Source organism: Puccinia triticina, chromosome 1A, assembly GCF_026914185.1.
Source record: "Puccinia triticina chromosome 1A, complete sequence".
Classification (NCBI taxonomy): domain Eukaryota; kingdom Fungi; phylum Basidiomycota; class Pucciniomycetes; order Pucciniales; family Pucciniaceae; genus Puccinia; species Puccinia triticina.
Window position 1 is genome coordinate 605,230 of NC_070558.1, and position 138,685 is coordinate 743,914.

General features: G+C 47.1%; 29 protein-coding genes across 29 annotated transcripts; 16 read left to right on the top strand and 13 right to left on the bottom strand.

Annotated features, from left to right (window-relative positions):
• Window positions 1-9,588: 9,588 nt before the first annotated feature.
• Window positions 9,589-11,178, bottom strand: PtA15_1A84 (uncharacterized protein; the record flags this gene model as incomplete). The annotated part of the gene is made up of 1 exon (XM_053165919.1): window positions 9,589-11,178. The coding sequence occupies one exon, from the start codon at window positions 11,176-11,178 to the stop codon at window positions 9,589-9,591; it is 1,590 nt and encodes a 529-aa protein (XP_053016301.1).
• A 1,925-nt stretch (window positions 11,179-13,103) lies between these two features.
• Window positions 13,104-14,125, bottom strand: PtA15_1A85 (uncharacterized protein; the record flags this gene model as incomplete). Its single annotated transcript, XM_053165930.1, has 4 exons — window positions 13,104-13,145; window positions 13,248-13,362; window positions 13,491-13,634; window positions 13,728-14,125. 4 exons carry the CDS (start codon window positions 14,123-14,125, stop codon window positions 13,104-13,106), a joined length of 699 nt encoding a protein of 232 aa, XP_053016302.1.
• A 3,691-nt stretch (window positions 14,126-17,816) lies between these two features.
• On the bottom strand, window positions 17,817-18,850 carry PtA15_1A86 (uncharacterized protein; the record flags this gene model as incomplete). Its single annotated transcript, XM_053165941.1, has 2 exons — window positions 17,817-18,507; window positions 18,594-18,850. The coding sequence occupies 2 exons, from the start codon at window positions 18,848-18,850 to the stop codon at window positions 17,817-17,819; spliced, it is 948 nt and encodes a 315-aa protein (XP_053016303.1).
• A 1,289-nt stretch (window positions 18,851-20,139) lies between these two features.
• PtA15_1A87 (uncharacterized protein) lies at window positions 20,140-21,813 on the bottom strand (the record flags this gene model as incomplete). Its single annotated transcript, XM_053165952.1, has 1 exon — window positions 20,140-21,813. The coding sequence occupies one exon, from the start codon at window positions 21,811-21,813 to the stop codon at window positions 20,140-20,142; it is 1,674 nt and encodes a 557-aa protein (XP_053016304.1).
• A 1,484-nt stretch (window positions 21,814-23,297) lies between these two features.
• On the bottom strand, window positions 23,298-25,194 carry PtA15_1A88 (uncharacterized protein; the record flags this gene model as incomplete). The annotated part of the gene is made up of 6 exons (XM_053165963.1): window positions 23,298-23,381; window positions 23,470-24,542; window positions 24,629-24,698; window positions 24,787-24,843; window positions 24,911-25,000; window positions 25,126-25,194. 6 exons carry the CDS (start codon window positions 25,192-25,194, stop codon window positions 23,298-23,300), a joined length of 1,443 nt encoding a protein of 480 aa, XP_053016305.1.
• A 677-nt stretch (window positions 25,195-25,871) lies between these two features.
• Window positions 25,872-26,731, top strand: PtA15_1A89 (uncharacterized protein; the record flags this gene model as incomplete). Its single annotated transcript, XM_053165974.1, has 3 exons — window positions 25,872-26,189; window positions 26,285-26,343; window positions 26,428-26,731. The coding sequence occupies 3 exons, from the start codon at window positions 25,872-25,874 to the stop codon at window positions 26,729-26,731; spliced, it is 681 nt and encodes a 226-aa protein (XP_053016306.1).
• Window positions 26,732-27,507: 776 nt separating this feature from the next.
• On the bottom strand, window positions 27,508-29,328 carry PtA15_1A90 (uncharacterized protein; the record flags this gene model as incomplete). The annotated part of the gene is made up of 2 exons (XM_053165986.1): window positions 27,508-28,119; window positions 29,233-29,328. The coding sequence occupies 2 exons, from the start codon at window positions 29,326-29,328 to the stop codon at window positions 27,508-27,510; spliced, it is 708 nt and encodes a 235-aa protein (XP_053016307.1).
• Window positions 29,329-33,171: 3,843 nt separating this feature from the next.
• Window positions 33,172-33,695, top strand: PtA15_1A91 (uncharacterized protein; the record flags this gene model as incomplete). The annotated part of the gene is made up of 2 exons (XM_053165997.1): window positions 33,172-33,359; window positions 33,473-33,695. 2 exons carry the CDS (start codon window positions 33,172-33,174, stop codon window positions 33,693-33,695), a joined length of 411 nt encoding a protein of 136 aa, XP_053016308.1.
• A 303-nt stretch (window positions 33,696-33,998) lies between these two features.
• On the bottom strand, window positions 33,999-34,661 carry PtA15_1A92 (uncharacterized protein; the record flags this gene model as incomplete). The annotated part of the gene is made up of 4 exons (XM_053166008.1): window positions 33,999-34,079; window positions 34,233-34,346; window positions 34,430-34,527; window positions 34,619-34,661. 4 exons carry the CDS (start codon window positions 34,659-34,661, stop codon window positions 33,999-34,001), a joined length of 336 nt encoding a protein of 111 aa, XP_053016309.1.
• Window positions 34,662-34,943: 282 nt separating this feature from the next.
• Window positions 34,944-35,838, top strand: PtA15_1A93 (uncharacterized protein; the record flags this gene model as incomplete). The annotated part of the gene is made up of 5 exons (XM_053166019.1): window positions 34,944-34,980; window positions 35,154-35,432; window positions 35,527-35,602; window positions 35,678-35,747; window positions 35,824-35,838. 5 exons carry the CDS (start codon window positions 34,944-34,946, stop codon window positions 35,836-35,838), a joined length of 477 nt encoding a protein of 158 aa, XP_053016310.1.
• Window positions 35,839-36,521: 683 nt separating this feature from the next.
• Window positions 36,522-37,694, top strand: PtA15_1A94 (uncharacterized protein; the record flags this gene model as incomplete). Its single annotated transcript, XM_053166030.1, has 6 exons — window positions 36,522-36,576; window positions 36,659-36,869; window positions 36,950-37,023; window positions 37,135-37,265; window positions 37,356-37,505; window positions 37,605-37,694. The coding sequence occupies 6 exons, from the start codon at window positions 36,522-36,524 to the stop codon at window positions 37,692-37,694; spliced, it is 711 nt and encodes a 236-aa protein (XP_053016311.1).
• Window positions 37,695-38,175: 481 nt separating this feature from the next.
• PtA15_1A95 (uncharacterized protein) lies at window positions 38,176-39,599 on the top strand (the record flags this gene model as incomplete). The annotated part of the gene is made up of 4 exons (XM_053166041.1): window positions 38,176-38,784; window positions 38,869-38,954; window positions 39,044-39,155; window positions 39,249-39,599. The coding sequence occupies 4 exons, from the start codon at window positions 38,176-38,178 to the stop codon at window positions 39,597-39,599; spliced, it is 1,158 nt and encodes a 385-aa protein (XP_053016312.1).
• Window positions 39,600-42,316: 2,717 nt separating this feature from the next.
• Window positions 42,317-42,961, bottom strand: PtA15_1A96 (uncharacterized protein; the record flags this gene model as incomplete). The annotated part of the gene is made up of 3 exons (XM_053166052.1): window positions 42,317-42,355; window positions 42,428-42,609; window positions 42,688-42,961. The coding sequence occupies 3 exons, from the start codon at window positions 42,959-42,961 to the stop codon at window positions 42,317-42,319; spliced, it is 495 nt and encodes a 164-aa protein (XP_053016313.1).
• A 1,480-nt stretch (window positions 42,962-44,441) lies between these two features.
• PtA15_1A97 (uncharacterized protein) lies at window positions 44,442-45,408 on the top strand (the record flags this gene model as incomplete). The annotated part of the gene is made up of 4 exons (XM_053166063.1): window positions 44,442-44,615; window positions 44,685-45,008; window positions 45,067-45,210; window positions 45,298-45,408. The coding sequence occupies 4 exons, from the start codon at window positions 44,442-44,444 to the stop codon at window positions 45,406-45,408; spliced, it is 753 nt and encodes a 250-aa protein (XP_053016314.1).
• A 963-nt stretch (window positions 45,409-46,371) lies between these two features.
• Window positions 46,372-47,317, top strand: PtA15_1A98 (uncharacterized protein; the record flags this gene model as incomplete). The annotated part of the gene is made up of 2 exons (XM_053166074.1): window positions 46,372-47,235; window positions 47,297-47,317. The coding sequence occupies 2 exons, from the start codon at window positions 46,372-46,374 to the stop codon at window positions 47,315-47,317; spliced, it is 885 nt and encodes a 294-aa protein (XP_053016315.1).
• A 12,970-nt stretch (window positions 47,318-60,287) lies between these two features.
• Window positions 60,288-62,581, bottom strand: PtA15_1A99 (uncharacterized protein; the record flags this gene model as incomplete). Its single annotated transcript, XM_053166085.1, has 3 exons — window positions 60,288-60,826; window positions 61,106-61,188; window positions 62,514-62,581. The coding sequence occupies 3 exons, from the start codon at window positions 62,579-62,581 to the stop codon at window positions 60,288-60,290; spliced, it is 690 nt and encodes a 229-aa protein (XP_053016316.1).
• Window positions 62,582-63,166: 585 nt separating this feature from the next.
• On the top strand, window positions 63,167-66,174 carry PtA15_1A100 (uncharacterized protein; the record flags this gene model as incomplete). The annotated part of the gene is made up of 8 exons (XM_053165070.1): window positions 63,167-63,174; window positions 63,242-63,315; window positions 63,398-63,436; window positions 63,520-63,578; window positions 63,684-63,909; window positions 64,805-64,957; window positions 65,052-65,498; window positions 66,116-66,174. The coding sequence occupies 8 exons, from the start codon at window positions 63,167-63,169 to the stop codon at window positions 66,172-66,174; spliced, it is 1,065 nt and encodes a 354-aa protein (XP_053016317.1).
• Window positions 66,175-89,940: 23,766 nt separating this feature from the next.
• PtA15_1A101 (uncharacterized protein) lies at window positions 89,941-90,774 on the bottom strand (the record flags this gene model as incomplete). The annotated part of the gene is made up of 1 exon (XM_053165081.1): window positions 89,941-90,774. The coding sequence occupies one exon, from the start codon at window positions 90,772-90,774 to the stop codon at window positions 89,941-89,943; it is 834 nt and encodes a 277-aa protein (XP_053016318.1).
• A 1,194-nt stretch (window positions 90,775-91,968) lies between these two features.
• PtA15_1A102 (uncharacterized protein) lies at window positions 91,969-92,703 on the bottom strand (the record flags this gene model as incomplete). Its single annotated transcript, XM_053165092.1, has 1 exon — window positions 91,969-92,703. One exon carries the CDS (start codon window positions 92,701-92,703, stop codon window positions 91,969-91,971), a length of 735 nt encoding a protein of 244 aa, XP_053016319.1.
• A 1,259-nt stretch (window positions 92,704-93,962) lies between these two features.
• On the top strand, window positions 93,963-95,230 carry PtA15_1A103 (uncharacterized protein; the record flags this gene model as incomplete). Its single annotated transcript, XM_053165095.1, has 4 exons — window positions 93,963-94,165; window positions 94,249-94,734; window positions 94,801-94,968; window positions 95,092-95,230. The coding sequence occupies 4 exons, from the start codon at window positions 93,963-93,965 to the stop codon at window positions 95,228-95,230; spliced, it is 996 nt and encodes a 331-aa protein (XP_053016320.1).
• An 872-nt stretch (window positions 95,231-96,102) lies between these two features.
• PtA15_1A104 (uncharacterized protein) lies at window positions 96,103-98,942 on the bottom strand (the record flags this gene model as incomplete). The annotated part of the gene is made up of 8 exons (XM_053165096.1): window positions 96,103-96,107; window positions 96,193-96,594; window positions 96,664-96,864; window positions 96,947-97,028; window positions 97,108-97,883; window positions 97,960-98,344; window positions 98,427-98,661; window positions 98,740-98,942. The coding sequence occupies 8 exons, from the start codon at window positions 98,940-98,942 to the stop codon at window positions 96,103-96,105; spliced, it is 2,289 nt and encodes a 762-aa protein (XP_053016321.1).
• Window positions 98,943-99,333: 391 nt separating this feature from the next.
• PtA15_1A105 (uncharacterized protein) lies at window positions 99,334-100,286 on the top strand (the record flags this gene model as incomplete). Its single annotated transcript, XM_053165097.1, has 2 exons — window positions 99,334-99,920; window positions 99,995-100,286. 2 exons carry the CDS (start codon window positions 99,334-99,336, stop codon window positions 100,284-100,286), a joined length of 879 nt encoding a protein of 292 aa, XP_053016322.1.
• A 230-nt stretch (window positions 100,287-100,516) lies between these two features.
• Window positions 100,517-101,453, top strand: PtA15_1A106 (uncharacterized protein; the record flags this gene model as incomplete). The annotated part of the gene is made up of 2 exons (XM_053165098.1): window positions 100,517-100,626; window positions 100,874-101,453. 2 exons carry the CDS (start codon window positions 100,517-100,519, stop codon window positions 101,451-101,453), a joined length of 690 nt encoding a protein of 229 aa, XP_053016323.1.
• Window positions 101,454-103,113: 1,660 nt separating this feature from the next.
• PtA15_1A107 (uncharacterized protein) lies at window positions 103,114-107,931 on the top strand (the record flags this gene model as incomplete). Its single annotated transcript, XM_053165099.1, has 2 exons — window positions 103,114-105,167; window positions 105,249-107,931. The coding sequence occupies 2 exons, from the start codon at window positions 103,114-103,116 to the stop codon at window positions 107,929-107,931; spliced, it is 4,737 nt and encodes a 1,578-aa protein (XP_053016324.1).
• A 3,071-nt stretch (window positions 107,932-111,002) lies between these two features.
• PtA15_1A108 (uncharacterized protein) lies at window positions 111,003-111,625 on the top strand (the record flags this gene model as incomplete). The annotated part of the gene is made up of 4 exons (XM_053165100.1): window positions 111,003-111,150; window positions 111,262-111,324; window positions 111,396-111,509; window positions 111,606-111,625. The coding sequence occupies 4 exons, from the start codon at window positions 111,003-111,005 to the stop codon at window positions 111,623-111,625; spliced, it is 345 nt and encodes a 114-aa protein (XP_053016325.1).
• Window positions 111,626-112,154: 529 nt separating this feature from the next.
• Window positions 112,155-117,179, top strand: PtA15_1A109 (uncharacterized protein; the record flags this gene model as incomplete). Its single annotated transcript, XM_053165101.1, has 6 exons — window positions 112,155-113,397; window positions 113,584-114,002; window positions 114,066-114,202; window positions 114,267-116,882; window positions 116,948-117,059; window positions 117,150-117,179. 6 exons carry the CDS (start codon window positions 112,155-112,157, stop codon window positions 117,177-117,179), a joined length of 4,557 nt encoding a protein of 1,518 aa, XP_053016326.1.
• A 10,481-nt stretch (window positions 117,180-127,660) lies between these two features.
• Window positions 127,661-129,599, top strand: PtA15_1A110 (uncharacterized protein; the record flags this gene model as incomplete). The annotated part of the gene is made up of 8 exons (XM_053165103.1): window positions 127,661-128,066; window positions 128,193-128,457; window positions 128,565-128,707; window positions 128,804-128,967; window positions 129,028-129,134; window positions 129,209-129,322; window positions 129,386-129,395; window positions 129,465-129,599. The coding sequence occupies 8 exons, from the start codon at window positions 127,661-127,663 to the stop codon at window positions 129,597-129,599; spliced, it is 1,344 nt and encodes a 447-aa protein (XP_053016327.1).
• Window positions 129,600-131,163: 1,564 nt separating this feature from the next.
• On the top strand, window positions 131,164-133,080 carry PtA15_1A111 (uncharacterized protein; the record flags this gene model as incomplete). The annotated part of the gene is made up of 7 exons (XM_053165104.1): window positions 131,164-131,554; window positions 131,667-131,931; window positions 132,023-132,165; window positions 132,265-132,428; window positions 132,489-132,595; window positions 132,679-132,865; window positions 132,934-133,080. The coding sequence occupies 7 exons, from the start codon at window positions 131,164-131,166 to the stop codon at window positions 133,078-133,080; spliced, it is 1,404 nt and encodes a 467-aa protein (XP_053016328.1).
• A 951-nt stretch (window positions 133,081-134,031) lies between these two features.
• PtA15_1A112 (uncharacterized protein) lies at window positions 134,032-134,589 on the bottom strand (the record flags this gene model as incomplete). The annotated part of the gene is made up of 3 exons (XM_053165105.1): window positions 134,032-134,094; window positions 134,167-134,276; window positions 134,379-134,589. The coding sequence occupies 3 exons, from the start codon at window positions 134,587-134,589 to the stop codon at window positions 134,032-134,034; spliced, it is 384 nt and encodes a 127-aa protein (XP_053016329.1).
• Window positions 134,590-138,685: the final 4,096 nt, after the last annotated feature.

Below are 138,685 nucleotides of genomic sequence, written 5' to 3' on the forward strand. Positions count from 1 at the left end.
TTCCCAGTATCTTTAATTTGCGCAAAAAAAATCCCATGATTGTTGAGTAATTTTCTTTCAATCACTGATTATACACCAAATTTTCAGTTATCTGTAACTTAGTTACAGATAACGGAAAATTTGTTGTGTAATTGATGATTAGAAGAAAATTAATCAGTAAACATGGAATGTTTTTTTTGCAAATGAAAGATACTGGGAATACAAAGCCCTAATGTTTAACTCTTGCTGATAAGTTGAACCGTTGTGTGCAAAATTTGAATTTACAACAAAAAAATGCGGAATTCTGGATAACGTATCTGCCCACCGCTGAGAAAGGGAACCTTGTTGAGGTGTGACGCACAGCCCTCAACTGTAGGGAGGAGGGACTTACGCCCAAGCCGCAGTGTCTTGCGTGTGAGGATCTTGGCGTTTTTTTTCCCCTGCTGCAAAGTTCAGATTAATCTCAGCCAGATATAACCCATCACGTCCCCATATGTAGACATCCCCTAAATTAAAAAAGGCTGGCTTACCCTTCTTTTATTTGGAAAAAAGAGACATTTGCAGGAAAAAAATAACAATAAAAAGTCAACACTAATGGGGAATGAGAGCATGTCCAAAGAAAGGAAAAAGAAATCTGAACAGAGGGATCAATGCACAATCAAGCAGCGCTAATCATTTGAAAAATTTCTGCTGGCATCGTGAGGGATGAAATTTAAAATGAAGAAAAAGAAAAAGTTACACCTCAAACATTGATTCTCACTTGCAAGCTCTGTTGTCTTGGGTATAAGCCTTGCATGCACTTTGTGCATGGGTCTCACCAGCAAGTGCTCACAAGGCTTTATCTTGTGTGGAAGTCTTACTCGCACACGGCTGTTGGAGTTGAATGCAGCCTGTCAGGGTGAACACTACAAAAAAAATCTTGTTGGAACTTGCCTGTTTCAATGCAATCATGAGTATCCTTTTGATGGCCTGGAGCAATGGTCATTGGCCAACACAAGAGATGGATTGTATATTGTATTGTATTTCTCTGTGAATACTGTTGAGTTGTCTGTTAGTCTGCTACCATGATGTATCACCACATTATGGAGGGCTTTCAGATTGATCCATGAGCACTACCAACCAACCACCCTGCTGGCAGCCACAAGCGTCTGTAGCCTAGTTGGTAAAGGCAGCACTCTAGTATGTGTCTCAGCATAGCTGAGGTTGTGAGTTTGACTCTCCCCAGACACATCTTCATTTTACAGTCTCCACAAATACAGACTGGCTTGATGTATTTGTATCACATTGGACATTTTTGTATTGGCCAGTCCAATCCACAAGATCAGATGTGTTGGTGAGTGCAATTCAGAGTGCAGAAAATTAAGTGCATTGCATTCATGAGTGAAGAATCCAATCCAAATACACTTTATATGTACTGCAACTGTAAAACACCCACAAAGCGGGTTTCACAAGCCTTTCACGGACCCCATCCAACGAGCCCATATGCAGCTCCTCTTGAACAAGTGAAAAGAAAGGTCCTAGTGAAGTGGCTGTTGGACCCACAACCTTGTGTACTTTGAGAGTCAAGCTCACATACTCAGCATTCAAGAGTGATGCTCTAACCATTGAGCTAAGTACACATTGCTATGTTGCAGTTGAATACAGTAGATGTATGCTTATGATGGGGTGTGATGTTGCCTCCAATGATGATTGGATGTGTAATTAACAATGTGTTAAGCAGTGCTAGATTGACACTTCAACAGCTTCCCCTCCTCTATCCTAGCTCAGCAGAGAACCTGACTGATTTCTTCTCTCCGCTGAGCTAGGTAAGCCTTCTTTCTATTTTGTTCTCTCTTTCCTTTTTCACCTCACAGATTGTAGATAGGGGAGAACCCAACTGATTTCTTCTCTCTGCTGAGCTAGTTGCAATAAAGTTTCCCCTATGTGGGCATCAGAATCCTCAAGACTGCTGTCTCCCTCTGAGTGCAAGGACCTAGTCTAGTGAAGAGCTCTCCACTCTTACAGCAGCACAATCTAATACAAGCCACATATGAACAATACATGACTCATATTTTGAACTGTTTCCAGGAGCACCTGCACATTTTAACACAATTCCCTCCTGTGCTTGTGGCAAGCACCCCCCCCCCCCCCCCCAGTAGAGAGGGACGTCTCCAAAGGAGAGGCTTAGTTAAGCTTGAAAATATCCTTGGAAAGGCTTAGTTAAGCTCAGAAATATGATAGCAAGAGCAGGGAAAAGTTCTAAAATCAAGCCACATTTTGCATCATCATTTTTCAAAACACTTTAACATAATGACAAATTAACAACCATTCATGATTTCTTGGGCTCTTTCTCTTGCCTTTTTTCTGATGCACTACTCTTTCCCCTGAATGATGTGTTTAGATTTTTCTGGCACCAGCAGTGCCCTAAAGCTGCAGCATAATGTCTGTATTAATTGGATGCTGAGAGCTCTATGGATTGCACAACATTGCAAAAACAGATTTTCCTCATCAATTATTTCCAGTTGCCACAGAGTGGTTTTATTTGGGGGCCATCTCCAGCACAATAGTCCCAATCTTACAACTAACATCTGTCAGAAGCATCTCCCTCAGGGGGAAAATTTTTGATGGTGTTACACCACTTGCTTGATTTGAGGATTGTTGATGATCAATTTTGGTCTTTGAGCCAATTGGGGAGAATCTCCCTTGCAATCTCCCATGGTTTTGGGTTGAAGCTTTGAGGTCAGCATTGGGCATGCCGAGTGGCTTGCTTGCACTTGCAGTCTTGTGACTGCCTTTCTTTGTTTTTGGGGGTAGTGTTAATTTGATACTTTGCACTAATATACTATATACAACGGTGAAACAGATACTATACAATACAGTATCTTCAGATACTTGTGTATTGTATCTGTTGAAAAATACAAAATTGTAAATACAAATGTATTGTATCTGCCTGAAGATACAATACCATAGTATTGTATCAATAAATTATTAAAACTTGATTTTCTTGTTTTTGGCCACTGTGGACTGTATACAGAAAAACAATCAAAAAACGTAAAAATACAGTATCTTGTATTGGGCTGTATTTGCAACAAGATACCAAAGTTTGAATACATTTGTATAGTATTGGTCTTTGGATACAATACAAATAAATAGTATTGGGTGCAAAACAGATACAAATACAGGCAGATACAGATACATGTATTGTATTTGTTTCACCGTTGCTATATTATATATTTGACCAATTATAAAAGAATGACATGATATTGATGTGAAGAAAATTGTGTATCAAAATTAACCTATGTAAGTAAAAGTGCCAGTAGCACTAGAATAAGAGATCAAGCAGACAGGCAAGAATGAAAATTATAGGAAGGAAAAGAGACCACACAAAAGACTGGCTCAAGCATTCCATCAACTTTGCTTGAGGCTTTGGTTTTTGTGTTTTATCACATGATTACAACCTCAGGTACCTTTCACAAACTTAACAAAAAGTAGACTTATTGGTTTGAATGTATTCTTTGGAGATGGCACTTCACACCTGGGTACCTGTGGCAGGGTGTGGGTACTTGCCTAACAACTATTTTCATCTTTGGTAAAGTGCATTACATGACTTACTAGATGTCTCCCTTTTTTTTAGTAATTCCAGTACATTAGGGGGGTTCACAATAGGATAAAAATAAAATTTCATAGTCAATTTAAGGCCTTTATCAATGACTTTTTAAAAACAGACTTCCTTTGTGCACTGCGGAAAACTCTTTGCACACTGTGCAGTGCGGAAATTCCCAAACACTTTGCTCACTGTGGGTGAAGGAATCAAATTTTTCAAGATTCTTTTTGACAAATCAATAGAAAGGCCTTTGATTTCTCTCTGTGCATTTTTTAGGAGTTTTTTGGAGCTTCCTTGTATTAAGAAACAAAGCAAGTACAGTGGGTCATCTAATGTTTTTGGCACTGCATTTTTAATTGCAGAAGCTCAGCCAAGAGACCTGAAGTCATGGAATTGGCTACAGGGGTGGGAAATAAGTTCCTAAGAATGATTATGACAGAAAAAAAAATGAAAATGAAAAATATGAAAAGTGTGGAAATTTTCCAATTTTGTCCAAATTTCTCAGAATCTTTATCCCACTTTCTTAAATCCACACAACCCTAGACCTCTGGATCTAAGTTTTGGGGTGTTTTTTTTACAAAGTTACAACAAAAAAATAGCACACACAACAGTTAAAAAAAGGCAAAAGTTGAAAATCCCCAAAGGCCCGAAGTGGATGACCCTCCAGCTGTGCTGTAGCAACGAGATAAAGTGGGCCGGTTGTTAAAGGTGTCCAGGGAGGGCCTAACCAAGCGGTTAGGGGGCTCCCAGGGAGGGCGTAGGACGAAACCGGATCCCCTGGGGCATCAATCTGATGGAACTGCCATCCTTTAAATAGGCCATCCGGAGGTTTTGCCACTGCCCATCGTACAACTCGTCCCCACCGCCTTGTTTGTTACTGCTTGCCACTGCAGTGCAACCATCACCACACCTTATACGCTGGCAACCTTCTCCAACTGCCCAATCAAGTCAAGCTTAACCCACACAAGCAAGAAAAGCTGTACAAGCTATTTGACTGGCCATCCTTCAACAATCAAATCGTTGTCCTCCTCCTCCTACTTGTCATCGCCACCCCTAGGCCAGTTTGGATCTGGCTCTTGGAGCTTCTTTGGGTGGCCTCTGCTTGTCTGATCTCTTGGCAAATCATCCAGGGCCTTGCCTTCTCCACAAACAGGCAGAAATCTTTCACAAGGACATCAAGCTCAAAAACATCCTGGGCCAGAAGGGCCAGATTAAGATATGCAACTTTGGCCTGGCCACCTACCCGTCCCCCGTCTGGCCCATTGACAGTTTTCGATCCGCCAGGGGCTAAGCAGCCTCCACCTGAAACCAAGACCTTTCTCTGCAAAAGACCTTCAGCGCTCTGCTGCGGATCAACAAGGGCCAAATCTCAGGTGCAGTCGACTCGAGGTCGATGACCTGGAGTCTCCTCTCACCACACTCGTTCTTGACTGCCCCCAAAACTCCATCTTCGCATCCAAGCCCGTCGAGGAAGACAACTGTGATGACGAGCTCAGCAGTCAAGCGGAAGAGGAGCTGCTCTGCTCGCTCAACATGTGCCCAACCGCCGCGGGCTCGTTAGCGTACATGCCACCGGAGATCCCTCTGGCGTGTCCTTCCCTAAAAATATGGGCGCTAGGCTGCTGGAGGTTCATTTGCCTTTCAAGGACGAGGCCCAGCTGCGGCTCAAGATCATGAACGGTCAGTTTGAGTTCCAAGGCCGTTGGTGGTCATGCCGTTGGATACAAGTGGGAGGGAGGCGGAAGAAAATATGGTGATGGCTAAGCTTGCCCGGGGATGTCTGGCGGTGAACCGGGTGGCACCAGCATGGTTCTTTGCGATCACTCCATGTCAAAACGCTACTCTAATTCGACCTGCCTATGCCCTTGTACGTTCCATCTATCCTACCTTACAATCAACATTGAATCCAATATTTATTTACTGACTCGTGAGCGCGGCATACTTCTTCTCCTCTCCAATCCCAGGACCACATCAGCCCACCGTCACCACCGCGACCGTGACTGAATATTGCATAAACCCCCTATAAACCCCTGATTTGCTTTGCTAACCACTTCTGGCAAGACACAATCCTTGGCATTCTTCCTGTTCCCCTCATTTCCGCCGCCACATTCTCCTTGCAAATCAGAATTTCAGCAAACAGATAGGTTGGGTTTTATTACCACGCAGTCAGTCAATCTCCTGATTCACAGCCATCTCCACCCGTCTCCGAACTGGTCTGACCCCTTTTTTGACTTTTATGTTGGGTGGCTGCTGTGTATTTTCTTCATTAGGCCCAATCCAGAGAAATCTTTGTTGAAAAACGGGTGGGAATATGAGGGAAGGGGTACCTGGCAAGGCCGGGAAAGAGGGGTACTTTTTGTGTCGGGCAAACTTGGTCTTTTCTACGCCTACAAATTATGACCTGAGCATTTCAGATTCTTAACTCTCAAGCTTGGTGGAGTATTAATATTCAAGGTTCTGTTTGCTCCGCTCTCCCGGGTTTTTTCTCCGTCTCATTGGTTTTTTTCAGTTTTTTTCCATGTTTGGTTGTTATCTTATTCTCTGCTGTTTATGTGGGTCATGACTCACAAGACGACCGGAGCAAGCCACTCCAATAGAGGTCCAGAGGACTTTGTTAAGCTAGAGCTGGGAGGCAGGAGTAGGAAGTAGCCCCTGGTATACTCCCCAACTATTAGCAGATGGTGCACCATCCGGCCTATACACACATCTTCCAGCTGTCTGTCCAACTAGACAAACCAATCTCCATCCCGCCATCAAAGACTGTTGCTATAGAAGTCACCATTGGGTTTCCTTTTTTCAGATTGTTCTGTATGTTGAATCATGAATCCCCATAATAACAATTGGTAGTGCTGATGCCATGGGAAACCTTCATACCTCTTGGTAAATACTTATTAATTTATTTCAATACAGAATGCCTTTGTGGAATCACCACAAGTCTTTTCTTACACCCATCCAGGTCTCTTGACTATGACCTTTGGAGGATCCAGACCCCTTCTGAATGCCGCTTGCAGATTCCAAAATGAGGGAAAGGTGAATTGATTATCCACAGCACAGCCCTATCCATAAAATCAATCTAATTGGACCAACAAGTACCTTAATCAACTCCCTTTTTGTAGCCTCCGCATTATTGTCTCAAGAAGTGGGATGAGATGATGCAGGAGAGAAAGCAGCAATTGAGGAGAGAATCAGCAATTTAAAGGCAGTCTTTATGGGCAATGTGTGAGCGCTACAGCTTAATCCAGCTCTCCTTGGTCTTGAAGCAAGCTCTTAATAATAAAATCCCCTTGGGATGCTCACCACCCTTTCCATTCCCTGTGCTTCAGTTCAAGGAAAGATCACCACTCACATTTCAAACAAGTTCTGCCTGGCCAGTAAAAAAGGTCACATAATCAATCAGAAGATAATGCTGCTTAGGGCCAGCATTGCCATGGTGAGGTCATGGCAACTGCCAAACTGGAAATTTTTCTTATAGAATTCCAAATCAAATCTGCTCCAAAAGTGAAACTTCAGTACCCAAAACTGCAACACCAATAATTTGAGACAGACAGAAATAAGCAGAGAAACAACCAACTTATTGTCAGTGGAAAACATGTAAAAAATAGGAGTGATAAATCAAAGTAATGTACTGCTTCTGGGATGTGCCTTCTTTCTCCCCATCCTGTGCCGCAGAAAAAAAACTGATTGTTTTCTTTATGTTGGTTGGCAAACCCTGTTTGAAGGGCAAGAGCAAGGCTTCAAGTCCCAATTCCTGCACTCAATCCCCCACATGTTAACAGCAACCTGGGAGAAGCAGAAGTTGCTCAAGGTGCACTTGCTTGTGGAAAGTTTACCATCTCAAGCCAAGAAATTCTACCAACAGAAGGAGATGAAGAATAGAGCTGGGCTATCTGGCTGCATAATTTTCTCCTTGGCCCATTTTTCCTACCTCCCTCTGGAGATATCAGTGATGGTGTGACATATTCACAATGTGCTACCATTTATCTATTCAAATTGAAAATTTACTGTGAAATACTGCTCCCCAATTATGTAAATGTTGGAGAGGAATAACTTTTCATATCATATCACAACCACACAGAAAATTAGAATGCAGGGGAGGATTGCAAGTCTGAATTGGTGGTTGGAACACCTGATATATTGGGGATATCTTAATGTTTTTTGAGGTGGGGTTTGTGGGGTTGGCGGAGAAGGTCTCCCTATTGTGAGCTATCAGAGGTTGAGTGGCCTTGGGCCCTTGCAGCGGCAAAGCCGCCTTGGCCTCTAGTTATTTCTCAACCCAAGGAGAGAAAATCACAGAGCACAGTATGGCATGTGACAGGAATGATAAAAAATGAAAAAACTAAGACCATTTTCAATGATTTTTTGGGTGAATGAGGCATCCACCCATTTGAAATAGAAGTTGGCACCTGCAGGCCAAATCAACACCAATTTGACCAGATTTATTTGATCCAACAAAAATCATTGCAAGTGGTCTCAGTTTTTCATTTTTTATCATTCCTGTCACATGGAATACTGTTCTCCGTAATTTTCTTTCCTTGGTTTGGGAAATAATAAAGATTCTGAGAAATTTGGACAAAATTGGAAAATTTCCACACTTTTCATATTTTTCATTTTCATTTTTTTTCTGTCATAATCATTCTTGGGAACTTATTTTACACCCCTGCAGCCAATCCTATGACTTCGGGTCTGTTGCCTGAGCTTCTGCAATGAAAAATGCAGTGCCAAAAACAACGGTGGGCTGCTACGCTACATTAAGTCAGCAGTTCAGTGCAGCATAGCGGATCTAAACTACAAATGACAGGGTTTTCTGTTAGCAGGCAGTGATTGCCCGCTACCGCTAACAGGCCCCCCTTGAAACTACAGGGCCTCTATTGCCGCTATCAGCGCTAGCAGTGCTATTCAACCGCTAAAAAAGCTGATAGCACTGTTAGCGCCTGTCAGTGTAGTGTAGCGGCCCGCAGCGGGTGCTGCAGCTAACGGCACTGTGTCAGGAACTACACCACGCTAAACTAGCGGATAGCGCTTGCTACGGATAGTTTAGCTTAGCGGCTCACCGTTGCCAAAAACATTAGATGACCCACTGTACAGTCATTTAATTTTGGGGACCTGGAATTAAGGTTCCTGCATGCCAGAAATTCCAAATAATTTATTGAATCATGATATGTTTTGTTTCTTAATAGGTATTTTCAGCATACAAGGAAGCTTCAAAAAACTCCTAAAAAATGCGCAGATGGTAATCAAAGGCCTTTTTATTGATTTGTCAAAAAAAAGCTCAAAATATTTGATTCCTTTACCCGCAGTGCCCAAAGTGTTTGGAAATTTGCTCATTTTCTTAAAAAAAAAGGCCTTAAAATTGGCTCTAAAGATTTATTTTTATCCAATTTTGAGCTCCCCTATTGAGCTAGAAGAAACAGAAACAGAAACAGAAACAGAAAAACACAACAGAACCTCAGACGTCACCTAAGCTTCAGCCCGCGTTTTTCATTGCATCATCCTGTCAAAAATTCTAATCAACTGTCAAGTGCAACCCTAGATACTGGCTCTTCTCGGACTGAACAATCAAGTCAACTCAGGACAAAGGAGGAGCGGGGATGTATACAGCTCAAGTGGAGGTACTTGATTTGATTTTTCTCCTCAGGAAACTCATTTTACTTTCTTCTTCTTCTCACTCTCTATATCGTTGCTGACTACCATCTTTTACTCAGGCAGGCTTACCATCTTTTACTCAGGCAGGCTTACCATCTTTTACTCAGACAGGCTTACCATCTTTTACTCAGGCAGGCTTACCATATTTTAGTCAGGCAGGCTTGATGTTAGTTTACTCTTCCAGCTTCTCCATATAAACTGATTATTGATCATCCACAAGGTTAAGAGCATAAGCAGGTTTTCACTCTTTTCTCCTCATTATAAAACTGTTTCTCACTCTTTCTGTTTTGTTAATTTATTGTTAGGGTTATTTACTACTATTAGCTCTTAAATGTCTACTGTAATTATTTAGTGTCTTGATCTCGTAGAAAGTAAAAAAGTGTTTAAAAGAAGCGCACACGTCCAACTGATTTGGTCAATTTGTGAAGAAAGGCTTTGAAAATTCGTGGAATCCGGCGAAACAAGGCTGCGTAAAACTTGGATCTCACACGTGGCGAACGTGCTCGCGGTGTTTGGCCGGGAATTGTAATTTCTGGAATTTTCGGCGGAGTTGGCTGGGTGTGGGAAGGCGGAGTGGTTCGGAATTCTTGGCATAGGTCGAGGTACTTGAGTTTCAGGTCTTCAGACGTCGGCAATAGTTGATCGTGCTCAAGACTTTCGAGCCAGTTTGTACCGTGCGCGTTTTTGGCAAGAAACCGCCTCCTGGCGGATTGATAATTATCGAGGGTGTCGAGTTGTGGATCCGCATGTTGTCCTTCACCGACCATTTTGATCCTTTCTAGGCTGTAGTCGACAATCTTCAGCATTCTATTTACGTCCAGTCCTTGAGCTCTCCATGCAGAAATGGTTTCGGGAGGGATCTTGCCAGGATTCTTCATCTTTGACAAAGTTCTCAGTAACTTGAGTCGCTCTTTGTACTCCTCCGGAAGTTGTGCGTCGTCCTCATCCGCAAGTTGTGCGCTCTTCTCCTCCGGATTTAAATATGCTTTCCAAGCTGCCGGTAGGGCGGGATATTTGGCCTGCAGAATTTTGATTCGATCCAAAGCCTCCTTGAAGTTCAAATCACCGAAAGCAGGGAAAATTTTGTTTCCTCCGAGCATCTTTCCGAATTCTTGAACAGCATCCAGGGGAATACGATAAGATTGGTGGATATGCACCTCCGCTTCTTTCCATCCCGTAACAATCCGAAAGTGCTCCTGTTGTAACTGGAGCACACCCTTCCTCCTCAAGAGCTCACCCTTAGACAATCTTTGTTCGAAAAAATCAAGGAAGATTGAACGAGTGAAGAAGTTGGAATTCTTTTCCTCCCACTGCGCAAGAAAATTGAACGTGTCCGGATCGAATTTAACCATCGCGGTGGGTTTCTTGCTGGATGCTGAGAAGGCTTGGTAATATCCGTCCAGAACTCTAGCTTCTTCACGGGTTAGTCGGGGTTTGACACGCAGGAGCCATTTGTTGAGCTGTATTTCATCATCTGCATCAAACTGCGTTACAGTGCCCCGGGGGCCAAATGGGAAGTACTCCTTGGCTTGATCCAGCAAGGTCGTCAGTCGCTCCCAATAACTTTTTTCTGGCAGTTGAGCCTGCGGTCTCTCGACGCTGCTCGAAAGCTCGCGGTATATAGAATTGATCTTCCTGACGATTTGAGAAGTTTTCTCCGGAGACCTTTGGGCTGATTTCGCGTCGATTGAAAGCTCATGACTTCTACCATATGCCTCGGTTGAGGAAACCGAGACTGTCCCTGGACTACTTGGACAGTCCTCGGGAGACGAAGTTGGAGAAGAAAAAGTCCCCTTCGAGTCAAGATTGTGCTGGTTCACAGTCGTCGGTTTCAGTTTTTCTCCGGGTCGAGGAATCTCCAAGTCGCCTGCCGTTTGTTTCATATTGTCAAGGCGAGCCGAAGCAAGGTCAGCGGGGATTTGCAAGTCGTGAGATTGACTGGTCAAGTGTGCGGCTCCCGTTGTCGCTTCCATTGGGAGAGAGTTATAAAGTGGAAAATGGGCCAAGAAAGTCAACAGCGCGACAGGCCTCATGATGTTTAGGTTGTGTGTTAACGGTGAAAAGACTGGATGCAATTGAATGAGTGTAGGGCGTTAAAAATTAAAACGAAGTTAAGCGTGCTATTTTCTGTGGATGTTTACATGCGGGAAAAGCTTGCAGGTACTACGGAAGTAATAAAGACTTGGACGGTTCTGCGAAGGAGTCAACTTGTGGACAAAAATGCTAAGGAGTGATGGACGCGCTGTGGGGGGTGGAAGGGAAAAGCTGACACATATCTCCGCATGCCGACACCTGAATTAGGTCATCCGTACTCTTCCATTTGTCACAGATTTTGCTATCTTCTTGACTTTCTGAAGAGGTAGTGCGCATACAGTCTCTCCCGAAACGTATCCCCAAAATCCCAGACATGATTCAAACATAAATCCACTGCCAAGTCAAACTCGAGAATGCATGTATCAGCATGTATCTGCCTTCTACGGTCAGCGGCGGACGATGTGCTCTTGACACATGGGATCTAAAACAAGGGAAATATGAATCGGGACGCGGGCGGAATAGACGCGTAGCCTATGTCGTACATAGCCATCGCGGATCCGACCCCCCGAAAATGATAGGACGGTCGTTTGTAGGTCTGTACCCACTCGCCAAGCGATGATTATCCTTGCTGAGTGGGTACCTTGCCAAGGAAAAATCATCGTTCCACTTGCCCAGCACGAATCCTCCTCGGCCGGTTGGTACTGGCTGTATTTGCTTGCTGAGGAAGGGTCCTCTGTGTCCGGCTAGTACACACAATAGGGGGTTTCACAATAAGGATACCCAGGAAGGAGTTTGGGCGCTCGCGAGTATCGCTATGAGGTTTATTCTTGAGCCGGGTTTTCCACAGATTTGTGATCAGTGTGTAAGGCAGATAACATCTGCTGAAATCGTTCTCCGGGTTTGGTGCCCTCTGCATTAGTATAACTGGGGCCTGTTGAGCAGAGGTTGTTTGCTAGGTCCCAAAGGAGTATAAAGAATCTAGATCCTTGGCAATAGGAAACATGTCTTCTCACTTTCTAGCCAAATTTGGTTGGGAGAAGTTTATTATGACGAAAAGCTGACATACTTGGTGTGGTTCCTGGGTAACTGGAGGTTTATTCGAATGGCCGAGGGAAGAACCACGACAGAAGTTTACAGGTGGAATTTAAAACCTGTAATGCTCAGTTCATCATGTTTCCTCGGGCTGCAAGGTTCCCTGAGAAGCATGGCTGGTTGGCCAAAGGCCCCCATTTGATGAGAAAGTAATGTTAGAAGGCCGCAGGCAACTTGGCTGCCAGGTTCAAGGCGGTGTATATTTCAATGTTTGAGTGTTTGACGCGGTTTTATAAGAAGCCATCTCAGATGATTCAGGTGTTTTTATGTTGTTTTGTATGTTCAGGCCACTTAGCAATATTTGATTTTGTCTTGGGCCCATTGATCAGACCTGAAGAAATTTAGGAAACTTGAATTATATGCTACACATGGAAACCATGACAATAATAAATGCTTGCTGAGCAGCGTTTGATTTATCAGCCAGGGTTAGGCTTTTAAATGAAATCGCATGGATTATGACTGTTGAAGCACATTTTCTTCCTGTCGCCGCTCGTCCCTTCATCCCGTAAATTACTACAGATGAGTCCTACAGCCATTAGATGATTGACAACAAAGAGCTTAAAAAGCTTTTTCATGCGGGCTTGATGACGATGCCGGACAACATGAAAGGTAAAGTGAAGGCTGTGCGATCCGAGGGATACTCCACGAAACCGATGAGTAGGAAAGCGGGGTTTGAATACCCAGGCAGAGTGATGTGGAACATCCGGGCCATACGAGTGCGGCGGCGTGGCCGTGTTAGCCTCAAGGGCTTATAGAACCGACGCGGATTTCGTTAGACTTGATTTGCCATTTTCGATTGGATTTCTTTGGCAGTCTAGGCAAACGAGAAAGGGTTTGCAAAATGATGGATTTAGTGGTATTTCTAGTTTGAGATGGAGTTACAGAAAAAATAAAAGAGATCAGGGGAGAAGCTTACAACAACAAATCTGTCCAATTGTTTTTCTAATTCATCTAATTTGGATTTTTTCTCATCGTTCTCTTTGGATAGTTTCAATTTCTTCTGTAGCAGCTCTTTCTTTTCCGCTTCAAACCTGAGAGATTCAATCATCAGAGAGATCATGAGCGTGAATGCTGCAGCGAGTGACCAAAAAAAAAAAAAAAAAAAAAAACGAGGAAACATGGAGGGTGAGGTGTTGTAAGTTGTTGAACAAATCTTTACCTTTTGCGTTCTGCTAGTTCGAATTTCAATCTTTTGATCATGAGTTCGTGGGGATCAATTTCGTCCGATCCGTCTCGTTTATCTTCTGGATTCCTCTCGAGATATTCTTCCAGTGAATGGATTGAGATATTTTGATACTCAGATCTGTTAGATCATCATTTAAGCAAACCAGACAAAGAGAACAAGAGAAATAAACACGTGATGGGGTAATAGAAACGCGAGATGAATGAACTCAACTCAAATTCCTGGCATTTCTTAATTTCTTTTTCCAGATGTCTCCTCTCGTAAATTAGATTCTGTAAGTCCAAATGGATTTGATCGACTTGATTCCTGACTACTTGCGTTTGAGATTTAAAAGTTGAGACCATGGATGAGCTAGTTCGGTTGATCGATTTGAGTCTTGCAAAGAGTGGAGTGGCAAGTAACATCAAGCTCTGGTCGGATTCGAGGTCGTTTAGAAGGCTCTCCTCTGTTGGTCCCTCTGCCCCCGTTATGTTCGTTGTTGATGAGCTGGATGCTCTCGAAAGCTTGGATTCAAGTAACCGGTTCGCGAGGATCATAAGTCGATCGGCAATCGCATCGATTTTCTCTGAATTCATTGCTTGTTGCTCGATGGGCTGGATGTCCTCGTCCATGCTTGTAGGTTTCGATCTGCGTTTGAGTATGTGTGGCCGGGCTTCCCCTTACCGGTCGATTGCTTGTCTGCTAGGCTGGAGTTTGTAGAGCTGTCGGCACTCAATAAGAGCTGCGCTGCCCAATTGCCCGAACTAGTCTCTTTAGGGTATACCTCGGGCTCCCCTGCCCCCGAAATTCCCGCACAACATTGAAGCTACACCTGTTTTGGAATTTAATGGAGGACTTCCCGTCGCAATCTGGGAGCAATCTGAGAGCCTCCCAGAGTCTCAAAGCCTAAATTTCCCTGCGAAATTTGGCTCAGATCTGGGTCTGGAAGGGGTTCCCAGATTGACGGGAAGTCCTCCAATGGAGGACTTCCCGCCGATCTGGAAACCCAGATTTTCCCAGATTTCGCAGGGAAATCTAGGCAGATCTAGGATTTGGGACGATCGAGCCCAGATTTCCCCGCAAAATCTGGAAAAACCTGAGTTCCCAGATTGACGGGAAGTCCGCCAATCTCAGGAGCACTCCAGTGGAGGACTTCCTGTTGAATCTGGGAGCCTCCCAGATCTCAATTTACACGACCAAACTCTTAATTTTCAGGCAAAAGAAAAAAAAAATCCTAAGCCTGTAGTTTATTGCTTTCATGTGTGCTGTTCGTTGTTTTGGTAGGTCTCTTAATTTAGGATTTAGAGGGACATCTAGAGCTCTCTAAATTTGAGGACTTCCCGTCAATCTGGGAACTCAGATTTTTCCAGATTTTGCGGGGAAATCTGGGCTCGATTGTCCCAAATCCTAGATCTGCCTAGATTTCCCTGCAAAATCTGGGAAAATCTGGGTTTCCAGATCAGCGGGAAGTCCTCCAATGCCAGTACTGGGTGACCGGATGACTTCCCGTCGAGATCTGGGAGTCTCCCAGAAACAATCTAGAGCCCAAAAAGCTAGATTTCCCTGCAAAAATCTAGACTTTTTGGGTCTAAAGCGGCATCTGGGAGGGTGCCAGATCCCACGGGAAGTCACCCACTTCCTGTCAAGATCTGGGAGCCGCTCAGATTTCTTTTGAAGCCTCAAGACTTGAAATCAAGATTTCCCTGAAAAAAAAAAAAAAAAAAAAAAAAAAAACGGACTTACTTTGCGCACTGCGAAAAACACTTTGCGCACTGCGAAAAACACTTTGCGCACTGCGAAAAACACTTTGCGCACTGCACAGTGCGCGGATTCCCAAACACTTTGCGCACTGCGGGTAAAACACACAAATTTTTGAAGATTTTTCTTGACCAATTAATAGAAAGGCTTCCCATTGGCCTCTCTGAATTTTTTGGGAGTTTTTTGAAGCATTCTTCTATGATTAAAAAAATCATTAAAAACCAGAAGAAATGTAGGATTTGGGCGCCTAAAAAACAAGGTTCCCATAGTCCTAAAGTTTCAAATAATTTATTGAGTAATGAAACATGTAAGAACAGCTACTTCAAAAATTTTAGCCACTTTGTGCAAGCATATGAGTCTGAAAAATAAGAAACTTCACCACATATTAGCACATTGCATCTGAATTATCCTCATTTTTCAGACCTGTATCCTTGCAAAAAGTGGCTGAAAGCTTCTGAAGTAGGTGTTCTTACATTTTCCATTACTCAATAAATGATTTGGAATTGTGGGGCTATTGAGAAACCAGAACAGCTGTCTGTGAGCTAGGGAGGCCGTGATGGGAGGCTGACAACAAAGGAAGCAGAGGAGAGGAATGTTGCACCTATTGAGGTGCGTGGGAATGACTTGGAACAAAGTATTGAGGCACCTCAAATACGGTAACGCTCTCATTTACCGTGCTGCGGGTTTGAACCGGTTAGGTTCGAGTTTAGGTTGATGAGACAGGACAACCCTAATGTAGATGTACTTAGTTCAATATCATTTTCACTCCGTTGTACTACATTCATCTTCATTACTTGTCAATCCAACCAACTCACTCAAGCTTCATCACTCGGTTCGCAGGTATGCCCGACTCCTCTCATCTTTGTCATTCGTTATCTCGGTCATTGTCTCTTCTCACACTGTTCTTCATCTTGTATCAGGTGTGCCTCCACCTGATTCGCCCGTCTGACTGTTCGCTGTTAGCTCACAGCATCCTCGCTGCCATAGGTTAGTATCATTGTATTCACACATTCATCTTCATTACTTGTCAATCCAACCAACTCACTCAAGCTTCATCACTCGGTTCGCAGGTGTGCCTCCACCTGATTCGCCCGTCTGACTGTTCGCTGTTAGCTCACAGCATCCTCGCTGCCATAGGTGTGCCTCCACCTGATTCGCCCGTCTGACTGTTCGCTGTTAGCTCACAGCATCCTCGCTGCCATAGTTTGCCCCCTGCCTGTCGTCCATTACAAAGATGAGTGACATTGCATAGGGAGCAAAAAGAGAGAGAAAGGAAAGAGAGAAAGCAAACCTGAGAAACCAGAACAGCTGTCTGTGAGCTTGGGAGGCCAACAACGAAGGAAGCAGAGGAGAGGAATGACTTATGCACCTATTGAGGTGCGCAGGAATGACTCGGAACAAAGATGAGTGAAGAAAAGAGAAAAAGGAGATTGGTACAACCAAATACTACAAACTAGCTACAAGAACCTAAACCTAATGTAGTGATGAACAGGGTTGTGCCGGTCCCGCTCCACGTGACTGACTTGCCGCAGTCATCCACCTCACCTCTTCTCTGGACTGTATCGTCACAGCTATGAGAATCTTGTCTTTTAGGCGCCCAAATCCCACATTTCTTCTGGTTTTTAATGATTTTTTTAATCATAGAAGAATGCTTCAAAAAACTCCCAAAAAAAATACAGAGAGGCCAATGGGAAGCCTTTCTATTGATTGGTCAATAAAAATCTTCAAAAATTTGCATGTTTTACCCGCAGTGCGCAAAGTGTTTGGGAATCCGTGCACTGTGCAGTGGTGCAGTGCGCGAAGTAAGTCCGTTTTTTTTTTTTTTTTTTTTTTCAGGGAAATCTTGATTTCAAGTCTTGAGGCTTCAAAAGAAATCTGAGCAGCTCCCAGATCTTGACAGGAAGTCACCCAGTTCTGTCATTGGAGGACTTCCTGCCAATCTGGAAACCCAGATTTTCCCAGATTTTGCAGGGAAATCTAGGCAGATCTAGGATTTGGGACAATCAAGCCCAGATTTCCCCGCAAAATCTGGAAAAATCTGAGTTCCCAGATTGATGGGAAGTCCTCAATTTTAGAGAGCTTTGGGGCAATTTATACATCTGACTCTGAGGCTCTCAGATCTACAAATATGAACAGTCACTGGGAATTGAATCTTGGTTGAGTAAACCCTTTGAGAAAGGTTGGAGTAACACCACAAGCCTCCCTCAAGTTCCTACATGTCAACTGCTTAAGTTACAGTTGACCCATTTATTTTTGCAGTGTATATCATTCCAACTTCAAGTCATGTATCCCATGCCTTGTTGCCTTGTTGCCTTATTCTTGGTTTTTCCGTATATTTCTTTTCATCTTTTGTTTCACCCAAAATTCACCTGTTTTTGCCTCAAGATTCAAGAGTGTAGTGCCCTTTGGTGAAGAATAAAGAAAGTTGGTTCCATCCAGAGGGATTCCCAAAGCTGTACACCTAATTCTATGAGACAAGAGACAAAACTCAGGGTGTATGAATAATGAAAAAATAAATAGATCAAATTTATCAAAATAAAATTTAGATAATTAGCCTACTGGAGCCTATTTGCGGATCATCCTAAAGATGAAAAATGCAGCCGCCACATCTTCGAAAGGTTTTTTCAACTTGGTTTTGGTCCAGATCATCGCTCGTCGAGAAGAACCCATCTTTGAGATTTCTTTGTATTTGATCAAATCTTCTTGTATTGTTTCATCAAAATTAGTAAGTTTCGCGTATTCATCGCATTGCGCCAGGCCGGAGAACAATTTCACAATCTTTCCCTGTTCACTCAGCGACAACTGCTCGATGGGCTTGTCAATGTGGCGAAGTTTTAACCCATTTATTTTCAAATTCAATATTGCGAGCATTCTTGCGACGTCTAATTGCTCATCCCGCCAACTAGCCATGTGAAAAAATCCAGTTGGTTTCAAATTTTTGATTTCATCCATTGCCCTCTTGACCTGATCTTCTTTTCCGATAGATTCTTTCCAGATTTCAACTAAGTCAGGATACTCTTTTATAATTTTGTTTTTAAGGGAAGAGTAGGTGTATTTTTCTTCATGAACAGGCTGCCCGGCTTGATTTGTTACGACACCGTTTTGTAGGCTTGGGTTTTTTCCCCTCGTCTCCGGGTCGCTAGATCCACTAGGAAGGTATTCGCCACTGACCGGGTTAGTCACCTCAGATTTTTGGTCTATGAATTGTGTTGGCCCTCCTAAAGCGAAAGTTCCAGTGTCGACGCGCCCTGCGATACTGGAAACAAGGGATCACAGATGCTTTAGAATTCCCGCTAATCGCAATCGAAGTCACCTAAAGCTCTGGAGCGGAAATGAGCAAACCTTTCGCCGTCACTCTCCTCTTCACCTTCTTCAATGACTTGCAGAGTGGAACGAGGCATGGCACGTCTCGCTAACACATGATTGTGAATATTCGATATTTCGGAGAATATGCTACTCGCCTCATGGGATACGGGATCTTGCAGGAGAGAATGATGACTACCCGGCAAAAGATTTCCGTTGTCCACTGATAATGGCCGCGCAAAATGTAAGTGATAGTGGGCAGATAAGGCCAAAAGGATTAGGAAGAGAGAGCACATTGTGCTCAAGGAGTTCGAATATCAATTCGTTAATGGAGCAAGGTCAGACAGAAGAGGGTATTGCACTTCTTTTATATCTGATTTTATGTACTTTCACAGAACCACTCGGGTCGCAGAGGCAAAGTGCGCGCCCAGGGTACGCGTGTATCTTCTCGGGTGAAACCTGTTAGATACCTTTGGAAGGTGGGTCGCTGTATGATGGGCGTTTTCCAATGGCCCGGTGACCCGTGACGGCCTCTCCAGTTTAATAGGTTGAAAGGCTGGCCCCGGCAAACAACGGCGAGGGCTATTCGGACGCCCTATTGGCCCTTGGTAACTTTGCCACTTTACTCTCGCGCAACGCTGCCGGGTTCTGTGCGCACGGTTCCCGCAGTTTTTCGCCGACACCGCCACCTGCGCTAATGCACACACTGATGAGTAGGCGGCTTGTTACAGCGTCGCCGACGATTTCGCAGCGGCAGGACAGAGAAAATCTTCCAGAGAAATCGGGCAATACTATTACTGAGCAAACCTAGGCTCGAAACTTTCACGTTTGCTGTGCGTCATGGGCCAAAATCATATCTTCGTCAAACCCGTTCCCAGTGGTAAGCGAAACACTTCCGACAAGTGATATTGGAATTTAATCAGCTGACCTGACGGGCCGCGACGGCGTTGCCTACCATTACTTGAAACATTGTTGGAGACGGCGTCCGCTGAGACAACCTGACTTGCATTCCTACTCCTCCCCGGAGTCCCGATGGGACCAAGTTCTGTGTACCCCGATGCGAGACGTCTCCCATGCCGGCACTCGCCCAGGCTGAGGTGAGGCCCTCCGATTCGGGCCAGGATTTGCAGTGATGAGTCACGGGTTCCCTGAGTTCTTCTGCACACATGCGTGTACGGAAAGTTTTCAGTCCAAAATTTACGTTGTGCAAAACAACCGGGCAAATAGGTTACCGTGAGCTACATTTCTCGGTGTAATACTAGCTGAAAGCTCGATGGCTCAGCTGTGGATACATATAGCAGGATGGAACCCTATCATAATCCAGCCCGAGATCTGTCACAGATATATACCCACGTGTTACAGGAAAATGATGCCTCCTTTCATGAAATGACAGGTCATGTGAAAGATTTTCTTAATTTTTTTGTCTGTTACTAACAGGAAAACACTGCGGAAAGTGAGAGAACAGACGAAACGGGAAAAGATTCAACAAAGTCTATCTAAGCTTTCGATGGCAATCGAATGTAAAATGTTTTTAATTATTAAAACCAGACTCAAAGACTTTTTTTAAAAAAACATGCTTTTCTTTTCAAGGGGAGCTGGAATCGCTGGCTGAATTGGACAATTTGTCAGCAGGTTCCTCTTTGGTTCGGATCAGCTTGCTGGGTCGAAGCCATGCGCGGATTCGAAATGGGTCTAGAAAACTTTTAACGTTTTCTTTTACGTCCTGATTTTGAAGGATTCGATCTCCAGTTGGCCGAGGAGTTTTCGGAGGAGTTGGTGTTTTTTCGAGTTCTTCGCGAAGGCCGAGATACTTGAGCTGCGTATCTTCAGAGATCTGCAACAGTTCTTGATGCTCGAGACTTTCCAGCCAGGGTATATCTTGCGCGTTGTTGGGAAAAAATTGATCCTTGGCGGATTTAAAATTCTTGCGGTTGTCGAGTCGGAAATCGAGAGTTTTTCCTTCTCCGACTATTCCGTTCCTTTCTAGGCTATAGTCGAAAACCTTCAACATTCTAGGGACATCCAATCCTTGAGCTCTCCATGCAGAAATGGTCTCCGAAGGGATCTTGCCAGGATTCTTCATGTTTGCCAAAGCTTTCAGTAACTCAATCCGTGCTATGTACTCGTCCTCTTTTAAATGTCCTCTCCAAGCCTTAGATAGTCCATGATGTTCGGCTTTGAGAACGCTGATTTGATCCAAGGTTTCCTTGGCTTTTTCAGCACCGAACGCAGGGAAAAACTCTTTTCCTCCGAGCGCGTTTCCAAATTTTTTAACTGCCTCAATGGGGAAAGACTTGCCGATTTCTTGTTCCGCTTTTTGCCAGTTCGCAACAATTCGAAACTGCTCCCTTTGTATGCCAAAAACATTATCCCTCCTCAAGTACTCCCTCTCAGTCAAGATTTTTCCGAAAAATTGGCGGAAGATGGAATGAGGAACTGGATTGGCCTTCTTCCACTCTGAAAGGGATTTGTCCGTGTCTGGATCCAATTTCATCATCGTGGTGGATTTCTTACTGGATGCTGAGAAGGCTTGGTAATATTCGTCCAAAATTTGAGCTTCTTGACGGTTCAGTCTGTGTTTGACACGCAGGAGCCATGCGTTGAGCTCTATTTCATCCGCTCGATTAAACTGCGTTACAGTGCCCCGCGGGCCAAATGGTAAATACTCCTTAGCTTGATCCCAAAACGTCGTCACTCGGTCCCAATAAGTTTTTTCTGGAAGCTGAACCGGCGTTTTGTCAATTTCAACGCTGCTCGCGAGTTCACGGTAAATGGATTTGAGTTGGCTGGCGCTTTCAGAAGTTGCCACCGGAGCCGGAGACGTCTGGCCTGATTTTTCGACAAGTGAATTCTCCTGGATTTTGCCGGATGCCTCGGTTGAGGATGCCGACGAAATTGTACCTGAACTTCTTGGCGAGTCATCGAAAGACGAAGTGCGTGCAGGAGAAAACGTTTCCACCGAGTCGGTCGATGACCGTGAGCTGGACGAGTGATCACTTGACGACGGGAGGTCCACTCTTAGATCTTTTTCGGCCAAAGAAACGCCCGAGTTCTCTTTTAGTGGTTTCATAATGTCAAGGGGCCCAGCACTCGACGTGATCTGTGCATTTGCACGGCTGGCCGTAGCGATGTCGGTGGCAGCTTGCCCGTCGTGGGTGGATTCAATGGTCGTGCGTGCGGTGTTTATTCCTTTGAGCATTGGGAGAGAGTCATAAAGAGGAAAATGAGCCAAGAAAGTCACCAGTGCGACATACCGCATGTTGTGCACGAGATCAAAGCTTAGTTTGTGTGTCAACGGTGGAAAGACTGGAAGTAGTTAAATGAAAGGTGTTTTACTGTGTATGGTGTTAAGGGAAATCAAAACAAAAAAAGTGTGATGTTGTTCAGTGTTAGCTGAAGAGCTTGTAGGTAACAGGGAACTGTTTATTCCAATAAAAGTTGAGCTATTTCTGTGAAGGAGTGAAGTTGCGGACAACAATGCCAAGATGGGAAGTGCAGGACGTGGGGCGGGTTTGTTCGCAGGGAAAAGCTTTAAATACTCTCCCTCATGGTGATTTGGCCATCCGCACTCTTCCACTTGACACAGCCTTTCCTTCACGCGGTTGCCAGGTGTTGCCATCTTCCTAACTTTCTGAAGGAGAGGCAGTATGTATACAGTCTTTCCGGATACGCAGGAATCCAATACCCAAGACTAATAAGATGTAGATTCTAAATGTTGTACCTTGCCGCCTACGGCCAGAGCAGCGAACGACGTGCTCTTGATACATGGAATCCAAAACAAGGGAAGCATGAATCGGGACTCGGTTGATGAAGTTTGCATTTTTTTTTCTTCATCGGGACGATGGGGTTCAATCCGGCGAGTGCCGGTGGCTTTGCGAGATGATAATTACCCCTATATGCGCTTCGGAGCAGTAGCACATGCTTGGCTATGGTTGTGGGGAATCGAGGTCACCGGTGACCTTGATCAGGCAATGAAACTCGTTCACCATCGATCCCATCCGCCACCGAGGGATACCCCGACTTGATACGTACAAGGCTGTTGTCGGCCAGCCTGCCAGACCCTTGGTGATGAGATTGGAGGCATGCAACCCCTGCAAGTGTTTTGAAGAATCCCGAACACCTGGTCTAGGCAAAGGCCGAAGAACTCCAACTGGATAATTTATATTTATGTACCAAGTTGAATTTTGCTTTGTGTTTGATTTATCTCCCAAAAAATCATTGGAGGAACGCAGAACGCAGCTTGTAATTATCCCCCTTTTTGTCTCTGGTGAGCTGTTGTATTGCAATCATCTGTGAAATGAGAAGGATAAATAGACTATGGACATGGGATGTATATATATGTGTGTTTTTTAAGAAAAAAGGAAATTGATAACCCCATTTATTACTATATGTAAAGAAACAGTGGAGGCACGAGTCTTCAATTGAAAAAACAATTTAAGCAGCCCTATTGGGAGTGACGACTCCCAGGCCAAAAGAAGCAACAAGCAATTTTTGTAAGAAAGCTGGGCCAAGTAAATAGATGTGTATGTATGTATCAAGGGGGTTTGGTTATACTCAGAGATAATCATCTTCTCTCCAGCAGAGAAAGAGAGACAGAGATAGAGAGAAGTAAGATCTAAAGCAGTTTTAAAGAGAAATTTTCATTTTGACCATAGAACACATCTTGACATTGGAAAGGAAGAAGAGAGAACAAATCAAATGGAAGGAAACATCAAAAGAAAATGCCTGTTTTAGACCGCCCTTCTACCAAGTAAGAGATGACATGTTGGCCCGGATGCGGTTGTACTCCAAAAGACCCTCGACCCGACCTAGAGCGGCCACAGCAATCTGAACGGCAGCGCAAAAAAAAAAGAAAAGAAAAGGATGCTTAGTTCATTGATATGATGACTGCAGTGATAGTCGGGATGTCACTTACATCCTTATCCCAGAGGTACTTTTGAGCAACACGACGGATCGTATCCGGGGTGACAGCCTCAACAGCGATCTGGATCTCCTGCGGGGTCATACGTTTGCCGGAGGTGACCAACTGTCTGCCGATGTCGTCGGCGATATTGTTGGATGAGTCCAAGCTGAAGAGCATGCTGGCCTTCAACTGGGATTTTGCCCTGGCCACCTCGATCTCGGTTGGAGCGGTGGACATGCGCTGCCATTCACGCAGGGTGATGTAGACTAGGTCGTCGATGTTGGTCAAGTTTTCGGAGACCATGTAGATCCCCCAGAGGCCGGTATCGGAGTAGGAGGTCGAGAAGGAGAGGAAGCTGTTCACGAGGTTGTTGCTCGACAGTGCGTGGCTCAATCGGGAGCTCATCAAGGGGCTCGAGCCCAGCGATCGGTCCCAGTTGCCGAAGATGGATTGCATGACCAACATCGGGAAGAGGTCGGGGGAGTTCCAACCGACGCCTTCGACGGCGATCGCGAGGTTGATCGTGTCCATCGTGTCGTCTCGGATGCGCACTTCGGAACCGGTGAAGCCTGTGGGTTTGATCTGGCCCCGCCCGCCGAGTGGGATCGGCGAGGAGGAGGTGGGTAGACTGCCCAAGTTCTTGCTGGCCAGCTCAACCAGTGCCTCGTGCTCCAATCCGCCCGCGCCGACGAGGACCATTCGGTCGGCGGTGTAGTTGGACTTGATGTATTCGACCAGATCCGGGCGTTGGATGGACATGATGGCTTGCTTGGGGCCGAGGATGGTCTTGCCGAGATCTTCTCCCTGGAAAGCGACGGCATGCAAGTGATCGAAGACGACCTCCTCGTGTGCCTTGTCGACTTCTTCTTGTTCACGTAGGATCACACTCCTCTCTCTTTCGATCGCGCCTTCGTCTAGTTTCGAGTTTTGCAAGATGTCGGAGATGATCTCGACCACCTTGGGTACATCGTGACTGAAACTACGGGCGAAGTAGCATGTCTGTTCTCGAGATGTGTATGCATTCAGATGCGCTCCCAAGTTTTCGATTTCTAGCTCTAACGAATGTTGGGTTCGCTTTTGGGTACCTATAGAAAAAAGCGATTGAACACCAAGCACACATGTTGAGTCCCGATTGACAAGATTATTTGAGTTGAGGTTGTTTCAAAAATACCTTTGAAGGCTAAATGTTCTAAAAAGTGGGCGGTCCCGCCATGCTTGTCAGCTCGACTTCCACTGTCAATCTTTGTATTTTTGTTTTTTGGAAACAAGGCGCGATAGGCTCAGTACCAATTCCTAATGAGGGGTGGAATCGGAACATGTGTGACTTACCCAAATACCGACGGTAGCTGTTTGAGAGTGAGGGTGAGGCTCGGTGGCTACGGTCAACTGAAGACAAAAGTGATTATCTATCAATGCTGATCGTTCTAAAGAAAAGTGGCTCGTGATCACTTACGCCATTGGGTAGAGTCGAGATCCGGGTCTGGGGGAACGTTGAAGAGGGTGCGATTGTAGCCAGCGATCTGACAGAGGTGGATGGTACGGCCTAGAAAGCCAGGAGAGAATCGGCAGCGATTCGATTGGCGACCCCGCAAAGAGGGAAAGAGAAGATTGGCGAATGAGTGTTTGGGTTCAAGATGGAGGGTTTATTTTAATGGACTGAGTTCTTACGATCCGGCGAGTGGCTTGGGTGCGCAGGGCCTGGGATGGTTTGCTGAGGAGGAACCGTGAGGCGGACATGGGGTTCTGGCTTGTCGGTTGGTCTTCGGTGGTGGTGGTGGCTGGGGTGGGGTGATGTGGTTCGTGGTGGCTGGTGCTGTGCTGGGCCCTGGCTGCTCCCGGCTGGGGATCGTCATCCGGTCCGACCGAGCCAGCCGAGGCCCATCGGGGAAAACAGGGGGCGCTCCAGAGGGGGGCCAGCTGCTGCGCCAGGCGGGCGAAGGGGGCTTGCATCCATCCACCAATCACACCTGGTCTAAATGTGCACTCTGTTGCCTACGCCACTCGGCGATCATCTCCTCTGCCGTGGACCATGGCGCGTCATGATCTGCGGCAGACAAGATGAGGTTTCGGGGGATTGGCACCAACAGTGCTGCCGGCGTGGGTTCCCGGATTGACCATGGTTTCTTGAGCAAGTGCCGCAGGATTCAAGGTCCCTCGAGCAGTCCGTCCTCATCGTGCTCAAGATAAAGGCCTGTGGCTGAGATGGACACCCCTCCTCATCCCACAGAACATCGCCCATTCGAATTGGTATACTCCCTAATCCGCTTCATCTAGCTCTTCTCCAGAATCACCCTCCGGACGAGATTGAAAAGCTTTGATCTTGAGTGTATCACTGTACGGTTTGACTAAGTTAACGTAAATTAAACAGAAGACAATCACCGCCCACTCCCACAACCAGACAGATTTTTATCATGATGGTTGCTTCTGCATTGGTGATGATTTCCTTCTTGGCGACCTTCCAAGCAACTTTCGCTCAGGACGCGGCCAGCGGAAAGACCGATCCATCCTCGACCCCTCCTCCCGCACCAGCGGGTGTTTCTAATTCGACAGGCGATGCATCAAGCGCGTTGGCTGATGGGGCCACCAAAGCCGCGACTGATGGTGCCTCTGCTGTGGCCAACGTAACAGGTGCAGCAATCAACGGTGCCCAAACTACCGTCTCCAATCTAACCACGCCCCAGGTTGATGATCAGAGCTGCGGGAGCTCTTCCAAAAATATCAATGCTTGTTTGGTTTGTTTTCGATATTTTTTTTTAGAAGAATTTGAGATCAAGTCTTGGAATGCTCTATTCACTATTCCGTTCGCATATCCTTCCATTCTCCACAGAAACAAGTCGGAAAGGACGTTTCTTCCTGCCCTCAAACCGACGACGCCTGTCTGTGCCAGTGAGTGTACTATTCCTGTGGAACCAAGGTTGTTTGTCTTCATTTTGAGTTTAATGTTTTTTTTCTTCTTCTTCTTTCGTGCAGAACCTACGCCAACCTGGCGAGCTGTTACAACGGCTGCCCGAGCCTCAGTGCCCAGGGAGACCAGTACAAGTCACAGTCGGCTCAACATTGCAGTATGCCCGGTGTCTCCGAGAAAATCAAAACTGCTGCCGAGAAAAACTCCACAGCCATGGCTACGCCTCACAACACGATGGATAACGGCAGCAGCGGCTCCAACGGGACGCCAAAGATGTCTGCCAAGTCGGCAGCCTTGGGAAGAGTGGAATTTTCCACTTTAGGATTCTTGACTACATTTTCCTCCGCCTTATTTGTACTCCTCGCATGATTAGACCTTTTTATTTCTTGTTAATAACCCCTTCCAGACTTGTCTCCTCGGACACGCCTGTCTGAGCAGTGATTTGCTTCCCTTTCCTCCAAACATGCATTCAATTTTTTCCTCAGTCAGATATATGCTCTCCTCATCAAATTAGTCTACAATATTATAACACTAACAAATGGCAGGGCTAATGGCAGGGCTAGCTGTGTGAGAGAAAGAAAAATAAGGTAGTCAACCACCTGATGTGGGTTCTGCAAGCTGTGTTATATGCCAGTGACATTCGCGCCTAGTCTGGTTCAGTCGTTTTGACGCCTAGTGAAGAGACAAAAAGCAGTGCGAGTCTGCGACTGCGTCTCTGTTATGGGAGCACATGAGAAATGGATATTCACCTAAACCAAGCAATGTCATTGTAATCATAGGAGCGTGACTGTCAACTCAGGCATTCAATTTTATCCTTAAATGTCTTTCTTCATGAGCGAGCCGATTATACCAAGAGGCAAGGAGGAAAAGGGATTTTACAGGGGAAAAAGGGAGAAACAACGCGAGGATTGTTGTTTTATTTTGATGAGGATGCGTAAGATGTATGATTACTGACAACAATTGTTCTATGTGTTCATTATTAACAATACAAAATGAAACCCTAAAACAAGTTGAGATCTTATGCTTTTTTTCAACAAAAATCAAGTGATAAAGGAAGAAGAAAAGGGAAGATAAAAGGAGCAATAAACGAGAGCCTGATGATTCTTGATTTTGATTTTTTCCAAGTACTGCAAAGAATTCTTGTATTATGTTCGGAATTGCGGTTGGAGCTGAGGATGATGGCATCTGTTATGGGTGACCGAGCTGATCGATCGATGGTCGGGTGAAGGAGATCCGGTGGCTAGGAAAAGCATCATTTCAGCTGCTGTGGTTTGGTCCCTGAGCTCGTCATCTTCGGGGGTTGTGTTGGAATGGGCCTGACTGGGGATTCGAGACATGCTCCACTTTGAGCGGATGATTTGTTCGGGTGTGTGGGGGTATGAGAACGGTTGAATTTGAGATCGGGGTTGGGTTGAGGGCGGTGCGCTGAAAGTGCCAGTGGTCATTTGAGGCGTCGTCCGGAGAGAAAATGCGTGAGTGCTTTCAGCTTCTGAATTATAGCTGGTAAGTCTGTGGTCAGGGGTTGCCCACACGGGCTGAGAAAGATTATTGCCAGGGTATATGTGCGGGGATAGTTCGGAGGGTTGAGAGGTGGGATTTGACTGTCGGCGGACTCGTGTTGGCGCTAGTTCGACTTGTTTTTGCTTCAATATTGTGCCCATCAGCTGTGGCTCGATTTGTTCAAAGGAGACGTCCTGCCACCCGTGCGATGCTTTAAAGCCCGCCAGACGAAGACGTGTCTGTAATGCACGCTTTGCCTAATATTCACAAGGTCCCAAAAACACGAGATGAAATGTTAGTCCTACTGATTCAGATCAACTGCTAACACGGGGATCATCATCCGGGCGGAAAAAAAGTTGATCAAAACGCTGTGAGAGGTATCGGGGAAGCTGCTCAAGTGATGATTGGATATGAGATCATCACTCGGAATGAATTTGGCGGTTAGAGCCTATAGTACAGGCCTTGAAGCACCTGCAAAACCATCGGTGCATATCGGAAAAGGCTCTCGGTCTTCTAAATTCCATGTTGCAAGCACGTCACGGAAAAACCGGAGCTAGGGTCACCTGGCACATAAAGCCGACCGAACGGAGTACCAGAACACGTATCAGAAGGTCTTGAGGTTGGGGTTGATGTGACATGTGATTGCAGCGCAGCTTCACCCGACTTCACCCTGGTACCTAGGGCATGCGAGCCAAGACCGGGTCGGGGATCACAGAAAACTAGCATCCAAGCCGGAATAGACGCGTCTGATTGTGGTTGGTTCCTGGCTGGGTGCTTTCCGCTGCTCTGTTAAGCAGCGTATCGTGACGAGAGCGTGAACCTGACGCGCAATATGAAGCGTTTATGTGCAGGGTAGTTCGCGATAAAGAATCGTAACAGAAGAGGAGTGTTCATGTGATTGTCCTGAATCTGATCAACGCGAGAAGGGATATCGCCCCTGGTGTCCGGATGGTGCTCGGATAGAGCATCTACAGTCTCTGTATGTGAATGGACTGTAGGAAGAAATCTGACCAGCTTGCTGATCAGGACGAAAGCACGGACCGGATCGGGATAATTGGTTAGCTCGAAGATCGAGCATGGCCTGGGTGAGCATAGTTGAGACCGTATGGTATTCTATATAAATAGACCCAATCGGTTCAGGGAGCGCTACTGTATTCCGCTCCCATCCATATCGCCAAACGAGTTCACGCCCTCTGAATGTTTGCAGAGGAATGTGAAGGTAGAAAGACTAGCGGGTCTGACACGATCAACGAAGCGTAGGAGGTGACGTGGAACGCGAACTAGCGATAGGGACGCGCCGGATGACAGGACGAACCAGGGAGATTCGGAAAAGGCAAGCTGGGGGTGGAGAGAAAGACTGTGTGACTGACCTTTGATAATCTGACGCGCTTGAGGACCCGTTCAATGATGAGCCGGCGCTGAGCTTGCTCATCCGCTTCCAGGGGAGGTGGTGGCTGGCTAGACATCTGAGCTGAGATTTGTGCTAACCCTTGGTGGGATGAATATCGGCTGGAGGTTGGGCTGGAGAGGTCGATGGCTGGCTAGTTAGGACGGGAGGAGGAGCTCTGGGAGGGGTGCTGGCGACTTCAGGGATGAAGGACAGATGGGCGGGTGCTGCTATGTACCCCCGTGGCTGGACCAGATGGTTCAATAAGGTAAGAACAGATCGAAGGCGGACGATAGGAGACAGACAGGAGATAGGAGTGGGAGGAGAGACCGCCTGAAATTGGAAGACAAAATATCCTTCGCGTTAGAAACGGTGGGCGGAGCGAGTCGGCGGGTTCAGCTGGGCTAGGAGGGGTACATACCCCGGGCAACACTGGTTGGGAGGAAGGCGCTGAGACGAAGAGCAAGAGCAGGGAGCCGTTTGGGCGGGCCTGGAGGGGTGGCTTGGCTGGATGGAACGACACGGACACGCTGCAAACTCAGGTGCACGACGCTGTGACTGTCGGACTGTCGAGGACAATTCAGTGTTCGGAACAGGCCACGCTCCAGTCGCGAGCCTATTTTATTTATAACTGTATTTCTCCTACAGCAGCAGCCTTACCCAAACATTAATCTCGGCTGGTTTAAACCGAAAAAAACTCACCAAAAACACATACATAAATAGTAAAAACACACACTGCCACTGCCACCCCCACCGACTCGGCATCAACGACGAGGCCACACAACCAACTGATTTATTTTGTACACCCCCCTCCCTGCGACCGTCTCATGGCCATCATCACCTTCCGGGTTGCCAACAACAGCCCTCACGGTGCATATGTAACTGGGCGCGTTTCCTCGACAGGCCCAACAGAAAGATCTCAGGATGAAGAGAAGAAATACAACTGATCAATCAGTCTCCAACTCTGCTTTGAGAATCATTGCAACTTGTTGGGCATGTACAATTTTTATCTATTTGGATCTAAGTATGGATCTGTATGTACCTGCAACTTGGCTACCAATGCATTGCAACAGACTTCTTTTTGTTTGCTTGCATATTAGACAAGACCTTACATATCATGTCTTGTACCATAGATGGCACTGGTAGTAGTGTTTTTAGTATCAATTCAACCCATCATCGGCCATGATCGGGTCAAAACAGAAGAGCTAAAGTGCCTGCTACATATCCCCTCCTTCAAAGTTCAGCCCTTACCCGAACAAACATCCCACAGGAATCAGTTGTGTGTGCATTTGGCATTGAACCATCCCTAAAGAGGCACTCTTCATAACCCTTCATGATACAAAAAAATTCACCCACCAGATCATCAATGACTTGATAGTACAAGGCTGTAACGTATCAAAAAAAAAAAGTGTTTAACACCTGGAGCCTGAGCCCAAGTTTACTCCTCCAGGAAAGCCTGTGGCAACTGATGACGCGTCGAATGGTAGTGAGCTGAGTACAATTAACTCCGCGAGCAGGCAGGACCTCAGTATGTACCGCTATTATCCAAAGTTGAAACCAACACCAACTGGGAGATATGATGATGCGTACAGGGCAACTTCGGTCTCCGTCGGGTCCCGCGTCTTGAGAGTTTATCATCTGACAATAATAATCATGATTCACCATTTTTTCATATCTCGCATCACCAATGCAGATTTTCAATCCCGTTTTTTCCCTCCTGGGGTGACAGAGGGTAACGAGGATTCTGTTCATCGCTGTTCATACAACAAACTGTTCTACGGCATTATTTACACCAAGCATTCACAAATTGCCACTATCATTCACAGCAGAGCACAATCTGTGTGTGTCCTTCCAGCTCACACAACCGATAACTTTATGAAGAAATGACGCTACACATCTCCCTCCCTGGCGTTGTCGGAGTATAACTTTCCTCGCCGATGACGATAGCTATGATAGCGCTGCGGATCGAAACATATAATGAAGATCAATAATATACAGAACCCGCAAAGGTGGTGGCGAGGTCGGGCTTGGATAAACCCGTCACCGAACTCAAGGGAACCGCAGAGGTCATAGGACCCTCGAAGGCTTGGCCATCCGTCATAGCTTCAATAGTGACGCAGACAAGCTTCTAGGCCTCGTGGCGGATAGTGGTGTCAAGGGGTACACACACAGTATGTATCCCTCCGCCAAGACATTTCTGAAGGAAACATTCTCTTTTGGAAATCATGTTTCATGGATGTAGTGCTTCCACTACACACACGGGCTGCCTGACACACACTACCTTCCCCGGTTCTACACTACTAGCAATCTCACGAAATTCCATAAAATTGGCCTCACTCACTACAATAAAAAGTACATGATGTATGTGCCTCGACACAGTTAACATGCAGGTCATTCCAACATGAACTTTTGACAGCTGCAAGGTCTTCTAAATTGATTGTTTCTGCACAGCAATTCACTATGGATTGGGGTTTGAATGAAGTGACTCTTTGGTGTGATTTGAGTTGAAACCTATGTTTTGTATTGTAAGTTGCGGCATGTCAATTGATGGCAGTTTCTCAAGAGTGTTTTCAAAGTGACTGGTCCTTCACATTGGAACTCAAAATTTGATTGTTGAAATGAAAGAAGATCTGTCTGTGCCACCCTCACATACAATTCAAGAGTTCTTGCAGCTCATCAATATTATAGCATCACCATAAAGTTAAAGGTGCAATGCATTAAGACGGTATAGCTAACACTAGGCTAGAGAGTGATGTACAGCTGCATTCTTCTCAATCTTACTGGCACAAAGAGCTTATGAAATCTTTATGCTGCAAGAAGAATTACCTTCCACCATAATGTAGCCAAAGCCTGAAGGGCAAGTAATATCACTTGTGGTAAATATCCTTAGCTGAAATACTGCTTGAGCTGAGTCCAAGTGGCAACATGTTCTCTAAGTTCTGCAGAGCTCCTGACTGAAAAGGCACAGAACGGCTCAGCTCCAGCACTGAGAATGTGATGGTCAATGTTTTTCAAGTTTTCCTGGCAAGAGGTATGATTTCACATTCTGCAAAAGTTCACAAATTAAAGTCTCCTGATAAGATTATGTATCAATAATATGACAAGTCACAGCCTAGACTGGTTGTGCACAATAGTGGTGTTCACAATATAAGGCCCCGTTTGGAGCCGATATAATCCAGGCAATATATGATTTTTTTTGCATGACATCCTATGTGACATCTGATCAGGTCCGCCAAAACTTAATCAGATGTCACAAGTTTCCCGATTATATCGCGCAATTATATCGGCTCCAAACGGGGCCCAAATCTCTGAAACATTCAAGCCCATTTTAAGGTGTGTATCAGCAACTTTTTAAAAAATGAAGAAGTTGTTCTGATTGCCCAGAAACTCCCCAATTTGCGCATCTTGCCAAATTTTAACAGATGTTCATGAAGGCGTTAAAATTGTCTCTAAAGTGTTGTAAGATTCTATTAATTCATGAGCCTCCCTAATGGGATGAAACTGACAACCTTAAAGCTATAAGTATTGCTACCAATCTTGATGGAATTCCAATCTCTCCAATTTGTATTGTGTCATGTCAGAAGGAAAATTGGTTACTGTGGCGCTGTAGACTCGAACAAGAAACTCGATTGTGCACATCGATTTTCTGTCCAATTCTTATGGCCAAGACTGTGGCAGAGTGCACTATTGGCTGTCAAGAAGCCAAGAGCTCTATGCATCTAACAGTGCTCACAGCCCCATGCATAAAGTTGCTCCCAGCGGAGACCCAAGGCGCGGCTGCACCAACCAGAAAAGCCGACAGAGCAGCCCAAATACCAAGACGACAAGCGTTTCTTCGGAAGAAGGGAGCCGAAATCCTACCGGTGAAGCGAGGATGCAGACGTCGAGAGAGGAAACGTTTCAAGTACGACTCAAACAACCGATGTCGATCGACAAATTACTCGAGCTGGATGTAGGCACGTTGGCTAGCGAGATCGGCAGATTGGAAGACTCAATCGCTCGGTTGATTCAGTCGAATCAGGAGATGCTGGAGTACGAGGACGAGTGCGGTTCGGACCCAGAAGCCAGAGAGACCTTCAAAGAAGCACGGGAAGAAAATCTAGTCACCATGTAATGTTCATCCCTCCTCTTATTAGGTTCTTTTTTCGATGCGATGGAGGAACATGTGTTCGGACTACTCAATGGCTGTACATTTTTGTGTGTGTGACGCGTGATTGGAACAGCGAGACCCAAAAAGAAAGGATCGAAATGATCAAGTGGTGTATCAGAAGAAAAACTCAACGAGATGGGGTTGACAACGCCCACTACCACGTCAATCACTCAGATCCACCAGTGAAAAGAGGCACAACCGCCTCCCCGGCTCACTTTATTGCTACCGGAGACAACATAATGACAGAGGATGATGAATCCACGGGATTGGACCCAGATGATGGGATTAACTTGTAATGAAATAATGTCGTTGATTCATAGTAGTTGAGTGCCTATCAAAGCGTCCACTATGTAGCTTGGGGCCTTATATTATGGGTGTCCCACAACATCGTGTATGTGTGATCAAGATCTTACTCCGCGCGACGGCGAGGCACAGTGGCTGGCTAATGTGTTCATAGCGTTCCGTTGGGCTTGGTTGTTTACAACGGGACGTAAAGTGGTTGATGAATGGCATATCGCATAGGGGACAATTCCCTGATGGGTTGATTTGAAGAATTTTTTGCAGTCGAGGTGAAAAAAGAGAATTTTCTCATGTACAACTTAATGGCCAGCTCTTCGGGTTTCAGCGATCACACCGGTCAGTTCATCAACTTTGCGTTTGGCCCGACGAAGGGTACCGAGCTGGAAGGAGAATAGAGCGAGGACAAATGATTTGGTTGGCAGGATGAGTGTCTCGAGGTCAGTAGATGATAGCAATGGAGATGGTGAACATCGGGATGATAGCAATGGAGATGGTGAACATCGGGATGAAATTGATGGGGTGAAGTCGCTTACTCGGCGTTTGGTCAACTTTCGTGCTTTCTTGTCCTTCGAGTTTCGGATCAATTCCATGACCCGACGTTCGTAAGGGGCAAATCCAGCAACCTCACGGACGATGGAGCGAACAAACTAGACCAGAACGAACGCAGACGGGGTTGAGATGAGTTCAGAGAATCGAGTAGAGTTCAATGAGTTTGACAGTTCGATCTCACCGTGGTGCGCTTGGAGGCTCGTCCCTTGAAGTGAGAAGGCTTGTTGGGAAGGACCCGAGGAGTGGTTTTGTGGCCAGAGTTGAGTCCTCGGGGGAGACCTGAGTTGGTCGATAACAGTGCGACAGTCAGGACACCGCCGATATCAGGGCGACACTGTTCCTGGCGGGGAAAGGGGGCTTTTGGACAAACCTGTGCGGGTCGCTGCCACTCGGGTGGATTGTGCTCGTGCCATTGCGAATGAGGTGGTGTCTTGAGGACCGTCGTCGGTGATGGTTGGCGGAGCTTGCTGGGTCGATCGGTCGCTGGCGGTGCCGAGGAAGGGCCAGGCAGCCGCCGGGGAGGGGTGGGCGGGCACAAAACCTAAGCGGTTCTCACCAGTTAGGGTTAGGTTAACCAATACCCGGGGCCGTGCCCTTGGCCAGAGAGCCCAGCCGGACTATCCACCCGCCCAGACTGACCATCTCCACCTCTTCCGGCCACCGACGACCACCTCGACAGGACCTCAAGACTCGACATGCCGCCAAAATCATCAACCAAGGCCGACCCCAAGGGTGAGAAACCCCCTTCTTCCATGGACACATCATCTGAAAAAAGTTTTTTCTTCCCGCGGGAGCACTTACAGTTATTTTCCTTCCTTTCTATCAATTTCGGACTCGGTTGTGTACGATCTCTGCTTCGATCAACCTGTCGATCCAAATCAAATGAACTTGGTGGAAATGTCCAGCCTCAACGGCCAAGACCCAAGTGGCCAAGGCCAAGTCAGCCAAGAAGGCCGTCATCAAGGGTACCTCCTCGAAAACCCAACGGCGCGTTCGCACTTCGGTCACCTTCCACCGACCCAAGACCCTCCGACTATCCCGAAAGCCGAAATACCCCAGAACTTCGGTCCCTCATGCTCCTCGAATGGACGCCTACCGGATCCTGGTCCGCCCTTTGAACACCGAGAGTGCGATGAAGAAGATTGAAGACAACAACACCCTTCTATTCATCGTTGACATCAAGGGTTCGTGTGTCCTCAACCGCAACACTCACCATTCTCGATGTTGCGTGTACTGATCGCTGATCCTCCTGTTTTCCTCTTGGGTTTCTATTATTAGCCAACAAGCGTCAAATCGCCGAAGCCGTCAAGAAACTTTATGACGTTACACCTCTCCGAGTGAACACTCTCATCCGGTGGGTAGCATTATCCACATGTAACCCTCCATAACCTCAGTCACTCACCGCCGCCTTTTAATAAATGACCCACAGTCCCGATGGCAAAAAGAAAGCCTTCGTTCGTCTGACCCCTGAAGTTGATGCATTAGACATTGCTAACAAGGTAAGACCTCATCCACACTTTTTCGATCACTCCATCGTCCTGACTGCAGCCTCAATTATTGTTTTCTTTACTATAGATCGGTTTCATTTAAAGATTTGCTTTTCACGTGGTTGGTTTGAGGGTGGTGCAATCGGGCCTGTGCTCTCAGCCAGTTGGGACCGAGGCTCAGCAACTATGCATTGTAATGATGATTCTTATAGCTACATGTCAAATCAATTCTATGGCCCAGTCTATCATGTTGATTCCCCGGCTGGGGCACAGCTATTGCCACCATTCTGAAATCTTGGTTTCTACATTGCCTGGGTTACCATTCGATGGAATGTCTCTGCCCATTGCAACCCACCCCAATATCTACTCTCTCGGGCTCGTATGGTGTGACACTTCTTTCCCAAGTGAAGGCCGGTTTGTGAATTGGTAACGAATTGGATGCTTTCCGCGGCACGCGCCAGAAAGCCTTGGAGATTGAGAATAGCTTTCCTCCCCACAGGGATGAGGATGCAGTCGGCGGTGTCATTTCCCCTGGTCATGTGTATTCCCCTGGTCATGTGTACACAAATGCTTTCCCATCGCAAAGGCATGCGTAACAGCTTGTGCCAGGGCCCAGGTCTGCAGATGCCTGGGACAGCGATGTCACTGAGCTGTCACAGTGGTCGCCGTGACTGTGTCGGCTGGTCACGAGAGCGCTGGGCTACGCGAACCGTGACTTGAGCCGATCGAGCAAGTTTCTATCAATCGATCAAGAAAACCGACTGCAGCTAAATATTTCTATCCAAGATGCGCTGGCTACCGTTGGAATCTAATCCGGAGGTGATGAACGCCTGGTCATCTGGTCAGTAATCCATGTTCTTCCTCAAACCACATAGCATGATCAGATCAGAAGACCCCTGACATTTGACAACAATCGTGTTCAGCTCTAGGCCTGTCGACCGATAAGGTGAGCTTCACGGACGTGTACGGACTCGACGCCGAGCTTCTGGCAATGGTCCCTAAGCCGGTCTACGCGGTCCTTATGCTCTTCCCGATCTCGAAGGAGTACGAAGCGGCGCGGGCGGCTGAGCATGCACGGATCGTTGAACAGGCCGGCGGGACGGTCGAATCGGACGAGCGACTGATCTTTATCAAGTTGAGTTCTCAACAAGTCGGACGATTGCTGTTTGTTTCTGTATGTACACACAACTCATCCCGTTGGAATGGTCGTGAAGGCAAACGATCAGCAATGCCTGTGGTACGATCGGCCTGCTCCATGCGTTGGCCAACAACCCCGAGATCCCGATCAGTCAGTGTCCCTCATCTGCTCCATCATTGACTTCCTGACTCAATCATGCCAAGACACTTATTTTTTTGGGCCTTGTCGCCGGATGGTTCATTTTTGCTGATCGGTCTTCAGCTGAGGGTCCGTTGACCAAGTTCCTGGAACAGTGCCGGTCTAAGAGTCCCTCTGAGCGCGCACAGCTGCTGGAGGATGACTGTGCGATTGCTGATGTACATGCTGATCAGGCACAGAGTGGGCAATCCAAGGTCCATCCATCTGTATTCCCCCTAATTTTTCATATAAGAGCTGACCAGTAATTGCTTTTTTGTCTCTTTCTTTTGGCGGGAAGATAATAGGTTCCTAGCTCAGACGAAGAGGTCAACCTGCACTTTGTCTGTTTTGTAAAGCAGGCTGGCGAAGGGCCACCCCGACTCGTTGAGCTGGACGGCCGGAAGGCGTTCCCGATCGACCATGGTCCCATTGCCCCGTCGCACGATTTACTCGATGTCAGTCCTATTTTCCCTTCTTCGATCGTCTTCTTATCTCTCTATAGTCATCGATACTTAAATCTCTCAACATCATCTATACCAAATACGTACATGCAGGCTGTCGTCCCCGTTGTCAAACAGTTCATCAAGCTATCCCAGGACAATGTTAACTTCAACCTGATTGCACTCTGTCAAAATTCTGCTTGATGATCCGATCAAACGCATTTCGGGAAAACCCCCCTGTATTTAATTACCTTACCAGCACTTTTAGCAACACCTTGGCAATGCAAGTATCTGTTTAGCTTTTATATTTATCGGTTAACGTTACGGTGGGACAGAGCTGTGTACTTTTGTCGTTTAGTTCCGCATCAGTTATTTGCCAGTAAATAGTTACTTGTTAACCTGTGACGCCATAAATCATCCTCATGAGTCCAATCACGGTTATATTATATTTTGTCTGGTTGGATGAAATGGCACAGCTCTGCTTAACGGTCTGTTCAGCCCTTGTGGTTAATTTCTCTGGAGGTGGTGGTGAGCCTGCAGGTGGTGTACTTTGCCTTGATGTCATCGTGGACCCCCCGGGGGGAAATGGAGTGAAACTCTCGCCTGTGCGCCACGAAATGCAGATCTTGGCACAGCACGCCCAGCAGGACACCACTGCCGCCAAGAAACCAGCTAAGATCACAGGATGGCCAACAACACCCTCGAACCAGTCTTCCTCAGCTCACCACACCATCAGCCAGCAGCAGCGCCCTACCAGCCAGCAGCCAACGCCGGCTCACAACCACGGCCCTCAGCCAGCTCAAGCTCAAGCTCATCAGCCACCCCACAGGGACTACGAAGGACTGACTCAGATCCAGTAGCAAGAACGGGAGATGGCCAGAACAGCAACAACAGCAGCCCTTCAGCATCCCATCAGCAGCACTACCCCCCACCGATCAGACTGAGGAAGGGTACCCGGTTCGAAGACGCCTATCCGAGCATGTTTGCCTCGCTGGGGGACAAGGACCCGGACCCGAGCTCGCTCCTCGCCAGTCTCGAGTCGCCCTTCCAGCTCCAGGAGTACATCGCCCATCTCGTCCGTGCCGACCCGCATGCGGTGGCCAGGATCATCAAACTACCCAGCCCGCACGTCCAGCGCGAAGTCTGGATCTACGAGCAGCTCCGGAGACTCGCTCATGACTTGGGTCATCCCCTCGTAAGCGCTCTCCAGGCTGACTGCAACCGCGCCAAGTGTCCAGAGATGAAGGCCGGAGAATGGCTCTACCTCTGTGCGGCTCATGCGACCGCCAACGAGGTACATACATTGATTCATCTCTTCCCTTGTGGTGTACCCACTAGCATTTGGAACTGAACACCCTTCTTTCCATCCGGGCTGAAGAACGAATGCTGTGCGATCGATTATATAGTTCACACCCTCGACGGCGCAACAGCCCTTCTGAACTCAGCCCGCTATTTTCCGAGCCGGTAAGTGTCGTCAACCGATCAAGATCACCATCCTCCGCTTCTTGCGCGCTTCCGAACTACATTGACACCCCATTCTATCTCTTATGTAGGCTACAGATCCCGGCTAGCTCGATCAAGCATTTCACTTCGATCGCTAGAAGGCTGTATAGGATCTTGGCTCATGCTTGGTTCCATCATCGTGAACTGTTTGAGGAATGTGAAGTAAGAGATTTCTTGCCTAAGACTGTGTCTCTCGAGGTACATCTTCTGAAATCTGACATCTTCTCTTTGGCCAAACTGGGTGTGTTGGATTAGATGGAGACGAGCCTCTATGCAAGGTTCTTGGCCTTGACGGACGAGTTCGGGTTGATTGCAGAGGACTTATTAGTGATTCCACGGGCGATAGAGGACGAGGGTCCACAGGACGATGGGCATCACCAGCTCGACGAAATCGACGAGGGCTCCGATGAGGCCCAAGCCGAGGCTCACCATCAAGAATCTCTGGATGACGAGCAGCAGGAGGATATTCACGATCAGCAGCAGGGGCCGTCCACCAGTGCTGGCGATCACCAGGCCATGGGTGCCTCTGATAACCCACCAGCCGGAGCAGATTCTCCTGATGATAAAAAAGAAAGCAAACCACATAAAATAGAACAAACAGCATAATTATCTCTGAACCGTTTCAATTCTTTCGTTTTTTTTAATCAGCCTAATCTTTCTTTTCATAGAATTTTGTATTCCATTCCATCTCTCTCTTTTTCGTCATCTAGCGGTGTCCCATGTATTCATATTAATCGTCTTCATCTGGTATCTTGATATTAGCAGGAAAGAAGCTGTTATCAGGACGATAAGACCAGTATGTGAATCCAAAAGAGAGACTTTGTTAGTGGGGCCATATCACATTGACAAGATCATTTATGTGTGTCCCAGAGAAAGCAAACACGCTGGTCTCTGAAGTTTGTGCACAGAGAGTCTGAAGAAGAGTCTTTGTAGTTTGGCTCACCCACAAACTGTGGCTATGTTAGGCGTGGTATATTAAAGGTGTTCAATCATGGATTTTCATTTAGGGTTTTGCCAATGATAGAAAGAGAAAAACAGAATGCTGCAATAAGAAAAGTAGGAAAACAACAAGGCTTTTCCCAATCATCTCCTCAAATGGTTGACAGACATAGGCTCTTGAATTGGAAGATTTGATCCTTCTGTTTTGATATTTGGTGCACTTATCTGGTTTGTGAACCTATCAAGAGGTTCAAGACAGTAGCTCTGTTGGAAGTGAGGCAGCAAATACATTGCAAAGCACGAATTTATCAAGTGGAGACTTGGGAGGTAAATATATATAACTGGTTTTGTCATTGAGAGATGTAGATTCTAAATCCCATTCTCCAAAGGCAAAGCCCATGGGAATAGTTTCAATGGCCTGTAAGTATTGAAGACACTTTCTTTGTATTTCCAGACATTGCCTTGGAAATTTGTAGTTCTAAATTTAACAAGTAGATTAAAAAGTGAACTATCATCTTGAAAGATGAACTCCCATTTCTGAGTGCTTTGGTTCTTGTAGTAGAATCCAAGGCCATGGAGCACAATTTTTGTCACAATAATATCTTCTCCTGAATGATTGATTTCTGCTGCTTTATTGCCTGATGCCACTTTTGCTTTGTAAATTGGGTATTCATTCTCTGAAAGAAAAAGATCAACCAGCAATTCATGAAACCTTAGATCTTCCCTGCAACTAGGATACTGATTGGATGTCTCAGATCCTTCATAATTTGATTTGCCTATATTAAGATTTGAAACAAGATATCTGAAGTAAATTTGAACCAATTGTTGCTCTTGGAAGAAGGAATCCTCTGAGATCTCACAACCCAAACATTCAAGAATTTGTGAGTTCATTGATGAGATGGAATTAAATATTCTTTTTAACTTTTTCACAAAATCATCTTGAGAGATGGCCTGAAACTTGATTTTCATTTCTTCATTGCCAATATGAGTTGTGATGAATTCTAATATGTGATTTCTTATCTCTTGTGTTAAAGCACTATCAGGCTCAATATTTGTATTCACCCAATTCATTCCTACCAATGTGCCACAGGTGATCATTTTCCATTCATCTTCAGCCTTGTCATCCAAATAAAAGATGTGTGCATGTGAAAAAATGTTTTGATCTATGTAATTGTGTAATGACGGTCCATTCTCTCCAATAAATTCAACATATTTTTCAAAATTGAAATTTCTCATCCTACCATTTTGTAGGAGATCTTTTGTTGAAAAACCAGGTGGAAGATTGCTCTTCCAGGGTAGCAGACTTCCCTCTGGTCCTAACTCCTTGAAGCTCCTCCTTTGTGCAAGGGAACTTGCTACCATCCATCTCCCTTTGATATCAACTATTTGAAGCACAAAAAACCTATCCTCTTCAAACAATGCATCCCACTTTGGAGGGTTGCTGTTTTTGTGGTAAAATCCCAGAGAATGGATGGCTGCTTCAATCATTAAAATTTTCTTCTGGGAGATCGATTGATTTCCACCCTTCCAAAATCTGGTTATACTGTAGTCATATTGGCTGTTTTCTTCTGAATCTAGAGCTCTCTTGATCTTCTGATAAAGTGATTTTTTTATATTAAAATTCAAACTATCATTTTCCTCATTGGAATGCTTTGTACTTATGTGCAGGTTTTCTTCCTGTTGTTCCACCATGAAAACAAGAAACCACTCTATCATACCAATCTGCTCCTGGAGATAGAAAGGGTCTGTTTTGTCTCCTCCAAGGACATGCAGAAATCTGAAATTCAAACCCCACATAATGTAACACATTTCTTTCAACTCATCATTTAGATGTAGTTTTGTTTCCAGACTGATGTATTGCTTTTTATCTGTTTCTTGTTGAAGCAATCTTTTGTTTTGCAGGAAATTCAGTGGCAAACTTTGAATGATTTCATGCATGTGCCTATTATCTAATGCAGTGCCACGTTCTCCAATCACTGAAAGCCAAGGCCATACTTTACGGTTCAGATTGTTAGATGGGCAGAACTCTTTGACTGACTTTTCCTGCTTGGATCCTATTGGACTTGACAAGTGAATATCAGAACTTGGACCTATGAATGGATTATTTTGCTGATATTCAATCAATATACTTTCATGAGACTTGCTTGGCAACTTAGCTTTTTTATTGAAATTCTTGGTATGCAATTCTGCCACATGGGCTGTTCTGCTATTATGTGGAACTGTTTTAATGGATTTGTGAAGCCGAGGCCTGCTGGTAGTTTGAGAGGAAGGAATCTGAATTTTGTCTTGCTTTTTAATATCAAACTTTTGCACAAATGTTTCAAGAATTGGGATAGTTGCAGCTATACTCTCACCTATTGAAAAAAAAAGGCATTTGGCAGGTTTTACTGTTTGATGATCATTTTAGGCACTGCTATGATTGCCTACAGTCAAACGAAAGAGATACACTTACCAACGGGTTCAATTGCCAGACGTGATGGACCAGGCAAAATAACTGATTCTTGCTGCCAACAGTAACCCAAATCAGAATCCGAAGGAGGACCCAGGGTTAGACTCAGGTCTAGTTTTACTTTTTTGCTTGCTGATTTATGGTTGGCTGCGGCGACTTCGCTCTCCTGACATGGCCACACATGCAATGGTCTTTTCCTGCCTTGACGGTCACGATAGACTGCCCCTTCTGATTCATCACAATCTGAATCGATGAACAATTTCTTAGGTTTTTCAAAATGGGTCTCAAGTATTCAATTAGACTTACCGATATGCGAGTCTAATGCCGGCGGCATTTGGCTCAGCTCTAGCCTTTCGGGAGTACTTTTCTTTTCCTCTGATTGCAAGTTGGGAGGAGTTGGAAAGAACTGGAACAGCTGTTGGGGATGACTATTTTCATTCATGTTGCTTTGAAGAAACACCCTTCCTAGCTCGTCACAGGCTGGTTTTTCCGATGAATGAATGCTTGATGTCAAAGCTGCAGAGATATAGCAAACCTTGAGCAGGATCAGAAGATATTCACTCATGTGAAAAAAGATCATTTCCGCAATACTTTCCGATGAGTGCAAGTCTGTCAAATGGCCAATTAATACTTTCAAAGGGATCTATGGCGAGCGGGACACATGGGAATATTTTATGAGGCAGAAGTCCTAAAAGCTGAAACATGTTGTGAACAGTCTGATCTAGGACCACTGGTGTGACATGTCTCAGACTCGCCGCAGCCCACTCCGCAGGCCAGTGTCCGACTGCCCAGGAATGAATATTTTTGCCATTGCCCAGGCAATGGAGCTTACAAAGTGATAAGTTTGATTCTCAAAACTTGAGCATTCAAGGGATGAAGGTTATAATGCCGACTTTGTGGTGCACATATCAGGCTCATTTATTCACGTGTGTCATTTGGCCAATAGGTTTCATAATGTGGTGAGATCAAGTCATCTCCGAGGCTGTGTCAAAAACCAAATAAAAATAAAAATAAAGCTCTCCACTCCTCGACTCCTCCCACAAGGGATAGTAAGCCACTTGTTAGGAGGGAGGCACAATGCTAACTTCTACAAGTCCCTTCAACAAATTAAAGGGGGACGCCGTCCCGCAGTGACCCTCTGAAAGGGGGACTTTTACTCCGGGTCTAACCCGCGCCTCCCGCTTAGGAGCATGAGGAAAATTGTACCATTTTTTTCTTTGCTCTAGTGCCAGTACCCGACACCGTGTCTAATTGGCTGCCTACAAAAGGAGAGGCTCTCCCAGCTTAAGAAAGTCCGTCCGAAAGATGGAAGAGGACACCTTCCTAGAGTGGCACTGCCCCAGAGATTTGTGTGTGAGATTTGGGTTCTGGATGTCGAAACAGGAAAACTTAGGGCCTATACCATAGGGCATGAACATTGAAATTTTCCAAATTTATTTGGCTCAAAATTTCTTGGGACAAAAACTGAGCCTGGCCAAAATGTAGGCTTGAGCTTAAATGTGAAGAATTTCAACATTTGAACCCTCTGCTAGTTTTCAATTTTTGTGTACAGGGCAAAAAAAGTTGAAATTTTTCAAAATTGAGGCCCATGGTACAGGCCTTTAGCCAGAATGGCATGCCAATAAAAAAGTACCATATGTTGAGGTTGTTTGCTTGACTCGGGGCGGACGGGTCATAATTGCCTGTATATAGGCCCCCTCTTCCTCCGGGCGGCGCATGCGACAGGTGGTTTACCACTCCGCGCGGGAAGCGAAAAAATTATGCAAAATGCATCATACGACAAGGGACATTTTTAGCTGCGAACCACGGACCACCCGGCACACCTTTCCAGACTTCAACTTCAAGGCACTCAAGATCAACAGCTTCCGGTACACGTCTTGTCTTCGGTCAGTCCATACGCAGACCAATGCTCGCAAGCTGTCTTTTAGCTCCCCATCTGCCTCGGCACGGGTGACGCACTAGCCTGGGCCAACGCTGCTGGCAAAAAGATGCAGCTGGCCCACGGTTCTGACACCCCTTCCACTCTTCCACCTCGTCTCGGGTTCCTTTAGATCCTACCAATGGCCGTCACCACCAAGAAGAACTTTTCACGAAACCGGGCCATCGGGCCTCACGTGAACCGACTCAGCAAGTCGCAACTGTACACCAAGAAGGCTCTTTACAAGCGCCCTCACAAGGCAATCCCAAGCACTAAAGCCCCTGAAGTTGATTACGCAGCTGCTAAGACTGTGAAGGTATCATGTCCGCCTTGCCTGCTCTATTGAACTCCGATGAACTGAAGATGCGTTTCCCTCAATGATCAGGTTGGAGGTGCCAAGAACGGTGGCGAGCGTCTTGTTCCCGTTCACAAGGCCCCCCGTTTTTATCCCACGGAAGTACAATCAAAGCCCAAGAAGCCCCGCAAAGCCCACCGTGCTCCAGGTCTACGCTCCACACTGACTCCTGGCACTGTCATTATCATCCTTGCTGGTCGTTTCCGCGGCAAGCGTGCCGTGTTTCTGAAGCAACTCGAAAGTGGCCTTCTCATGATCTCCGGCCCCTTCAAGCTGAACGGCGTCCCTCTGAGACGTGTCAACCAAGCTTACGTTATCGCCACACAAACAAAGGTCGATATTTCTAGCATGAAGGTAAGGCAGCTTCCCTGTCTGACTTGGTGGTACTCATACTGAAACGTCCACTTGACAGCTTGATGCAAAGTTCAACGATGTATATTTCGCCAAGGAGAAGAAGACCCGATGCCAGCGGGCCGAAGCTAAAGAATTCTTCGCCGAAAACGGCGAGCGGGAGAAGAAGAAATGCCCTGACAGCCGAATTGCTGACCAAAAGACCGTTAGTATTTCCCTCTTAAATAGCTCGTTTGGTATCATAACAACTAACAGTCTCGTTTTATAATCCATCACGGGTCATGAATCCCAGGTTGATAAATCTCTAATTGCTGCCATTGTACAAACCCCCGTGCTTGCCAAGTACTTGGCGACTCCTTTTGGTTTATCTAACGGCGATTTCCCTCACCGCATGAAATTTTGAAATAAATTGCCCAGCGTCTGAATTGTCCATGTCCTGTTATCCGTAACCATATCTATACTCACAAGTACGATTAATCGTTTGCACGCCCCAACCGTATTTACAGCGATGCCTCGGTCAGACCCGGTCATACTAAAGTACATACAATTAACGACCTGTTACATAATTCGAGATATCTGAGCTTCTCACCCTGGCTCGCTGTACCCTCCTCAACCCTCATAAGTCCGGGGGACCTCAGGTCCTATTCAACTCCTAACAATAGACCTCATTACTGTTTGAGGGACATTTTGTCTCAATCCCCCGTTGGACTGAGCCTTCAGGAGATAAAGCGAGGGAGATATAGCGGCGGAGCCTTATGGATACTTGTCTAATGACAGCCCGACGGTGATCACTGAAACTTTGAGAAAAGGTAAGATAAGTTGACCCTCTTCTACCCTTGCACCTGACCTGGAAGTTGCTGTAGCGTTATATTTCGGGTTTTCAGAATATGTATCCATGTATCCATAGTCGCATACATGTTTACATGTGTAATTATCATTTGAATGATGTCTGGTGAGACAGATGGTCATCGTAAAAATCCTAACTAGGTTCCGACCTTCGGATCATATGCCCTCTTCAACGCTACCACCAGCAAACCAATACACAATGGCAAATTTAGAGGTTACTGGGGGCAGTTCAATGGCCGGGTTTCTCGGTTAGCTTTTTGCTTCCTGCCCCCCGCTCAAACATTTCCTGAGTTGACAAATTTCGAGCTTCACTTTAGCTTGGATTAAGCTCTGTGAGTTTGCAGGGAAGCTCAGCTTACCGAGCTGGTGTTTTGGCAAATTTCAAGCTTCGCAGCACTAGTGCCTTTGATTTCTTCCTCAGAGATCCTAATCGTGAACTCAGCTGATAATAATTTCACATCGTGCACGCAACTGAAGTTTGAACTGCAACTTCATCCCAGAGCTAGCTCCTTCGCTCAGCATGAAATCCTTTCGTTTCCTTTATCCGTTTCTGGCCGTGCATGTATCAATGGCGGCGCTCCCGGTGGACGAGGAATGGGATCAGCTGGTGAATGACTATCTTCAAGGAAGTGTTGAGTTCGGATTGGCTCCTCCAGAAAACGTGGGGCGGTCCTACGTTGGTGAAGAGGTGAATCCATCAAAGCGTGGGCTTGATTTGGAAAACCCCAAGGCAAATGTCATATTCACGCCTTCCCCTGAATCAGAATCACGCTGCACGGAGGGCGTTTGTTCCAATCCTGCGAACGCGCTACAGGCTAGTGAGGGCCGAGTACCAAAAAGAGCACGTAATGGCAAGTCTATAATGACGAGGGAGGAGGAAAGACGAGATGATCTACGTCCTGATGTTTCCCGCTTGCATCATGACACTAAATTCCACAACCTTGCCCAAGTTAATAATAAAAGTCCGCCCTGCATCAGTGAACAAGGACGCCTATGGCGGCTAGGACAAGCTGACCACTCGGGGATTCCCACATCACATTATCCAATGACCTCCTCCATCAAATCAAGAGCACACCGTATGAGCAGAAAACCAATGCCGGAAAAGCAACAGCAAGATCCAAGGAACAAGCAGCATATAGCTAACCAGAACTCGGGGCAAGGGAAATATGATCAGCTAAAAGTTCCGCAAATTGACTTGGGTGGAGAATCTTGGAAACAATCTGAATTAAACTCGATTGGTATACCAGTCAATGGTCTTATGGAAACAGCATCAATCTCATCTCAGGTTGTCTTGGATGAAAGAGAACTTGATCAATATCAAACACCCTACAAAGCTGCCATTAAAAACATCTATCAGGAACTTCATGGTTCGACTGATACTAAAGTGAATAGAGTTGGGAACTGGCCTGTTGAAATCATTGTATTTCCATGTGTGAATCTCAAAGGCAAAGATCCAACCTCAGTAGTACTTCCTTTGGATCTACAAGGAAACATCTATGAACCGTCTATATTACACAGAGCCTTTAGGAATTTAAACCTCAGGCTAATTCATAACCATAGAATCTGGAAACACCTTGATAAAAACATACCACCTGATTTCAACCTGGTCTTAGACCGTCAAAGACTTAGTAATTGGCTATTTGGAGAGGTATTTGAGCCAAAGAATGGAATTCCAGTTCTAGGAAGGACAAAAATAAATATTTTTGATGGTGTTGAATTTGGGACAGTTCAGCTTTGGATAATCAAACTTCTACAAGGGGCAGAGCCTCTAGAAACCATATCCCAAGCAATCTTGGGAATTTGGTTCAAGAACATGACTGGTGGTTGGGCACATGAATTGTTTACATTGTATGATTGTTTCTGTGTTCTACCTCAGGTTCCAGTTTTTCTACATGAAGATGGCAAGGAAGAGGAACATAACAAAGCAAGCAATGTTCCCCCTCAAAGCTATCAGATACATCTTGATGGTGAATCCTGGAAGCAATCTCAATTAAATTCTATAGGTAAGCCAGTTTGTGAATTCAAAGATTCATCTGGCCTTACCAAAGAACTTCCTTTGAGGTCCACTCAACTACAAGTTGGTTTGGAAGACAAAAATAAAAAAGAAGTTGAAGAGTTCCAAAAACCTTATGAGATTATAATAAGTTATACATATCAGGAACTTCATAAATTGAAAACTTCTAGCAAAGTAATTAGAATTCAAAACTGTCCCATTGGAATTCTTGTGATTCCAACTTCTAAACTTAATTCCAGAGATACCACATCAATAGTACTTCCTTTAGACCCACATGGAAAAGTCTATGATCCTTCCACACTACACACATACTTTAGGTACTTAAACATCTGGTTGAATAATAACCATAGTATCATCTGGAAAAAACACAGCAAAAGCATGCCAAATGATCTCAACTTAGCAATTGACCGTCACAATTTAAACTACTGGCTATTTGGAGAATTGTTTAATCCAAGCCATGGAATCCCTGTTTTAGGAAAAACAAAAATCAAGAGTTTTGGTGGTGCTGAATTTGGGACAGTCCAGCTTTTGATAATCAAGCTTCTGCATGGTTTGGAGTCTCTGAATACATTATCCCTAAAAATTTCTGAGATTTGGTTCAAGAATAATTTGGATAGGTTCCATGAATTCTTTACAAATTCTGATGCAGCATTTGAGCCTCAGTTACCCACTCCTCCCCCAGAGGATATTCATGCTTTGGAAAATAGTTGTGATTTCACTTTTGAGAAAATCAGGGAGCTTGGAGTTATTATATCTGAAAATCATGAAAACCAAAATGAATCAGGAAATGCTCAAGTCAACATGAGCTTTCCTACAATTTGGATGAAGGATGCTATATTCTCCAAAATACCTGCAGCAAGAAGTGATTTTTCAAACTCAATAATGGAAAAATTCTCAGATGTTTTAGGTGCAATTGATGATATCCCAAAGCAAGTACACCAAGTAATAAAAGGTACAAGCTTTGTGTTTACAAAATCCGCACCGGAAAGCAGCAGTTTATTCATCAGTTTATTATTACCAGATTATAGAGGTAATATGAAATGTGCTTCAAATGGAAGGGGATGGAAACGTCTGATGAAGAAATTGATTGACAGTCTAAAATATCATTCAGATTGTATATTTTCATATTCTCATTTCAAGGGGAAAAGTATTGAACCACTAACTCAAGGAAATTTTCTACATTGGTTCAATGAGAAGCTACATGGTACAAATCCAAGTCTACAACTACCAGTGGTTGGCAAAGTAGAAAAATCAGTCTTCAGCCAAGGAAAAAATCCAAAATTTGATGAAATACAAACTTTTATCATGTTGATCTTTTCTACACGGCAACCATACAAATATGAATATTCAGCAATTACACTTTTAGGATATTGGTTTAAGGTTGTCAATCCAACTGTCTGGAAGCAGTGCTTTAAGTATGATGCCAATTATTATGAATTTGTTGCTTCAGCAGTTGCACATAGAAAGATTGAAACTGGAAGACAAAATTTGGGATTTGTTGAGCTATAAAATTTCCATCTCTGATTGTACAGATCAAGACAAGGTTAAACATGAAATTTTTTACAATAATGTTATTAGGATTAAATTGGCTTATAGAATTAGCCTCAAGTTTATTACTTATTTTTCCCACACATAATATCTTCATGTACTACAGGCCTCTGGTATGATGTTCATAGTTAATGATTGGAGTTGAGATTTGGGAGTGCCCCAAAAATGAGTTGGAGCCCAAAAAGCTAGATATCCCTGCAAATATCTAGACTTTTGGGGTCTAAAGCACTATCTGCAAGGGTTCCAACTTGCACAGGAATTCACCCATTTTTTAAAAAAAAAAACAGTTTGTATAAGCAAACTATCTGAATTGAATCAAAAAAGGAAACATTGATATAATTGCACCATATTCTATTGGAAGTTGCTCCCATGTACAAGAACTTATTATTTTCCAACCTCAAGTCTCTCTTGGGGTACATAGGCTACTACAAACATAACTTTATAAGGCACTGTTTATTACTGTGATAAAATTAAAATAATATAGCGTAACATGAAAAACACACTACAATTACATCTTGTAAAACATATTTTTTAGGCTAATATTTTGTAATTAAAATTTCATAAACCTTTAAATTGCACTCACAAAATATTATCCCAAAAAACAATGCTTTACATATGCACATGTAGTGTGTTTTTGATAATACACTCTATTTATCTCACTAAGAAACAGGGCCTAAATGATTAGTATATATAGAATATGTAAAAATTGTATCCCAGGCAGGTTGTAACCATAAGGCTATGTACCAGATTTGTATCAAGATGTATATGTTGAGTGATAGAACTCCGGAAAGAGTTCTAGGTCCCGTGCACAATGCTGAGAGCACTGAAGAATATTGAGGCTCTTACGGCCCAGATGGCTGAGCTTAAATATTGCAACATTTCACATTTGATTGAGGGTGACCGCTGCTGGTTTGCTTACACTGCTTGCTTGTTTTGGAAATTAGGCAACTCTTACCAGCCAAATTGGCTTGAGCTTGTAAAGTCAAAACCTTAAATGCTCTGCTGGTTTGAACTTTTTGTGTTGCTGAAGAATTTCAGATGTACTGAACTTTCCTAACACAATAGAGGGGCCCTCTTGATGAATCAGAGATAATTGTGTTGAGTAACTCATGTCATTTGGGGCTGAGAGTTGCAAGTGTCTTGGGAGGGTCCAGATGGCCTAGCGGTAACCATCACCCACGGAAGCTTGGTGTCTCCCCTGCAAAAACATAGTATAAATTAATCACTTTGAAAAGAGTGACGAGTCCGGTGTTCAAATCCTGGTGGACCCAACTCCTGGCCGCTACCACTTCCGCGCTTGGACAACTACACACCACCCATTCAACCTTCAACCCACTTATAGGGGGATTCAAAGTTGGCCATCCACGACTTGCATGCACTTTTGCAAGTTGGTGTTCAAGGCTTTTATTGAACACCAGATTTTAAAAAAACATTCAAGCAGGCTTAGGGGGTGTAGTGCAGTGTGGCTTGCATGCACTTTTGCAACTTGGTGTTCAAGAATGAACTTGAACACCGACTTGCAAAAGTGCATGCAAGTTGCATCTGGCCAACTTTGAAACCCCCTATTTTGTCCTCTTGACATATATAAAAACTTTTCAATTTCAACACCCGTTACCCAATTGAATCAGCCTGAAAAATGGTTGCACCCCATCCACCCCACAAACCCACATCACAACTCATTGTCCCTAGTTGTTAAGATTACCACATCCTCTACAGAACTTGGCCCCATAGAAACAAGTACTGAAAAAACAAAACTACAAACATAAAATAACAAAAAATGCTTGTAGGTAGATAACATCATATTCATAGTGTGCAATGCCAAAGGCAAAATATTTACACTTTTTTTTTAAAAAAAAAAAGTGTCTTGGGGCTAGAGGCATCCTTGTGCGATACAAGTTGGTTCAGTAACCCTTGCCCTAAAGGAAACCAGAATGTGGTTCGCGGTAGGATAGATAATTTCATGTATATAAAGAGGAAGACTATTTATGTACATGCAATTATCTAAGCACAAAAGGGGTCTAGGAGAGAAAACTCGCTGTAACCTCACTGGGTTACAACACTCCCCCCTCTCCTAGGCTCCGGACATAATCCTCCCCCGGAATCTTTCAAAAGGCTCTTTACCCAAAGCCTTGGTGAACACGTCAGCTAATTGATCCGCCGTGGGTACCCAGGTTAACTGAGTCTTGGCCTCAAACAGCGCCTGGTTTGTGAGGTAAAATTCACGGTCAACGTGCCGTACACGTTTGTTTGCCGAGCCGTCCGTGCTTACCCGGATGGCGGCTTTGTTGTCACAAAACAGGTGACCTGTGAAGTCCCTCTTGAGAATGTCAGTCAGAAGATGCTTTACCCACAGGACATGCCTGGTTCCAATTCCCAGTGCCATATACTCAGCCTGGCACGTTGAGGCTGCAATTGTCGCAAAACGCCGCGATGCCCAAAGAACTGGGCAGCCGTAGAAGCTGATGAGTATACCATATGTTGACCGTCCAAGTTCCCCGCCCCATGACGCGTCACAAAAACATTTCAACGCTTTCTTACTCTCTTCGGGAACTAGATCCAGTTTCAGGTCCCTCGATCCAGCCAAGTAACCAACCAGATGCTTGACTCCTTTCCAGTGATTTACACCTGGTTTTGCCGAAAAACGCGCTAAAAGGTTAACAGCAAATGCAATGTTGGGTCTAGTACCTACTGCCAGAAAACTGAAGGCTCCCAGGATGGAACAAAAGAGTGTCAAATCCTTCTCGCATCCGTTTGGATCCGTCACAAGCTCCAGTGAAGGAGGGAGTGGCATCCGGGTGATCAGCGCATTGTCCCAATGCTCGCGCAGAATCTGATCAATGAGTTTTGGCTGCCGGAGATGGAAACCTTTACTGGACCTTTGAACCTGTAGCCCGACAATCGACTCAATGCCATCCGTCCATTTGATTTCCAAAACGCCTTTCAAACCCGCCTCCAATCGCCGCAGTAGTCCATCCGAAGACCCAGTCACGATTCCATCGTCGACGTGGATCCAAATGATCCCGGTTTCCGCCGCATGCTGTAATGTATATAAGCTATTATCATATTGGCTAGCTTTGTAACCCAAACCTGTAAGAATTCCTTTCAGGTGGAGCCACCAGCACCACGCTGCCTGCTTAGTCCCATACAGGGCCTTATGCAGCTTCATGGCATATCCCGGCGGAAGATCCAGTCCTTCAGGGGCCTTTACCCAGACCTCCTCGTCAATCGGCGAGTTGAGGTACGCTGCTACAAAATCAAAAGACCGGACCGGCCAATTGAACTTCGCCGCCAAGGTGAAGAGCAATCGCATAGAGACAAATGTCGCAGTTGGCGCAAAAGTCTTGTTGAAATCGTATCCCTCTACTTGTGTAAAACCCTTTGCGACATAACGCGCTTTCCAGCGCACAACCTCCGATTCGTCATTCATCTTCTCAGCAAACACCCAACGACTGTCCAGCGGCTTCCTGTTGGCCGGGCACGGGAGCGCTGACCAGACCTTCATGCGCATCAGATTGCCGAGTTCTTCCTTGATAGCCATCTTCCACTTGTCCCACACAGGGGATTTCATTGCCTGCCTATACGTCTTTGGAACCGTGGCTGCAAAAAAGGAACATTCCTGTAGGAGTTTGTCCACGACAAGTTCTTGCTCCTGTACCTGTAAGTCCGCACTGAAGTCACCCAGCGTCAGTCTGTTCATGATGAAATTCAGCTTGTTCTTCTCTCCCGGTGGGACAGCGGGAGGATCAGTAATGGGATCCTTGACCAACAGGGTCTTCATCGGTGGGACAGGTAAGTTACTCAACGTCTTGTATTCTGCCGGTCGTGAGTTGCGCCACTTCACTACCGCTGAGGCAACCAATCTGTTCGCCGCGGGAACCCAGAAAATCCAGCCCTTGCTGTCATCGCAGTTCGCCACCACGCGCCCTTCGAGCGCCCTCTCATCCAGTTTCTTCCGCTGCTCCACTGGAATGTGGATGAAACCTGTCTTGCCGAAGATCCTAGTTGTATCAAAAACTGGTTTCCTACTGAAGAAAGCTTCCCATGGAGATCTGTTGCCACTTGTCTTGTTAGGTAGTTTATTCAGTGTGTCACTCGCCCAGATGTAACTAAAGCCCCAGAAAGACTTATCCAGCTTGCTGTCGATCAGAAGAGTGCGCCCCATGTCATTCAGCGTCCTATTGTACCGCTCAATTGCCCCATTCTGATAATGGTGGTATGGAAGCGCCCGTTCAGCAGTTATGCCCCGGTCTACTAGGAAATCAAGGAAAAATTTGCTGTTAAATTCCCCGCCATTGTCGCTGCGGATCGTTTTCACCCTGTCGCCCGTGATCAACTCCCAGCGCTTGATGGTCGCGATCAGCAGACCACATGATTGATCCTTAGTCTTCATAACCTTTGCTTTGGAGTACCCGGTACCGAGATCCCACACTGTGAGCACAAACGACCCCCCATTGAAAGTCGGCACTTGGAACAGACCTATAATATCGCAGGAGATGATAGAAAGCCTGTTGATAACCCGGTCAGTACTCCCTAGTTGGTTTGTCAGTACACTCTTGCTGATAGCGCAATTCACGCATTTGATACTACCAGGTGGGAGGACTCTTGGTAGTCCAATAACCTGGCCAAGTTTACACATATGTCTTATGGTCCTCAGGCTAGCTTGACCAAAAACACGATGCCAATATACCAGTGTTTTTTCATTTGTCGTCAGCTCCTTGCCATCAAAACTCTCAGCTTCTGGCACATCGACTGGGATCACAAAAGGAGGTTTTATTTGCAGGCGCTCTGGGGTAGAAACAGGACAAAAAGAAACGACAGGTCTGGTTCTCAGGGGAATAACAGGAGGGATAGGGCACGCGATCGTGGCAGGGTTGGTCAAAGGTTTCGGGAACACCCATTTATTCTGGTGTTTGACGAAAGGACATGAGAAGAGATGCTTTTTGTCTTTTCCAAAAATCTCATAGGAGTCACGTTCTACGTCATACGTAAAGTAACAGTCAGCTTTTCTGATCGCAGCTAGCGAGATCAAAGTCGTCCTTGCTAGCTTACAGTATAGCACCCCATGGATAGTAACCCGTTGGTTGTCAGCGCCACTGAACTGCAGGTCGCCTTGGCCTGTGATATAGGTGGCATTTACTTTGGTGGCTACTTTAAGAGGAATGGGGACGGGTAATGAGTGGAAGTTGAAGAAAAAACTGCGGTCACCACAGAGGTGGTGAGACGCACCAGAATCCACAATGGGAGCACCATCGGCCATGTCAATGTCGATTTGGCCAAAGTGTAGATCCGCCAGATCGTCGGCCAAGTCTCCCAGTTCCACAATGCTGGCACCTCCCCCAGAGTCATTGCCGGAGGCTCCCACATCTGCCATCCTCGCGCTGGCAGGGGTCGGTCTGCCCATCGGATTTTGACTTTGATGCGCCTGATCAACCCGCTGAAGTCGATATTGAGGCCGATAAGAATTGCCTCTCTGGCGTTCAAAACTTCCCTGCTGAGGACCAGGTTGTTGGCCCGTGGCTTGTTGGAACTGCCGGCCAGGAGGGGTCACAGTCGGGTAGGTCCCTACTGAACCGGCTGGCGCCACAATTGGATAGAAAGGCTGGAAACCGGATTGTTGAGTGACCGGGTACCGATTGTATGGGCGAACAACCGGAGGACCCCTATTGAAGTTGCAGGGTTGTTGGCCGGACTGTCGGAGTTGGTGGTCTGGGGATCTGCAAAGAAAACAAACACCCGCCTGCATCGCTTGAAAATCCGCCGCATCCGGCATGTTGTCAAGATTCATCGGTGCTGCAGGGATTGCCGCATTCAGCCTTTCAGGCTGCATGTTCGTCGTCGCCGCCTCCGCCCTCATCGCTAAAGGGGTCGCCTGCACCCCAGCCCGGTCTGGGCCTCGCGCCTCAGCTTGATTCCGCATGTTCGAGCAAACCTGCCCAATCGTCCTGACAATGGTGTTGAAGTTGTCCACTGTTTTGGACCTTGATCGGCTCATTGACAGCTCCACTTGCCGGTCCACTTCGTCCATTAGCTCCGGGTCCGAGCCGAGGCCGTTTTGTAGGATCAGCCCAGCAATTTCATCCCGCGTCAAGCTGATATTCATCCTGCGTAGCTCGTCCAATTTGTCATTGATGGCGTTGCTAATCGTACCTGTTGTAGGATGATCGCGAATGTTGAAGCGCAACAGTCGTCGAAAGGCTGCAATCTGGCCACCGCGGCTGATGACATTGAACCGGAGTCGGATTTCTGCGAACATCCCATACACTGTTGTGAAGCGACTAAGGGAGCGCCTGAGAGAACGATCCACAGACAATAGGAGAATCGATCTTGCAATACGCTCGTGAAGGGGACTGGTGGATTGATACATAAGATAATCCGGGTCGTTGATGGCGTCACGCAGTCGCTCCTTGATGAAGTCGCCCCAAGCGCCAAAATTGCTCCCGTCAGCAAGCAGTCAATCTTCATCTCTGATCTGGCCTGTGATGGCCGATATGATGCCGGCCGCATTTCTGTCGTCCGCGATATTTATCTGCGCTGGCAGTCTCGGAGGGGGAACAGGGGGATCCACTGCACCCTTGACATTCGGATCGTTGGCGGCAACGTTGTTGCGGTTCATGATGTTTTGGATCAAGGAAAAGAAAGAGGGGGTGGTTGTGAAAAGGAAAGATGGGAAAAAAGAATTGAAGTCAAGGGAAAATAGGAGAGAGGTGCTTGGGAAAAACTGATGTTGAGAATAATTGGAAATGGAGGTTCGGGGAAAAAAGGAAAGGGAATAGGGTTTTTTTATTTATTTTTTATGTATTTTAATCAGAGGACGAAGTGAACTGGAGAGGAAAGGAAAGGTGTAAGTATATGGAAATACAGTAGATACGTTCTAAGAGGAAAGAAGGTTTGGATTGACAGGGGTAAAGAGGGCAGAGGTAAAAGAAAAAATTGATGATTGGTATTGGCGAAGACAAGAAAATCCAGAGAAGGGTCGGCCACGTGTTGATATTCGTGAAAACTCTTTTCAGCCCTTGAACTCAGCGTCCTGAGTCAAGATATACACTCAGATAGCGAGTCCTTGTGTAGCTTATTTGGAGAAATGAGAACAGAGGACTTTCAGAGTTCGGAGAGTTTAGGATAAGAGGATAGAGAAAACGTGATTTGTTTTGGATGATGATCAATCGATCTTCCGCGAAGAGAGATAGAGACACAGACAGAGACTGTAGTAGAAACCTTAGATGTAGAGAGACAAAAGAGGAGAATGATAACGTTTGGATCCTTTAGACGAGAATTTGAGGGCTCATAACCTAAAGGAACCCAGAATGTGGTTTGCGGTAGGATAGATAATTTCATGTATATAAAGAGGAAGACTATTTATGTACATGCAATTATCTAAGCACAAAAGGGGTCTAGGAGAGAAAACTCACTGTAACCTCACTGGGTTACAACATGCCCGCGCAAGGTCCGAAGTTGTGTTTCCAACACATCCCTAACTTAACACAAGTCCCCCTGGTGGGAGGCTCGCTGTGGCTGGCCGCGAAGCGGCCCCTCCCGCAGGGAGGGACTTGCATATTATCCCCCAATTTCATAGGGGAGCAGAAAGTTCCAAATGGCTGTAAGCTTTTTTAACTTTTTAATAGCTCTGCCTTCAACACCTCCAAAGGTCTGAGCCACAGCTTTCTGACCCTTTGGCATCTCCTCTACAATTCTGTCTCCTCAGAATTTTTGTATCACCATCACTCTATTTTTAATAAATTTTCGAAAAGTGACCTCTCAAGAAATGGATCTGCACAAGGATTCACAAGGCTGTATTCCTTGTAGATCCTGTGGATCCAGAAATCTGCATGCTTTCTAGGTTTCATGTAGATTCTTGACACGTTGTATGTACATATGTTCATAAGGCTTCCCTCTGGCCAGCTCTGACCGGACACCTTCATCAACTTCAGCATCAAACCCGTCAAAGTACAGATACTACTCAAAGCATGCTACCAGCAAATTTGTCCAAACCAGTAACAGTCCCAGAACACGTCAGGCTGATGAGCATCTGCCAAGTAATCCAAGAAAATGGCCTTACCCCAAAGAAATTTCTGCTTGCCTTTCTGAAAAACAGACATCCCGCTCTTGCGGATCGACGAAGACTGTGGCCTGTAACAGGATTGGATTCTACCATCGAGCTTGTGCGCACAATAGCGGATCAATTGAAGAATAAACCCGAGGCGCAAGGAGCATGGGAAGCATTTATCCTCAAGGAAGTAAGTCTGTTGCAGCCAGATCCCTTTCTGAGAGTTTTGAACCTGAAATCAGAATTGCCATCAGGCTATCCACATTGTTGGTTCCAAGTCCCCGCCTCGAGGTCATCATCCCCAGGGCTGCTATCAAAGCAGCAGTACTGTCACGGCCAATTTCTTTAGTGAAAATGCAAAGAAGCACAACAACGACTGACTTGTGGCAAGTATGCCATTTCTGCATAAGCTTCTATCGTCGGTGCTGCACAACAACATTCCGGACAGCACTCCTGCTGATGATATTCAGCTGCTTTCCGTGGAAGAAGACCCGATTGAAGTGCGAGCCTTGGATGTGGAGGAAATTGCGTACGGAAAACCCAGCAATCCAAATGTTTACAAAAACAAGAGACTTGCTAATGTGAGTAAGCCTGTACTAGTAGAATATCCTAACTTGCTCTTGGCTAACAAGCTGTTTTTTTATTAACAGATTGCCCAAATGGTCTGCAGTGTCATCGCTTTTGCTCGCAATCGTCGATGTAATGGGTTCCAGCTTCGAAACGGTATTCAATTCCTTGCTTGCGGGGTGTCCGAGAGAGTTAACCAATACCTCAATTACTATGGTCTGGGATGTTGCCGACTGACGGCAGTGGAAGCGCTGCAAACACTATCCACGGAGGCCCAGTCAAACCTCGGCAAATCTTTTAGGAGCACACTGGCTCAGCAAATCTCTCCAATCATCTGCATAGACAACCTCGACATTGAGCAACATGTTCATACACAATCCGTAGGCCACCGTACCCGAATGTTCCATGGAACATGGGGATATGCACATTTCCCTCCGGCCGATCTCCTCAAAACGTTGGACCCATCGGAGCTCACTGTGAATAGTTTCAATGAAGCAATGAAAAAAGTTTCATCATTCCAAATTGAGCTTCACATGTTTCTCCCAACTCGAGACTCTGAAAATACTTATAAGGATGTTTGGACCAGTCAGATTGCCCGTGTCATGAACTGGTACATTGCGGCACCTGATGTTGCATCCCAGGCTATTCGTCTAGATCCCCCACCTGTTGAGAAAATATCTGCAACACCTCCCGACATCAAGATGCTTAAACTCATGGATGCACCAGAGAACAGCGCCGAGGGGATAGGCCAAGTCCTTGATGCCATTTTAATTCAAACCGGACTTAAGGCGGAGGAATTTTTTGGTCGGTTGCAGCTGATGGATGGGGATTTAGCTACGTGCCGCAACTTCAACTGTCTCCGATCCCTCCGCACTCCAAGTGGATATGCACAGCACAGCCTGGAAAACATTTCGTTCCAGCTTGGCGCATCCCATACGCTATGGAATATTGCCAACAGTATATTTAAGACTCATTTTGGCAATAACCAAAATTCGTTGGACACGGGGGCTTGGCGATGTTTGGAAGCTCTAGGGGTCCCACCCTCGAAAGCGCTCCCAAAAAAGGATTTCTCACTCATGATCAAACATATGGAGCAGGTCCACAAAGCAACAATATTGTACGGTTTGAAGTAAGTTCTGAATGCTGCAATCTGATGATTGGGTTTGGGTTAATAATGTTGTCTTGCTTGTGATCAGAAAAATCATGAATGCCCAAGAGGACCGGATCGTCGAGTTTAGTGAATCAAATCCCGTCCAAAGATGAAAACTGATCGATGGAACACCATCATTGAAGAATTCTACACTCAACATTGCACCGGTGACGCCCGAAACAAAGCAGCCCAACTGAAATCACCCAAACTCCACAATATACTTATACGACTACAAGAGTTCTCCACTGTGATTGAGGCAAACCGAGCAATGAAGGCAGGTGATATTGGCCGACTCCTGATCATATGGAAGACTTGGAGTGTGATGTCCCAGTCTCTAAAAGGTCTTCGGAACTACTCCACCTATCTGCCGCAGTTGGTGTTGATGATGACACAACTGCTACCTCCTTCCCCCGCAAAACTTTTGCGCCATTTGCTCCTATTCTCACCCAGCGGACGCGACAACCACTTTGTTGCCAAGGACTTCTACTTAGAAATTCAAAACTACTTGTTGAAATTCTTGTTTAATCAGACGGGTACCGGGACTCAAATTGATCGATTAAAAAACTTATACTCATTGAATGTTCATCTTGTAAGCACTAATTTTGTTTCATCTCATTCTCAAGCTCTAATGAACTGTTTGGGGTTTCAGCTCCGCGATATGATGCACTCTATTCGCCGGGACACTGGCGCTGCTGTTTTCACACAATCACACAAAAACATCATGACTGCAAAGTCATTGAATGTCTTCATGCAAATGGCGAATAACTATGATATATTTGATGATGATAAATGTATCAATGAAAAGGATGGATTGATCACAGGATACGATGGAAATGACGGGGAAAGTGCAACCGAAAAAAGCAATGAAACAGACGAGGAAGATGGTAAAGATGTAACCAAAGGAGGTGAACCTTGTAACACATTGAAGCGTGTTGGGAACTCATATCTTTTGGGGTTTAAAAAGCTTCAAATTGAAATTACAAAAGACCCGAGATTGGATCGATTCAAGCGGAACATGCCTCTCAACGGCCATTTGCGCGACAAAGACGATGATGAGGTTCTGGACCCAGCCGAAGATTTTCCACGTTATGAGATCTGATACATTTCTTGCAACTAAATCCAACCGTACTCTTTCTTCACGTCCGACATAATTTGCGCCTGCGCTGCCAGTCTCCTTGCCTTGTTCTCTTTCTCGACTCTTTGTTTCTCCGACTTCTCCTCTTTCATACGTTGTCGCTCAGCTGCCGATTCCTGTTGCTGTCTGAGAACCTCAGGCGACACCGCATTCTTCCGTGGCCTCTTTTCGTTGGGTGTATGTATTGGTGGCTCAGATTGCGTTTCTTTGGTCTCATGATTCGCAGTTGTGTTGTTACGGGTCCGCTTGGCAGGTGTGGACGATTCTAGTTGTCTTGTATTGTTGCGTCTAGATGCATCATCAAGTAAATTTTCGGTCTGCTTGTGTTCTGGTATTTCGACCCCACTATCCGTGCCACTCCACATGGGACCTGATCTGAATGTCTCAATTGTTTCCATCAAGCGCGCCAACTGGCCTGCAAGTGCCTCGCCTTTGATGATCCGTCGAAGGTCGCTTTCTGACTGAATCTGACCGAAATAAGTGATAATAGCGTTCACCTCATCGTTACCAAAAAAATCTGTTGGGACAATGCTTTGCGGATTAGAGATTTTTTCTCTAAAGAACTTTTGAAAATCTTTGTGCAAGATTGATTTTAGAGGCTGGAGTCTCAAGCAATCATGTTTGTTTGTTCTTGGGCCAGTTCGATTAGTGTTGTAGTTTCGCTTTGCCGGTAATGTAAGATCCACGTTCAATGCAACTTGATTCAAAACATATCGAGTAAAGTTTTCTCTGTTCAACTTATTTAAATTTTGTATTAAGGCGGCGGCAGAGTCCTTCATGCAGTTTGAGCACATACACGGGGCAAACCCATTTTGTTGTTCGCGAGACACTTCAGCTTTGTATAAGGGATCGTCAAAGTCTCGTGGGATGTAACCAATCCTAAAAACAACGACAGACACTGTCAGCACGACCCCTTCCTTCAAGCCGCGTAAGAAGTCCAAACCTACAAATTATCCATTGCAAACGCAACCCGGAGACATACAGGCGTAATCGCAAGAGCATCCATCAGGTCTTCGTCCGACTGCATCTGACCAGGTGTGAAATCCGCAACGCTGTTCTTCCCTTTGGGGCGGTTCGACTCGACAAAGAGGATGGCCAACCCAGGGCGACCATCGCGCCCGCATCGTCCGACCATCTGACAGATGAGGGAGGGATCTCCACGCCCAATGTGCACAATCTGGCGCACAAGTTTCCAGTTTTGGCCCATGCCAAGGGCTAGGGTGCACGAGATAATTGGTACCTTCCCTTCTACAAAGTCGGAAATGACATCCTGTTTGTCTAACTCGCCAGTACAGGCATGGTAACGACGAGCAACAGAATTTCGATGGTCTAAGTGGTTATGTGGCGTCTCTCAAGCTTGGTCTAGTGCTTCGAGTACTTTGAGGGTTCGGTGGCGCGTACCCGTATAGATCAGAGAAGGAACTAGTTGGTCTTCGGAAATGTCGTCTTTTGAGCCGTAAACCTTCATAATATCTTCGCACGACTGGATAGAGGCAGTCATTGGCATCCGAATTATCCTAATTTCAGGTCTAGTTAGCTCACCCCGAAGGATGTCAATGTGTGTATCAAGTAATTTGAGATTTTTCTTGATTGCTGCAATAGCTGCCGGTCTACAAGTGGCCGACATTAAGAGTAGTGGCGCATTATTTTTGGTTAATAGTTGGCCTCCAAGGCTACCATAAAATGGTCAAAAGGCTGCAAAATCCTGGTGTCGTACAATAGTCTTGAGTTTCTTCTGTCCACTCTCAACCAAGCCCCATGCATATATCATATGCGCTTCATCCACAACAACTAAGGCCAGCTTGCTTTGAAATTCGGGTGAGAAATACATGTCGGTGAATGTTTGGTTGTCTAAAAAAATCTCGGGGGAGAGGTAGACAAAATTGTAGGCGCCATCCTGAATGTCTTGACATGCCTTGTTTGTAAAGTTTGGTTTCGTCAGGTTGATAGCCGTGTACCCAGCCGCCAATTTCTCGGCCACTTGGTTGTCGCCAAGTGCATCGAGCGGATTCAAAACTACGACAACGCCCAAAGTGTTCCGGTGTCAATCTTTAGGGAGCATGTTCAGGTACATTTCTGAGATGCAAAATTTGCCAAAGCCAGTTGCTGCCAGGAGGAAAGTGTTTCTGCCTCGGAGGAGATTTGCAACTGTGTCGACTTGAAGTGGCTTTGCTTCCTGGTTGTATCTTTCTAACGCTTCTGACTTGATCATGTTCTTGAGCTTGTCGTCGCTAGAGTTCTTGATTTTAGCACCAACTTGAATTCCAGTCATTTTTTCCGAGATCCCACAGTTTCTGGTTGGATAATGGTCCGAGTCAGGCAACCAAGCAGGCCATCACCCCTCACCTTCAACCTATTGTCACGACTCTCAGTATTTGTGCAGCTACACGACACGGTTGGCAATCCAGAAAATCCGTGTCAACAAATGCGGATCCACCGATGGATCTGCCAAACTCAATACATGATTTTGAATTTTGTTTTGCCACCTCGACCTGGATTCCATGACACTTTTGCCACTAGGGATTGCATTTTTTTGATTGAAAGGCTGGCAAAGGTGTCAAAAGTTGCGCATCAATGAAGGCTACAAAACTGTCTGTTCATTTTTTTGTTATCATTTTTATTACAATTGATAGGACGGGTTTTTTTTTTGCACTAAATATCAATTCTGCTCCCGCCAAAATTGAGGGATAGCAAGTAAGCCTCTCCTACGGAGAGCGCTCCGCGCGGGTCCCCCGGACCTCCGTTCGAGTGGCTTTGTTAAGCTAGAACACATCCTATGCTGCAATAACAAGTTGCACAGATTGGCAGCAATCCTCCGAACGGCGGCCCCTCAACATCAATAGAAATCCCGGGATCGATGGTAATGTAAGCAAAGGAGCCCTTTGCTCTGCCTCATTGACCCACGACTGACCCATAGCTAACTTCCGTACAGGTCTTCTGTTGAGCTCATCAATCCTAAGGCTGAGACCATCAGACGGGCTCAAGCTCTACAAGTCAATATTACTGGTGAGAAGTTATAATCGAATTCATGAATAGCTCATCTTCAACTTGCTCATCCAAGTTATTTTTGCCAAACAAAACGTACCAGGTGCTATTGGGTTGGCAAATGTAGTCCGATCAAATTTAGGTACCTTTATTGCGATCAAATACTCAAGACAAATTGTTTGCGAGGAATGCTCCATTTTAATCTTGCTCAGTCCATTTCTTCAGGTCCCAGAGGCACTCTGAAGATGTTGGTCGATGGAGCAGGAAATATCAAAATGACCAAGGTCAGTAGGACTATCTGTAAGCAGCAGACCTGATCAAGATCCCACTCTCGATCCATATTCCTCGTGGTTTCTCAAATTTATAATCCCCTTTAAAATCCACCACAGGACGGCAAAGTGCTGTTATCCGAAATGCAAATTCAGAACCCTACTGCAGCAATGATCGCCCGAAGTGCAACCGCTCAAGATGAAACGACTGGTGATGGTACTACATCTTGCATATTACTAGTTGGCGAAACTTTGGAACAAGCCGAGCGATACATCAGTGAGGGTCGCCATCCAAGAGTCATCGCAGAGGGACTCGAAGTGGCGAAAACTGAAAGTCTCAAGGCATGTATATACATCTTTCAATAAGAAGAATCTCACGATCACATATCCATCGGCGAAACTGATACGAACACTTTGCTTTATCTTCGTAATCTGCACCGAAACACGCGTTTGTCAACAGTTTCTGGACGATTTCAAGCAGCCCATTCCTTCGGGAACTGACAATTCTATCCTGCATTCAATCGCTCGCACTGCGCTGTCCACCAAACTGAATGTCAAGTTGGCAACAGGCTATCTGCTGATGTAGTCGATGCCGTTTTGGCGATTCGTCAAGAATCAGAACCGATCGATCTGCACATGATCGAGATTATGAAAATGCAACATCGTACCGAGAATGACAGTTGATTGGTTCGCGGAATCGTTCTAGATCACGGAGCTCGGCACCCAGATATGCCTAGACAAGTGGAAAACGCATTTATCCTGACACTCAATGTCAGCCTGGAGTACGAAAAAACGTAAATATCCCCCTTGTCTTGACTCATTTGTGCCAAAATCAAGATAATCCTCACTAACCCTTTTGTTTTACAGGGAAGTCAACTCCGGGTTTTTCTATTCTTCCGCCGAACAACGGGAAAAACTGGTAGAGTCTGAGCAAAAGTTTATTGACAAACGGGTCAAGAAGATCATCGAACTGAAGCAAAGAGTATGCGACTCGGAAATCAATCTCGAGGCCTTAGCAAACGGCGAGAAGCCAAAGGAAAAGCCGAAAGGCTTTGTTGTTCTGAACCAAAAAGGAATCGATCCTCTCAGCTTGGATATGTTGGCTAAAAGTGGGATCCTCGCTTTGAGACGAGCCAAGCGAAGAAACATGGAGAGGCATGTATTCCCCGGAAAATTCGAGATTGCTAAGCAGCCCTGATAACTTATTACCATCTTGTTGTTTTAATTTAGGCTGCAGCTAGCGTGTGGAGGTGTCTCTCAAAACTCTGTTGACGGCTTGGACGCCAGTGTCCTCGGTTACGCTGGATTGGTTTATGAGCACACTCTGGGAGAAGAAAAGTTCACATTTGTCGAGGAGGTTCGAGAGCCGAAATCGGTTACGTTGTTGATTAAGGGTGAGTACCTTCGGATTTGATCCACCAGAACCGAATAAAATGAGCTAAAATAATCCGCGTGATGTTTGCTTGAACCGTTGTTGTCGCTTTTCAGGACCGAATGCTCACACCGTCACTCAAATCCACGATGGGCTACGAGATGGTTTGAGGGCTGTCAAGAACGCGATCGAGGATGGAGCAGTAGTCCCCGGAGCTGGAGCATTCGAACTAGCTTGCTCACGACATTTATCCCAAGCTGTCAAATCACAAGCCAAGGGACGAGCGAAGTTGGGAATTCGAACCTTCGCAGATGCATTATTAGTGATCCCCAAGACCTTAGCAGCCAACGCTTGCTTGGATGTTCAGGAAGTTCTTAGTGGTTTGGTCGATGCGCTTGACGAAGGTGGTGTCCAAACCGCGGGAGTAGATCTTGCTACAGGTAATCCAATCGATCCTATCCTCGAAGGCATTTGGGATAACTATTGCGTCAAACGGCAGTTGTTGCACAGTTGTTCTGTGATTGCTATGAACTTGTTGGTGACTGATGAGATCATGAGAGTGGGTCAGTCTAAATTTTGCTGTTATGAAGTTTTTGTGAGTAAGCCACAAATTGCTCAACTGATGTTGTTCTCCTCCCTTTGGATAAAGGAATACGTGAGTATCACAGACTACTTGTTCCGCAGTCTGAGTTCATGTTCTTGACCTCAGAGTATAAACCTTTAATTGCAGTGGCTGGAGATTTTATAAAGGAGGTCAAAAGTACCCTTCACAACTATGTGTATAATGCAAATGGTTATGCCTCTTATAGCCAAAGTTTGAAGTGAGCCAAGTCAGTCAAACTACTTAGGTACAGGAGCCTTGGCAAGTGCACTAGGGATACAGGACATGACCTTACCACCAATGAGACAAGAGACAGGACAAGAATCAGAGCACTTGGATTAAGTTATATTTTGGTAGTGGATTTTCCAAGTGCTCTGATTCTCGTCCTTTCTCTTGTTTCATTGGTGGTAAGGTCATGTCCTGTATCCCTAGTGCACTTGCCAAGGCTCCTGTACCTAAGTAGTTTGACTGACTTGGCTCATATCTTTGAACTTTGGCTATAAGAGTGGCATAATCATTTGCATTATACACATAGTTGTTAAAGGTACTTTTGACCTCCTTTATAAAATCTTACCACAGTTAAAGGTTTATACTCTGAGATCAAGAACATGAACTCAGACTGTGGATGGAACAAGTAGTCTGTGATACTCACGTAATCCTTGATGTTGGAATACACAGGTGCTCCAAGCAACACGGTGCCCTGCGGTACGGCTAGCAACCTTGGACATGATTCAATGACGTCAACGAGTGCCAAGACTCCAAATCAAAAGCTGATGACCGCTACTCCTTGACTCAGTTGACCGGGGTCATTTCCCCTTTACCTTATCTCAACACCTTTCTCCAACCAGCGGTCAAGTCAAGTATCAATCATAGTGCGCGGTTGCTTGTCGAGCTCACTAGTCTAGGCTACTCAATCTAAGGTTTATCTTTCTTTTGTTTTCTCTCATCTGTCCAGTTGACCATGTTTATCTAACCTCTTACTTATTGTTGTCTTAGCCATAAAGTCCTAGTGTTTGTGGTGGTTCAAGTTCTCTTGTGTTCTCATTTCCACATTGTTCCAAGGGTGAAAGCGCTGCGCTTCAAAAAGCGCAGCGCAGCGTGAAGCGCAGCGGTTTTGGTGGCCGCTGCGCTGCGCTGAAAGTAGCGGCCCCGCCCGCTGCGCTACCGCTTTTTGGGTCTGGCAAGAAGCGGGGACCCGCTACTTTCAGCAGTAGCGCAGCGGAACCATTGCTGCGCTACCGCTTTTTGAGCTGGCCGCGTAGCGCTGCCCCGCTGCCAGCCAAAAAAGCGCAGCGCAGCACAGAGCGCAGCTGTTTTGGTGGCCGCTGCGCGGCGCTGAAAGGAGCGGCCCCGCCCGCTGCGCTACCACTTTTTGCGTCGGGGAAAAAGCGGGCCCCCGCTATTTTCAGCGGTAGCGCAGCAGGACTGGCGCTGCGCTACCGCTTTTTGGGCTGACTGTGCAGCGGTTCCCCGCTGCGCTGCGCTAAAAGACCACTTTTTTTGTAGCGCAGCGCAGCGTTTCAGCCTTGGTTTGTTCCTGTTTCTTTTAGGTAAAAATCATCTTTAATTTCTTATCATTATTTTCTATTTTTATTCTTAAATTTACTGAAATTAATTCCTTTTAGCCTAAAAATTATCAAATTATCAGTACAGTGCTTCAGAAACAGGAACGGGTCACTCAAAAATGTTGGACGTTGATGCCAATGATAAGTCCAGTCAAGCCTTGATTGGCAAGCTTGACAACATGAATTTTCCATTGTGGTGTATTCAAATGAGAACCTATCTCAAGAGCAAGGACCTTTGGGAAATCTGCTCAGGAGAATCAGTTTTGACTGCATCTAAGAAGAAAGTCAAAAACGCAGCCAACATTCTAATCAGTCATTTGAGCGAGGTTGCATTGAAGGCTGTTATCACCCCCAAAAACAAGGAAAAGCTGCAATTAATCTGGGATGCCATTGTTGATCAATACGCCTCGGCCTCAATCAATAACAAAGCCCGTATCTGGTTGAAATTTATGCGCTATGAGTACGGTGGGGACCTAAAGAATTATCTTATTGATTTTCAAAAGATGATAAGAGATTTCTCCATTGTGCAACTCGGCATACTGGATGACATTGTCTTGATTTTGATCCTTGCTAAACTCACTAAAGACTGTTGGAATGTATTTGATAACATTATCATGAACAAGTCAGTTATTTTCTTTCCAAGCCATACCATTTGTAAACTCCAAGAATTGGTCTATATGAAAGAAACTCGCGCGGTAGCATTGACTTCTAAAATCAAATCCTCCGTCAAAATTGAGAAAGATTTGGCCACGGCTTACAAGATGGAAGCCAAGAAGTCTAAAAGACCAAAGCCGGCAAATCCCTGTTATCCCGGCAAACATAATCCGCTTCCCTATCATCCAGCTTGGTGGCGCTTCAACTTAACGGCTAAGGAACATGACACATTGCACCCTGCCAATCCCAAAGCACATCTAGTGTTGGTCAAAGTTACAAACAAGTTGTCCAACGATGAAGATGAATACGATGTCGTTGAAGCAGCTGCTTTTGTTATCAATTCTTCAAACAAAGGATCCTTTTTCTACACGCAATTTTCTATTCCCACCCGATCCTGCAGATCCAACACTTTCCCGCACTAGTCCATCAGCTCCGCCCACTTTCCCGCACGTCATTGTCCCAGACTCCGCTGTGGTATACAGAAAAGTGAAAAATCAAAAGTTTTTTCTATACTACATATTTACTCACAATATGCCTCAAGATACCATCAAACAGAACTCATGAATGGACTCTACGTCCAATTTTACCCCTAGTCACCACTGGAAGCATTACTGGAACCCCTCTGGATTGGAAGTTACACCCTCATGGACACTGCCAGCCCCAGTCATCAACCTGCCACACCCCCTCAAGTCACCTTTCCCAGGTATATGTTAATCAACAAACTAAAGCATGTATTTCTGGTAAGCAATTCTGACAAGGGAATACATGCAATGAAATAAAAAGATAAAAATAGAAAATGTACCTAAAGGCAAAGAGGACAATATAAAGAGACACGATAAGAACAAGGACACAGGACACAGGAGGACAACAAACTGGGAACAAAAAGAAAGAGTCAATGATGTTGGCCGGGATGAGTCCGATGTTATTGATGAGCCGTTAAGAACCTACAAGTTGTATGAGCGCAACATGAGATCGGCAAAGAAGATCGGCGGATTTGTCAAAAAGAAGGGAAAGCTGAGGACTGAGGTCTTGACGAAGGAATCGAGCAAGAAGGACTTGAGCGGACAGGAGAGAGTACGATATGATAACGTAGAGAGTAGAATGATGATGATGGTTTCAACCAATGATGATGTCGAGAGTGGAGGAACAGCTTAGATAAGAAAAGATAATCTTTTAGAATGATAGGCAGAATGTGATACTGCAGGTTCCCCGAGGGAAGGAAACAAAGATGACGGAAGGAAGAGTTTATATATGGATGGAGAGGTTTGAGCGGAGAATCTTGCTGGGGGAGATTTGGGGGATCCAAGCGTTGAATATGATGTCATTGAGGTGCGAGCGTCCTGATGAGGTCATCAGAAGAAGTGAGGCCGCTAGAGTCCTAGAGGGATGTCACACAAATGTCAACAGTATACACATACTCAGCCTCAGCCAAACACATACTCTTTTCTACCCCTCTTATCTCCACTGCATATGCAGGGGACCAACCCCATTTCTTCTGTATTTGACATGTCCCTGCTCCATTTATGCACCCCTTGCAGCTGCATGCAGTCTTCTGACCCCATTTCTGCACTCCTTGCATTAGTCTGACACCACTCATGCACCCCTTCCATGAGGTACCCCTGTATTTGACATTTCCCCGCTTTGTTTATGCGCTCCTTGCATTAGTATGAGCTCATCTTTCATTTCTCACCCCACTTTTTGACTGTATTTAGTATCTTCTGACACCACTTGTACGCAGCCCACCAGCTAAAATCCCTCATGCATGGGTCCCCCTTGTAGCTAAAATCCCTCACATTTGTCTACATAAGGAGCTCTCCCCCCCCAGTTGTTTTCCCCAGTTATTTACATACCACCCATAGCTTTACAATTACCCTTATCAATACCCTTATAACACCTCATAGCAGCCCTTAAATTTGCAAATAACCACTGAGCTCACTCTCATAACTCTCATATCTCTTGCTTAACATATCATGTGCCTGTCACAAGTTGCCCGGTTCCTGGTTCAACTCCCAACTGAGACATACTTTTCTCAGTCCAGACACTCTTCTCAACTTTTTATATCACCCTCTTGAGGACCTGTGTTCAACCCCCACTGGAAACATCAAGTCAACTTTCTTTCCCATCATCATAAAATCTCTCATCTTTCACATACCTGTCATCAAACAACTTCATCTGGAACTAGACCAGACCTATTGCTTGATTAAAACTTGCAAAGCTTAGCTTGGGGGGTCTTGTTATCTGATAGCAGAAGGGCAGAGTTTTGCACCTCCAAGCATTCTTTGAAAAAACCGGCCTACACACAATCCAAGTGCTCCGAACTGACAACGTTGGCAAATACTTATCACACAAATTCACTTCTTATCTCACTACTTCCGGTATCAAGCATGATCCAGGTCCCCCGCATTCTCCTCAACTAAACGGCGTAGCTGAACAGACAAACCGCACCATCCACAACTTTGTGTGATCCTCGCTACTAACCGCCCACCTCCCCAAATCCTTCTGGGTGGATGCCCTCCGCCACTCCATTTTTGCTTACAATTCCTTTCCCTGCCACACCCCGGCAGGATTCAAAACTCCCAACTCCATCCTCAATATTCCTCCTGTAAACTTATCCATAATTTGCCCGTTTGGGTGTCTCACCTGGTACAAAGTCCCAGAACCTGACCGCAACAAACTCAACCCTAAAGCTTGTTCCTCCATTCTTCTCTCATACCTCACGGACGGGAAAGGATACTGCTTGTGGGACTTGGACAAGCGATTGGTTATCAAATCAAGCAAAGTCGTCTTTGCCAAACAAGTCTTCCCGTATGGCTCTAAACTGTCCTCTTCTCCAAAAGAGGTGTCTGTCAAAGTCTTGTGGCCAATCATGGCACATCCCCCTCCCATTCCCTCCTTTCCCCCTTCCTCTCCTTCCACTCCAATCAAAGAGGATGAAACCAAGTCCCCATCACTGCCCCCCTTGTTGGTGGATGAACTTTCTTTTATCTCTCTCCCTGATATTCCCCCCCTTCCCAATTCCCCTCCTCTACCTACCAGTCCTCCACGGCGTACATCATCTCGTCAGTGTAAGCCTCCAGATTGTCTTGGACAATGGACTAAATCCGTCAACGTTGAGGCTGATCTCAACACTCCTAAAACTTGGCAACAGGTCCTGAAATCACCCAACAAAGCGTGCTGGCTAAAAGCAGCCAAAGATGAATTTGCCTCGCTCCTTGGTATGCACACGTGGAGGTTGGTCCCTCATCCTGCAAAACAGAAAATAATTAAGTATAAACACCAGGGGAGATATGTTCCCACTCCCCAGGGAGTGCCAGAGCTGAATTTGATGTGAGCCTGATGTGCATCAGTAACTCATTCCTAAATGAATTGAAGTGGATGCAGAAGTGATTCAAAAGTCAGTCAGAATTGATTTGGGAGTCAACACAATGTTGTGTAGAATTATTTTGTTTTCTAGGTACAACTAGAGGAAAAAAATACAATGAAATGATATTTCACCCAAGTCCAACTCATCAATTGCTCCTGTTTGATGATGTCGAAGGATAGGAAAGCAAAATTTCCATTCTTGAATGTAATTCCTGTAAAAAAAATGAGTTTCTTGTAATTCACATTATATGCCCTCATGTACAAAATTAAATTAAAAGTCAACTTGGTATTATAGGGTTGAGAATTTTGGAATGTGGTAATGTTGCAGTAAAATTAGTGAAACCCATTTTCTTGGAAATGCTGTAATTAATTTGAATTTGGCTAAACAAATGGTGATAAACTATTGTATTGGGGTGAAAGTCTGAGGTAAGTCAAGGTTGGATTGCAGTGCCACCCCAGTTTGGCCACATATCCTGGCCTCTTCACAAAAATGATTGTGTGATTTTTTTGTTTTTTTTGTTTTTCAAAATCCACATGTGCACATGCAAGTGAACTTTTTTGCACTTTGCTAATATTCACCCTAATGTACGCGCGTACATTGAGGTGGAAATATCACAGGATGGGCCTTTCACAGCCACATGAAAAGTAAAAACTTCATGTTGAGACACCAATTGTCCCCCTGATGTACGCAAGTACATGAGGGGGACAATATGACATACTGCGCCTTTCACATCCCCATGAGAAGGACACACTGGTCATGGAGCCAATAAAGGCCTATATTTTGGATGAGTTCTGGATGAATTCCAGATGAGTTCTGGATTATGCCTTGGCAAGTTATGGTTTATTTCAGGATGATTTCCAACTGATTTCAAGCTGACTTCCAGTCTTGTTCATACCTATTCAATATTTCTTTACCAAAGGCCTCCAGCACAGTTATGGAAAAAAGTTATGGTAAGGCACTCCCTGGGGAGTGGGAACATATCTCCCCTGGTGAAATGGGTGTTTAAAATTAAACAACACCCTGACCACACTATTCAAAAACTCAAAGCTTGTTGTCTAGTCGCCATGGGGTACTCCCAAATCCAAGGACTCAATTACAATTAATTTTTTTCTCCAACTCTCTGACTTGAAACACTACGGCTTATTCTCAGTCTACTAGGCAGCCGCAGTTGGAAGGGCCAATAAGTTGACTTCAAAACTGCCTTCTTAAATGGACACCTCAACAACCCCCTGTTCATGGAACAACCACCCGGATTTGAGGATTCCCAGCATCCTGATTGGGTGTATGAGGTCAACCAATCACTATACAGCCCCAAACAGTCGCCCCGTCAATGGAACATTGAGCTGCACAAGGCACTTCTTGATCTTGGACTCACCAATTCCGCCTACAATCCAACACTCTACTTCAAAATTCAAGCGGGACAACTGGTTGGTGCTCTCACTACCCACGTCAATGATCTGGCCATTGTGGGGTAACCTTCCTTTGTTGATACTCTTATCTCAGCTGTTGGGAGGCGGTTTGTCATTGGGGAAGATGAAGAACTAAACCATTTCTTGTCTATCAAAATCACCCGTAACAAACCAAACCATCACGTGTTTCTCAACCAATCACATTACAATGAAGAAATCTGTGATTGTTTCCTTGACAGTAACTCCCATGCCGTTTCCACTCCCACAGATTCCCACTTCAAAAACCTAACCCACCAAGCTTCCTCCGATCCGTTGTCACCCGGCCCATATCCGCAAATCATTGGTTCACTGTTGTGGATATCCCAATGTACCCTCCCAGACATTTCTTTTGCGGTCAACCAATTTTCTCAATACCTCCGCCATCCCTCCCTATCACATTGTTATGCAGCCGTGTGCATTCTCAACTACCTAGTAACAACTAAAAATCTGAAACTTTGCCTAGGCGGATCTCTTGACTGCTCTGGTTACTCTGATTCTGACTGGGCTGAAGACCACAATGATTGCTGGTCAACTTTGTCCTATACATATTGCATTGGTGATGGGTCAATATCGTGGAAGTCCAGAAAGCAAGCAACCGTCTCTCTCTCCAGCACCAAAGCTGAATATAAAGCCCTGTCCAACTCGTGAAAAGAAGGACTTTGGCTCCAACATGTTCTCACTGAACTCCATATTCGCCCTAGCAAGCCAATCCCAATTCACATTTACAATGAAGGAGCTGAAGCATTGGCAAGAAAACCCAAACATCATGCCCAAACAAAACACATTCATGCGCGATATCACTTCATTTGTGAATGTGTCAAAGAAAAATCAATCTCCCTTCTCCATGTCTTGATGACCAACATGCTTGCCAATATGCTTACAAAGCCATTGATGCATGTTCTCCTGGAAAAACATCAACACATGTTTGGTGTCATCCCCTAATCCTCCGATCTCTTCAACCTCCTGGTCCTATTTCTGATTCACCTCATTTTTTCTCCTGTTACTTTTTCTTCTCAAGATTCTATAGCCAGTTGGCTACTATGTTTTCTCTCTGACCATACCAGCAGGTATGTAGCAAGGGGGGGTATTGAGCTAGACCTCTTGCCCTCTCTCAACAGTGGGTCAGCTACGCTAACATAGCTGTTAGCGTAGCGTAGCGCAGCGCAAATGCGCTATTTTTTAGCGTAGCGTTAGCGCAATTGCGCGCATCTGCGCTAACGCTACGCGCAAAGGATGCAAAGCTATTTTAGCTTTTAGCGTAGCGTTAGCGCAGATGCGCGCAATTGCGCTAACGCCAAGCACGCAAGGCGCAAAAGAGCGCGCGCTATGCTGCGCTAAAGCGTTTTTCGCGGCAAAAAAGTGCCTTTTTTCCGCTAAAAGTGCCTTAGCGCAACATAGCGTAGCGTAGCGGCTGTAGCGCAGCGCTAACGCTAAACAAAAATTGGTATGCTGTTAGCGAAGCGTAGCGGTGCTAACAGCGCGCTAACGCTATTCAAAAAAAGGTTGGCGCTTTTTGCCGCTACGCTAAACATTAGGGCTAAAATAGCGTAGTTTAGCGTAGCGGCCCACTGTTGCCTCTCTGCAGATGCTACATACCTGTTGCACAAGTGTCACACATAGTGGACTATACCTGAGGAACTGCTGGTGACAGAATGGATTCCTCATCCATTCTGCTCACTCTCTACTCGTCCCTCAGGTATATTCCCGTCTCTTTTCCTTTCTCATTCTCTCTGATCTTCTCTCTCATGTATTCCATTGACTAATGCAATTCATGATCCATTCTGCTCACTCTCCACTCGTCCCTCAGACCCCTTGTCTTGCTCATCACTAGCCCCCGTCAGTCAGTCTCTTGCCACCGCCACCGCCCCAGTTCCACCCGCTTTGGCTGCCTTGAATCACCTGCTGACGTGCCACTGCTACCAGTCCACAAGTGTAGTCCGCTGCAGTCCAGCCCTGTCTTTCCGCTCCAGTCCAACTATCCAATCCAAAATCCGCAATCCGGGATCAGTGCATTCCATCCGTGTGCTGTAAGACTCAAAAGTGGTTGTGAAACCCTTTTGCTGAATGGAGAAGGGGATGATGGAGGTGCAAACTCTGCCCTTCTATACTATCAGATAACAAGACCCACCAAGCTAAGCTTGGCAAGTTTTAATCAAGTGATAGGTCTGGTCTAGTTCGAGATGAAGTTGTTTTACGGCAGGTATGTGAGAGTTGAGAGTGAGTTCAGTAGTTATTTGCAAATATGAAGGTTGTGGTGAGGTATAGATGTGATGGTAAGTATAAAGGTGGTATGTGAATAACTGGGGAGTACTGAGCTGAGGGAAAAACGACTGGGGGGGAGAGATCTCCTTATATAGACAAATGTGAGGGATTTTAGCTACAATAGGGACCCTGGATGAGGGGCTTTAGCTGGTGGGCTGCGTACAAGGGGTGTCAGAAGATACTAAATACAGTCAAAAAGTGGGGTGAGAAATTAAAGATGAGGTCATACTATGCAAGGAGTGCATAAACAAAGCTGGGAAATGTCAAATAAAGGGGTACCTCATGCAAGGGGTGCATGAGTGGTGTCAGACTAATTCAAGGAGTGCAGAAATGGGGTCAGAAGACTGCATGCAGCTGCAAGGGGTGCATAAATGAAGCGGGGACATGTCAAATACAGAAGAAATGGGGTTGGTCCCCTGAATATGCAGTGGAGATAAGAGGGGTAGAAAAGAGTATGTGTTTGGCTGGGGCTGAGTATGTGTATACCTGGGAAAGGTGACTTGAGGGGTGTGACAGGTTGATGACTGGGGCTGGCCGTGTCCATGAGGCTCCAAGAGGGTGTAACTTCCAATCCAGCAGGGCTCCAGTGACGCTTCCAGTGATGAATAGAGGTAAAATTTGCTGTAGAATCCATTTCTGAGGTCCATTTGGTGGTATCTTGAGGCCTAGGGTGAGTAAATATATGTATGAGAAAAAACTTTTGATTTTTCACTTTTCCGTCTACCACAGTGCGAATTTCTGTAAGCTTTCTTAGCATGCTTTCTGACATCATCCTCAGTGCTTATGTCACCGTAATTCACTCTGCGCTCAGCCTCTCTGTGCACTCTTTCCCAAGCTATCTCCAAGTGGACATTCTACCACGCCTGCCTACATAAATCACCACACTGGTAGGTCCAATGAGTCCTTGGACTGGCCTTCCCAAGCAGTTCTCGCACATGGTTGTCCAAAAATCTGTTGAACAAGCTTCACCAGTCACCAAGGTCCAACCCTTAACGCACCTTTGATGAACAGTGCAATATCAGTCATCACAGTGGGACCTCAATGACCACTACAATATCATTCATTGAGGTGTGTACCTATGTCTGGTATCTTATTGGACATCAACGGCTTGTACCTTGATTACTGGTAATGTATCATACTGGTCATTGAGAAAATTTGATTAACGGTACCATCCAGTCATCAAGGTGTGTAGGTGTGTAAATACATACTTTGATTATTGGTTCTGTCTGTATAGGCCAGGCACCGCTGAGTTGGATGGCCTGGACCATAGGGGGTCTATTTCCAAGGTTTGCACCACTGCAAGGTCCAATGGGATGCACTTCGCCAGCCTGGGCGGGTACCCGCAAATACCTGCCCCTTGAAACTCATCTCGGTGACCACAAGGCACTCCTTTTGGTTGAAGAGGGATGACCTTGGCGACCAGAAGGAAGCCGTTCTGGTTGCAATAAGACCTCTGCGACCAGGAGGTTTCCTTCTGGTCGCCGAGGTAACTTCAGCAATGAGGAGGTTGTCTTCTGGTCACCAAGGTAGCTTCAGCAACCAGGAGGTTAGCTTCTGGTACCTCAGCGACCAAGAGGTTGCCTTCTGGTTGTCAAGGTAGCCTCTGCAACCAGGAGGTTACCTGCTGGTTGCGCGCTGAGGTTATTTAACCTCTGAGACCAGGACCATTTCCTCTTGGTCGCCGAGGTTTTACAACCTTTGTGACCAAGATAGTATCCTCCTGGTCGCCGAGGTTTTGTAACCTCTGTGACCGGGAGGATTTTTTCCTTCTGGTCGCCAAGATACAGCCCCAGTGACCGGAAGGAATCCCTCCTGGTCGATGAGGTTGTGTGTCCTTGGCGACCAGGTGGGTTTTTCTGGCTGCCAAGGCTGTAAGACCTTGGCAACCAGAAGGGATCAGGCCTTCCGGTTGAAGCGGTGGGCGGGTGTGGGTTGAATTATCCGGGTACCCGCCCACTTTTTCCCGGAATCTCAGACATCTACACCTGCTGGCGGGCACCCGCAACGGGTTTGCCGGGGCCATCTCTAGAATCAGGCCTTTGAGTTCCAGAATCTGTGGTATGTAGTATATTCCTGATCTCCAATAACGGAGGAGTTCCAGGCCTGGTTAAAGGTCTCAGTCAGCTTGCTGGTTGGTAACACCATGCTTCCTTCCAGTTCAGCTGTTAATTGACGTACCATGGAGGCATTTTGGGAATCCCTCACAGACACAACAGATACATTATTCACTCCCATTGTTGGTTGTGATCAAGTGGGGATACCCGTGCTTTTGGGTGACCATCTAAATACAGCCATACCAAAAAAGCTTGGCTTCTTTGGAGAAATTTCCACTGGAAATTTCTTCTGGATTTGCCAACCTGTGTGTATCCAACAACAAGTTGGACAGTTGGATATGCATCCCTGCAGGCGCTGTTTCTTACAGGATGCTAACAGCCAAGCTGTTTGGTAGAGAAAAAAAAATGCTGGCTGCTTGGGGGAGCAGGACCATGACACCTGGGTACATTCATCTGAATGGGAGTCTGGGCTGAAAATTGGTCAAGGATTCTGATTCTGGAATCAAAGTCAGGGAAAAAAAACAAGAATTCTTTGATTGAGCTTACCTGATTCTGATACAGACATCCTGCATATATCAACAAGGCAGGCATGAATATCTAAATTTCCAACCTTGTCACTTTATTACATACAAGGTTAGAAAATCCCATAGGAATTTCTCAAAGCATCCAAGCTTTTTTGGTATGGCTGTATATAATTTTAGGCTGGGGATGAGAGGATGGACATTGGAGTGCCAGGAAACTGCAGCACTTGGCATCATGTTACATGGGGTGGTAAGGGGAAATTGGTGTTGGAGGGGCACAAAGGTTTAGCATGCACTGATCATCCGGTCAGACCGCGGTATATTACATATAAAATTATTTGGATGTTGATTGAAGCAGGACCCCGGCAAGCCATGTAGGAGTGTTGAAAAAACCTGTGGTTTGCTCAAAATTCATACCCTTGCTGGGCGCCAATAATATCCTCTTCAAGAGTAGGTTTAGGTTTCAAGTCAAAAATTTATACATTTTACAACAGTAACATTGCCACTGAGGGGGGAGGGGGGTGGGGGGTGGGGGGTGCAAACCAGTGTATGATTGGCCAAGCCAATGCACTGCAACAATTAAACACTCAGACCAGCATGTCCAAGCAGTTTTAAGACATGGCCATCCAACAACAGGTTGGAGTTGCCTGTCTGAGCAGATAGACCCGCCTGGTGACTGCTTGGACAAGCCTGTTTAACATCTTGTTGGATGGGCATGTGCAAGAACCTCTTGGACAGGCCAGTTGGAGGACTTTTTGTTGAGATATTGGTTTCAGTTGTGTTTTCTCTTCTCTTTCTATGCTTTACACATTTCACCCAGGTTTCACAGATCATTTCACATGTATGTAGTATACCTGAGCTCAGCAGGCGTGGAAGGATTTCTCCCTCATCCTTCCACCACCATTGCCCACTCGACCCGCCTCGTGCCCGCTGGTCTCAGGTATAGTAGCTCTCTCTTTCTTTCTTGTTGTCCTTCTTTGTTCTTCTGCTTCTCTAGTCTGATGTGAAATGATTATCATCCTTCCACCACCATTGCCCACTCGACCCGCCTCGTGCCCGCTGGTCTCAGCCTTTGTTTAGCTTATCAGGTTATGAGCCCGCGCTAGGCTCCAGCTAAGAACAACGACGCACGTTAAATATTGTACCGTTGAGTGGCGATGTGGTGGCCATATGGGTACAGGGCCTCAAGATCAAGGCACACGGACCACACATCAAGATCAGCAAGACCCCACCAACAGCTTCCATACCTCCAAGGATTCCTTCCCTCCCTCTTTTCTTTCTTTCTCTTCTATTATTCCCCCTTCTCTTCCTCACCTGTGTTGGTTTTCTTTATTACTTTGGTTGTTTTCTTTTTCTTGTTGTCTTAGACATTTTGTCCTAGGTATCAGTGGAGTGGGTTGGTTTTTGTTTTGAGTTTTGCTTGTTTTTTTTTTTTTTTTTCTCTTCTTTTGTTTCTCATCCTCTCATCCTAGTTGTACGGGCGCGGCAGGCACGAGGGCTTGTTGCGCGGCATGTCGCGGGCCTGAATCCAAGTTCAGCCAAACTTGGAGGAAGGATCCGCATGGTATCCACCTCCGAACAACGAGGAATATCATCAAGTTTTGAGTTTTTGAGTCTATTGATCCGGATCGTGTTGATCCACTCCCGCAGCTTTCTGAGTTTGAGTACAGGAGTCTTTCTGAGTTCCCCCCCCCCCCCCCCCCTTCATAAGATCACTTCCCAATATTCCGACGACCGCGCCGGCTCCCTCTGAATTCCTTATTTACTGAGCTTTTCCATCCAACCAAACCGCCGAGGGTATTCCATCCCATCGTTCTTTCTCAACAAATCCCCCCCCTCAACCGCTAACACATCTTTTGACCCGTACCGATACTTTTCGCAGGACCACCGACAAGGGCAGCACTCAGCACCATCCCCTCAACCGACTGCCACGGCTCAGACCCAACAGGAGTCCATATTTGGTCCCCCGAGCCGGGATCAAACCAGCGACCTCAAGATTTACAGTCTCGCCTCAGGATTTTGAGACGGAATGGCGGTCTTAGGCTGGATTCTGTTTCCCCTGATCTTTTTCTAGAGTGGTCTTTGCTGAAGACCCTGATCCATTATCAACAACAGATAAATCTTCTTTTGCCTTGGTTGTCATTCCACCAAGCACATCTTTGTAGGAGCTCATTTCAGGATTGTCGCTTGTTTCCGGATCCTCTTCAGCGTCCAATTGTTCCAGGCTTATCCGGCAAGATCCCTGTTCCAGGAGGAGACCTACAATCAAGTCGACGTCCTATATTGATTGAGTTTAGTCATGGAGGACCCGCCAGCTCGGATGGTCAGAATTCAACCTCAAGATCAAGATCTCGGCTTTGATGGAACAGATGTGGAAAAATTTCTAGAATTGTATGAGGCGGCGGCTGAATTCAATGGCGCCTCTGAAGATGATATGGCCTGGCAACTCTGCCTGTTCATCCATTCGGAGGAAGCCTTTGATATGATTGAAACTTTTGATGGATTCAAGAACCATAGATGGCCCGATCTGAAAGCGTCGATGCTCGCTTACTGGGGACAAGATGATTTTTACGCAACTGTTGGAACTCGGCAACCACTTCCTTTCCAATCAGCTTCGGAGACTCTTCAATCCAATCTCGCGAGGAAACAACCCAAGCCAATGAACGCTTCAGAAGTTCTTTCGGTTTTGTGGCCTCAAGGTCTTCCTCCAGTCAAGAATTCCCCTGCTCCTGTCATCGATTCAGAAAGAGAAGAGCAGAACACAGGGCGGGAGCTCGTCAATCGATCGATAGTAATAATTCACACAGAAACCTCTTTGCCTGATTCAGTTGCATCACCAGTTCCTGCTGAAAGTTCTCCATCCAGTCCCGCCCGAGAACAGTCTCACGATACCGACTCCTTTGGCCATAAGTTTCTTCCGCATCCTGGTCTTGTCAAAGATTATCAGATGATAGTCTGCTGTCGGGAAGACGATGATATGTACTTCGAGCAGGATCTTTCTCAACAATCAATGGAAGAGTCTAGTCCCGTCGAGGCCTCTGTGGCTCAGACTATCTCCTTGTCTCGCCAAATTGCTTCCCTAGCCCTTGTTGAAGATTTTCAATCTGATCCCTCCCAAAGGCAATCTGCCCATCACAAGTTTTCCGATGCTCCTTCTGTATCCTTTCCTTCAGTTCTTATTCCTCTTAAGGAGCCCATGCGCGCGGTCCCCGATTCGGAAGCAGAATACAAGAACAACGATCTAGAGCCGTCTGATCGAGTGGACGATGTAAGACTCAAAAGTGGTAATGAAACCCTTTTGCTGAATGGTGAAGGGTATGATGGAGTTGCAAGCTCTGCCCTTCTGTTATCAGTCAACAAGACCCACCAAGCTCAGCTTGGCAAGTTTTATTAAGTGATAGGTCTGGTCTGTTCCAGATGAAATCTGTTTGACTGGCAACGTGTAAGTGTTTCAATTACTTTGTTATAAGGGTTGAAATGTTGTTATAAGGGTTGATTTATTGTTATAAGGGTTTTAGGATTTGAGTGTGGATGAGTGTTGGGTGACTTGTCAGTTCTGGGTGAGGAACTGGGGAGCAGGCCACTGGGGGTGGAGAGAGCTCCTTTTATAGACAAAAGGGGAGCCCCAAAGGGGCTTGTGGGTTAGGGTTTCAGCTAATCTAGACAACAGGGTGAGGGATTTTAGCTGGTGGGAGTAGATACAAATGATGTCATAGCCCCTCAGGGGCGCATGAATGGTGTCAGAATATACAACAGAACATTCTAACGCATGCATGAGGTGACAGTAGACTGCATGAGCTGTCATACAGGGGGAATTAGTGTATACACAAAGTCTGAGGCTGCAGAAACAGTGTAAATGATGTCATACTATGTATATAAAGGAGTGTATGTAGTTAATATGTAATGAGTGTAGCCTGACAGGGAGATGTATGTTTGTATCCTGTGATATGTATAAGTGTACTACTGTGAAACTTGGGTTGAGGCAGGTGACAGCTGGGTTACTGGGGCTGGCCGTGTGATAGGTGTCCATGAGATGTAACTTCCACGCTAGAGGGGGTCCAGGGGTGCTTCCAGTGGTGACTAGGGGTGAAATTGGCCGTAGAATCCATTTCTGGGGTCCATTTGATGGTATCTTGAGGCCTAGTATGAGTAATTATGTGGCATAGAAAAAACTTTTTATTTTTCCACTTTTCCGTCTACCACAACGATGAGCCGAGGGACTGCCAAGCAAGCTTAGATCCCAATATTTTGTTCAGTTTGGATCACAACTTGTCGATGGTGGCCCTGTCAGCCAAGGAAGGAAAGAAGATCATCGATTTCGGGAAGATAGTCACTCCCCCTGATTCTTGTGAACACCTGATTGAGTTGTTGCATTGCCCAAAGGCTATTTCCGATCAATGTTTCACCCATCCTCATATCAATTCCGCCACAAACATCAATTCCAACGGCTTCCTTTTCTTTCTGATCTTGAACGGTGCCGCGGACCCTAGCTTGGCGCAGAGGCGAACAGGTGTGGGCCCCAATCATCTCATCACATCCAAATATAGCCTCCGAGAAGAGGTTAAACTATCTCCAGATTCTTCCCCCAGCCCAAGTTCAGATTCCAAGTCTATAGGCCAGCTCCGCCCAACTGCAAAGCCCTTGGCGTCTTTTCCGATCCGCCTCTGTGATGAGGCTACACTACCATCTCAACGCTTATCCCATTCCTTCGATACTCGATCCTCTTCTTTGGTATCTCCTCGATCCTCTTCCAATCATCAAGTTTATCAATCTCCGTCTTCCCCTCCATCTCTGATCCGCCTCTGCAATGAGGATAAACTAGCGTCCGTTTCAGTCACCAATCGCCTCCGCAATGAGGAGAAGCTAGCGTCCCTAGATGAAATGGATAGGGTGGATGAGGAGGATATGGGCTTGCTGTGGAGGTTTGGGAGAGGCAAAAGTAAGTTCCTCCCAATGTGCACCTCCAAGGGTAGATACCCACCAGCTTGTAAAAACTCTACGACCTGCCACACTCGTGAGCGCCTGGTGGGACCTTTATTTTTTTTGTTCTTTAGTGCTCCAGGTCTTCCTCAACATCCTCAAGACTCAAGACAGATGAAGAGCAGTCTAGGGACAGACTGCAAATGGTGGGTGGATGTGGTGGCCATATGGGTACAGGGCCTCAAGATCAAGGCACACGGACCACACATCAAGATCAGCAAGACCCCACCAACAGCTTCCATACCTCCAAGGATTCCTTCCCTCCCTCTTTTCTTTCTTTCTCTTCTATTATTCCCCCTTCTCTTCCTCACCTGTGTTGGTTTTCTTTATTACTTTGGTTGTTTTCTTTTTCTTGTTGTCTTAGACATTTTGTCCTAGGTATCAGTGGAGTGGGTTGGTTTTTGTTTTGAGTTTTGCTTGTTTGTTTTGTTTTTTTTTCTCTTCTTTTGTTTCTCATCCTCTCATCCTAGTTGTACGGGCGCGGCGGGCACGAGGGCTTGTTGCGCGGCATGTCGCGGGCCTGAATCCAAGTTCAGCCAAACTTGGAGGAAGGATCCGCATGGTATCCACCTCCGAACAACGAGGAATATCATCAAGTTTTGAGTTTTTGAGTCTATTGATCCGGATCGTGTTGATCCACTCCCGCAGCTTTCTGAGTTTGAGTACAGGAGTCTTTCTGAGTTTCCCCCCCCCCCCCCCCTTCATAAAATCACTTCCCAATATTCCGACAACCGCGCCGGCTCCCTCTGAATTCCTTCTTTACTGAGCTTTTCCATCCAACCAAACCGCCAAGGGTATTCCATCCCATCGTTCTTTCTCAACAAATCCCCCCCCTCAACCGCTATTGCATCTTTCGACCCGTACCAATACTTTTTGCAGGACCACCGACGAGGGCAGCACTCAGCACCATCCCCTCAACTGACTGCCACGGCTCAGACCCAACAGGAGTCCATAGCAATAGTGTTTTCTATCCCGAAGGATCAATTCTCTCCTCGCACGATGTCGGACGCTTCCGGCTCAAAGCCGATACCGGCTCTCACCCTTGGAGTGGGCCTGAATGACGACCACTCTTCCCCAAAGATTCAAGGAGCTAAGCACCTGACTCCGACTCAAACTACTCGGACTGGGAGTATCAGGTTACGATGCTTCTAGATAACGCCAATCTGCTGTACGTCCTCACGCCCATCGCACCAAAAGAACGACCAGCTACCTGGGCAAGAGACAACAAAGCCGTCTGCACCCTCCTCTCCCAAATTGTCGATCCGACGAATTTTCGCTACACCAAACCGCATCGAACTGATGCTGCCAAGGCGTGGGAAGCTCTTCGTTTGGCTCATAAGGACTGTTCGGCTGGGGGTCGCATGTACTGGCTCCGAAAACTCTCCACCTCCAAAATGGAAACTGAATACATGCTAGACCATATTGACTCCGTCGCTAAAGTGGCGGAACGTCTCAACGAGCTTGTCACTGAGGAAAAACCCCTTACCACCGACAAAATCCACGCAACAGCTCTCATCAACTCTCTCCCAAGTGACTGGATCAACTGTATTTCCTCCCTCATGAATCAACCTAAAATTTCAGCGGAACAGGTTGCCATGTCTCTCCAAAGCAAATATCTTTGTAGAAAGACGTACAACGACGATGAACCCGTCGCGGTTTCCTCAACCAAGGCCAAACATCACGTGGAGAAATCCTCCTCTTCCAATCCAGCCAGTCAAGGAGGACGAAACTCCCGCTCTTCCCCTCGCCATTGCGACTTCTGCAACATGGACGGCCACGACCTGAACAATTGCAGGAACACCCGTGCTATACTGGCCAACCATAAGGCAGGTCAGAAACCCAGGTCGGAAGCCAAGAATCAGGAAAGACGCCCGGATCACCCAACTAAACCTGCAGCTAAAGCGGGTCGCACCTCGGCCGCCACCCTCGGTAAGTTGTCACACCGATACGAGGAGGATGAGGAATCTGACTACTCAGGGTCTCAACTTGAAGTCGTCGCTGGCAATGCAGTCGCTGCCCTCTTGGCTTCCCCGGGTGCACGCGCAGGAGGCGATTCCAATCTCAACTCCGGATGCTCCTTCTCGATGACCCCTGACTTGACAACTGTTGAAAATCCCAAACCAGACCACACTCCCATTCGTCTCGCCGACCATTCAGTGGTTGAAGCCACCCACAGAGGCACAGCCAAACTACCAATTGATGGCGATGTCAAAGTTAAAACTCTGGTTGTTCCCTCTCTTCATTAACCTCTTCTTTCAATTGCTGCAATGTGCGACGCCGGTGTCACAGCAGTATTCACAAAATCCTCCTGCAACCTCTACCATTCGGACTCGACTCAAATATCCGGATCTCTCTCAGGTCGAGGTCACCGACGCGGAAATCTGTACTACCTGGCAGCGGAGCCTGTGAGCTCTCATTCCACTAAGACGCTAACCCCCTCACCCATTGACAATTCCCTTCTGTCGTACCACTATCGTTTCTCCCACATTGGATTAAAACCCCTCAAAGCCGTTCTAAAACGCCATCAAATCAACCCCTCAATCATGAACGAGATCGAGGTGCAACAATGTCCCATCTGCGTTCAATCAAAAATGCCGCAAAACTCGTTCCGATCTCGCTCTGCATACCGATCAACCCTCCCAGGCAAGCTGATTCACTCTGACGTCAGTTTGTATGAGGTTGTATCATGCGAGGGGTATAAATACTTCATCACTTTTATCGACGATTGTTCTAAATTTCTCCAAGTCTACCCTATGAAATTAAAAAGCAATTCATTCGCATGCTTTAAAACCTTCCGTGCTTTCTTTGAGAAATCCAGCGCCCACAAGATACTTGCTCTTTGCACCAATAACGGCGGAGAGTACTTATCAAATCAATTTACTTCCTATCTGTCGTCGGCAGGCATCAAACACGAGCCTGGCCCTCCTCATTCGCCAGAACTAAATGGTGTGGCAGAGCGCACAAACCGGACAATAAGTAATCTGGTGAGATGCTCACTTCTTCAAGCAAAACTCCCGAAATCGTTCTGGGCTGATGCTCTCCGACATGCGATCTTCCCTTACAACTCCTTCCCCTGCAAGACCTCAAGTGGATTCCTAGCTCCCGCCTTGATAATGGGGGATCACAAGGTGGATATCAAAAAACTCCGTCCCTTTGGCTGCCTCGTATGGTACAAGGTACCGGAGGCAAACCGCAAGAAACTCGATTGGAAGGGGCGTGCCTCAATCCTCCTGTCTTATCTCTTGGACGGGAACGGTTTCAGATTGTGGGATCTTGAGAACCGCTCGGTTGTTAAGTCCCGTGATGTTATATTTAATGACACGTTATTCCCCTACGGAGCAAAACTAAACTCCCCTTCCGAATCGATTGCAGTGGAATTGTCCTGGCCCCATCTCAAAAACTCTCTGTCACCACAGGTCTCTCCCCCACTCCAACTATCCAACCAGGAGGAACAACCTCCCGGCGTCGACCTTGCCACCACCACCCACTCGTTTACCCCCGAGGGTTGCTACGCCTGATTTGCCACCTCTCAATGTACCTCTCCAGCCCCGCTTTGACCGACGCCTGACAGCCTCAATTCACGCGCCGGGTAATGCCCCACAAAATCCAGACACGATTTCCTCAGGGACTGATTCCCCAAGACGCACCCCCTTCCAATCTCCCACACATTCCTCTCTTGATGATCTCTCTACTCAAGATATTTCGATCATCTCTCTTCCTCCACTTCCCTCTTCCCCCCCTTGTTCCCCTGCTCTCTCTTCTCATCGTTCTCCTTCTCACTCACCCCTTCCCTCGCCGCCTCGCTCACCGCCCTCCAATCCTCAATCGACGCCCTCGAACACTCCCGGTGTCCCTCAGTCTTCACCGCCAAAAGCTCCGTCCCCAAAGCCTCCTTCACCGCCTCCTCGACGATGTTCAGGGCGAGAGCGCAGAGCACCCGATTGTTACGGCCAATGGTCAAAGAACGCGACTGTGGACTCGGACATCAATACACCAAAAACTTGGCGCCAGCTCCTGAAATCCCCAAATAAACACCGTTGGCTGAAGGCTGCCGAAGATGAGTTTGCTTCCCTATTGGGAATGCAAACTTGGAAACTCATACCCCGTCCGGATAAAAGAAAAATAATCAAGTCCAAGTGGGTCTTCAAGGTCAAACGCCGACCTGATCAGACAATCCAAAAACTCAAAGCCCGCCTGGTAGCCATGGGATATTCTCAGGTCCAGGGCCTAGACTATGATGAAGTCTTCTCACCGACACTTCGTCTGGAAACCCTCCGTCTCATTTTTTCCCTTCTAGCAAGCCGCGGGTGGAAAGGCCGCCAGGTTGATTTCAAGACAGCCTTCTTAAACGGACACCTCGATAAACCGATCTACATGGAGCAGCTGCCGGGTTTCGAGGACCCTCACCATCCCGACTGGGTATGCGAAGTGACCCGCTCGATATACGGATTGAAACAATCTCCCCGCCAATGGAACCGTGAGCTTCACAAAGCTCTCCTAAACCTTGGTCTTAAGAACTCTCATTATGATCCCACCCTGTACTTCAAACTAGCCGAAGGGAAACTCATAGGTGCTTTGACCACACACGTCAATGATCTAGCCATTGTCGGCAAACCTTCCTTCGTAGACTCCCTCATATCCTCCGTTGGCAAACAATTCAAGATTGGCGCCAACAAAGACCTCAATCACTTTCTCTCGCTGCAAATCACCCGCGACATACCTGCCCCATTCCTCTTCCTCAATCAAAGTCACTACATCTCAGAAATATGTGATCGGTTCCTAGAGTCTAACTGTGTGTCAGTCGCCACCCCACGTCGCCCAAATGAACCTACGTCTCCTGGGCCCTACCCACAACTTATTGGTGCACTTCTCTGGGTCTCACAGTGTACCCGGCCGGATATCTCCTTTGCTGTCAATCGACTCTCTCAGTACCTGCGGGATCCATCCGTTGCTCACTGATCCGCAGCGGTGAGAGTCCTGAATTATCTCCTTGCCACCAAAGATCTGAAACTGCGTTTGGGCGGCAATCTTGTATGTTCCGGTTACTCAGACTCAGACTGGGCCAAGGATCGAGACAATCAAAGGTCCACCTCTGCATACACATATTGCATCGGAGATGGAGCAATATCCTGGAAGTCCAGGAAGCAGGCAACGGTCTCCCTTTCCAGCACCGAGGCAGAATACAAGGCCTTGTCGGATTCCTGCAAAGAGGCACTCTGGCTTCGTCATCTTTTAACAGAACTCTGTCTCCGCCCGGACACCGCGATTCCCCTACACGTTGACAATGAAGGCGCTGAGGCACTTGCGAAAAATCCCGAACACCACGCCCGCACAAATTAGCACATTCATGCCCGGTATCACTTTATCCGGGAATGCGTGCAGGAGGGCGATATCTCATTGCTTCATGTGTCGACTAAAGATATGGTTGCCGACATGTTAACCAAACCGCTTGCCCGCGTCACCCTTGAGAGACATAGGACCCTATTTGGACTGGTCACATAATCCCTTGGCTCACATCTCTCTCCCATTCCTCCTTCCGGTTTCTCCCTTCTTCTTCCTCTTCTTCCCCTTTCTTTCTTCTTCCCCTTTCTTTCCTCTTCCCTCTCTGATTTCCTCCTTCCTACATTTCTCTCTTCTTCTGTTTTCATGTGTGCAGCAAGGGGGGGTGTTGAGATATTGGTTTCAGTTGTGTTTTCTCTTCTCTTTCTATGCTTTACACATTTCACCCAGGTTTCACAGATCATTTCACATGTATGTAGTATACCTGAGCTCAGCGGGCGTGGAAGGATTTCTCCCTCATCCTTCCACCACCATTGCCCACTTGACCCGCCTTGTGCCCGCTGGTCTCAGGTATAGTAGCTCTCTCTTTCTTTCTTGTTGTCCTTCTTTGTTCTTCTGCTTCTCTAGTCTGATGTGAAATGATTATCATCCTTCCACCACCATTGCCCACTCGACCCGCCTCGTGCCCGCTGGTCTCAGCCTTTGTTTAGCTTATCACTTTTTGGAGCCCGCAACTCCAAGCAGATAATTCAGGTAGTGATGCAAATCCCATACCTACTACATAAACACCCCCCAAAGCCTGACAAAAGATGCACACATTTTCTATGATCACCCTCAAAGGCATTTTGGTTCTTTTTTACATTTTTGAATGTATGTAGTATACCTGAGCTCAGCGGGCGTGGAAGGATTTCTCCCTCATCCTTCCACCACCATTGCCCACTTGACCCGCCTTGTGCCCGCTGGTCTCAGGTATAGTAGCTCTCTCTTTCTTTCTTGTTGTCCTTCTTTGTTCTTCTGCTTCTCTAGTCTGATGTGAAATGATTATCATCCTTCCACCACCATTGCCCACTCGACCCGCCTCGTGCCCGCTGGTCTCAGCCTTTGTTTAGCTTATCACTTTTTGGAGCCCGCAACTCCAAGCAGATAATTCAGGTAGTGATGCAAATCCCATACCTACTACATAAACACCCCCCAAAGCCTGACAAAAGATGCACACATTTTCTATGATCACCCTCAAAGGCATTTTGGTTCTTTTTTACATTTTTGAAGAGCACCTTCCAGAGGTTTTGCCCAATTTGTCATACCTTTCTCAATACCCCCTCTTGGGGGGCTTTCCAGGGTCTTATCAACGGTGGGCCCGCTCTACTAACTGGAGCATTAGCATTAGTGGTGTGTAATGTATGTAGCTGAATTCAGCTAACCTTGAGTGTAGTGTTAGCACAATTTCGCCGGATCTGCGCTAATGCGACGCACACAGGGCTACAAAAAGCGCCCGCTACACTGTGCTACAGTAGGTTTTAGAATTTTTTTGCCGCTAACAGCGCTGTAGCTTAGCATAACTCAGCGTAGCAGCGTTAGCGGCGCGCTAACAATACAGACAAAAGGGGGTGCTGATAGTGCTGCTACGCTAACGCTAAGTGACCCTGTAGCGTAGTCTAGCATAGCGGCCCACTGTTGGTCCTATCAGCAATGGGCCACTGAACTACACTAACGTTATTGGACAATAACTGTTAGTGTAGCCATTTTATTGACTCCCAAATTCATGTTATTTGTTATCTGAGATCCAGTATCCATACTAACAATAACAGGAAATAACAGCAGTAACAACAATAGCAGGCCTTTTATTGCTACTAACAGGATACAATAACAGTTATTGCTGTTATCCATCACTATTTCCTGGGCAAGTTCCTGTATTGTTAGCAACACAAAAAACAAGATAACAGAAAATGTTGTTATTGTTAGCTGGTTTTGGCTAAAATACACTACACTAACAAATAACGTTAGTGTATTGGCCCACCGTTGGTTCTATCAAAGCTCATCCAGCTCAAAAGTTGGTAAGTATGAAGATTGATTTAGTGTTGATCTCTGCATGGTAGGTAAATATTTAAATGCACAAAAACTCCAAAAAAAGAAGGGCTGATCTAAGCTTTCGCAGGAACACGACTGTATGCTGCGTACTTATAAATCAAGGGTTGGATTGATCAAAGTTGAACAATGTGAAGATCCTTCTTCCTTCCTTCAGTATGCTGCAAGTTTCCATCGGATCACGAAAGTTGTTAAAATTGACGGTTGAGGAGCCAAAGTTGCGTAGCCGCAGGTTTTTTTCTCTTTTTTTCTTTTTCTTTTGCCCCGTCAGCTCCTCCGTCCGGTAAAGCCTGCTGGCAGCCCTCCCAGGCTCGTAATTCAATGGTCGTTCCCCTCTTGTCGATATTGATTGAAATCCTTTCACCTAGATCGGGGCCGATAGTTCTTTTATGAGATAATTGACGAGCATGGGGATCATATATGCAATAGATGACTGAATGAGTTTTGGATAGGTTCAACATTTTGATCGATCTCGACCGTTCGAAATTTTTCCAGTCACCCTCCTTCTCCAAGCGAAGACTGATATGTTTTTCTTGGTTATTGGCCGTCACCCCTCCTTTGGCATGGATCTTGGTCGTGATCATGACAGTCGGCTCGAGTCTCTTCAATTCACCATATTCGGGTGTCTTCCAGACTACCGGAGGGGGTCCCGAAGGTTGGCCCGCGATAGCCCCGTTGTGGGAGGTACCCGCCGCGTGTTCAGCAACCTGGGTCGAATGATCGCCGAGGATCTTGGTCGTGGTCAAGACATCCGGTTTCAGTCTCGTCAATTCACCATATTCGCGTTGCTTCCAGACTACCGGAGGGAGATTTGAAGGTTGGCCCGCGGTAGCCGCGTAGTGGGAGGTACCCGCCGCGTGTTCAGCAACCTGGGTCGAATGATCGCCGAGGTTGAAGAACGATGAGAAATCATATTCAGGAACCTCTGTTCTCCGTCCAGAAACGACAGCCTCTAATTCACTACTCTTGTTCTTCGCAACGAGAAACGCCAACCAAATTGATAGAAGGAAGAAGTTGTTCCTCATCTTCGTGTCTCTTGAGTCTTGCGATCAAACTATGTGGCGGAAAGATAGTACGAATAGGTCTATGAGCTAATCAGTGACTGAAACGGGATTTGCGTGAAGATAACCGACATACCTTGTGAGGTAGTTTAGGAGACTCGGGCTCCGGGTTGCTAAGAAATCAATGCGATTATGATTATGCGGAGCTTCGGAAAAGTGTGCAGGAAGGAAATGAGCGGAGACGGCTTGGATGAACAAACAGCTGGCTCATTTTATAGACGCTATTGATGCAGTATTTATGTACTGCTTTTCTTTCTTGTACTGTCACTCCTCCTATGTAGATGATTTGTCGCAAAAGCAATACTTCGCGACACCCCCCTGGCCCAAGATGGCTTGACACACTTGCAATCTTGTCGCCAACGATTCGATACTCTGTGACACGCTTAACACTCCGGGAAAAGCGATATTTAACGCGAATCGGGGTTCTTCAGGATGCAAGAGGCTGAGTGGGGACAGACCAGTCGGTCGTCGGGAGGGTTGCCAGTCATCAAGAGGGGTACATCCCCTCGATGACCGGTCTGTACCGGCCATCGAGAGAGCTGATTCCTCCCGATGGCCGGTCTATTCCGGCCATTGAGAGGATTCAACCCTCCTGATGACCAGTACAGACCAGGCCTCGGGAGGGCTTATTCCTCTTGATGACCCCCCTTGATCACCGGTCTCTCTGTACCGGTCATCAAGAGGAATCAAGCCTCCCGACGACCGACTGGTCCGCGCCGGTCATTGGGAGGGTTGAATCCCCTCGATGACCGGAACAGACCCCTCCCAATGACTACACAGCTCATTGAGAGGACTCCACACTGTTGATGACTGGTACAGACCGGTTATCAAGAGGGATGTGTCCCCTCGATGGCCGGTCTACCGTTCACCGGCTTTGTGTGTGCGAAGTGTTGTTTGGGGGCAGCTCGCGCAACGAGTTATCCTCTGTGCGCAAAGTAAATCCGTTCAAAAATCACCATTTTTGATCTTCACATATCAAGTTTTTGGACTCCTTGATGAAGAATCCTATTTGTGGCTGGTTGCCTGGTTTCTAATTGTGGATTTGGTATATTTGATACCCCCTACCATCTATATTTAAAAAATGAAGTGTTGGAGCAATAAAAAACCTTCTTCTTTCCCGCATTGCTTGATTTTTCACCTGAGCCTGGAACAAGCCTTTCAAAGGTTTGGCCAATTTTTATGGTCCACACGGCCACCGGGGGTGGATTTTGGTCGGCGTGGCCTCCTGCCGCTTAGCGGGGTAAATCTTTGTGCGCGTGATCGACTGCCCCTGGCCCTGGGGGTAGATTTTCCGCCGTGTGAGCTCATGATCATAGCCACGGCCCCGGGCATCTTGGGGCCCGCCAGAACTAACAAGCGTACTGTTCCCTCGTCGAAGGGGATCGTGACCTTTTCGATTTGTTTGGGATTGAGTTTTCTTTGCCAAATTACCTGACCAGAATCGCAGTGATGTAGGTTGTAGATGACTGCATGAGTGGGGGATTCGTTGACCATGGTGACCCATCTCGGCTTCTGATCACCAGCAAGCCATCCCTCGCTCTTCACACAATGAACCTCGACATTTCTCTCCGTGTTCGATACCCACGCGCCGTTGATGTTGTTGATTCCGAACCAGACATCGAAATCGAAGGTGAAGATTGGCTCCTGGCCAGATTGGAGTTGGGCCCAGCGTGGCGAAGGGTCCGCCGCGACGACATCTCGGAGCGCGCTCCCGCATGTGTGCACCTGATTCGACGGTTGGCTCGCAATAGCCCGGCTGTTGTGGAAGATGCCAGCCGAGTGATCACTACCCCGCGGGGTCGGATAATCGCCGGAGTTCATGGGGCCAGAAATATAGTCCCGCAGTTCGGCAAGCTCATCCCAATTTATTGAGTCCATTCCGGGTCCCTCCATGGCCGGAAGACTCTTGTTCTTCGACACGAGAAACACCAGCTAGGTTGAAAGAAGGAGGAAGCTGTTTATCATCTTCGTGGATCTTAGTCGAGACAGTCTTGGGATTAAAACTATGTGCCGGAAAGATAAATGCGTACATCTCATGATTGGCTGGCGACTGGAATGGGATTTGAGGGAAGGCAACTGACAAACTTTGTGAGGTGGATGGCGAGACTCCTCCGAGTTTAAGTATGGCGAGTTTTCTGAATTGTGTAAGCCAGATATAAACCAGTATGAGCTGCTACCAGTATTAAATGTGCAATACGGGTATCACTCTGGCATACCTTCGCTTGATGTACTCTACCAAGTCAGGATGCTCTCCCTGGGCGCGTCGGTAGCAAAAATGGGAGGTGATTGCTGCCGCTGGCCATCAGCTGGCTCATGATTTATACAGATGATAGTTTAGCGCACTGGTGCATGGTATGTTGTAGAAACCCGACTGCCCCCATGACAAAAGTATTATCTATCTATGGATCGTACTGGCTCCTCCTGAGCCGAGTTGAAAGTTTCATGGGCTGCAGATCGAGGTGTTTGCAAGACGCCCGCAAAAGCTGCAGAACATGCAATGCCGGCAATACAACCAGCCGAGTTTGAGGGATAAAGACTACCGTGGACCGGGTCTATGTACTGGGCCGAGATCATAAACGCAGGCCAAGGGATTGCTTGTTTCAGCTGGCGCAGTGAGAATTAGCTTCTGGCATCGCACCCTGTGGATCTGGAAAACGGCGAGCTGGAAGAACAACAAAGCCTGCTACGCGCAAGACTCAGAGCGAGTAGGAGCAGGACGAGGATGGTTTGGTGGTTTATATGTAAGGGGCTGTTGGGTCTGGGCGCGGCGTGTGAGATGCTGTGGTCGAGCGAAGGCCGGATTCCTTCGGATTCCCGATATGCATACATGCATACATGCTGAGGTAAGATCGACGGTCTCTTGATCTTCCCTCTTGTCCACCCACAACCACCCACGAACCACCATGGACACCTTCCACCCCAGAACGAACACCACCACCACCCCAGCAGCAGCACCACCACCCACTGCCACCACCACCACCACAACAACCACAACAACCACAACAACAACCACCACAGCCACCCACAACGAAGAACTCCCAGACCCGCTCCAGGAATGGCTCGTCTTCTCGCCCCCTGTCGACGGACAGGAGGACCAGCTCGCCTCCTCCTTCCAGTCGATCACCCACCCCTCGATCTACCACAGCACCAGCATGCCCTCCCACGACGGCCGCGGCTACTTCTTCACCCCTCCTGACCACTCCCCCTCCGCCTCCGAGCTCGACTACAACCACCTGCCGATCAGAACCCACTCCCTCAGCTCCTTATCCGAAAACAACTCCCTAGATGGCCACCGCGACGACGACCTGCTCTCCATCTCCTCATCCCTCTCCCTCACCCCCTCAGCCTCCAGCAGGTATTTCTCCTCCAGAGACACATTCCGGACTGCTCCATGAAGACTGACTGGGCCGCTTTTTTCTTTCCGGCTTCCGAGAGCAGCTCGTCCGATCTAAGGCCGCATACCCACCAGCAAGCCGAGATGTCTCCAGAAGAGGCCGAGCTGCTTCTCACCCCCATGGCCATCTCCGCCGGCCTCTCCCACCACACCAGCAGCAGCCCCATCATCCAGCGCCCAGCAGCAGTCTCCTCGAGATCCTCCCATCGCTCCCTCGACCCGCGAGCCCCGCCACGGACCACTCGCTCTCGCCGCACCCTCAGCCGCTCCTCGCGCCGCTCCCCCATCACACCCATCGCCCCCTCCGCCCGAAACCATCCCCCAATCGTCATCATCCCCCCCGCCTCCGCCTCCTCCTCCTCCTCCTCTGATAAGAAAATCAACCAGCTCTCGCCCTCCCGCATCGCCGCCCTCAGCTTCTTGTCCAACGTCGCATCCAAAATCCTCGACCTGGACTCCGATACCATCTCCCTGCTGTCCAGCCCATACGACCCCCAACCTCCCCAAAACCAGCCCCACCAACACCTGTTGTAAGCCCGTCTTTTATTTGTCAAGCAACATACATCATTCATCCGTTCTTCTCTTGGGTTGAACAGACAGCCTCGGCCGGATTCGTCCAAGACGACCAAGCGCCGGGGCCCGCCGCGGTTTTCGATCGGAGACGACGACCCGAGGCTGCCGACGACGCACGACCAAGACATGGTCAGCCCGCCGCTAGACCTGTCGGGCTTCATGCCGCCGAGCGCCTGCTCGGTGTGGCGGACGTCGGCTGAGCGGGAAGAAGAAGAAGAAGAAGAAGAGGGGCCGTCGAGGACGACGCTCAGGATCCCCCACTCGCGCTCCCACGACCACCTCCCCCCCTCCTCGCCCCCATCCCTCATCCGCAGACCTTCCAGCTCGGCTGGCTTCCATCAACGCCCCCGCTCCCATCCCTTGCCGTCATCCCCAGACAATGAGAGCTCTTCCACAGACTCAATGGCCACCGTCTTGCTCTCCAAAGTCCTCAACGAATGGACTAATTGGTAGCTTCACCCCATGTACACCTCTTGTATTTTTTTTGCTGCATTTTCGATCCTTTCTCTCATCTTGTTTCTTTGGAGCTATCGTTGAGTTTTAACGACGCCGCCCCATTTTCCTTCACAAGATAGATACATCTACCTTACACACACACACACTGGCATGGAGTTTCCCCATATACACACTTTGGATATTGTTTTCTGCATTTTTTTTTCGCTCAGCGTTCATGCTGCCCTGTCTTCTTTCCAGACACTTTTGGGGTTATACTAGTTGGGGCATCGTTAGATACAGATCGTTTGAACAGTGTGGGGTCTCATAGGCCCACCTAAACACATACATACATACATAACTTGGCAACAGAACAAAACCAAGTATATTACAAATTCCTTTTTTTTAAAAGCCACACCTTATACGTGTATTTCATTAGTTTTTAGCCTCCCATTGCCTATTCACTTTAGCCTTGTGTAAGGTCTTACTTAGACAGATCCCATAACCAATCATTTTCTCAAATGAAGAGAGTTCCAAGAAACGTTGCCCTTGAGCACACAGACATAAAAAAAGAAGAAAAAAGATAGCGGGAGAATGAAGAGATGGAATTCTGGACTCTATGAAGACAATGAGAAGATCTATGAACAGGCGTAACAATTGGAACAGTTCTATGATTACAACAATGCAATTGCCAATGGGTGGTGGGAAGGTGTATGTATGTAGACTGGGAGGAGGGGGTGATAGCAATCTAATTATATACAGAAACATGTATTCGTGTCAGTGAGCGCCAAGAACTGATTTCGAGATTAAATGCATTGAGTTCCTGCTAGGTCATCGTCTGTTTTTTTTTGTTTTCTGCCCGAGTGGTAAAAAGGGGATCGTTGGGCGTGCGATTACACTAGAGGCGGAAGCAAATCGCACGTCAGCAAAGTGCACAGGGGGCCAAGCTGAATGGACGGCACGGCGGGAGATAGGCGACATACTTCCCAAGCCCATGAGTTCCATGACGAGCTTATCAGCCGCCCGATCCTCGTCTTGCCTGCACATTTCCGCGATGTTCAGCAGCTTCTTGATGCCCACAGCCAGCCGGCCCTCGTCGCGGAATCCGGCCTGATCCAGCAGGGTCATGGCTCTCGAGAACGATCCCTGGTCGCCGAACAAGCCCACCTCTTTGATCACCGTCTCCAGGGCCCGCAGCGTATCGATCGGCGGGACGCGGATGTCGGCGGCAAATGTGTCCGACATCCCCATGTCTTGGAGCATTGTCCGGCTCGATGAGGTGGCTAGTACCAACAACCTTTTCCCCTTCGGCGGCCGTTTTCCTAGTAACACCATCAACGCTTGGAGCACTCCATTCGAAAATCTCGGGCCAATCGGAACCCAATCTACCATCGTCTAAATCAGCACAACCAAGAATCTTCTGATCAGAGGAGCATTCAAATCGAAGGCTTCACCTAAGATTCGCTCGATATTATCAACCACAATCACGCTCATCGGACTCTTGTAGCTATCCGAAAACACTTTATAAAGATAGTTGATCTTTTGCGCTTCCGAGTATCCGACCATGTTTTCGGGTGCGATCAGTTTGATGAACGGGAAATCAGACGCTTGGGCGATCGATGCTGCCAAGGCTGTTTTTCCGGCCCCAGGAGGACCTGTGATTGATTTCCACAATCAGTTGATCAGGATGTGCCGATTCATCATCGAGTGCCGAGAAAACAAAACAAAAGCACTTACCATGTATCAGCACACTAACTAGAGGCGTTCGAGTACTCGTCCGAACTTGTTCTACAAACAGCTTGCCATCGTGAAGAATTTCCTTTTTTTTTACAATCAAGACATTAGCATATTGTTTTTCAAGTCTGTCGATGAGAATGAAAGAGTGCCACCAAGCTCACATCGATAAGAGGAGAGAATTTGATGATTCCGTTTTGAATAACTGATTTGAGTTCCTCTTCGGCCACACCAAACGCCGGTTTGACTTCATCGAGCGCATTCAAAAAGTCGTCGAGATTGACCTGCATCTGATCCAGATCGTCACCCACGCCAGCGGTGGTCCCGACCTTGATGTGGCGGTTGAATGCAAATGAAGTGGCCGATTTGACCAATCCGGAAAGCTCAGCTCCCGAGAAGTTCTTGGTCAATGCGGCCAGTTCGGTCAGGAGCACATCCCCAGACATCACGTTGTTCAGTCTCATCTTGGCCGTGTGGATGTTCAAGATTTGTAAGCGACCGTTCTCATCTGGTAGGGAGATCTCCATGTGAACTTCTAATCGACCTGGTCGAAGTAACGCCTCGTCGATCATGTCCAATCGATTGGTCATTCCGATGATCAGGATGTTGTTCAACTGATCGACTCCGTCCATCTTCGACAACAACTGATTGACAACCGAGTCGCCGACACCCGTCCCGCCACCCGTCGAGCCTCTCTGCTTACAGATCGCATCCAGCTCGTCAAAGATGATGATGTGCAGTCCTGATTCATCTCCCTTGGCTTTGTACTCCACTTCCGCTTCTGCAAACAGTTCTCGGATATTCTTCTCCGATTCTCCGACAAATTTATTCAGGATTTCCGGCCCGTTCACGATCTTCGGTTCCCTGGCATTCAGCATCTTCCCGATCTGTCTTGCCATCAACGTCTTTCCAGTACCAGGAGGACCAAACAGCAGCAAACCTAAGGTCGAAGAAGAAATGTCATATTTTTAGCACTTTGAAATGAGAAGTGTTCTTTTTTTTTGGCTATTTCTCACCTTTGACATGTTGGATTCCCAACTTTTCGACCATTCCGGGTGGGAAGATACGACTAGCAAAAGCTCTCCGAAAGATTGCGCCGAATTCGGAATCCAGGCCGCCGATTCCCATGTCTTGAAACTTGAAGTTTGGTTTGATGATGGCGTTTGGGGCGGCTCGCTTGGAGCTTGCTTTGATCTTGAGAGAGGCCTCTGGTGACTTGGTGACGTTGATGATCGTATTGGCCATCAGGATCCCCATGGTGGCGTCTTGCGGCTCGTCTGAGACGTCTGCCAAAGCCTGGATGTCCACCGTCCGTGCAGCAGTCACGATCGCCCTGAGCTTTTCCCCGTTCATCTCAAATACCAAGGGCTGGCCTACGGAGAAGATGAGCGAATCAAACGACTGAAATACCATATTCAAAGGACGTGGATTGTTAGTCTCCATTAGATACAAGGCGGGAGGGAGGAAAAGACGATCGAATCACCCTTGTGATCAATTGAGAGAGCTCTTCGGCATCAAATACGGAGCCAGGTGTTGCACTGCCTTGATGCCACCAACCCAGTTCGAGGTCTAATTCGGCTAAATAGCAATTCGAGCCAAGTTCTCTCTGGGGATCGAATGGAGTGATATTGACGACATCGCCCATCGTCGACAGCTTGGCCCACGCTCGTTGGGCTTTCATGCAGCCCACTGTTCCCGGTTGTATCGCTTTGTCGGGTCTATTGGGAAGAGATGGTTTTTTTTGGTGCAGACAATTTCTCAGTATTTATATAGGATGGATTACGATTTGGACTTACTTTGTTGTGAATATAAAATGATCCTTGACTCGAACATACTGATTTCTTCCCAAGTCTTGAGGACTGACAATCAGACAATTCGAGAACGCTAGTTGCATGTTTGGGCATTCTACAATTTGGAACCCAGATCCGCCGTTGGAGCCTTGGTTACTCGGCCTGATGCCGCCGTAGCTTCTTGTTGATGAGGGTGGTAATCTCGACATCCTGTTTTGTCAGCGTGTTCGTTTTGTTGCTTAAGTTGTGCTGGGTTGGTGTGGTGGTGTTCCCAGTCCAGCAAATGCCTTGGTAACAAAGAGCCGATGACACCCCCCGGATTGTCGGGTAGCTCCCGGGGATCCCACCTCTCGCCACCCGTACCCCCGAAATACTTCCCGGTCAACAACCACAGTTCAGGCTCTCCCTAATTGAAAGCTTTTCTCCCGGAACTCATTGTAAGTCCACATTTTCTGATATCCTCATGGGCTTGACAAAAAATAAAACTGAAGAGAATATTCTCTTTTCCGTCCTGCTGAGGATCACAGGTTGAACCCAGGATCCCAGGAGTCTGACCAAAAAGTCCGATTGGAAAGTCAAGTTCGGTACAAAAACCCGACGATGTGGCCCTTCAGCTCAACCGCATCGACGTCAGCAGCCCAAGACTCTTCTAATCAAGCCACCTGTCCCGTCGACCATCGATCCAAGCCAGGAGACCAAGGGTGTAATAAAGAATACCAAGCCGTCCCGATCGCCGATTCCAATCGACTACCGACTGATAGAGTGATCTCCTCGATACCACGCTACCGCCCTGAACTCAATCAAAATCGACAAGCATCAGAAAGCGATCCTAGTCAGCAAAGTGCATGCCCGGTCGATCATCTTCCGAATCGGACAGCAGCAACAAGCGGCACGAACTCGGAGCCAGAAGTCGAACAAAACTGGATCTATCCCTCCCCGTCGCAATTCTACAATGCTCTGAAGCGGAAGAACCGGACTCCGAGGGCGGAGGACATGTACACCGTCGTCCCGATCCATAATGCGGTCAACGAGAGAGTCTGGCGACAAGTCTTGGAATGGGAGGCCGGGTATGGTCGCGGGGCGTTCGATCGCTGGCCTCGCTCGGGTAAATCCGGGCCCATGTTGTGCAGCTTTCGGGGAAGGCCGGAAGACCTGAGCCCTCGAGCATGGATCAAAGTTTTGTCGGGGTCAGTCTTATCATCTCTCCCGATCTCCATCCCCTCAGAAACAAAGCCTGATCGATCACATCATGGGCTGCTAGGTACCAAGCTCCATTCGATCGACATGATTGGGAAGTCATCAGGCCGACAGAGGAAAGGATGCGATACGTGGTCGATTTTTATCCGGGAAGAGGCGCAGATAGTAACACGACTACCGGGTCGCCCACCGGAAACGAGCCTGCAGCCCTACCGAATCTTTCGTTCTATCTAGACGTCAGACCAGCGCTGGATAATTGGGAAGGAGTTCGAATGAGACTCTTGCGCGCTTGGGACGAGATCTCTGGCTTCAAGTCCTCCTCCCCTTCTCCCCCTCAATCTGATCAAAAATCCTGAGTATCACTCTCACTCTTGAAATCTATTCACCTCAATTCGCATTCCCCCTTCTAGTTTGTCAAATTGAAGAATCCAAACTGCAGCTTGTTTTTTTTCGGTTCAAGATGTCTATGGAAAGATGTTCTCCCTGGTGTTACCAGGTTATATCTATGTCACTGGGCTGATAGCAACTTGGGTCTTGCCCATGAACAAGTTTTCTCTGTATATCTACATTGAAGCAAAAAATGAACATGCGCAAGAAGTCGCAAGCCTTGAGAGATATCATCACTAGGCTCTTGAACGGCAAGCTTGATATCGAGAATCTCTATTTCTTGAGAAAATCAAGTTCGATTGAGAGGAAGTCTTTGGATTAGTCTCGCCGGGGTCGTAGAGAACGAGCTCTTGATAAGTTTGAGGTTTCTTGGCTCGATCGTCAGGCTGCCCCTCGGGTTTTTTTTCTTCTCTAAGGAAACCGTCTCTATGCTGGCCTCGATCCCAGCTGTTTGCTGGATCGCTCTCTTCATTCGTGGTGTGCAAATAAGCTTTGTACAATCCGACTTTCGATCTTCTATCTCTTTAATTTTTTAACTGTATTCGAGTCTTTAAAGGATGGTGGATTTAGCAAGTCAGATCACTCTCATGCTAGGTCTGTCAATGATGATGATGATGGTGATCAATGGACAAGTAACGTCCGACCAAAGACTTCCCTCAGGCTCAGGCTCTTCTTCTGGATATAGCTATCCATCCTCAACCAGCACCGGGACCAGCGGCAGCAGTCCGAGCAGCTACCCCAAAGGCAATTCCTCTACTTCGCCTACAGTGGTCTCTTCGGCTCCGAGGACCAACTCGTCCGCCGTCCCGCGTCCCTCCCCAGATAGGCCTCCGACAACCGATACCAGCAACACTCAGCAGCAGCCCTCTGGTGAAGGCCAACAACCTGGACCTTCCGGAACTAGCTCTTCTTCTTCTTCTTCTTCTTCGACTGGACGTCCCGAAACTGGCTCTCGTCCCGAAACTGGCTCTCATCCCGAAACTGGCTCTCATTCCGAAACTGGCTCTCACCCCGAAACCGGCTCTCATTCCGGAACCGGCTCATCTTCTTCTTCGACTGAAGCGCAATCTCACCGTAAGAAGAAGAGGCCAGAGGTCTTGATGGGACTAGTCTTGGGGGGATGTCAGTATTTTTGAAACCCCTATGGTCAGGGTTAAGGGTGCTAATAGACATTTTGTTTGAATAGGTCTTGGTGCAACTGGGGTTGTGCTTTGCTGTCTGTCTATTTTTCGTTGCATGCGGACACGGTTGAAAGGTTATTGGGGCAAGGAAGGTGCTCAAGATGATCCGGCTCCAGTTGGTTCACGTTTTGTTTAGCTCGACTTGTGTTTAAAAACCCCCAAAGTTGTTTTTTTCTCCCTTCTGTATACACACTTCAAACAAGGTCAAATTCTCCAACGGAAACAAAAATCATACTTTGGGCTGACTACTGGAACATAAAATTGGTTTGCCAACCTGAGCCTCCTCAACCGGAAAAAAAGAAGAAGAAGAAACTGCCCAAAAATGATGGTGGCACAGTTGGGGATGGTTCTGGTTTTGAGCTGTGTTGAGTTGGGTGGGCTTTTCATGGGCCTGTGCACAAGCCCATTGGAGGAATTCCTGCCAATCTGGAAACCCAGATTTTCCCAGATTTCACAGGGAAATCTAGGCAGATCTGGGATTTGGGATGATCAAGCCCAGATTTCCCCGCAAAATCTGGAAAAATCTGAGTTCCTAGATTGATGGGAAGTCTTCCATTAGGCCCATAACAAATCAATCCTTGGCTACTGTGCCATTCAACATATGGATGGGCTACCTGACATTCCAAAAGCCCATGGGCTGTTTTAATGTGGCACCAAGTGAATTCTCTGGGCAAGAAAAGCCCCTGTGCTCTTTTAATTTTATGGCCCATAGTGGACTTGCAGGGCCACCAAGAGCAGCTGGGCTACTTTATGGCCCAGATTCAAATTTCTGGACCACCAAAAGCCCATGGGCCTCTTGTTAGTCATGGCTAACTTCCTGGGCCATGGAATTTTCATTTGCTGGTCTAGCAAGCTCACCATGAACCATGAAAGAGTCCATGTTGGTAAAGCCCAGAGAGCTCACTGCAGCCTCAGGCCATCAAAGAGCCCAAGGGGTTTTCTTGGACAAGAGAGCTTGTTGTGACATTGTGTTAGATCTCGACTGCGACACCTGTCACAGCTCTTGTAGATAGACTATTTAGTTCACTTTTCCCATGTTATGTGAAAAGTATCACTTTCTCCGAGCTCACTCTCCAACAGGTTATGAGCCTATTTTCGCTCAAGAGTAGCTCAAATCACCAGTAGCTGAAAACGGACGAGACCACATCAGTAGTCTTCTATCAAGACGAGTTTAGTAGTCGTTCATCGACGAGAAAAGTAGTCCGCCAGCGAGTCTTTTTTTTCCTTTTTTCCCCTCCGACCAAACCTTTTCCTTCAAAATCATTTCGACCATCAACGACGGACAAACTCCGTAATACCCACTTAAGAGCCTGAGTATAGCTAGAGTGTGTTGTTCTGAATTCTGTATTGTGCGGCGAGCATCCTGCAGGTGCTTAGGTTGGATTGATCACCCATCACTGCACGAACAGAGTGAGGTTTAGCTCCACTCAAAGCTTAACGATATCGGCTGAAAAGCTGGTCGAAGTTTGTTCAGTTCATCAAAGTTCGATCGAATCCTCTCCCATATTTGGTTTATCATTATCTATATTCCCTTTCCCGTATTTCACTTTTTCCCCCCGTGTTTTTTTTTTCTTTCCCCTTTCCGTTCCACAATCAACCTTCCATCCTCTCCACCATGTCCGACGACAAATCCGCGCCAACCCAAAACCCCAGATCAGTAAACAGACTTGGTCCAATACCAGGTTTGCGTACAATCGACCGAATGACACCCAAAAATCCGACTCTGAAAACAGTTCTTGGGCCACAACTTCCTTCCAACAATTTTTTCCAACGACGTTTGGGCCGCGTACCATCAACGACCAGCAAAGGAGAAGGACCGTCCAACGAAGCTGGTATCAATAAAGGAAAAGGCCGAGCGTTCTCTGAAGAGCTTCTCAAAGAGACAACATTTCAGGCTAGAATCAAAGACCGAGTCATTGGATCCTCCGCCGCGAACTGGAGACGAACTGAAAACCCCCCAGCCCCTTCATCAATGCAAGCTCCGGTGCCTGAAGTTCGACCGCCGGCAATGCAATCCGACCTCCTAGCCAGCCTCATCGCCGAAATGCGCCTTCAACGCAAGGAGGATCGCGCAAGACACAAGGACCTTATGAATCGGTGTGATGCGGAGAATGTCAGGTCCAATCAACGGGCTCTTCTAGACGAGGATGCCAAGATATCGGCCATTGTTAACGCGGCACTTAAAAAGCTTAAACCAGAACAGATTCTGAATGTTGACGGATCGAATATCCAGTCGTGGGACAAAGCTCTCGGTGTCATAGCTTTCGAACGCTTTCAGGACGAATTCTTCTACACCCCAGAAGAGGACGCAATTGTCGATCCGTACCAAGAGAAGATAGCGCGAGGGATCATCCACTCGTCAGTTCACCCCGACCTCATGTATGATCTCATTCGACTTGAAAACTCCGCCGAAGTTTACAACCACCTACTGGTCAAATTCCGCGTTGTGAATCGAGCCAAGCAACTGCAAGCTTGGGAAACGTTGAAAAACCTCAACCCATCTGACTACGGCAGCTCAGCCGAAGTGATATCAGCTTTCAACAGATGCGCGAAAACTTTCATTGAACAAGGCATTGAGTTCACCTGGGATAACGTCACTGCGCTGATTTTCCAGTCGAACCTCAAGGATCATCTTCGACCCGCACTTGACAGAAAGGTTGATCTCTTCATGGAGACCCGAGATTTCCAACTACCTGCCTCCTCCGACGTACTGCAACTGTGGGATTCGGGTCGTATTGAACACAGGCTAGCAGAAGAAACCGGAAGATCGGATACCTCGGCAATGAACATAAAGCTAGCTAGTCGATCGGACAATGTCACCCTAGCTAGCCGTAGCAATACTAGTGTTTCAGGAACGAGCTCAGCGGCTGAAGAGGGTCAGCAAGTCAGCGCTCTGGCGCTGAACAAGCCACCTATCTGCTACATATGCAAGCAGACCGGACACTACGCAACCAACTGTCCGACTAGCCGAAAAAACAACCCAAGCCACCAACCAGTGCCCAGTCGGCCCAATCCCAACTCCCAACCTCAATTCCCTCCATGCTTGGTTACCTACAACTTTGACCGAGTACCATACATCAAACCGATCCAAACAGAATCAAGGGATCCAGCGTCAACAAAGTCGGCTTCGTCTCCTTTTGTCAAACCAAAAACCACACCCACCATGGCCAAGACAGTTGAGACACGGCAAATCAACCCGGACTTGTTCGCCGATGATGAAGCGGAGAATGTTGAATATGTTATCAAAGGTGAAGATCTTTCTGCAGAACCAAGTGGTCAACGCTTCAACCTCCGAGAAATGATCATTCAACGTGACGGCCAAGAAGTCATCTGGGACTCTGGCGCATCTGACAACGTCACCGGAGATAGGTACGCATTGCACGACTTCGTAACTCTAGAACATCCTATTGCTGTCAAAGTAGCAACTGACTCCAACTGTGACTACATTACAGGCATGGGTACCTTGAAGTTTGTCGGGATGAACAAGGCGATCATCGTAGTTAAAAAGGTCTTCTACTGTGAGCGTGCCCGCTCTACCTTATTGTCTATCGCGGCGTTCAAGAAATCTAATGCGATGTTTTTCGTGAACGGGAACTTTGATTCTATAGATCTAGTCGACGGCAATGGAAGTGTCCTTCTCCATAGCGAATTTGACCCCATCCATAACACGTGGCCACTTCCAATTCCCACTTGAGCCATTGTTTCCTCTGTTGTTTCACCTTCTCATGTCCAAGTATGCAATGAATGCAGTCATCAAATTGATGCCAATTCAATTTTCAAGTCTCCAAATCTAGTGGAACATAGCCAGTTTACATGGAATCCCGAGGAGCTGACAAATGATGAGAAGAAATTGCTGTTCTGGCATAGGCTTTTCGGACATGCGAGCCTACGTAAGATTAGACGGATGGTGAAACTACAGCTAGGTTATGGTCTGCCCACGACAATGCCGACGGGCTCTATTAAGTGTCCTGTATGTTTGATCTGCAAAGCAACAAGGACTTCAGCACTTGGTCCGACCAAACGATGTGTTGAACGCTTGTCGGTGGTATGTGTCAATCTGATGGGTCCCTTCGATACACCTACTATGACAGGAGGCAAATATGCTCTTACAATAAGGGATGTTTTTACGTCTTACAGTGAAGTGCGAATCCTCAAGGCTAAGAGCGAGGCAGCGGATATGATTACGCAGACAATCACCAGATGGGAAAACCAAACCAACTGCAAAGTGAAAATTCTACGTTCAGACAATGGAGGTGAATTTGAATCAAAGGTTTTTGGTAAGTACCTTGGCGACAAAGGTATTGTTGCGGAGCGCTCACTCCCCTACCACCATTTTCAAAATGGCGCTGCTGAACGCTACAACAGAACAGTTGCAGACATGGGTAGAAGCATCTTGTACGACAGCGAATTAGGCAAGGAATTTTGGGGATATGCTTTTCTCTGGGCGGCTTGGACGTTGAACAGAATCCCAAATCGCATCACCAAAGACAAAACTCCGTACGAATTTTTCTTTGGTGACAAACCACAACTGGATTGGACGAGGGTTTTTGGTTCGAAAGCATACATCTTGGTAGCCCCCGAAAAACGGAAGAAGCTTGATGAACGCGCTGTTGAAGGCCTAGTCGTCGGGCACCTACCGGAATCAAAAGGTTGGATGTTCTGGATCCCTAAAACAAAGAAGCTAGTCTCCTCTGCATGGGCTGATTTCGGACGGAATGCCCTACCATCGGGGACAGTCACTAGTGCTCCAATACCAGAGAAAGGATCCACCGCCAATCCACCCCATCCGTCACCGGCGCCCGAAGCTAAACACATGGTCCTGAATGACTTCAGCCAAGAAGAATTAGTTGAACATCAAGAGACGTTAGTCGACAAATGCATGGAGAATTGTGCTGATAGCTCTTGCGATGTTCCCTCGACTTTCAAAGCCGCAATGCAATCTCCTGATGCAGCCCATTGGAAGCTGGCGATAAACACCGAACTAGAAAATCTGAAACGCAAGAATGTCTGGGTCGTTAAGAAACTACCATCGAAGCGGAGAAAACTAGGTGCGCGGTGGGTTTTTGCGAAGAAGACCAACCCTGATGGATCCATCAAATACAAAGCACGGTACGTCGCGAAAGGTTTCAATCAAAAAGAAGGCACCGACTTCGCGCATACCTTTGCACCAACGGCCACCTTCACTTCGATGAGAATTCTTCTGACAATTGCAGCCAGGAACAACTGGCCAATCTACAACTTCGACTTTGTTGCGGCGTATCTGAACGCGCCCATTGACGAGGAGGTATGGGTGCAAGCCCCTGAGGGACTTGACGTTAATGTTGGCGAGGCCTGTCTCCTGAGGCGCGCACTTTACAGGACGAAGCAGGCGGTGAGATGCTGGTGGAAACACCTCAGTGGTACGCTGGCCAGTCTTGGGTATGTATCGAGTTACTACGACTCCAGCGTCTATACTCTCAGCCGCAAAGAGGACAGATCAATCATCTGGGTACATGTAGACGACGGGATTGTCACAGGATCGTCAGACGAGGCCCTGAAACTACTAGAACAACAACTGAAAGGCTCTCTTGAAATCAAGTGGACTGAAGGACTAACTAGCATGGTGGGGGTGAAAATCTTTAGGAATCAAGACGGTTTTGATTTGACGCAACCGCTCTTAATTGACAAGATTCTCAAGGAACGTTGGGACGGCGTGACCTTACACTCTACACCTCTACCTGAAGGCTACACTGCCAACACGGACACTACCGAGGCGGGCATCAATAGCACAGATTTCCTTTCCACTATAGGGAGTCTCAGTTATGTTGCGGTTGGAACCCGGCCCGATATCGCGTACAGCGTAAACTACCTAGCCCGATTCTCCAGCAGGCCCTCAGCGCACCACTGGAAAGGACTGAGACACCTACTAGGATACCTGGCTGAGACAAAAGTGACACCGCTCAGGATAGCACCAGACCGTTCAAACGGCCACCCGGTTGAATGCTTCGTAGACGCAAATTGGGGTGGAACCAACTCTAGGTCTACATACGGGGTTATAATTCGACTCTACGGTTCACCGATCATGTGGGTCTCTAGGCGTTTAGTAACAGTAGCAAGCTCGACCTGTCAAGCTGAATACATGGCGCTGGGCCATGCCACGAGACACGCGCTGTGGATACGGAATCTTCTGTCAGACATCGTGGGAGTGAATTTCCCAGTGATGATACTTTGCGACAACCAGTCTGCTGTTAAAATCGGTTGTGAAGACGCCTCGAACAAAAGGACGCACCACATTGAACGGGAGTTTTACATTACAAATCAGGCTTTATATGAGAAGAAAACAAGCATCAAGTGGATTCCAGGGAAGGAGCAAATTGCGGATGTTCTCACGAAGGCGCTGGGAAAGGCGGCACATCAAAAATGCAGGACAGTCATTCAAGGACTTATAACTTAGTTGTTTTTTACGTTGTTCTCTTATGTTTTTTTTTCTCTTTCTTCTTTCTTCTTTCTTTTCTTTCCTTTCTTTCCGTCTATCTTTTCATTCTCTAATGTAGTGCAGGTTTCTTGTCGAGGGGGGGGATGTTGTGACATTGTGTTAGATCTCGACTGCAACACCTGTCACAGCTCTTGTAGATAGACTATTTAGTTCACTTTTCCCATGTTATGTGAAAAGTATCACTTTCTCCGAGCTCACTCTCCAACAGAGCTCACTATGTGCCACAAAACAGCCCATGGCCTTTTGGTGGGCCAGATGGGCTAGTCATATGTCAGTGCAGGGAAACAGAGGACTGGAGGACTTCCTGTCAAATTTGAATAAATCTGGAATTTCAGATTTTGCAGGGAAATCTGAAATCTGGAACTCTGGATCACTTTGGGGACCTAGACTTCCCTGCAAAATCTGAAAAGTGATCCAGAGTTCCAGGTTTTAGATTTCCCTGCACTACAAGAAAAACTTGCAGAACTGATGCCAGGTGACATGCAAGAGCCCCAAAGAAGCTGGTGGTTCTATGCAAGCCTTTGTTCAAGGCTTCTGTTCACCAAGCTTCAATGCACGGTGACTGTGCAAAAATAAACTGTCAAGTTGTTGGTCAACGCTGTGGTAGACGGAAAAGTGAAAAATCAAAAGTTTTTCCTCATACATCTATTTACTCACCCTAGGCCTCAAGATACCACCAAATAGACCTCATAAATGGATTCTACGGCCAATTTTACCCCTAGTCTCCAATGGAAGCGTCACTGGAACCCCGCAGGATTGGAAGTTACACCCTCTTGGACCCTCATGGACACGGCCAGCCTCAGTCATTAATTTGTCACACCCCTCAAGTCACCTTTCCCAGGTATACGCATACTCAGCCCCAGCCAAACACATACTCTTTTCTATCCCTCTTATCTCCACTGCATATGCAGGGGACCAACCCCATTTCTTCTGTATTTGACATGTCCCCGCCTCATTTATGCACCCCTTGCAGCTGCATGCAGTCTTCTGACCCCATTTCTGCACTCCTTGCATTAGTCTGACACCACTCATGCACCCCTTGCATGAAGTACCTCTGTATTTGACATTTCCCCGCTTTGTTCATGTGGTCCTTGCATCAGTATGACATCATCTTTCATTTCTCACCCCACTTTCTGCCTGTATTTAGTATCTTCTGACACCACTTGTACGCAGCCCACCATCTAAAATCCCTCATCCAGGGTCCCCCTTGTAGCTAAAATCCCTCACATTTGTCTATATAAGGAGCTCTCTCCCCCCCAGTTGTTTTTCCCTCAGTTCAGTACCCACCAGTTATACAGATATCACCCATTAGCCAATATCATCACCCTTACACTTTTATAACATACCATATCATCCCTCTTATCTGCAATAACCACTGAGCTCACTCTCATATTCTCATACTCTCATACCACTGGTTGCCCATCACGCACCTGTCACAAGTTACCCGGTTCCTGGTTCAACTCCCGACCAAGACATATACCCTTCTCAGTCCAGACACTCTTCTCAACTTCTTATATCACCCTCTCAAGGACCTGTGTTCAACCCCCACCGGAAACATCAAGTCAACTTTCACCCTTTCCATCATCATAAACCCTCTCAACTCTCACATACCTGTCATTGAACAACTTCATCTGGAACTAGACCAGACCTATCACTTGATTAAAACTTGCCAAGCTTAGCTTGGTGGGTCTTGTTATCTGATAGTATAGAAGGGCAGAGTTTGCACCTCCATCATCCCCTTCTCCATTCAGCAAAAGGGTTTTGCAACCACTTTTGAGTCTTACAACGCTACAACAGCAGTTACACAGGGGCATCTCACATGTCAACTGGCGTCTGTTGCAGGAGTTTTTCTTGCAGTGCTGCAAAATCTGAAATTCCAGATTTATTCAATTCCATGGAGGATTGGAGGACTTCCTGCCGATCTGGAAACCCAGATTTTCCCAGATTTTGCAGAGGACTTCCCGTCAATCTGGGAACTCAGATTTTTCCAGATTTTGCGGGGAAATCTGGGATCAATCATCCCAAATCCTAGATCTGCCTAGATTTCTCTGCAAAATCTTAGAAAATTTGGGTTTCCAGATCAAAGGGAAGTCCTCCACTGGAGGACTTTGAAATTCTGTCAATCTGGAATTTCAGATCTGAGCGGACAGATTTCAGATTTTGCAGGGAAATCTAGGTCCCAAAGAGCCCTCAAGTGATCCAGAATTCCAGATTTTAGATTTCCCTGCAAAATCTGAAATTCCAGATCTATACAAAATCGATGATGAGATCAGAGGGCCCCAAAAGCTAGCTGATTTCCCTGCGAAAATCAGGCTTTTTGGGTCTACAATACATCCACCATGCGAGGGTCACAGATGTGAAGGGAACTTGGGAAGTCCTTTAAGTCTCGGAAAAAAAAAGTCGACTCTAATCACGCGACAAATGATATAAGGCGCGACTCGGGCAGCTACCGATACGAGGTGCTCTCTCTATCGAGAATACATAAAACGACTTTTCGAGAGCAAAATGAGGACGATTGAGGGCCAGTCTCTTCGGGGTCCTATAGAACGAGCTCTTGGCGGGTTTTGTGCTTCCAGGCTCGATCGTCAGCCAGCCCCTCGGTTCTCGTTTGTCTCTCTAGGGAGACCGTCTCTATGTTGACCGAGCTCGATAGCAGCTGAATCTTTGGCGGGCCTGTTCCCTCGTCTCTTCTTTCGCGGTGCATGTAAATAAGCTTTGATGTGATCCAGCCTTCGATTTTCTCTCTCAATCCGAATTTCAGCTTGTGGCTACATCTCTATAAACGAATCTTTTCTAACTATTATCGAGTCTTTAATACACGCAAGATGGTGGTTTTAGGAAGACAGCTTAGTCTCGTACTGGGCCTATTGATGATGATGATGATGATGATCGCTGGACAAGACCCGTTCGACCAAAGATCTCCCTCAGGCTCTTCTGTATATAGTTATCCAACCACCTCGACCGACAACAGCAGCACTAATGTCAACCCCCATCCACGAACGACTTCTGATCCCACAACCAGCACGGGGATGGCTAGCGGCAGCAGCACTCCGGGGAATTTCACTGGCTCGCCAGCTACGCCGGTCTCTTCAGCTCCGAGGACCAACTCGTCCGCCGTCCCGCGCCCCTCGCCAGATCGGCCTACCGACACGAGTAACCCTCAGCAGCAGCCTCCCAGTGGGGGCCAGCAAGCTGGACCTTCCGGGACCAGCACTTCTCCTTCTTCTTCGTCTGGACCTTCCGGTACCAGCCCTCCTGCTCCTTCTTCTTCTTCTTCTTCCTCGACAGCAGTCCAGTCTCTCTACGGCGGGATGAAACCAGAGATCGTGATGGCGATAGTCTTGGGGGCATGTCAGTCTCCTATAGATACAATATGGTTGGTTATTTGATTGGTGCTGATAGACGTGCTGTTTGAAATATAGGTTTCGGAGGCGTTCTGCTTGTGCTTGGCTGTCTGTTCGTTTATACTCGTTGCGTACGCCCCCGGTTGATCGAGAGAGCCAAGCTGCGAAAGGCTGCTGCTGCTAAGGATTCTGGTGGCGATGGTCCTGCTGCTGCTGCTGCTGCTGCTGCTGCTGATGGGCCGGAGAGTGGTACCGACAAGGAGGGTGCTCAAGCTGATCCGGCTCCAGATGGCTCGACTTCGGTTTAGCTGATCCACTCTTTAGAAGCTGTTGTTGTTGTTTTTGTCTCCTTTTATCAGAAGTTTGTGTGTAAATAAATATATAACTTAGATGTAATTCATCATCATCGAGTCTGGGTGTTCATGGTCGGCATTCAGCTGAAGAGCCACTCAAACTTGAGGCTTCAACAAAATCCTTCGACATTGCCGTTCTTCCGTCTTTCAGCTGCAGGTTCGGGGTCGGATGGTTTGCTGTGTGGGGTTTTTTTAAGCTTAACTATTGAGGTCTTTTTGGGCGATCGCCTAAGCCCAAGTTGGGGGATTATTCTCTGCTCGATGGTCGATGCTTGAATATCAAAATGGCCAATCTGGAATTCCGATCTAGGACGGTTGGGAGATAGATTGGGGCGGTTGCGCTGATGGCAGTTGGGAGGGCTGATTGAACGCTGATCATCCCCATATAAGCCAGACAGCCTTTTTCAGGACTTCGATGGGCTTCCCCCCATTTCGCGTTGATTTCCAGATTACTGTCAGCCTCTCCCCCCCAGTGTCAGCCAGGATGGCCAACTCGCCCAAGCTGAAGCCATCGAGTGGGAGCAGCAGCACTGCCCAGCCGCCCCCGATCGTCATCCCCCACCTCCTCCTCGACCGCTCGCGACTCAAGCCGGTGCCCAAGCCCCAGCCAGCACCCGCCAAGCTCCAGACCCCGCAGGCATTCACCCACCAGCTCCTCCCCCTCAGGGCACAGCTGCGAAACACCGCCAACCCATCCCCGCACTCAGCCATCTGCCAGAAAACCAGGAACAGCCCACTCGGCTTACTCAAACATACCCCCCCAGCACAGCAACCAGCACAGCAACATACCGAGCCAGAACAACCGGAACAGCCACCCCAACCGGAGCAACCGGAGCAACCGGAACAGCCACACCAACCCGAACGATCGGAACAACCGGAACAGTCGCAGCCACCGGGACCACCGGAACAACCGCAACCACCGGGGCCTGAAGATACCGAATCGGAACAGCAGCATCCTGAGCCAGCACAGCCACATACCGAGCCAGCACAGCCACATACCGAACCACCGCAACCACATACCGAACCACCGCAACCACATACCGAACCAGTCCAACCACATACCGAGGCAGCTACCGAAGCAGCTACCGAGGCAGCTACCGAAGCAGCCACCGAAGCAGCTACCGAAGCAGCTACCGAAGCAGCTACCGAAGCAGCACCGCCTCACACGGAAGAGCCGAAGCCAGAAGCAGCCCAGGATACCGAAGCAGCAGATACCGAAGCCCCGCCGACCGACGCACGCCAAGCAGCGATGGCCGACAACCAGATCCAGGCATGGCAGCAGCACCCGGCAGCCTCGACGCTCGACCGGGCTAACTCGGCCGCCGCCCGGCTGGACTCGCTCGCCAGACTCACCGGCACCACCGAGCCCGGCACGGACCCGCCCGCGGACGCCAGCAGCCTGCCCCCGTTCCTGATGGCCAAACACATCGAGGAGACCAGCAGGAAGGCCGGGCTGGTGCCCCTGCCCCTGCCGGCCTCGCTCGGCTTCGGCGTCGGGCCGAACGGGCGCGGCGTCCCGAGACTGTCGGCCCTCCAGCGGAAAGCACTCGAGAAGATGGCCCAGCAGCAGCAGCACCCCGCTACCACCTCCCTCGCCCGCTCCCACACCACCACCGGCACCGAGTCCCCCAAGCGGGCCGCCCTCCCGCCCGACGGCGCCGACGAGCGCCAGCAGGCCCGGAGCAACCTCATCCGCAAACTATCGAGCCGAGGAGCCGCCGGTAGCAGTGCCCGGGCCAGGCTGCCCGGACAACCCACGCCGACGCCCGTCCCGCCGCCAGCCAGCAACCAGCCTGGCCCAGACCACCCCGGCAGCCAGCCAGAACCCCAGCCAGCCCTTCTCGACCAAAACAACAGCAACAACAACAACAACAACATGGCCGCCACTGACGTATCCCAGCCCCCACTGCGAGACTCGCTCACCTCACTCGACAGCCAGACCGACCCAAAGCATGCCATCAGACTCAGCCCATCCAAGAATACCAGCAACCCACGGACACTCACTCACCCCGCTGGCCATCCTGAGACTAGCTGGCTAGACTTCTCCGAGCCCAGCTCGAGATCCATCGCCAGCCACAGTCCAGATCTCAACACCGAGGCCATCTCCGAACTCACTCTCGCTCCCACACCCGAGCCAACCGCATTAGGAAGCCCCTCGGTCAGATCGAGCATCGTCTCCCGGCTCAAGGCCAGGACTTCCCTGAGCAGCCGCATCGACAGGAGTACGGCCACCGGCCGCTCCCCCTCCCCCGGCCACCCCCCATCCCGGCAATCCTCGATCGATCATGGCAGCGATGGCCCAGCGGACCGTCGACGCTCAGCTATCAACGGGGTGAATAGTCTCTTCTTTTTTTGCGGGAGTTCCTAGTTCCTTGGCTGACCAGACACACTCTAGAATCCCCGGGCCTCACGTCCATCCTACTCATCTACGGCCCAGCGCGTCCGGCCCAGCCCCACCGAAAACTCCCAAGACCGATCCAGACAGTCATATACCACACTCAGCAGCCGAGTGGGCTCTCCTTCCCCATCACAGTCAGTCCTACCCCTTTCTTTTGTTGGCTGTGTCATCAGCTTGACTGAAAGCTCTTCATCCTAGACATACCCACAATGGCGATAGGCCCTTGCGACCCACCCGCGCACCACCCATCACCCAAGCTCACAATGTCGTTGGAGGCCGGGGAACAATCTCGCACAAGAGCAGTGTTGACTTGGGTCCTTCCCAGTTCCCGCCCACCCCTCATCTAGTTCGAACGCACATGCCAGTAGCATCTGCAGTCGATCTGGCTCGATACAACGACCAAAAACTGGCTCCATTCCCTGCGCTCCTCAGCTCCTCCCCGCCAGGCTCTCCCGAACGGGCCAGATCTCCGCCCCGAAGCGCCCTCAAGTCCTCCAAATCTCAGGCCCACGGTATCCTCTCGAGCGCTTCCAACTTTTTCCGCTCGCCCAGCCGAAATCAGGACGAGAATGTGGCCCGGGCCAGCAGCCAGATGTCGTCCCCCCAAGCTCGAAGCGTGGTCTCCCCATCCAACTATCCCGTCAGCATGAGTCGTTCGAGCGAGGATCAGGAGGAGGTAGTCGAGCCCTCTCGATGGCAATCAATTGGCGACGCCGCGGGCAAGATGAGCGCCTCTGTTGAAGTCTCCCGCTCGCCGACTCTTGACAGTAACAGTAGCTCGCTGGCCTCGATGATCTCCAACCAACGACGAGAACAGATCCTAGCCCGTCTCTCCCCATTCCTCAGGCCACTCCATTCCAGCGCTCCACAGGACCACAGGTTGAATGACCCGCCCCGCAGACTGTTGTGGCACCAGCCCGTCCTCCAAGTCGTCAATGCTACCTCCGTCAAAGACCGATACCTCTTTCTCTTCAACGACATCCTCGTCATCACCAAACCGGTGATCGAGTTCGAGGATTGCAAGGGAGAGCTAGTCCCCAAACTACCGATCACTCTCAAGCACTCCTTCCTGACCAAGAGCATCGTCGAAATCAAGAACCTTCGCTGTATCTGCACTAACCAAGCCAGGCGTGCGTCATCAGCCATTCAAGATAAGAAAAATCAGGCCGACTCAGAGGAATGGTTCCAACAAGATGCCTTCTACGAAGACCCGAGTCGAGCGATCCAGAGTCATCTCCAGCTCTCTGGCCTCGAACCCACCGACACTGAGATTGCCAAGCTGTTGATCTCGACGGCTGCGCTTGATAGACGTCAGCTGGGACAATTTTTGACCGGCCCAGAACGCACGGGAATCTTGAGGAAATATCTGGAACGGATGAACCTGGCGTACATGAGGATCGAGGATGGCTTGCGATCGGTGCTGCTCTCGCTCAGATTACCCGCCGATCCGCCGGCCATCGAGCGATTCTTGCACGAGTTCGGGGTGGTGTGGACGATGAGTAATCCGAAAGTGGGGCTGAGCGCTGGATTGGTGACGCGGTGGACGACGGGGATGATCGTGTTGAGCGAGCATCTGCACGATGGACTGACGGACTCGATGCGCTATGTGGCCGGGTTCATTGGCTTCCCTAATGAGATCAGGAACGAGACCCAGTTTGTGGAGTCGATCGTCCAGGCGGAGAAGGAGCTGAGGAGCCAGGGCAAGCCGAGCTCGACTCTGTCGCCGGAGAAACTCGAGACGATGTTGAAGAAGTCCTTCCAGTCTATCCGTCGGGATCGACTAGTCCAGGCCCGGGCAAACGTCGAAGATACGGAGAAGATCGAGATGGAGGTGATGGAGGAAGAAGCAGGGGGAAACTCGCAAGTCTCTTCGAAGTTACCGAGCCACATCATCTACCAGATCCCCTCGGAGCTGGTGACGATCAGGATCCCCGAGCCGGACCCCCAATTCGGGATCAAGCTGTTCGGATCCGGGCTGAGCTTCGAGCCCTCCTTCCTGAGCTTCACCGAGTCGGCGAGTGCGACGTTCCGGATCAAGGGCAAAGCTTTAGGACCTCGACAGGTGTCGATGATCAAGATCGGGCGCCGGGCGGCAGCATACGACGGGATCCCGCTGGACCTGATGGTGTCCGTGGAGCGCGCGTTCATGAAGCACACCGTCCAGGTCGGCTTCCTGAACCACATGATGGCCAAGCGCAAGTATCTCTTCAGCTTCCTCGGGCCCCAGCCCAAGACCGACTTCCTCGAGCTCGTCGAAGACGCCCAGGCGGCGGCCCAACACGTCCCCGCTGGGGTGCCCAACGGGCCCCAGGCCGTTGCTCGCTCCGTCGCCCTCCAGGTGCTCATCGACTCGCTGATCATCAACGAAGACCTGGTGCCGATGAACGTCAACCCATATGCCTCGACCACAGTGGGTCTGAAAACGAGCCACAAGTCCAAAAAATCCATCGACAATCCTCCTCCTTCCAAGAAACTCGCCCCTAGCTCGTCAACAGGAGGAGGCCAGAGGGTCCGCTCGAACTCGCTCTCCGAGACGTACATCCACACCATCGGAAACTCCGAACACGACCTCCACCACGCCATCCTGGAGAAACGCAGCCAGGCACAGGACTTGCATATCCGCAAGCGCCAGCATAAGCTGCTCCAGGCCCAGCTGTCTGCGAACCTCTCCGGCGGGAAAGAGGCGCTCGACCCCTACTCGTGCTCGAATAAGGTCGCGCCCGTCGGCGGGGCGGACGAGATGCAGAACCTGCCCCTGTTGAGGAAGTTTATGTTTAGTGGAGACAGCCTCGTGCACCATTGCCAGCAGAACAGGTCCGTCTTTCTTCCTCTCTCTCTCTCTTGTTTTGTGTGGTATCTGATGCTGGTGGCGGTTTCAGTTTGGTTCCGCTCGTGCTGGGCTTCTTGAGCATGGGCCTCGGCGACGCGTCCAAGGCTCTCGCGCCGGCTGGCCCCCCTGGGCTCGCTGATCCGTCGCGCGACGCTCACGGCGTTGGTGTGGGTCTTGGCCATCGCATCGGCCACGCTAACGGCAACGCCACCGCGAACGGGAACGGCAACGGGAACGGATACCATTATCAGCAACATCAACATGAATACCATGTCATCTAAACACTCATCCCCTTTAAACTTTTATTCTTTTTCCCTTTTGTGGGGCTTTTTTTTTATATATCTTTATATATATACCAAGGTTCATCGTCTGCCTTTTGTTCTGCTCTTCGCTTGGCCTTCGAGGCTCTCCTTCTCCGTTCTTTCTCCTCTCATTGCGTTTTGTCTTGTCTTTTTTTTTGGTTTTTTTGTGGTTTTTGGAAGAGGAGGGGTTTCACGTTTTTCTTGGTTTGGTTCTGAAGAGGCCATGATCGTAATTTGTATTGTCTAGAAACTAGAGTGAAATCTGATGGCTGTCCTGTGAACATGCATATGTAATGTCCGAGATGCTTGTGGATGTGTGGGGCAAGACCTATTGATGTCAATATTAGCACTGTTCACGTAAGAAATCTATGACCATGTGAGAGATATACATCAGCATACTTTCCCAGCCAAATTGGCTGGCACAATGGGATAAACATTATTTCAATCTTGCTGATGTTTAGCTTACGTGAACAGTGCTATTGACTCTGGAAGAGGTGGTTTTACAGGGGGAGCTCCCTCCAGGATGGGGAAAGCTCTCAAGCCAAATGCATGCCTATCAAATATAGCCAAATCCACCATTATGAGTTAGTTCTTCTCCTGTCAGCTTGTGGGACCCATTAGTGAAGAATTTATTTGAGACACCCTATTAGTGGACATCAAATATGCAACCTCTGGTGAGGGTAAATTTGCAAGAACAAAAAGGGTTTTCTGGGGTGTGGGGGTGCAGAGATGGTGGCAATTGATCCTCCAATGTGTGTGGTGAGGACCAGGGTGATTCCTGTTGTGAGGGGGCCATCTTTTTCCGTTGATTGGTTTTTTTATTGTGCAAGGGGACTTTATCAACCCTTGATGTTTCAAACCATGAAACCATGTGAATTTAGGTGACTCTCATGGGGGACATTAGGGGGGTTCACATTTGAATTTTTTAAAACTGTGGAGGTCAATTTAAGGCCTTTATGAACATAATTTTAAAATTTTGGCAAGATGTCCAGAAAAAGGTGAGACTGATCAATCAGTGCAATTTATCAAATTTTTAAAAATATGTTCATAAACAGGTTAAAATGGGTCCTAAAGTTTTACAAATTTCAATTGTGAACCCCCCTATTGCAATGATTTTTGGTCCAGGTTGAGCCTGCATACCAAGACACTACCTTCAGAAATCAACTGCTACAAAAGCCTGGACTAACAAGTTCTGAAATGTGTGGGGCCCAGATTGTGGAATGCTTTGGGCAGACTCTGTACACCAATTATCCTAATAGTCTTGTCCAAGCAGTGGGTATTGAATCCTCTGTATGGGCCCATCTTCCACCAAACTGTTGTATTCTATGGATCTGGATCTCAAACCTGTCTGGTTGTTGCTTTGTGCCAACACCCCCCTGCAACAGCTGCATACATGATCCTCAGTGGCCATGGCAAAGTTTTGGTTTATGTATAGACCAAACAAATGCTCCACCTTTTCCTCAAATACAACACTCTAGCTGAACCATGTCAAATTCCACATCCACAGGCCTGTTATGATTTATGGATTTTTACTTGTTATTGTGTTGGTCATCCCAATCACCCCTGCTCACAATATGGAAATTCAACACTCAATAGGAGCAGATAGAGGCATGACAAGTGGTCAAAATCCCCTCAGGCAGATTGGTAAGCAGTTATAATTTAAGAGGAGGAAATCCCAAATGTTTTTTCAGATCTGGTCAAGGTTTGACCTTCATTTGGAATATCTACTACCCCAAAATTCCCTTCAATCTTCCTAAAAATTCTGAAGAAAATGTTTCACAAGAATTGAATGAAAACAGCCAATCATAGTAAGAGCTTCTAGACCTAAATGCTCACTTCAGATCCAAATTTTATTCAAAAGCTTACTGCTTGATCTACTACCAATATACCCTAACCTCAAAATCTACCCAGTACAAGGATCCCCATGGATGAAAGAGTTATAAAAGGTATAAATTTTTCAAAATTATGAGGATCATAAAAATTAAAAATCTTGATAACTGAAACCTGAATTTTTAGAATTCAGAGAAACAACATCAATCATTGAAAGAAATAGAGAAGAACTGGATGGTTTTTACTCAAATCTCATGGAAAAACTAGTGGATAAAAAGCTTACAATTGTAAACCAACAAGAAAAAATTGGATTACTCAAGGAATCACAAATGAATATATTGACCCTCAGAAAATGGAAGATAGATTCCCTGATCAAGGGAGAATCTGAAAATTTAAAAATCCTCAGATTTCTGTATCCAGAAACAGAAATTGATTCACACTCACCACTGATTCCTGAAGTGCATCAATCAATAGCTGACAAATTCTGGGAAAATTACTGCATCTCACTTTTAGAAAGTGCAATGCAAATCATTCCAGATTTGCACCTGCTGAAATATTTGAGAATGGAAAAAAGAAACAGCAGAAAATCTCACTTGGCTGTAGCAGCCTGCAGTTATGTGCTCAAATTGGTTGACTTTTTTTTCAAGTCCAAATTCATAAATCAGGTTATTCTATTCAAAATTTATCAAGAGGAGAGGATGATCAAGATTCTTCTTTTGTACATTTCAGTGCGGATCAAAAATGAAATGAACTGGAAGTTTTGGTGGGATTCATCTTGTTATACTGAACACTGGGACTGGCCAGAATTGTTCAAATCTTTCCAAGGTATGATATTCAATTGATACCACACCTTGGTTTTTTGGTTACAAATATGATAATATTCTGAGTTGGATAATGGTTTTCTCCCCAAAATATGAACAGAACCCAGCAAATTCCAAAAGAAACTGATTGTTTACCTTTACCTGGTTGAAAAGATCAGAACAATGCTCAACTTATGTAATGAATCTGTAGCTGGATATCATCCAGAATTGAGGGCAATTTTTGGGTCATTTTCACCTGTCAAAGAACTCAGGAATTTCATACATTACAATGAATCAGATAATTCCAGATTGTTTATCATTTCAGGAAAGGTGCCTAATCTAGGGGAAAGTGGGTCAAAGGAATTCAGAGATCAAATTGAAATGCTCATTGCTTACGAATCAAGAAGGCTTGAAAACAGTTTAGAATACTATGAGTATGAAATGATTGATGACATATGTGAATTCCTATGCTTTGTAGAAAGAGAAATGTTTCCCGGAATCGTCAAGCAGAAAGTTGCCCAAATTAACCCTAGGTCCACAAGGTTTGAAGACTACTTTGGCCTCAAAAATCTCTGCTACAAGTTTGATAAATGGTGGCATAAGGCAAAGTTTTATAGCCAAAAGATGAGTGAACAATTTGAACCATCAATTTACAGTGGATATCAAGAAAAATTAGCTGCAATTTGGAATGAGTTTGAAAACAAATACAGCTTAGTTTCTCAAAAACCAGACAGCATCTTGAAGACATTGCCAAGTAGTACTCGGATCAAAAAGCTAATGACTGATGGCCAAGGAATCTTGGTAAATGTAGATCAAGGAATTTTTTTTATTTGATTTTGTTTCCTGGCTGAAAAGATCTCACATGAAGGAACTACAATTTCACATCTTATGATCTTATTTTCTTGAGTTTGATTCACAGGTCTGCAACATCACTGCATAAACTAATGCTTGGTCAGTTTTGACATTGTCCAAGCAGTCATTGAACAGAGTTTATCCAACGAGTTCTGCAATCCAGACCCGGCACATTACAGAACTTGTTGGAAAAAATCTGTTTGATGACTGCTTGCACACTTTATGCAATTATGGTTATGGTATTCAAAATTGCATATGTCACTATTTACATAAAATCATAAAACCAATTTTGGCTGGGAGATGTCAGCATGCAGAAAACTTTAAGTGACATCTCCCAGCCAAAATTGCAGTTTATGATTTTATGTAAAAAAATCTTATGCAATTTTGGCTGGGAGATGTCACTTTGAGTTTTATGCACGCTGACATCTCCCAGCTAAAATTGGCTTTATGATTTTATGTAAACCGTGACATATGCAATTTTGAACACCATAAATATCCCCTTGTTTCAGGGGCCAGGGGACCCGGCGCGCCGGAGGCGCCATGCAAAGCGAGCCTCTGAAAGAGGGGCTTGTGAGCAAAGTCCAAGCCATGTCCTGAGAACTGTGGCCTTTTGTGGTTTTTTTGGCCTCTTGGAAAATGAAGCACTTATGTTGGAACTCCCAAACCACAAACCCAATCAACCTGCCTTGAACTTTCACATGTAGGCAAACATCTTGGTTTTGCGGCTATGTATTTTTTTACATATTTTGAAGAAATAGTATCAATTTCCTTGGATGTGAGCAAGAGTCTCTGCTGGAGATTGGATGTTGGAGTCATTGCATAATAGTGGTTTACTTTAAAGTATGCCATACAGATTTATGGTGTTCAAAGTTGGTTTGCATAATTTTATGCATGCATAAATTGTAAAATCATAAAAATATTTTGGTGAGGAATTTTTGTATTACATATAATCAGACAGGCATATCCCCTGCAAAAAAGATTTTATGATTTTATGATTTATGCATGCATAAAATTATGCAAATCAACTTTGAACACATAATAGGGGGGTTCACAATAGGATGAAAATAAAACTTTAAAGCTAATTTTAAGGCCTTTATGAACAATTTTTTAAAAAGTGAAGAAGTTGCTCTGATTCTCAGGGGACACCCAGTCCTGCACATCTTGCCAGATTTTTAAAAATTTGTTGATAAAGGCCTTAAAATTGACTCTAAGATTTTATTTTTATCCTATTGTGAACCCCCCTAATAGGGGGGTTCACGATTGGATTTCACCAGAAATTTATAACCACCCCACCAGGAGAGTTGCGCACGCTGCGCACCTAAAATTTTAACTCAATTTTAACTCACCAGAAAAGACCCACCAGCAAAATTTACTGGCGGCTCAGCAACGGAAACCGACTGGCATCCGATCACCTGCCAGAGGAGAAGCCCCCAAACACCCACCCTCACCTTGGACCGGCACACATCCGGCCATCACCCGCCCATCAGAAACTGCTCGCTTCCCTTGACGACCTTGGAACCCATCCCTTCATCACCCGCTCGCCTGGCCACCTCCGAGCACACGAGCCAAGTGGTATCGTCATCACCTGCTCGCCCCGGCATTCACCTCTGATGCACAAGTATAGCGAGCGGCAACAGTTCATTCGTGACCTGTTCATGATGATCATCTTCCTTCATCATCAAGAGACTGACGACATGCTCGATTCTATCTTGGGGATACCAACAGTCCCTTCCCTTGGCGCGACGGTGGCTCCTGACGATCCCGGGCATGCTTTGGTGTTGGACCTCCTGTTCGAGGATGAAGAAACCATATCTGATATGCTCGGCTTGGTGCTCAGTAACCGGTACTTGCACACTCGATCGCCGGGAAAGACACACAACGAATACAACTTGGTGCGCCTGTTTGAGATGAGGGACAAAGATTTCAAACAAGCGGTCCGAACGACGCAATCGGGCTTCATTTGGCTTCTTGAAAAGATATACGCTAACCCAATCTTCCAGAGCAACAGCCCTCGACAACAGCTCCCAATACCTCACCAGTTAGCCCTCACCCTCGAAAGGCTTGGTTCCAACAGCAATGGGGCCTCGGTGGGAAGATTTGCCAGGAACCTCTGCGTGGGCCGTGGAACTGTTGTCAAAATTACTCGCCGGGTGGTTCGCGCGATCAACGACTTGTCTGGTTCTCACCTGATATGGCCGGATGCGAACAGACGAAGAGAGATCTCCAACGTTATGAAGGCAGAAGGATTCGAAGGCTGTGTTGGCTTTGTTGATGGCAGAACCATCCCCCTCTACCAGCGCCCGAGCATCGATGGCGAGGTGTTTTTTGATCGAAAAAAACGTTACTCGATCAACTGCCAGGTAGTCTGCGACTGCGATCGGTACATCACGGCGTACATGACCGGTTGGCCCGGCTCCTGCGGGGATAGCCTAGTATTCAAGAAAATGAAGCTCTGGTTAGAGCCCGAGGCTCATTTTGACCCAGGTGAGGGATCATGTGCTATGTGGTTGTGGTTAAACTAATACTGACCGCATTATTGCACGCAGGCCAGTACCTCATTGCCGACTCGGCCTATGAATTGACTCGCCATTGCATCCCGGCGTACAAGGCACCCGCCGCATACATCAAGGAGAACACGGAGTTTAATTACTGCCTTGCGCGGTCCCGCGTGCGAAACGAGCACACGATTGGGATCCTCAAGGGCCGATGGGCCTCCCTCCAGCACTTACGTCTGGCTATCCAAAAGCCATCAGACATGAAAGAAATTATCCGATGGGTCCACTGTTGTGTCACTCTGCACAACATGCTCGCTAGTCTAGGCGATTCTTGGGACGTCTTGGATACCCCGGCTGAAGATTCTCATCCTGCGGAAAACTCAATCGATGACTCCGCAAGATCTCATCGTGATAGTGTACAGTCACGTTGTCTTCAGACCAATTACTCCCTTGGAGTATTGCCGTTGTGATTCTGCTCACTATAGGTATCCATCCTCTTACTTGTTTTGATTGTCTTTCTATCCATCCTCTTTCTTGTTTTGATTCTCTTTCACATTTAATTTTCTTTCCACGTTTTTCATAACTAGTAGTGCTGGATTAAAATCATAAATGGATATCTTGTTCAGGAGCTTATAGTAGTAGCATCTGAGTTGTTGCCGTCCTCGCGGTCTGCCCTTTCAGGCACAACTTGTTGAGCTTCATCGTCGGATGAGCCTCTCCCTTGCCGGTACACGCGTACAAAATCCCTAAGGGTTTCGCGGTGCATAACTGAATGCAGGACATCCCAATGCGGACATCGTTGGAGGGTATAGTCTGAGGTAGCAAGGCCCTAATTCGTCAGTCCTTGCGTGGCTTGTAGGGAATTCCTGGAGAAACTCACTGCGAAGGATCCGCATACCCTCATTGCCTAGGCTGGCATAAAGCTCATCTTGGCTTCGGGCCATGAAATCACGAGCTATCTGGTAACTCCTTTGAAGGTAACGGATTCAATCAATTATAGCTATGTATGCCCAAATCACGGTCACTTCAGCTTGTACGGGTAGGTAAGAACAGGGAATTCTGGTCTTACCTCTATTATCTTGTCGGATATTATGATCAAGCATGATCCCTTGAATCTCATCGGTCACCAGCTCTCGGTTTGCCCGGTCAAACCACAAACGGCCCTCGCCCCTCCATCGGTCGTAGTTGCCAGGTACTGCGAGCCAGTCGAGGAGGATAATCAAGCTGGATGGCCCGCCGTTGATGCCATCGTTAGACCATGAGGCTCTTCTGGGTTCTCTGTGAGTGCGATTGCGGGCAGTTCGTTGATACCTAATAGCCATTTTCCCGGCGGGTTTCTGGGAGCTGGTGGGAGGAAGAGCTGTTGAGTTAGCCTGGGCGTCCACCTCCAGGCAATACAGGGAATACAGGCAATACAGCTTGTCCAAACCACAACTGAGCCGTGTGTTTGGATGTGGCTTGGGGTATTTTTTGGCCCCTGAGTTGCTCATATGATCATGTATGAAGGAATAATTTGATTCCATAAAAGCGAGCAATACGAGTTATATTCCAAGGAAGCCAACAAACACATCGTGGTATTCAGACGGATAGGAAATCATAACCAATAACGGAAAACATCAGACCACAGCAGGTGAAGAGAGAGGAGACGTTTGGGGGGGGGGGGCAGTCAAGAGAGACCGCTACAACCACAGCAGGTGAAGGGAGAGGGGATCGGATGACCACAGTGATTGTTGGGGGGGGGGCATATCTAAAACGTGGCAAATATCAATTGTGGGAGTAAATCTGTCCTCCTTCGCGTCAAGAGAGACCGCTACACGAACTGAGGGCCGCCAAGAAAATATCAGTATTAGTCTGTGTTGAAGTACTATGTCAAGAGGGAACAAGAGTGACAAACCACTCGGCTTCATCCATAAATAACCTTCAAAAGCGCCTCAACCTCGGCGGCGGTCTTGCCCTGACCTATGAACTCGCGTGCACTTTCCATCCTTGCCTGAGCCAATGTTAGTTGGGCCGTCACCGATTGGTTCGCACGATCCACCTCTTGCGCGTGGCGTAGCTTTTCGCGATCTGATTCATGCTGAAGGCGATTGCGCTCGCGCTCCTTATCCCAGGACATATGCTCTTTGAGGTAAGCGAATTTCTCGGTGTTGGCGCTTTCGAAGGCGGAGGCAAGACTCTTGGATTTCGTTTGATTGCTGCGATTGGGTCCCACAGGAGTTGAATCAGCTGATTGTTGATTAGCAAACGCTCGGCGGCCAGCTGGTGCGGCCTCGTCAGCCGCAGATTGATAGCCACTCAGGGCCGCACTGCCATGTGTTGCTTGATGGATCAAACGCTGAGATATCAAGCTTGGGGAGGGATCTGCAGCAGTCCCACTCAAATCAAGGGGCGGAGGGAGCTCTTCATCCTCACCGACGAAGTTTGGGCCGTCGATAGGTTGTGCGAGCGTATCTGGAAGGAGCCGGATGTTTGGAGTGATGATGCCCGAGGGGGGCAGCTCGTCTTGAGTCTCATCCCAGCCCGAATAGAAGATCTCCTGAGTGGACTGAGGAGCATCGGAGCCATCATACAGATTGCCTCCCGTCATGGAGTCGAACTCGGCCAAAGGGGTGATGTTTGCCTTTGCTCCAAAGATTGAGTACATCCGTTTGTAGCACGGGCACTTACTCTCGAGGATCTCGGCCAGAGTAGGCAGGTCTTCACCCTCTTCGATCCCGGCCCACGCTTTGGCCTTCGCAAACCGCTTCTTGTAGCCATCGATTCGTTGGCGGAGCTGGGACCCGGTGAGATGCAGGCGGGAGTTAGACTTATCGTTAATGTAGATCGCAAACATGTCGTACGCCGCCGCCTTTGTGACCTTGGTTGTGCCAACCACCGTCTTGGCCCCATCACCATACAAGCGGGTATAGTTGGCCTCCTCCTCGAGATAAGAGCATACATGCTCGTAGTCTTCAGTCACGAACGGCGGGTTAGCGTCCGAGCCAGTCGTCTGGGATGCAGGTGGGGCAGATCCGATTTGGGTGGTCGCACCTTTCAACGGTTGAGAAGTACGGCGAGGGTTACGAGAGCGGGGGGCATTCTTCTTTCCGCCTTTGCCTTTGTACCTATCGGCAACACCGTGAGTCTTGATTCTTGCCTCTTCTGCCTCGGCTCGAGCAAGCTCCGCCCGATGTGCGATCATCTGCGCTTTAGTCCTGCGGGCCCGTTTTGGCTTCCCACTCGCTGGCGCAGGGTCCAGGGGAGGCGATTGAGATCTGGTGCCTGACATTGAAATGGTGTTCAGCGAGAGCGACGGGCTACAATCGGATTGGAGGCGGAGGTCGGATACGTTGGGAGACAGGCCGGATGGGCTATCAAACAAGCTGGGATCCAACTAAGGTTTGGGGAAGGGATCAGTCGGGGGTGAGTTATGATCAAAAGGGATGGGAATGGAGATGTACATACCTGACTGGATATGCTCATTTGGGAACACTGAGCCAAAAAAAAAGATCAATCGAGGTGGGTGAAACGGCGGCGGAGTGTCAGAGGTGTGACGTTGGCTGTTGGAAATGGTGGGATTGCCGGAATCGGGTGAGGGGGGGGGGTCTGATGTGGGAGCCGCACTTCTAAATTTTTATGATGGCGGGGGGATGACCAGTAGCAGTTTATCGCTTCTGGTGGTTGTTTGTGTTGGGATTTTATGCTTAATTTTAAGTGTGAATATCCACCAGCAAGAAAATTTTTAGGGGTTCACCAGAAACGTTTTATCCAATCGTGAACCCCCCTAATTGATCACTTGGTACCTTGTTCATTTACATAATACATAATGCATAGAAAGGAAAGATTGCGGAAGATATGTAAATGAGTAAGAAGAATCCTGGGGTCCTCGCTCCAAAAAATGGAAATTTCATTGATTTATTGAAAGTGAAGGAAGCGACCCCTGGCATAGCGTAGAAAGATGAAGAAAAATCGGGGCTTTCGGCCGGTCCAGGCTGAACGGATTTCCTCCGGGAAGGTGGGGCAAATGGCAGGCCTCCTTCGGAGGTTCGCTTCGCGCCACAGGCTGTACCAGGGCCCTCCGAAGCGAGGGACTTCTGTTAAGTTAGGTGCATGTTGCACACTGCAACGGGGCAACATTGTTGCACACTGCAATGTTGCCCCGTTGCAGTGTCGTAATTATGGCGCGGCTGGTTAAACGTCAGGAACTTGTTAGACGAGCAAATGCACAGGTTGTTCCCCTTTGAGGTCGACATTTAAACAAGAGTCCAAAGTTTGTCACGATGCCAAAGAACAATAAATGTTTGGAGGCCGTTGAAGTGACCCGGTGGTGTAGCACACCACCCTACCAACATTTTCCAAAATTAGAAATCCCTCAAAGACTTTATAGACTTTTTAAGAACCACCCACCGCTCCCCCCTCCTCCTCCCTTTCTCCAGACACCAATAAATCGCGTTAGATAATTTCCGAGACAGAACACAGTGAACTCACCCTACTTGTTAGCAAGATGGCCTCGTCTGCTCCGCCTACCGCCTCCGATCACGACGGTTTGGTATCGAGGCCTGAAAAAGTTATCCATCTCACCTCCTCCCCATCCTCGCCGACTATGTCTTCTTCACCCAAATCCCTTACCAACGATGAAGATGATATACCAACGTTTGAATTATCCGAGTTTACTATCAAAGAGTTATTGGGCGCGATCCCTGCCCACTGTTTTGAACGATCCCTGTTCAAGAGTTCACTCTATGTCCTCAGAGACTCAAGCTTTACAATCGCCCTGGTCTTCTTGGGCCGTCAGATCGACCCCAACTTCAACCGTATCGATGGCCAACTTGTTAATGGCCGCGAGGGTGCTATTTTGAATTTTCTTGCTTGGGCTTTTTACGGCTATTGGATGGGTTTAGTTTGGATGGGTTCGTCCGTCTCATTCCTTGTCTCATCCTTATCCAGTTCTTTCGACCCTCACCTGCATGCACAAGGCTCTTTGACTTGATTATTGGCTGGTAACGTTCTCTTGAATCGTCCATCGACATGAATAGGTTTCTGGGTCTTGGGCCATGAGTGTGGCCATCACGCCTTCTCCCCTTACAATTCGATCAACCTCGCAGTTGGCTGGGTCTTGCACTCCGCCCTCCTCGTACCCTTTCACTCCTGGAGGATCACCCATGCCCAACACCATGCCGGGACATGCCACATGAAGCGAGAGCAAGCCTTCGTGCCTTGCACGCGCTCCCAGCTTGGACTACCTCCACTAGCAGACGGTTGCAGCAAGAAAGAGGTAGACGGGTCTCATCCCCCCAGCTTGTGAGTCAAAAGACCTAATTTGTTTCGACTTGCTTCCTATCTACACCTTGGTACTGCACAGCAGCTTAGTCTTTCCTGCGACATCTTTGTCCATTGTGTGACTACAGTTACGATAAAGTGGACGATCTACTCGTGGATGCTCCCCTCTGGGCTTTGTTTAAGTTGATCATCCATCAGTCAATCGGGTTCACCACCTACCTATTGACCAATGCATCAGGCCAGAAGCATTATCCCCGTTGGTGGACGAATCGTAAGCGTTTTCTTCCTCGTCTCTCACATCTTTTTATTTATATCGTTTCCTGAGCTGGTTCATAATGATTGTTTTGCAAATATTTTCAATCTGCAGACTTGAACCCATACGCCATTATGTTTGGCCCGCGCCATCGATCCCAGGTTTTGTGGTCGGATCTTGGTATTGCTATCACTATTAGCTGCTTGACTTATCTTGGCAAACATACCGATTTTTTGACGGTCTTCAAGTATTACATTGTACCCTACCTCATAGTTCATGTAAGTTATGCAAGTTCCAAGTTTAAGTGCTTTACTCGACCCTGACTTGTCAATATCTAGCACTGGATGGTGTTGATTACTTTCTTGCAACACACCGATCCTTCGCTACCTCATTATCGCGAAGGAGCTTTCACCTTTCAACGTGGCGCAATTGCCACCATGGACAGGTTAGCGTGTTTCACAATTTATAAACATGTGCGCAAACTGATCTCAATGGCCTTCATCACCCGTCTTTATCCAGAAAGATCCATGGCTTTTTCACCCATGGTTTGGCCGAAACCCATGTCGCTCACCACTTGTTCTCCAGGATCCCTCACTACAACGCCTGGGATGCAACCGATGCATTGAAAGTCAAGTTAGGTAAACATTACAATTCCTCAGACGAGAATTTTTGGTACAGCCTCTAGAAATGCTTCAGACAATGTCGCGTAAGTCCAATAAGTTTCTTAGAATAAACGGTTATCCTTATCGGAACTGACTCTTTGAGGGTTTTCAAGTTTGTCGAAGACGAAGGTGATGTGGTATTCTACAAGAATGCCAAAGGCAAAGCTGCCAGACGATATGTTCCGAGGGACATTATCAGCATCGATGCCAGCGACTCGGGCGTTGATGTAGACGAGTCTACCAAATAAAATTCTTCATAGATCTCTCACTTCCACTCAACGTAGTAGTATTGAGGTTGATTTATCACGAGAAAATTTTCCTCCAATTAGATCCTCCATAAGTAGAACCAAGCTGAGGTGGAGCATTAAAATCCAACGCTAAAAGTTATACAGATCAAGAAAACGGTATATGCCGATTATCTAGTGCTAGGCTCTCGCCCTGCCTTCTGAGCTTTTGTCTATCTTGAAATCGCCCAGCGTTCCTTTTTCCTTTTCCTTGGTCTCAGTCACTGGTCTTATTCCCTCCAAAGTCTTTCACATATGTTAGCCGAGCTTGAAAACACATGCGTTGTACCCCCGGAGCCCGAGGGTCCTCAGAAATGTCTCAAGCTTGCGCGAAAGAACCTTACCAAAGAGAGTCATTCAAAGCCTGAGTAACTTGGGGCGAATTTCGTTTTAATTTGGCAAGTAAATAAGAAGCTGGTGGCCTAAATCTTTCACCATTTCACTCGTTGAGCTCATGCCTTCTGCCCCAGTTCTGGGACATGTTTCAGGCTTGCACTGTAAAAAAAACCTCTTGCAGTTAAGCTAGCTGCAACCTGATTGCTCTGGGGCTGGCTGGACTGGGTCCATCCTAGCTGGGCCAACTGACCCCAAAAAGTGAGAGGATTCCAATGGTCCAGCTCTCAGACTTAACCTATGAATCTCGAAATTGTAGAAGTTACAACTTTCCCTCCCAATAGCTGTTGCCATGCTGGGTTCAGTACAGGATGAGACGTGAAAAAATGGTGGTGTCAAAATTTGGAAAACTCACAACTCACCCTCAAACTTCAAAGCCAGCTTTGGGAAGTGCTGTTGTATATATCCAATTGACAATGACATCCGGCAAGACCCGTGTTGTATGTAAACTAAGCCTGGAAGATTGATAGCCGACATCCCACCCCCTCTTCGTGTGAGAAGCTATAAGTTAAGCTAGGTTTTTTCCCCTGAGGGTTGTGTGAGCTGGACATCCATTTTTTTTTTCTCATGTTCCCGGTACTCCTATCAATATTCAGGATCCATCCAGCCATCACCCACTGTAGCTATGTATGGGTCAAGATTAAAGATTTTCTCTGTTCTGTCGATGTCCATCGTTCATCCTGTGAATCGACTAGTTACATATGGCTGTTTACGAGGCTGTTGTCGCGCCTCCTGAAGGTTTTTTTGCTGTTAAAATTAGGTTTATGAATGAAGACCCTCTGACAGTTTCGTCGTGCAAATTGCATAAAATCGCCGCGCCGACGTGGCCCGTTGCCAGTAATTTTGCATTCAAAAGCCACGGCCATCGAGGGCGTAGGCACCTTCCCAATCGCAATCGTCATTTCCAATCGATTCTTGTTTTCTCGTCTCTGAGTGTTCGATCAGTAGCAAGGCTACCAAGCTTAGCACTCCCCCTTCCCCCGACATCTTCCGACATTAGAAATCCCTGATACTTAGACGTCGTAGACTTTCTTAAAGAACCACCTCCTCGGCCCCCCTTGCTCAAGCCACCCACATTTCGTGTTACCCAAACAAGCAAACCGAACCCAGCAATCCCGCCTCACTCAGCAGGAAGATGGCCTCAACTGCTCTCCCTGCCTCATCCGATCACGACGGTTTGGTGTCTAGGCCTGGAAAAGTGATCCATCTCTCCTCCTCCCCCTCCTCGTCGACCCGGTCTTCCTCACCCGAATCGGACGGCATAGCAACATTCGAATTGCCCGAATTTACTATCAAAGAGTTACTCGGCGCGATCCCTGCCCACTGTTTCGAACGATCTCTCTTCAAGAGCTCACTGTATGTCGTCAGAGACTTGAGCTTCACACTCGCCCTGATCTACCTGGGCCGTCAGATCGATCCCAACTTCAACAGTGTCGATGGCCAACTCGTTAGTGGCCGACCAGGTGCTATTTTGAATTTTCTTGGCTGGGCGTTTTACGGCTATTGGATGGGCTTAGTGTGGACCGGTTCGTCCTTCTCATCTCCTCCTATCTAGCTTCTTCCACCCTCACCTACCTGGGTCCACGAGGCTGTTTGACTTGATTATTCGCTACCTTGATCGCCCATTGACACGAATAGGTATCTGGGTCTTGGCCCATGAGTGCGGCCATCAATCCTTCTCCCCTTCCAAGTCGATCAACAACGCCGTCGGCTGGGTCTTGCACTCCGCCCTTCTCGTACCTTTCCACTCCTGGAGAATCACCCACGCCCAGCACCATGCCGCGACCTGCCACATGAAGCGCGACCAGGCTTTTGTGCCTTACACACGCTCCCAGCTTGGACTACCTCCACTTGCCGAAGGTTGCAGCAAGAAAGAGGTCGATGGGTCTCATCCCCCCAGCTTGTACGTAAATAGACCACTTTTTTTCACTTGCGTTTTATCTACACCTTGATAAACAGCTTAGTTTCTATTTCTTGTGATTGTGTGACCACAGTTACGATAGAGTGGACGATTTACTTGAGGATGCCCCCCTCTGGGCATTGTACAAGTTGATCATCCATCAGTCAATCGGGTTCGCCAGCTACCTACTGATCAATGCGTCAGGCCAGAAGCACTATCCCCGTTGGTGGACAAATCGTAAGTTTCCCTCTTGCTGGTCTCATGTAACTTTCTCTTCATCATCACTTTCTTAGCCGGTTGATAACAATTGCTTGTTCTGAACTTCTCCAACGGCAGACTTCAACCCCTATGCCATCATGTTTGACGACCGTCACCGATCCCAAGTGGTGTGGTCGGATATTGGCATTGCTATCACCCTTAGCTGCGTGACTTATCTCGGCCAACAGACCGATTTTTTGACGGTATTCAAGTATTACATTGTCCCCTACCTCGTCGTTCATGTAAGTTCGCCAGTTTCAATTTCGAGTGTCTTGCTCAACACTGATTTGATTGATATTTAGCACTGGATCGTGTTGATTACTTTCTTACAACACACTGATCCTTTGCTACCTCATTATCGCGAGGGAGCTTTCAACTTTCAGCGTGGCGCAATGTCCACCATGGACAGGTTGGCGTGTTTCTCAAGTTCTCTCTTGTATTGGATGTACGCAAAATGATCCCGATGGTCTGACTTAACCTTGTTTTATCCAGAAACATCCACGGTTTCTTCACCCACGGTTTGGCCGAAACCCATGTGGCCCACCACTTATGCTCCAAGATCCCCCACTACAACGCCTGGGAAGCAACCGACGCATTAAAGGCCAAGTTGGGAGAACACTACGCCTCCACGGATGAGAATTACTGGTACAGTTTATGGAAATGCTTCCGACAGTGTCGCGTAAGTTAATACTTTTTGCAGATGATATGGCTATGACTATCAAAACTGACCATCCGTGGCTATTTAAGTTTGTCGAAGATGAAGGCGATGTGGTATTCTACAAGGACGCCAGAGGCAAAGCTGCCCGACGATACGTGCCAAGGAACACTGGTAGCAGCAGTGTCAGCGACTCGGGCGTTGATGTAGACGGGTCTCCTAGAGAAAAATCATTATAGAGAGTTCACTTTTAGACGCATCCACCTCGAGATTTGATGTTCTAAGTCCACTCGTTTTATACTAGTATCATGGTGGATTTATCAATCCAACCTTTTCTTCAATTAGATCCTTTGTGACTAGAACCAAGCTGAGCTGGAGAATAAAAATCCAAGGCTGCAAGCTAAACAGACGAACGCCATGTATGCCGATTTTCCCGTGCTAGACTCTCGCTTTTCCATTTCTTTGTTCATCTTGAAATCGTCCAGCATGCCTCGTTCCTTTTCCTTTGTCTCAGTCGCTGGTCTTATTCCCTACTCTTTCAGCCACGTTAGCCGAGCAATATCCCTTGAAAACCCAAGCATTGTGCCACAGGACCTTCCATCATTTGACTCGCCGAGCTTAAGGATCCTGAGACATGAGATAGGTTCGCAAAGAGACCTGTTCAAAGCTGGAATGACTTGGGCCCGGGTGGATTAAAAATCAGGAGCTGGTCGCCTAAATCTTACATCGTTTGAGTGGATGACTTCCCGTGGGCTAAAAAGCCAGATCTGTCAGGCCAGGTTAAACCTTACTGGCTGATGAGAACTTGATCTCAATCACTTTTCACCAGCCAGTAAAGTTTAGATCTGTGAAATTTTAGTCTGTGTTCGAACTCGGGCATGGAAATCCTGGGAGGATTTCTAATCCAGTATATAAGTGAGATGATCAACAGCTGGTGGTCGAAAACCCCACCTTCTAGTCTCTTGAAAACGGATGGGGAAATGCTTTGCAGCGGCAAAGCCACCTTGGCATGGTGTAGTTGGAATTGATGGGACTGATTCACTCAACAATTACACTGACAAAAATCACTTGCTCTACTACAATTTCAAACTTTTATAGGTCTAGATGGAACTTGAAGGAGGAAGAGATCTGCATGTAATAGGTCCAGCCATTGAGAACGGTCCACTTTGAAGACAAAGGCCAGGGGAAGCTTATTTCTTGAGGAATTGCACTTGGGTGCATGAATCCCACATTTTTTGGGGGCTTGATGAAACCTGCCATCGGGAGGGGTGTTAGATCACATTGTTTATTATGTGTTGTTTAAAGATTGCAGATTCGAAACTCACCTCATTAACTTTACCCGGAGCGTTGCAACAATAGCCAGCGTCGGCAGGTGCCTTCTTTAAATCCACATCCTGGCAGGTAAATTTACCGCCAACTTGTTCGACAAAGCGCTCTGCACGATTGTGGCACAAGAATCATTGTTGTTTAGATACACCGGAGATTAGCTCGATGATAACTACTTGAGTGATAGATTCAAAACCCCGATGAAACTTACTAAACATGGTTTTGCCTTTATTCACAGGGTCAGCGGCTTCTTGAGCGGTAAATGCTCTGACACAATAAGCATCTTTTCGGTCTGTAGGACCATTAGCAGCGGGACACGAAACTGATTTTGGTTGAAGTTGAGGAGTCTTTGTTGCCGCATAAGTGACTTGAGTGTTGATCAACAACACTGCGAATAAGACAAATAAACTGAAGCTTTGCATCCTGAGAACTTGGTGGTAATCTTTTATTTTGGAAATTGGTTTGAAAATTTATAAAAATGATTTATTATGCGACTTGAAGATGAGGATGGAGGGTGAGGAATCATCAATGGCCGCAGGATCCTCTCCTTTTTATGCCTGCAGATTTTGGGTCTTGTCAAGTACAAAGTGCTTATGGCCCAGCGCTGATAGCTACTGCTTGCTTTGAGAAGTAAACAGCCGACGCCATCTTTTCTTGGTTGTCTAATGGATGCATTGCCGCCATGGGCTTCCAATATCGAAAGGTCAGATCTCGACTCCCGGTGTCCCCAGGCGAAGGACATCAGCCAAAATATGTTGGTAGCATTGGGAACAAGTATCACCATTTTCGAGAGGCTCGCTGGCGACAGAAGCTGCCGACTCGACTGGGATCCGGACGGAGAACGGTAGGGCTAACAACCCCTCACTCCAATCGTCAACTGAAGACCGAGAGTTAATGAAGCAGCTGAGAAGCCAAGGGCCAGACAACCAAGTTGGAAGCGTTGTCTTCCAACTCCTTCCAACTGTTGCCTCGCGATAAATTAAGTAGCTCTCAAGCTCTCAGGCACCAATTATAAACAATGTGTTGAGTTGTCTGTTAGTCTGCTACCATGATGTATCACCACAGTATGGAGGGCTGTTGGATCAACCCATGAGCACTACCAACCAACCACCCAGCTGGCAGCCACAAGTGTCTGTAGCCTAGCACCACCAGCAAACGGCTGATGTAAACCGGATTTCGTTGCACTGACAAAATCCAAACTCAATTTCAAACTTGCGCCCCAGGTGTGTTGTCACCTGTTTTGGATTTCGTCACCTGCCATTCTCAGTGGCAGGTGCAAGAGAGCACAACTCCCTCGATGGCCGGTGCTAACCGGTCATCAAGGGGACATACACACCTAGCTCCCTTGATGGCCCGTCTGTACCGGCCATCAACAGGAACACCCTACACCCTCTTGAAACCTCTCGGTGCTGTGTATACACATCACCCTTGATGACCAGTCAGTAACAGCCATTGAGAGGAACATAATACACTCTTGATGGCCTGGACTGATTGGCCATCAAGAGGACATACACACCCCACTTGATGGCCCGTCAGTACCGGCCATCAAGAGGAATATACTACACTCTTGATGGCCTGCGCTGACTGGCCATCAAGAGTGTAGCGCTTTGCTCTCAATGACCAGTTGGGTCACTGTGCAAGATGCACATGTCCTCTCGATGGCCAATCAGTCCAGGCCATCAAAAGTGTATTATGTTCCTCTTGATGGCTGGTACTGACTGGTCATCAAGGGTGATGTGTATACACATCACCCAGAGGGTTTTGCTCTTGATGACCGGCCAGTACGGGCAATTGAGAGTTTGGTGTTTTTTTCTTGATGGCCGGTGCACTGACAGGCCATCAAGGGGTATGTGTATCACCTCTTGATGGCCGGTTAGTAGCGGCCATCAAGAGTAAAAATGGTGCTTCACTCTTGCTGGCCGGTACTGACCGGCCATTGAGAGGGTGTAGGGTGTTCCTGTTGATGGCCGATACAGACGGGCCATCAAGGGAGCTAGGTGTGTATGTTCCCTCAATGACCGGTTAGCACCGGCCATCGAGGGAGTCGTGCTCTCTTGCACCTGCCACTGAGAATGGCAGGTGACGAAATCCACAACAGGTGACGACAAACCTGGGGCGCGAGTTTGGAATGGAGTTTGGATTTTGTGAGCGCAACAAAATCTGGTTTACGTCAGCCGTTTGCTGGCGGTGTAGTTGGTAAAAGCAGCACTTGTATGTGTCTCAGCATAGCTGAGGTTGTGAGTTTGACTCTCACCAGACACATTTTCATTTTACAGTCTCAGCATAATGTTTGGTGATTATTTGGGAGATTTTTGAAATCTCCCTGTTTGTTCTTTCCACTATTTTTTCATTACAATTTTGTTACCCAAATCACCTAGAGGAGGTGATTTGGACCAGAAAATTTTCAAAATTTTCATTTTGGGGCCAAGTACAGCCATACTGCAGATGTATTCAGCAGTACAACTGAGTTGTCATTGAATCTTGAATACACCACTGCATGGCAGTGGTTTTGAAAATTCTCTAGGGCCAATATCCCCTTCCAACCAGCAGCAATCCCTGTCCATCCCCCATATCAAATCCACACCAACAAACCACTGTGATTCCGTGATGAGTGCTCCAAATGGACAACCCTACACCCCCAGCAAGGCCAATCTCCAATACCAGTGCGCTTGTGGGTATATCCCCCAAACACCCAACCAGTTTTTGACCCCATATCACGCAGCCCCCCTGGCCCCTTGGTACCAGGGGGTCAAGGTAAGGGGGGAGTATTTGGTGATGGTTGGGCTTGTGGTTCTGGCAGGCGGCGGATGACAACTTGGTGGGGGGAAAGTGCTGTACTTTGGGAAGGCACCAGCGGTTTGTAATTGCACCTTCATTTGAGGCTTTTTTGAAACCATTTTGGGCTGGTATTCTGTGACCAAAAATGAAATTGTGCTGAATTCAAAAAAGTTTGGAAAAAGTTTCAAAAAAAACCCAAATATTGTTTATAATTGGTGCCTCAGTCTTCTCATAGATCTTGCTCAAAAGAAAAACAAGCCATTTTTTTTTTCTTCTCTCTCTCTCTACCCGGCTGGCCCACCACGAGGCCATCGCCAGTTGCCCAGGCTAAAAATGTACATAGTAATGTATAAATCCAAGTTTAAAGACACAGATTTTCCAGAACCCTAAAAAAAACTCAAGGATTCCCCCTGTAAATACACAAAATGAGAGAAAAAATATCATGGGTTTCCCCATTGGACAAAAAACCAATGCAAAATCTGCAACAATCAATATATGGATCAAAAACAAATAAATGTAGCTCTCTAAATTCTCAACCTAGCCTTCCAACATCAGCAGTGCTGTGCCCCAGGCTCAACCTCCAGCCTGCGTCAAGCGCGCAGGTCAAAAAGGTTGGACGTGAAGGCCTCTGGCCTTCAGCAAAGACTGCTGACCAGTGGGGGGAGAGAAAGAGAAAGTTTCATTTTGCGTACAGCTACCAGGAAGGTGTAGGGGTTCAGGCGCAAACCCCTGCGCCTTTGAAAAGAAGGGTGGGTGGAAGGTGTCTAATAAATGAGACAAACCTGAAGTGGGCAGGTCTCTGATGGGCACAGAGAGGGGAAGTTCGGAGCGATGAGCTTGGGAACTTCTATTGCTGGGGGATTCATATATGAATCTCCCAGGTGCATTTGCGCGTGTGTCTTTGCATGACTGAAGCAGCCCCAGCTCCGATCCATCAGGGCTTCCCACTTAGCCGCCTCCATGGACAGAGGGGAACTTGTGGTGCCCTGCTCGCTCCCCCGCAATCCATTTGGCTGTCATTATCTCACCTAGTACTTGCCCCGGAGCACTGTGAGTCTGTGGCGCAGCGCCCCGCGGCAAGTGCGGGATGGAGAGGTCAAGAAGGGGGGTCCCCTTCCTTGCCTTGACTAGGGAAGAGAAATGAGCCAGTTTCATTTTGTGTAGTTGATTTACATCACATTGTACAACAATCATTATTAAATTTTCATTGCATCACAGTGTTCTATTATCATAGATACCAGTTCAATTCATTGCCATAAGACTAGATTTCCTTTTTCTCGACCATATATGAGAATGAGAAGCAATGGTGGGCCAACGTGTTATGTTACAATATTGAGGCCTAAACGCGTAACACATCAACCGTTATTTTTAAGAAAAAGGTGTTAATTTTATCGAAAAAATATCAAATTTTTGATACTTTACAATAAATTACAATATGTTTTTGGCTGTATCTATGAAGAATGGCCAATATTTGCTGTTATTTAGGGTATTTTTGCGCATTTTTGCACCCGTGGGTGTTATAGTTAACTTATTTTATACACTTGATAATCTTAATTTTCTGTATTTATGGTGTTCAAAGTTGGTTTGCATAATTTTATGCATGCATAAATCATAAAATCATAAAAATATTTTGGTGAGGAAATTTTGTATTACATAATCAGACAGTCATATCCCCTGCAAAAAAGATTTTATGATTTTATGATTTATGCATGCATAAAATTATGCAAACCAACTTTGAAC